Genomic DNA, 102,199 nt, shown 5'->3' on the forward strand with positions numbered 1-102,199 from the left:
GTATAATTAATTTTAGTCAATTAAAAATAGTATAAATTGAATAGAAAAATCATGTTCATTCTGTTTCATTTATTTTTAACCAATATTAAAACTTATATTGCATTTTTAAATTTTGGAATGCTCAGATCATCAATTTTTTTAATCTGTTATTTTAATTATTATTCCAATTTTTAAATGAATTTGACTGGCTAAAAAATTTGTCAAAAATTCAAAATAGAACAGAATAGAATAGAAATAAATAGGGCTAGTATATAGATGTGTACTTATGAATTTTATGTAACAAAAAAATTATTGCATATCTGATATAATAATTTATTTATTATTATTATTTTAATGAAATAATAATTCATTAAAATTCTGTTTTATAATAGCTTTCTGCCAATTCAGTTAAATACAAGTATATAAAGTAAATTCCATTACATTACTTATAGTTAATTAAAGATTGATTATTGAAACTATATTTGGATTTTAAAAGACTTAATATATATATATTAATCAATTAAAATCTATTTACATGTTAGAAAATGTTTTAAACATTTAATAAAAAACCAGCCATAATGTAATTAAGAAATAAATACTAAAATTTCTTTTCAAAGTTTTTTCCTTTGATCAGTGGACAATTTTGGACAGTTCTGGGCAGTTTTGGACAAGTTTTGGACAAGTTTTAGACAGGATTTTGGACAATTCTCTTATGTCTAAAACCTTGTCCAAAACCTTTAAAGTTAAAAATTGTGTCCAAAACTCATCACTGCTTTGATAATGAATTAATTCTTTGTGGAAACTTTGCTATATAATAAAAGCAAGCATTAAATAGATCAAGAAATTGTGATTTTAACAGTTTTAATATTACACTTATTTATTATTTGAGAGGAATTTCACATAATATTTCAATCATTTTGGAATCACATTATCACAATACTTTTTATTTTTACAATAACATTGCTAATTTTCAATATGTAAAATTATATTTAAGGTATATTATAATAAAGTGTTTGTTAGTAATTTCCTATGTATATTACGAAATTAACAAATGTAGTAATAGCTAACAATAGATGTTATGGCACTTTTAAAATTGTTAATAATATCATTGTCATCTGATAGATATATTGAATATGATGCAATATTTTACTACAAACCAACACGCAACGCTTCAAATCACCGGGGGTGATCATCACCGTTGGCCGGAATTATCAATTTTTACCGGCACTATATTTTTTTAATGCTGGTCGATCATCATAATTTCAGTCACCGGTGAACATAACCCCCGGTGATATTTAGAAAAATTCTTATTATTATATGTTTCGGAAATTGTAGGATTTCAGGAAATTAGATTCAGGAAATAAGGATTCGGGGAATTGTATATTTCAGGAAAATGTTCAGTTCAGTATTCAGGTAATTGACTTCGGGAATAGGTATATTCAGGAAAATAGCATTCGGGAAATCGTAGTGTAACCACAATGTATAATTTGGAAAAAATAAAATACTTGGAAACTCGGTAAGTGATCGTCAAAATCAATTATAACCAGTAAAATGGCGTTTTATTCCCATATAAAAAAAAAGGAAAAATGATCGGCAAGTGGAGATTCAAAATTTAATATTTGTACGCATTGTAATCGTAAAATATCAAGTTATTTAGGTCAACGTCGATTATGTAGAAAAAAATGAGTTCAATGTAACTGATTGTAGCATACCAACTAACGAAGTTAATAATGAATTTGAAGATAAATTAATTGATACAAGTGAAAATTTTAAATTGATGAATTTATTAAAGAAACTCAAAATAATTCAAAATATTGTGATGATTTTATCGAATGGATACCCCCAATAATTACTTAGGGAATATAGAACACTTAACAAAAGGAGGAAATTCAGAAATTTTTTGTGGAAATTTGAATTTAATTAATTTAACTATACCTTTGGCTATAAAAGCTATTAAAGATTCTGATGAACAGATTCTAAAACGAGGTAAAAAGAAAAATTTTAATCTAAATAAAATAACAATGATTTTCTAACCTTTTTTTTCGTCGTTTCAACCATTAGTTTAAAATGCATCTTGAATGTTGTGGTCAAAGCGTTATACCATTTTATGGAATAACAAAAGTACCCGAAAAAAATAAATACGCTATGGTGATGAGACGTGCAAAATATGGAGATTTGAGGAAATATATTAAAAATTCCCCAGAATTAACTTGGGCCGACAGAATAGAAATTCTTATAAATATTTCAAAAGAATTTGGTTCATAGGGATTTTCATTGCAAAAATATTTTGGTAGACGAAAATAGGGGAATTTTAATGTGATTTTGGACTTTGTAAACCCATTGACTTAAAAATAGGTAAATAATTTTTTTTAAAAAAAAAACTAGTTTATCCTACAATACTTTAAATATGAATAATAAAACTTTTTTATAATAAAATGTTTCAGATATAATTCAAAGAGTTTTACCTTATATCGCTCCTGAAGTACTAAAGACAGAACCATACACTAAGCAATCTGAAGTTTTAGCTTAAGTATGATAATGTAGGAATTAACTACAAATAAACCTCCATTTAAAGATCGGGATCATGACAAATCTTGCAATAGCAGTTTGTCGTGGATTGAGACCAACTATTACTGGAGAAACACCAAAATTTTATGCTGAATTTATGAAACAATGTTGGGATCCTGATCCATCAAAAAGACCTAATGCTTCACGCTTACCAGAATTATTTGAAGAAATGATAATTTCACCGATAACTAGAAATATAGGTATATAAGAATTAAGTACTTGAATTTATAGTAATGTTAGAAAGTAAATTTATTTTATATTTCCTTCTTTTTCTTTTTTAGAACACAATACTAATACCAAAACCGAAACAAGAATATTTAATTATACTGCTAGTATTGATCCAATTGATTTTTATGAAAAAGAAAAAGCATCTGTAATAAATGATGATTTTATTGATGTAAAACCATTGCCTCAGTCTAATATCCCAATAGATTCCACCGAACCAGTATATAAAATGCAAAGATGTGAAACTATAACATATTTGTTATACTAATATTATTCATAGAATATGAATCTGAAACCAAAACACTTGAATATGCTACTAATATAGCTTCAATTGATTTTTCTAATATTGATGAAACAATTGATTTAGACTCTAAAGAATTTTCAGGTTCGTGAAATGTTTGATTTAAAATATTTATTTTACTTACTTAAAAATTAATTTGTATTATTGTTATGCGAAATAAGCTGTTCCTACTGTTCCTGAAGGACATCTGGAAGAAAAAGCTAAATCCACAACCGAAAATGTATCTCAAACAACACAATATACAGCCGAGACTGTATCTTCTACACTTGTCAATCTTAAATCAAAAATCACTCCTGAAACAACCAAAAAGATCGTAGAAAACCAAAAACCCGATGGTTCTATTAAATTAGACAAAACCGTATCCGATCAAATTAATATCTCTTCTGATAACATACAATCCTCAGTTCAAACTTATGGTGTTGGTGACAAAATCAGTCCCAAAGAACGTATGGGAAACAGCCTTGTCACTCCGTTACTTAACCATTACCTCTCAATCTCAAGATCAACATAAAAACAATCTGAAAAGCCAAGAAGTGCCTTATTGATGAACTCAAAGATGAAAAATTAGTAGAAAAGTTATTAACAACGTCGTAAAAGATTATTGTTGATCAAAGTGTCAAAAAAGGAAAGGAAGATGCCGTTTCCACTATCAAAAGCTCTTTTACAACCAAAAAAGCAAAAGAAATGGTATCATCCCAAAAAGAAGATGGATCCTTAGAACTCCCTGACGGGCGCTGAATCTAATGAATCATTAGTTTCATCCATTAAAACTTATTTCATCAATAAAGGAACGAAAGCACCATAGAACAAAAAATTACTTGATACAGCTATAACCTTATCCTTCCTCAGAAAAACATCATCTACTGATACTTCACCAGAATTAAAAGAAAAAGTTGCAAAAGCAGAAAAATATTTAAAGACTGAATTAGGAAGTGAAGAAAAATTAAAGAATTATTCGATACAGTTGTTGTCGATCATGCAGCAAGAAAGTAATCAAAGAAAAAGCTGAACAAACGATTGTCCAAGAAATTCAAAAAACTGTAACTAAAGAAGAGATCACAAAAGTCATTGAAATTCAAAATAAAGAAGGTTCATATGAAAAAATATCCGACAAGATTACCGAAAAACTTGGAGAAATCACAACCGAAAATATATCATCCTCCGTCCATATTACTGATGAACATGTCAAAAAATTTGATACCAAAGTATGGAATACATTTATAACAATTGCTTACTGCAATAAAGTGTTAAGAAAACAACAATCAAAAGTGACAACTCCGAATGAAAAAGCTCTCACTTGGTTGCATACTCAAATTAAGGATGAAAAATTAGTAAAAGAAGTTTTAGAATCTTGTGAGAAATTAGTAGTTGAGAAAGCTTCTAATAAAAAGAAAGAATCTTCTTGGCCTTCTTTGTCTACTTCTTTGACTGGTTGGGGATCTAGTTGGGTAAATATATTACCGATACAGCTAAACAAACAACCGAGGGTGTGTCTGATTTGATACAATATACAACTGATGCTGTATCTTCTACACTAATTAATCTTACCACTCCTGAAACAACCAAAAAGATCGTAGAAAATCAAAAACCCGATGGTTCTATTAAATTAGACAAAACCGTTTCCGATCAAATCAACATCTCTTCTGATAAAATACAATCCTCAATTCAAACTTATGGTGTTAGTGATAAATTAAAATCAGTCCCGAAGAACGTATGGGAAACAGCCTTGTCACTCCGCTACTTAACTATTACCTCTCAATCTCAAGATCAACATAAAGATCAATCTGAAAAAGCCAAAAAGTACCTTATTGAGGAACTCAAAGATGAAAAATTAGTAGAAGAGTTATTAATAACGTCGGAAAAGATTATTGTTGATCAAAGTGTCAAAAAAGGAAAGGAAAATGCCGTTTCCACTATCAAAAGCTCTACCACAACCGAAAAAGCAAAAGAAATAGTATCATCCCAAAAAGAAGATAGATCCTTAGAACTCCCTGACAGGCGCTTGATGTTGAATCTAATGAATCATTAGTTTCATCTATTAAAACTTATTTCATCAATAAAGGAACGAAAGCACCAGAGGACAAAAAATTACTCGATACCGCTATAACCTTATCCTTCCTCAGAAAAACATTATCTACTGACACTTCACAGAATTGAAAGAAAAAGTTGCAAAAGCAGAAAAATATTTGAAGACTGAGTTAGGAAGTGAAGAAAAAATCAAAGAATTATTAGAAAAAACCGATACTGTTGTTGTCGATCATGCAGCCAAGAAAGTAATCAAAGAAAAAGCGGATCAATCGGTTATCCAAGAAATTCAAGAAACTGTAACTGAAGAAGAGATCACAAAAGTCATTGAAATTCAAAATAAAGAAGGTTCATATGAAAAATACCTGACAAAGTTACTGAAAAACTTGGAGTAATTACAACCGAAAATATTTCATCATCCGTCCGTATCACTGATGAACGCGTCAAAAAATTTGATACCAAAGTATGGAATACATTTATAACAATTGCTTACTGCTAGGAAAACACAAATCAAAACGGACAGATCAAAATGAAAAAGCCCGCGCTTGATTGCATGAGCAAATCAAGGATGAAAAATTAGAAAAAGAAATTTTAGAATCTTGTGAAAAAATAGTAGTCGAGAAAGTTTCCAATAAGAAAGAAAAAGAAAAAAGAATCATCACCTTGGTTCAATTTGTTACCCAACTGGGGTAGTAGTGATACCACAAAACAAACAACAATAAAGAAAATCGAATCCATTCCTGTAGCTCCTACCACCAGTACAACAAAATCCCCAGAAAAACCTAAAGAAAGCGTAGTTAGTAAATTGGCTGAAAAGTTTTCCGATACTTCTAATACTGGTTCTCTTAGTACTGTAAGTCTGCAGCACATCCCAAGAAAGATACTAGAGAAGTTCAAAAAGATCAACCTACTCCTGCCAAACCTGAAACTGAATCTAAAACGAAACCTGGATAGTTTGATAATATTGCTACAAGTGTTGTAAAATTAAGCAAAGATATTGAAGACGCAATCACCTGGGACGAGAAAGATGATGATGATCATGATCATGAAAAAGTCGATGCTCTTGATACAGTTAAAACGTCATCTACGACCAAAGAAGTTATCCAGTATGTAGTATCAAAACAAAATGACGATGGTTCTATTGAGGCTGGCGAAACCGTTTGTAAACAATTAGATGCACCTCCTAAAGAAACAATAGTGACTATTGTTCAACAATATATCACCAATGAAAAACTCAAAAACACAAAACCTATCTGGATTACTACGGCCGTAAACATTGCATACCTCAAAAATTTAGCGGACCAGCATGAAGGTGAATGGAAAGAAAAATATGCTCGTCAATATTTAACTAAAGAAATTGGAAATCCTAAAGAAGTGGATGAATTAATAGACGCTTCTAGCAAATACGTTGTAAAACAATCGACTCAAGAAGTTATTAAAGATAAAAAGAAAGCAGCTGTTCTTGCTATACGATCATCAACCCCAAAGAAACCGTCAATAATGCGATATCATCTCAGAATAATGATGGATCTTTTGGAATAAGCAAAACGATCACCAAAGAACTTAATGATACTTCCCCTGAGGATTTAGTCAAAAAAGCGATAAAATTAAACCTAAAAATTCCGATTTTATCTTTAAAACAGCACTCATGCTCGGATATCTACGTACAGCCACGACAGATACGGATAATCCTTCAAGTACCGAGGGAATACCTTAGCTCTCAAATTAGAGATAAACAACTAGAGGAAGACATCATAAAAGCATCAAGCAAAGTAGTAATTGACAAAAGTTCAGAAAAGGTAGCAGAGGCATCTAAGAAAGAAGCTTTAAAAGAAATACAAATTACCCCTGAGATCACTAAAATTATTGTTTCAACACAAAAAACTGATGGTTCCTTTGAAGTTAGCAAGGAAATTACCGATAAGCTCAATTCTACCTCTCCTGAATCTCTAGTGACCTCTGTAATAACTTATACCAAGAATGATAAACTCAAAAATATTCAACCTTCGGTTTGGCAAACCGTTATATCAATGTAAGTACACTACCCAACCTTATATAAACTCATTTTTTTTCTTCTATTCTAACTTATTTTTTCACATTTTATTTTAGGCAATATTTGAAAAATACAGCTAGCCAATACGAAAATGATTGGAAAGACAAGTACAATAAAGCTGAAGAACATGTTCGATCTCAGCTTGGCGGAGATGATAATTTAGTGAAAGAACTTTTTTTTGACTTCAAACAAATATTTTATTGATCGTGTAGCAGTTAAGGAAAAAGAAGAAAGAACTCTTCAAGTATATTTGATGAAGATACAAAGAACACAACAATTTCCGTTTTGAAAGGAGAATACATCGTTGATGATGTTCGTTCAATATGTTCATCTCAGAAAAATGATGGTTCAATTACTCTCCATAAATCAATCAAAAACCAATTTAATGTCTCCAGCACTAATCGGTTAATTACGAATGTGAAAAGTTACATTAGTAACCAGCATTTAAGATCATATGATGATTCGGTCTTTGAAACTGCGCTCACAATTTATATTTTAAGATATGTTCTTGTTGAACACAAAGGTGAAACTCAAGCTGCCTATGAACGCGCTAACTCTTGGTTGAGTAAACAACTTAATAACAATAAAGAATTAGAAAAAGAATTATTTAGCGCATGTGAACAATATGTGATCGAAGAAGGCTCCAGAAAAATTGAACATGTAATTGTAAAAGAAATAGAAAAGGTCAAACTTGAAGTTTTCAAAGACACTCCAAACTGTGCTTAAATATCTTCAAGAACGTTCCATCCTTGATGACGCTCACGCAATTCGCATATCTCAAAATAACGATGGCTCTTTCACCTTACATTCATCAATTCTTGAACAATTTAAAATTTTATCAATTGACGAATTTATTAAAGGAATTACTCGTTATGTTGGCATCAAAAATCTAAAGAATTGTGACAAATCAATCTGGCAAACTTTATTTACTATTACATATTTCAAATAATTTTTAGTTGATTACGAAAGTGAATGGCGTAACATTTGTGAAAAAGCAAATAAATAGGTAGTCAGTAAACAACTTAAAGGGGAGTTGGAAGAATTAGACTCTGCCTGCGACCAATATCTGATTGAAAAAGCTGTGGAGGCTTATAATAATCAAACCATAAATGTTCAAATTACTAAGCTTGATGTAGATGAAACAACAAAAACTACCATATATAACATATATAATGGACTTAGATCTGATGCTAAAGTTGACCATGCTCTTTCTTTATGCAAATCCCAACATAACAATGGATCTTTCACTCTTCACAAAATAATTTCCGAACAACTCAAGATTTCTTCATCCGAAGAAGCTGTCGAAACTCTTAAATCTTATGTTGGTAGTCTACGTTTGAGACGTCTTGATAAGAGTCTTTGGATATCTGCATTTATTGTCACCTATTTCAAAATTGTTTTGTTTGAATACGAATCTGAGTGGCGTAAAGCCTGCGATCGTGCAAGTACCTGGATCAGCGAACAAGTCCATAATTCTGATTTGGAAAAGAATTATATTCAGCTTGTGAACAATATTTGATTCAACAAAGTTGCGAATTTCTTAATAGCAAAAATACTACCATCGTCACAGAAGTTTTACATAAACCTTCTCAATCTGTTATTTATGGATCTGATGATCGTGCTGTAACACAAAAAGAATATTATCTTAACTCCGAATTGATTGTAACAGGAGCAGCTGCCAGGGCAAAATGTAAAGTTGAACTTGAAAGAGCCCAAATAATACCTTAGAAGATGTATCTAAAGCTACTGATTTGGCACTCAAGTATACCGAAGACGAAATTAATAGATTATTTGATAATAATGTGACTCATGGTAATAAAGATAATGTCTTAAATCGAGCTAAAAGAGCCACTAAATTTTTGATGGACGAATATTACAAATCAGGTGGATATTGTTGGTAATATTATATTAGTTTTTTTTAAAAAAATTGAACATTTTCAATCATCGACTACTGAATTACTGAGTTACTAAACATCAAAATTTTAACGTTAATGTTTGTAACATTTTTTATAAAGATAATAATTACAGCAATGATACATTTAATGAAGAAGGTAGGTGGTTTAATGTAACAATTTGCTTTAAAAAAAATAATTAAATAATTAATATCATTTTTATTGATCTTTTCTTTATTATAGATTTGAAAGAGGCTTATCGTTCAAGATCATTGGATATCTCATAATTGTTTTAACTGTTAACGAATTTATATCATTAGATTTACAAAAAGGATTGATAAATCATAATATTTAAACAATTTGCATACACTTCTATCACGTGACTAATGGTATGTGCTGGCTAGGGGTTAAATAAATAAACTCAACTGTCACTCTCATAAATTGGTTACACAAACGAAAATTTTACTTTTTTTTTTATTTTTCAACATGTACACATAGAAAAAGTTGCTGATCTCAGAAGTTAAGGTTGTATATACTAGCTCTATATAGGTGAAGTTTTTTCATTAAAATTAGATTACTGGTTTGCTTTGTTCTTAATTTTATATGTTTTTTGCTCCTTTATAAAATTATATCCTTTTTTTTTGAGATAAGTATATACTATGTAAAACATTTTAAAATAGCTTTTTCTTCTTCTTTTATTATGTATTATTTTTAAGTGTATAATAAAAGTTTTATATTTTTGAGGTATTTCAAACAGCCAATCCAAAATTTTAAAAAATATAGATAGAATATTTTTTTTAAAAAAAAAAAAATTTCATGTAGTTTCACATTTTTTTTCATAGATTATATTGATTATTGGCAAATCTATGAGGTAATATTTAATTTTAATAGTAATATATAGTAATTTGCATAACATTTTAATGGCACATCCTTTAGGTAGTACAGGTAATGATTTTGTTATATAGTCATATGATGGTAGTTATATTATTTATATTTATCTTAGCAATTTGAATTTTTTTGTAATCTGATCTCTATTTGTTACTTGCATAATAAAATATCACATCCTTTATGTAGTATAACTAACACTATTAATATTTATGCTATGTGAGGTGATATGGTAAGATAATTCTATTTAAGTTGGCTCCTTATTTATTTATTTAATCTTTAAATATTGGTTAATTATCACTGATCACATAATTGTTAAGCTAGAATTCCAATCCAAAAATTGATGAATGGACACATTTTGACGATTATACATAGATTTAATTAATTAAAATCAAGTTTTTTTTTGAGATATCTTTGGATTCTACTTCAATGTGCAATATAGTAAAATTAAAATCTGATTCAATTATAAAATGGAAAAGAAATTCAACTCAGATCAAAAATCCACCCAATCAGATGAAAAATTCAATCTGAATCAAATTTCTCTTTTTTTTTATTATTAATAACATTCTTAAATTTACTATATTATGTATTGAGATATGGTCTTTATATATCTGAAAAAAAATCCTTACCTTTATTAATTAAATCCATATGCAAATTGCCAAAATATTCCCATCTGTCAATCTTCAGATTGAAACTCTATGCTGAGCAACTTTCTATTTATCACACATTATAAATATATTATCATAAGTTAATTAAATGTTAGACTTGTATTTATCAAATACAAATCTTATATAATAATTATTTTTATATGTAACTGTAATATTTGGATAATAGAGATGAAATAAAATCTAAATTGTTAAGAATTATTAAAGAAAAAGGAAGATTAGAAGATTAGGAAGAATGCAGAGAGCTCAAATAAAAAGATATAATAAGTCAATTAGAAGAGGTATAAAGTAATGAAAGAGTAATAATTGAAAGATATGTAAGAGAATCAGTATTATTGCCAGAAAGAATAATTAATGAAATGAGAATAAATCAATAAAATAAAAGATTAAAAATCTAGAAAGTATAGAAAAGAGATTTAAGAATACTACAGTTATAACAAAAAGAGATTAATAATCAAAATGAATTAAGATGATTAAAAAATAAAAGTCAGCAAAAGATATATAAAATAAAATGTAAAGAATGGAAAATAAATGCAAAAAGTAAAATAGCAAGAATAAATGAAGTTATAGAACAGTTGAATGAAGAAAAAGGGGTATTATTAGAAGCACAAGGAATATATAAAAAATTGAAAATAATAAATTAAAAGAAGAAATAAGGATAAAAGAAAAGCAATAGAAAAGAAAAAGAAGAGGTTTAATAAAAAGGTAAAGAAAAGAATAAATTAAAGACATAATTAAGAAATTACTACCAACATATAATGATATTGTAGGAAATAATGAAGGAGAAATTAGAGAAAGGATAGAAGAAATAGAATTTAATATGAATAAAACAATAAATAGTATAAAAAGAGATTTTATTAGAAGAAATTATAGATATCTATAAAGAAGACTTGAAAGAGAATTCTGGCTTACTTTTAATAAAGGTCTTCTCATAAAATTTCAGATTTACTAATAATTTTACCAATCCTTTTTGTCTTATAATTTTACTTTATATATAGTGTGATCTTTTAAAATTATATTGAATTTTACCTTAAATTTTTAAAGACCTAAATTTTCTTTAAAAAATATTTAATTATTAAATAAAGTATTTTACAATAGTTTAAAATTTTTTTAAACATTCATTAAATTTTTATAAAAATCCAGTAATTAGATTTTGATAAATTTATCCCATTAGAATCTTCTTATTAAGACAATTCTAATAGTAGTAAAATCATCCTTTTAGATTTAATATTAACTGAGATAAATTTTAATAAATTTTATTAATTAATTAAAAAATTATTAAAAAATTTTTTATGCTAAAATAAAGTAAAATTAATTATTTAATATAAAAATAATATTGAATTTTATAGACTTATAATTTTTTCCTTCCTTACCCCACCACCATTCTTTTGTTTTAAAATTCTTTATATAAATTTTTGTCATTATATTATCACGTCTAAAATAATTTCTACCTCGTTTAAATTTGTTTATATTTTAATATTTAAACTTATTATATTGTCATGTCTAAAATTTGTTATACTGTCTACACAGTCATGTCTAAATTTTATTATAATTTCATTACACCGTCACGTCTAAATCTTATTATAATTTCATTACACTGTCACGTCTAAATCTTATTATAATTTCATTATACCGTCATGTCTAAATCTTATTATAATTATTTTGTTATACTATTATATCTAAATCTTATTATAATTTTATTACACCATCACATCTAAAGTTTTTATAAACTTGTTATCTGTCATGTCTAATACTATCACATCTAAATTATTAGTTATTACATGTTATTTATTACAATTAAGAGATAAATTTTCATGTTGTATTTATTTATAAAATTAAGGATCTAATTTATAATATGAAAAAATGTATTTGTAACAGCCTGTTACATATCTTATTTGTAACATCCTTTTTTAATAATAAATTTAATGTGTTTCACAAATAAAATTTTTATATGCAAAATTTAATTTGGAAAACTTTTACTTAATGTACTTAAGACAGTTTCATAGACAAAATTTAAGTTATAAGCAGTTTCTTGAAATTTTTTAAAAAATTCTTTTGTCTTAGTTACACGACTGATCTTTTGTTTTTGTTTACATTACGCCCGATCTTAAATTTTAATTGAATAAAATTGGATTATTACAAATAAGATGCGTAACAGGCTGTTACAATTAGATTTATTCTTATAATATAATATATAATCAATTTTAATCAATTTTAACTTATTATATACTGAAACTTATACAAATTATTAATTAATTTTACCTTATAAAACTAGAGACCTTTATTTGTTATATATATAATTTTACCCTTAACTATTAAAAGACTTAAAATTAAATTTTACTATAAATTTTACCACAGATTTTTGAACACCTATATTAGAAGTAAGCGGAGTCCTCTTAAAAGAAAAATATAAGAAGGATATTTGATTGATTTTGAAAGTAAATTATAAAATAATGCAATGGTAATAAATATAAATGAAAGAGTATTTAATTTAACAAGAAATGAAATAGATTATATTGTTGATTATGGATTAAGATTAAGTTACTAAGAATAGTGGATCAAATGATAGCAATAGTTCAAGAACAACTAGAAATTCTAGAAAAAGTAGTAGGAAGAGTTAAATAACAGAAAAGTAATGAAATAAATAATAATAGAAACTAATTAGTTAAAAAAAGTAAAGCATATCCGCCAATCTGCGGAATTAACAAAATTCGTCTAAATTAAGGAATTTGACAATAATTTAATAAAAATTAGGTAAATTAAGTTTTGCAAAAATGATTACACTTGTGCTACATGATCATATAACAGATATTAAAAAATTACTTCAACAAAAAGTAGTGTTAAAAAAATTTTTTTCTTTCGTAAACTTCCTATTAAACTCCCCATCAACTTTTCCATCAACTTTTCAAACAGTTTTTACATCAAGTAAATTGAGAATTTTTGCAAGTATATTTGTAATTATTTTATATTAGATACAACTTGGAGCTGTTTTTTATTTTTTTTTTATAGTTTATAGAAAAATTTATTTAGAAAGCAAAATTATTCAAAAAAAATCTTTTCAATAAATAAATACCTCTAAATATTACACAGGTCAAAAAGTGAAAAATCAGGCATCAATCAGTCACCAATCAGTCACCAATCAGGTACTTGATTGGTGACCGATTGGTGCCTGATTTTTCACTTTTTGACCTGTGTTAATAATGATGTTTTAGCAAATTTAGATTATGTATTGATTGGTTGTTTAATTAAAATCTATTTGATATTTATTATTAATTATTTTTCAGTTAATTTTTTTTTGTTAAATCATTTTTTTTTTAATAAACTAACTTTATAATATTTTTTTCCTTTTTTTCTAGAAACTTCTTCTACTGGCTTCGGGTTAAAGAGGTAAATATTTTGGGAGAGGTCTTAAAAGTTTTTTTATATATTTTTTGATATTTTTTCTTACGTAGAAATGGGGTTTGATCGATTTTAATCGGTACTGCGCCACATAACTGATGATCGGCAAATTCTGCAAATTGGTGGATATGGAAAAAGAAGGAATATATAAAGAAATTGAAAAGATTTCAGAAATAGTAATAGATGATAATGATAATAGAAGAAGAATTAATATAGTATTTTTAAGGTGGAATAAAATAAGTTAGATAAATGCAAGTATACATAATGCTTTAAATAGAATAGATATTTAGAAGAATTAAGAAAAATAAGACCAAAAATTAAGGATTGGAAGATATATTAATAAGAGTTTGAAGAGAATAAGAATAATGAGATGATAGTAAATAATAAAGGATATCAGAAACCTTAAAGAAAAGAGAAAAATTGGAATACTAGAAAGATGTGAATATACAAAAGAATATAAAAGTAATAGAACTAATAAATTAATGAAAGAAATTTGAGATTACTGATATTATCATAGTCTACTGATAGGTAGCAGATGTTAATGTAGCTTGCTAAAACTATTTTTTCAAAATTTTAGTTTAATCAAAATTCAATTTAAACCTATTTTTTGTAATAAACTTAATTGCTTAAACTGTTTTTATGCTTTTTTGAAACTAATTATAATTTAAAAAAGTTTCAAATTTACAAATTTTTTTATTAAAAATAAAGTTTTTAAGTTTCAAATTTTTAAATTTTATCATTAAATAAGTTTCAAGCAGTAACATTATGTTGATGACATTGCTTATTAAAGTTTTGCCTAAAACAAAAGGATTTTCTGCATTTGTTAATTATTATTATTAAAACAAAAGAGTCTAAAAGGTAGTAAAAAAAACTATACACATTCAAAAATATTTACTATATATTTTTTTGGTGATATGATGTGTTTCTATTTTAGAAAAAGATAAAAAAATAGTATCTTAAATAGAAGGTAAAGAGAAAGTTGCTGATAAAATTCTAAAGTGTCATTTAAGATCTTGTAAAAATATTGCCTATATAATTTTTGAAGATAGATAAGAATTTGTTTGTATTTATCTTAAATTTTTTTTAAAATTTGAAGTAAGTTGATTTATTGTTATAAAGATAATTGAATTTTATATAAAACCTTTTATCAAAAAAAAAGTTTATTAGGAATCTATTTTTTCATATCACTTATGTTTATATTAAAAGTCTACTTAATAAAAGTTTTTGCTTGGTTATTTTCATATATTAAGAAAATCTTTATTTTATCTTATTTAATGATACACTAATATTAGATCTTAAGTCTAAAAATTATAATTCAAAAATACGCTAAAAGTAAAAACTAAAGATATAACTACAGTCAACCCTTATTATAACAAACCCTAGATTTTAGACCTCAACTTTGCTATAGGGCTATAGTAAAGATTTTAAGAGATTTGATTGGTTAATTTGTTATAGCAAGGGGAAATTTATTATAGTTATTTGAAAAATTCACTATATCAAGGGTTCGCTAGATCAAAATTTAACTGTATACTAAAAAACTGCATCAGGTTATTTTGTTAAATAAAACTTGAAATATAAGTATTTAATAAAATAAAATAAAGGTTTATGGTAAGTAAAAGTAAAAAAAAAAATTTTTTCAAAAAATTATAAGTTATATATAACCATGAATATTAAATATCTATTTGTATTTAAAATAAGCATTTAGTTATTATTATAATAGATTATTTTATACATGCTGCTCAAATTATTTTAGGATGCTATAATTATAATTTAGAATGTCATAATTCATCCAATTTATATGTAATTTACTATATAAAGTGCCAAAATAATTTAAAATGCCATAATTGAATTTAGGATTTTATTTATAATTACAGCAGCTCAAAATAATTTGGAGAACATATATATAAATTATAAATTAAATTTTAATTATTAAATACTTTATAATTGCTACTTTAAAACACTTAAAAAATATTTTAAATTAATACTTATTAATTACTATAAAAAAAAAAAATACTACACCTTACGTTACAAATTTATATATATTTTTATGTTTATCATTTGCCATTTTAAGGGAGGTGTAACGTATAAATTAAAGATCAATATAAATAATTTACAAAAAAGAAAGGATACTTTGTAATGCAGGGTGTGGTAAATAAATTCACTCAAAAAAAAATACCAATTAAGCATTTAAATTTATTATTAAAAAGGTATAAAAATATGAGCATTTAAATTTTATTATTTTTAGATATATTAATTTCAAATATAATATTACGTTTTTATAGATAGATTAGTCTAAATAAAAATATATATTATATTTAAAGAAAAATAATTTTATTTCTAAAAAGTAATAAAGGTTTTAATGTCATTTACCAGTATCATTTTTTACTGGAATATTTATAATAAGATGGAATGGTCAAATATTAAAGTAAAGGTGATACAGTTTCTTAAAAAAATTTTTCTTTATCTAATAAATATAGTAACAATTCAATATCACATAATCTGGAAGACCCCAATAATACCCAGAAAATTCTTTAATCACATAACAAATTTTGCTGATCATTTTCTAAATAATTGATTAATTTTAATAATAAAAAAAATATTTTTTTATATTACTTAATTATCTTAATATATGCTTTATACAGCTCTAAAATTTGCAAAATATATATGTTTTTGCCTTTTGAGCAAGTTTACTTAGAATACCAAAAAAGATTTTAAATATCATTTTTGCAAAAATTCATTATTTTGAAAAAATATATATAACAAACTTTAAGTAACATGTAAAATTACAAATAATTTAAAATATATATAAATTTACTTAGTTTTATTTAAAAAAAGATTTTTCATTGATATTTTAGGAAATGATTAGCAAAATTATTATGTAATTGAAGAATTCTTTCTGGATACTGTTGGAAAAGATAATTAAATTGGTGAAAACCAAAAAAAAAATACTTAAATTAGAAATAAATATAATAAATAAAACACGTTTTAATAAATTACAAAAAGAAAAAAATTATTAATTTACAAGAAAAGATAAACGTAAACATAAATTTTTTAGGGCACGAATATATATGAAATTGAAATTAAAGCCTAAAAGTATAAATATTTCGACTTGGGGAGGTCAAAAGTCAAAATTAAAGTCAAAATGGTCGAAATTACATCATAGTCATGTGATTTTTATAATTATAATTTAATATAAAATTTTAAACGTAAATAACTCCGTCAATATTGATGTTACAAATATGAAATACATATCATTGGAATCCTCTCGATGAGCTGAATCCAACCGTGTAAAGATCATAAAAGTCGAATCACTGGATGCAGAGTTCGTTAACTTTGAATTTTAATATTATTGTTTACTATAAAATCATATGATTATGACGTAATTTTGACCATTTTGACTTTTGGAGGGGCTCAAGTTGAAATCATTTCGACCATTTCGACCATTTCGGAGGTTAAAATTAACCAATTTCAGTTTCATGTATAGCACAAAACTGCAGTTTTTGCAGATTGCTGCATTTTTTTTACAATTTTTAGTAAAAATCTGCGTAATACTGCAGAATTCATCTTTTTATTTTTTTCAAAGATTTTTTATAAACAAATCTGTGATAATCTCCAAAATTGCATATTTTTAAAACACTTTGCACAAAAATATTTGGAGATCTTTACATTTTTTTTTTATTTGATAAATTTTGCATTGACTCGAGTTATTTAATTTAAGTTTATTTTAACTAAATTTAAATTTTTTTTTAAGAACATAAGACTTTAAAGAAATAATTTGTAACACTTTAAAGACAATTATTTCTATTAATTTGTAACACTTTAAAAACAATTATTTCTACTATAATACAGTTTTTTTAAAAAAAATACTTAAAGTTTACTCAAGTTTTGAAATTTTGCAGACGAAATATTTAAGTTTGTCAGACTTTTTTAATGAAATATTTATTAACATTTTGTTTATTTTTTTTTATATTCTGAAATTTCAAAGTAGAAGATGAACAAAAATAGTAAGTTTGCCTAACTTCAAAATTTTTTTGAGATTTTTTTGTTTAAAAATTTAGTTTTTTTTGACTTTCAAAGTCTTATGAAGTTTTATAGATAAAAATGGCAAGATTTGTATGAAAAACATTAAAAACGTTTATTTATTAATGTTCTTTACTTCTTTTTATTTTAAAGGATAGCTAGCTCTCTTAGGTTAGTTTCAGGAGTTTCAGATTCCCATTTAGAAGAACTTCAAAGGTAATACTTCAAAGTTCTTTTTTTTAACAAACATTTCACTAATGTTCATTTTTCTTTTATTTTTTTGTAGGTCCAGAATGCTGAACTGGACTTATTTCAAAAGTAAAACTTTGAAAAATATTTTTTTTTAATTAATTATTAACAAATGTTAACTAACGTTCGTATTTCTTTTTTTTTTAATTAAAGAAAGTGAAACTGAGTTCTGGACTCTTATATCAAAGGTAAAACCTTTGAAAAAAAATTATAATTTATATTGATGAATGTTAACTAATATTTTGTCTCATTTTTTTTAGATAAAGAAAGCTGAAACTAAGTTTTGGGCTCCCATATCGAAAGTAAAACCTTCAAAAATAAAATAATTTTTTTAAAAAAAAATAATTTATATTGATGAATGTTAACTAACGTTTTGTCTTATTTTTTTAGTTAAAGGAAGCTAAAAGACAAGTTTGAACTTCCATATCGAAGATAAAACCTTTAAAAATAAAATATTTTTTTTTTAAAATAATTTATATTGACATTAACTAATGTTTTGTCTTATTTTTTTTAGTTAAAGAAAGCCAAAAGACAAGTTCAAATTTCTATATCGAAGGTAAAACCTTCAAAAATAAAATATTTTTTTTTTTAAAATAAGGCCATACAAACTTGATTTTATGGTTTTCATAATATAAAAATTTCATCAATAACCCAGCAACCCGGCTTTTAATTTTTTTTTTCAGAAATTTTATATGCGAAATTTTTTTCAATTTTAAAAAATTCTCACCCAGCATAGTAATAATATAAAAAATTTTTTTTTAAGATTTAACAAAACTGACCCGGCCGAACTATGAAAACCATTTTTACCACTTTGTATCACCTAATTTATATTGACGAACATTAACTAATGTTTCATCTCATTTTTTTTAATTAAAGGAAGCTGAAAGAACAAGCCAGACTTTCAAATCAAAGGTAAAACCTTTGAGAAATTGTTTTTTTTTAAATTAATTTATATTAATAAACGTTAACTAACATTTGTATTTCTCTTTCTTTAGGTAAAGGAAGCTGAAAACAAGTTTCAGACTTCTATATCAAAGGTAAAACCTTCAAAAATTAATGAAACGTTTTCTAACATTTCATTTTTATATTTTGTAAGAACACAGCACTCTGGACGCTTTCTGGACAGAATTTTGAAGGTAAACTTCAAAATTCTGTTTTTTTGTTTTTATTTAAACAAAACGTTTACTAATGTTTCAGGTATTTTTTTTTATAGATTTTAATACTTTAAAGTTTTCAAAACGGATAAAGAGTAAGTAGTAAGTTTTGTAACGTTTCGTTGCAAAACTTTTATAATTTTTTTTATAAAAGAACATTTTTAACGTTCTTTATTATTTTTATTTTGTAGGTTCTGATACTTCAAAGTTTCCAAAATGAAAAAATAGTAAGTTTCACAACATTTCATTATGAAACTTTATAATTTTTTTTTATTTTTTATAAAAGAACGTTTCTAATGTTTTTTTTTTTTTTAAGTTTTCAGCTTCTGAACAGAATTTTAAAGGTAATACTTCAAAATTCTATTCTTATTTTATTTAAACGAAATGTTAACTAACGTTTCAGTTTTATTTTTGTAAATTTTCAGCTTTCTGAATGCCTTTAGGATGAAATTTCAAAAGTAAAACTTTTGAATTTTTAGTTTTCTCTTTTTATTTAATGTTCACTAACGTTCATATTTCTTTTTTTTTAGGTAAAGAAAGCTGAAAGACAAGTTCCGAACTCTCATATTGAAAGTAGTAAAACTTTGATTTTTTTTTCTTTTTTATTTAAACAAACGTTTACTAACGTTTGTTTTTATCTTTTTTTTTGTAAATCTAGAATATCGGCTCTCTTGGATGGGAATTTCAAAGGTAATTCTTTGAATTAATTAATTTATTTTTTTTTTTATTTAAATAAAATATTAATTAATACTTCAATTTTCTATTTTTGTAGATTTATAGCTTTTTGGGTGGCATTTTGAAGGTAAACCTTCAAAAAAATATTTTTTTTTATTTAACGAAACATTACTAATATTTCATTTTATTTTTTATAAGTTTTGGTTTTACTGCTTTTGACGGAATTTTGAAGGTAAAATTTCTTCAAAATTCTTTCATATTTTTTTATTTAAGCAAACATTTTCTAATATTTCTTTTTTTTTGTAGGTCTTCATTATTCTGGATACCTTCTGAAAAGAATTTTGAAGGTAAAACTTCAAAATTCTTTATATTTTTTTTTAATTTGCAAAACGTTTACTAATGTTTCAGGTGTTTTTTTTGTAGAGTTTTTGTTTTTTGGCTCCTAGACGAAAGAATTTTGAAGGTAAACTTCAAAAAAAAATAATTTTTTTTTTTATTTTTATTTAACGAACGTTAACTAATGTTAGTTTTTATTTTTGTAGGTCCAAGACGCTAAAGGTACAGTCTCAGACTCAATAATTTTAAAGGTATTGCTTAGACGCTGGATTTTGAAGATATTTATTTACTTTTAATCTTTTACTAGGACTTTAACTACATTTATTTTGTTAATTGTTTGTTGGAATCAAATCAACTGGAACAATGTCCAAACCATTAATAACTTATGAATTTGAAGTAAAGATGACGGAACTTTGATTTTAGTGTAAATAATTAATAAACATTTTTTTTTCTTTTATTACTTTCAATATGTAATAGATTTCATGTATTTTTTTTTAATTTTGTAAATATTATTAATTATTACATGCTCATTAGGATTATTGTGAATTTATTGTACGTATTTTGTTATCGTACCTAATATTTTTAATGATTAATGTAATATAATTATATTAGCATACATCTAATCCTAATATCACATATAATAATATTGTTATTGAACAGGCTATATTAGCCTTCGGCTGATATTTTGATGTCCTGTTCAATAACATACAAATATAGTTTAATAAAAGGATTTCAGTTTATAATGAATTAATTAATGCGTTCAATAATAAATTTTTTTAATATTCCAAAGATTTCCAAAGATTTATTTTTAAAATTTTGCGCAGATTTTTTAACACTTACAGATTTGCACAAATTTTATTAAAAATTTTTCTCTGATATAGAGTTGCGATCTGTTAATCCATAAATAAACACATTTCTGCCATTCTATGAATATTAAGTCAATAAAAAGGATTTTTTTTTGAGATATCTTATGAATATCTATCAATACATAATACGATAAAAAAAAATTGTCTTTAAAAATAAAAGTGGAGAGAAAATTAAAACTGATTGAAATTCATCCGGATTGGATGAAAAATCAATCCATTTTATTTTCTCTTTTTTTTTGTATTAAATAGTAATTTTTTAAATTACTAGATTGTGCATTGAAATACAGTCTTATAATATATAAAAAACAATTTAATCTTTATTAATTAAAATCTGTATGTAATTACCAAAATATGCTTTTTTAGATTCATCCAGATCGTAACTCTACTCTGATGTACATTGACAGGTTAGCAGATCTACGCAGAAATTTAGGCTGAAGATTTTTGCAGATTTTTACTCTAAAAAATTTATTGATGAAGAATTTAGAATTTGATGTAACTGCAAAGAAATAAATAACAATAAAGAACATCAATATACTGAATTATATGAGAAAAATCAGCTTATAAGAAATATAATACTAATCGACAAAAATTGATATTATATAATAGAAAAATCAGATTAAAAAGATTGTTAAAATTCCAGTTAAAATAACTTCTAATAGCAATTATTTGAATAAACATGTTGCTAAAGTATCACATAATTTTTAGTATATTAAAAAAAGTGATAAAATAAGCAGACTATATAAAAAGATTAATAGTTAAACAAAAGTACAAATATAAAACTGTTTAAATTAAATTTGCTTAACAAAATAATGTAAATCAAATTTTTCTAAAAAATTGATCTAATATAATAATAACGAAAAATAAACATTTATATTTTTTGAGAATACTTGATGTAAGATTTCATTTAGTGATATTAGAAAAAATATAATTATCAAGTAGTTAAAAAATTAAGTGATCAAAAAATCAAGAAAAATGAACATAATATTATTAAGAATTATATAAAGATATATAAGGATCATTTTGCTAAAATCATTAAAATTAACTAAGTAAAGTATATTTTAATGTATTTTAATAATGAATCAGATTTATTCAAAGTTATATACTGTATGATTCAGCTAAGAATGAAAATTTAGGCAATAGATTTCAGATAAAAGAATAAAATAAATAATAAAAAAAGACAAACTGAGATATCAACAAATATTCATAATAAATAACACACTTACTCTTTTAAAGGATAAATAATTTATAGATATGTTAACAAGTTCTATAATATTTACAGTATTAAGTAAAGAAATAGTCAAAAAATTTAATAAATTAAATTTAGATTTCAGACTTTAGTAATTGTATTTAGAGAATTAATAGAAATAAAGTTTCAACTAAAAAAGAGAAATCATAAAAAAAAGATATAGATTCAGCAACTGTATTATTGAATAAAGACAAGAAACATATAGTAACAGTTCAGAAACAAAGATAAGACTGATGGTAAATAGATATTCAATAAAGTTTCAACAAATTGTAAATTAATTCTAAAATAATAAAGTAGGGATTGAGTTTAGTTTTATAGCTAAATATATTATTTATATCCAATTTAAGTACCTTTAATAATTAATACTATACAGAGATTAATTTCTTTAAGGATTCACCGAGTTAATTAATTTTATACATATTTGGAAGAATAAGTTATTTGTTTTTGTTTTACTAGATAGATACTTTATTTAACGGATATTCTAAAAACGTTTACATTGTAATAAATTATATAGCATAAATATTACAATATTAATAAAGTTTAAAATTAAAAAAAAAATTGCACAGATATTGCATCATATGATAACTGTCAAGAGATTTTGCTAAAAAAATAAAGTCTAATTATTTTAAAATAAAATTAATGTACTAAAAGTATATATATTTAACTATATAAAAATGGAATATTGTGTTTTGAAAATACTTAGAAATCAACTTATATGGAGCCATTCCTTTTCCATTTCCAAAATTATATTTACTAATTGGTTTATCAATAAATGTATCTTCTCTGGTATCATCGATTTTGCAATCTTTTCAAATAAGAATGGCTATTTTTCTCTAATCTTAATCCTTTAACTAATCAACTGTTTTGTAGTACTTGGTAGAAATTCAAGTATAATAATGCTTTCTTACATTAAACCTGTTCTTTCAGGCAAGGTGTGAGGTAAAAGAAGACAGTTGAGAGTAATAATAGTATTGGCCATTTTCACTTCTTCCTAAATACAAAAGGAAAAACTTGCTTCCATATATACATAACTTATAGCATATATACATACCTTAATTTTTTGTGAGAAGGAAAAGCTGGATAAAGTTTCACACTTTATACCTTCCATTCCATAAACATTGAATCAGTTTACCAATTTATTTACATTAATAGATTATTTATATTTAAATTTCATTTTAATTTACTTCAATATATATAATTAATGATCTTTAAGGTGATATATTTCTTTAATAAGCTACTCCCAAACATTTCTTATTCAACTCATGAATAACATATAGTAAATACCTTGCTTAAAAAGGATTAACATTACCATATGATGTCAAGAGTTCTATGAAAGCACATGAATGTGGAATCATTATACTTTCGTACATGACTTTTCGAAAATTAAATATGTCACACAGACTTGTCTGGTAATCCACTTATTTTCGTATACATGTGGCTCAGCAAAATCCCGGATTGATGATCATTATTCCGGACTCACATTAAATATATATTAGTCAAAGCAATCATGACAAATAATACTAATAATAAATCTGATCAAAGTGAAACATTTGCTTATTTATATGAAGTGCTTTTAACTCGGTATTAATGTAATGATCTATTAGGGTTTCCAGGGGCCAAAATTACGTTCTTAACCTTCCTAATATTACTTTCTTGACCCGGTCAAAATATGCATAATTATGTGTGACAAAAATGTTCTTTTTTTGACCTGCAAGCGTTGTTATTTTTATTTTTTCAAGAGTTATAGACACAAAAATTGATTAATTGAAATAAATAATATAGTACTCATTAATGATTATTGAAAAAATAATTTATTATTTTTTTTTTTATTTTAATATTTGGTTTTATGCGGTTGTATTTTAGTATTTATTGCCTAATTAATTTACTTCTCTTAAATGTAATCTATTTATTGGCTATCTTTTGTAAATAAAATAAAGTTATTTAAATTTTATCAATATTGTAAAAATAAAAAAGTATTATTTTTGTTAAATAAAAATATGATAAAATATATATATATATATTTCTCTTTTGTTTATCACATATCCGCGTTTCAAGTCAAAGAAAGGAACATTTTTGTCATACATAATCATGCATATTTTGACCTAGTCAAGAAAGTAATACGAGGAGGGGTCAAGAAACGTAATTTTTGTCATTGAGGGAGTTGCGTGAGAATTTTCAGTCCACCAATTTACTATATATGTCAGTTACTGCACATGTTACCCCAATTTTTTTTTATTATGATGGCCATATTAATAATTATGGCGCATTTGCTTGGGAATTTTTTTCTTTAAATTAATGATTTTCGAATATATAATTCTGGCCAAAATTTTCTTAATTCTGGCAAAAATCGTAATTCCGGCTTAAATTTGGGTCAAATGTAACATTGCAATTTATACAATATAATATTTTAACTGTTATCATTCAAAATATTTTTAAGAACCAAATGAACATTTTGATAAATTTAAAAGTCAAAATATTCAGTAAATTCAACTTGGATCTTTCCATTTTTTACTAATAATAAAACATTAAAAGTCGCCATCTAGTGATAATAAAAAGATGAATTATAGCTCGTTCGAATCGTCGGTCCCAATGTAGTGAAATCGTATTTCTATCTATAATGGATGTTGAGTTGAAGAATGCATGTCTAGTGATAATTAAAAGATGAATTATAACTGATTTGGTTTGACGGGACCGTTCATGCAATTTTTATAATAAACTCCCGTTACTATCCAATAATTTTATTATTATGCTAATACATAGTAATATGACATTATAAAATCTGCATGAACTTATGATAATTTTAATATGGCTATCGTAATAAAAAGATTTATTACATTTAAAACCTGTTTGGCGTAACTTTTTATATCCGTCATTGCAAGTAAACAATGACTACCATATTTCGCAAAAAATTCATTATAAAAATAATAAACCAAACAACATCAAATTCACACAAAAAAAATAAAAATGCCTATTCAAAATATTATCGAATCCATTAAATCTGCTAATACTATAGATTTATTCATTTTAATCTTTGCTACTTGTATCTCTACCTATATCTTTAACTTTTATTACAAATACTATACTCGTCCCAATCCACTTCCTGGACCATTTCCTTTACCATATATTGGAAACGGCCATAACTATGGCGATGTAAAGAAATTTTATGGACAATGTCAACAAAAATATGGAGATATTTGTGAATTGATGCTCGATCGCAGATATATCATTCTTTCACGGCCAGATTATATTATAAAACTCTTTGCTCCGCAGCAATTTTTCATGAGACTTCCAAATTCTCCAGGTACAGTTGAATTGGGAATGTGCAACCATGGACTTTTCTTCAATGAAAATTATAAAAGTTGGAATTATAATAAACAGTTCTTTACTGAGGCATTGTCAACTAAATTTATTGATGCATCTATAATACCAATAAATCAAATATATGAAGAATTGTGCGGTTATTGGGAATCCCTTGGAAAGCAAAATGCTTCAAAGAAGAAGAATAACGATAATAATAATTGGACATTAGAAACAGATTTTTCAGCATGGTTTCACGGATTTACTAATGATGTTACTTCAATACTTTCCACTGGAAAACGCACGTATTCAATTACTTCTTACTATAACACACTAAGCATCAACAAATCCGAAGTTCCTGATGCGCTAGTTGAAGATGGAAACAACTTTGTCAATGCACTCTTAAAATTTCTTGAAAGCCTCTTGTTTTTCTCGTTCTATAGCCCTTTTACTAGACATTACATTCCAATGTTCAGAAGCAAATCAAACTCTTATTTAAATAACCGTGATTACTTGTATAATAAATTTGATAATATTATTAAAATGAGAAGAACTGAAATCGAAGAAATGCCAGAAACAAGAATGAAAACAGATATGCTTACTTCTTTAATGACAGCAGAAACTATTGTTGAAGGCGAGAATTTTAAACCTATGACTGATAAAGAGATAAGAATGAATTTGCTAGATATCTTTTTGGGTGGATCAGATACTGTGAGTATTACTTTTCTCTCTAATATATAATATTTTGATTATTGATTTCATATTTAATTCTGTTTACTATAATTTAGACTGCTGACACATTTTGTTTCATGACCTACTACCTTTGTAAACATCCCAATGTAAAAGAAAAAATGCTTTCAGAAATTGATTCTATTATACCTAAATCTTCTGGTAAATTTTGCTTATCATGCAACGATCTCAGAAAACTTAAATATTGTGAAGCTATCATTAAGGAAACTACTCGTTTAATGCCACCGTTACCTTTTACATTCCGTCACACTACTAGTGAATGTGAAATTGCAGGATATAAATGGCCAGCTGGTACAGATTTTCATATAAATTTTGAAGGAGCACAAAAACATCCTAAGTGTTGGGATAATCCTAAAATTTTTGATCCAGATAGGTTTTATAACAGTGATAATAATGACGATAGATCTGCTTGGATGCCGTTTGGTGGAGGTAAACGTATATGCCCCGGAAAAAATCTTGCAACTACCGTGTTACTTTTATTATTATCTTCAGTTTATAAAAATTATAATGTTGAGTTAGCGAATGAGCATGAGCCATTGAAAGTTCATACTCAATTGATTTCTAACTGTACAGAGTTGAAAGTTAGAATTAGTCCTCGAACTTAATTTGTTAATTAAGTTAAGTTTTTTTTTTGCCATTTATAAACAATGAGTTATGTATACATTTATACCGGGTTAGCACGTATGTTGCGGCTTATTTAATTCTTCGATAGCAAATTTATTAACACAGTTATTAATGTATGAAAGAACTAATAAACTGTAATACTGTGCTGTTGCATAAATATTTAATTTGATAAACATTAATTAATCAGTGGATGCTTTTATTTTAGTAAATTTTATATTATTGAAATTTTTTTCTTTGCACCATGCTCTCACTTTGGTTATATCACCTTTAGTCTATCATTTCATTGTCCGGAGCGAAGCGAAGGACAATATATGTCTAAAAAAAAAAATCGATCACGTGAATTTCTGTCCGTCACGTGATCGTCACCCAATGAAATCGCAAACTTTAGTTTTTTCGCTCCGGTTCCCGTTTCCTAATAAATATCACTTTTGTCATGTTATTATGCCAATCGAATACACGAAGCCTTTTTTTTTTTGTGGTAAAATGCTGCAAACTAAGAAAACACCTTTATATTATCCGATTGAGTTAGTACTATGATACTAAAAATTTTATACATTGATTGAATAATAAAAAGAACTATTTAAATTATGCTACCCTTTTTACTAGTAAATATGCATTATTTTTTATTACACGTATCAATTTTGCAATAAAAGTTTATTATATTCTTATTATGGTAAAATATAATAGTTTGATAAATATTAATAATAAGTTTTGCTAACTTGCCTCCTGAGTTAAATAACCTGAGTTTTTATATTTATTTACATATAAATAACTAGAATTTCAAATATAAAACATTCTTTAATTATATTTTTAAAAACTACAATTGATTAGCTTTTAAATAAAAAAAAATTGGTACAAAATAATAAGAATTAACAGTTTTGTATATATCTTAAAAAATGCTAATTTTATTGCAAATTACTAATAAATTTGAAAATAAAATTGGCATTTTTTCAGATATATAAAAGTCTGTTAATTTTCATCAATTTTTTTTTTATTTGAAAGCTAATCAATTGTATTTTTAAAAATATAATTTAAGAATATTCTACATTTGAAATTCTAAAAGTTATTTATATATAAATAAATACACAAAATAACCTCAAAAAATTGTCATTATTTATGATCAAATAATTTTTTTCAAATTTTAAAATATTTTTTTTTTTACCCAAAATATAAAATCAACAATGGATTAGCTTTTAAATAAAAAAAATTGGGATGATTTTATTGGAAATTTAAAAACTTTTATGTATTATAAAAAATTACTAGCACTTTTAAGAAATCTGGTAATTTATTATAGGCCAGTATATATATAAATAAATTTTTACTTTTATATAATAATATATTGAAAAGTAATTATGATTTTATTAATAATAAGTCAATAAAATTAATAATTTAAAAAATTATAATTTAATATGAATATATTTTAATTTTTTTTTTTTTAATACTTTTTAGGAGTACTCTCTAAATGCATTAAGTACCAAGTAACGAATCACTCAAACCACCTAAGGGTAGTCAATTAAAGGACCCGTAAAGGCAGGTGTGTAGCATTAAACCTCACTCTTTTGAGCAAAGGCAGAGTAACCATCCCCTATACTTCCATAATAACTATACTAGGTTGGATGCACTCTAGTCATTTTAACTAGGCATTTCAGCATGATAGGACCCCAAACATTATATACATAACTCAGATCTAAGGTCAAAAATTTTAATATAACTTTATACAGTCAGAACTCGATATAACGAACCTTCCGGTTAGGCAATTTTGGATCGTTATATTGGATATTCGATAAATCAAATATTCTTAATATACTGATTATATAGTAAAAAATATAAAAATTTGGTATACCAAATTTTTATTAATAAAAAAAATGATTTTAATTGTATTACATGCTGTGCTAATTTGTTTATTATTAATATCATATTCTTACAGAAATTATTAAATTTCAAAATTAAGGCATAAATGTCAGGTGATCTGCTGCGCTGCATAGTGCCAGCCAGGAATAAGTTAATTCTGACCAGAGTTAGGTGGTAATCGGCTTATCGCGAATAAATATATATGACTGGTTTATGATCAGACTTCATTATATATAATATCGCGAAATTTATAATAAAATCGGTATATAGTGATAAAATTTAATATAGACAGTTTTGGTTTGAGAAAAAAGTTCGTTATAGGCTAAAATCGGTTTATCACGAATCGTTATATCGAGTTCTGACTGTACACTTAATTTTATTAAAAGCTTTATACAAAATCATCATATAAGTTTAAATTTTACTTTAAATTATACAATTTCAAATCTGAGTTTATATAAAACAAAAATTATTTTATTTATTAATTTTATGTAATTATTTCAATAATGATTTATCAATTCAAAAATTCATAATTTAAAAAAAAATTTAAAAAAACTTACTTGTCATAATTCAAAAATTAGTACTGTTGTGAAAATACAAATGTTTTCACAAGTATTATACTAATGATTACGAAAATTTAAATCTAAATAGTTTCGAACCTGCTGAACAACTTTCAATTAATAAAGATAGTCAATTTCATAAAGGTGCCAAAATTACGTTCTGAAGTTACTGATCAGGTGATTAAAAAAAAATTGAGAGTGCGAAAATTGCTCGTATTCCATAAGTATTACTCCGATTACTATAAAAATTTAGGTGTAGGTAGTTCTGACCTCTGTGAACAATTTTCTCTTAATAAAAAAAGTCAATTTCATTTGACTAAAATGCCGTAATTACGCTCCAAAATTAATAAACAAAAAAAGCAAATTTAAAATTAATATAATAGGACCCCGGATATCTCCAAAACAGGTCATAAGTCACACTTTTGGCAGATTGGCCCATTTTTCAGGGCTTAAAAAATCATTTTTTATAAATATCTCAGCATCTAGTGGTCCAATTTTGATGAACTTTTTTTTAAATTGTAGAGCTAAATAAGGGTTACAAAATAAAAAAAATTCATTAAAATTGAATCACTGGATGCTGAGATATTTACAAAAAACAATTTTTTGAGTTTCAGCAAAAAGGGGTGTTTTTGGCCAAAAGTCCATTATAACCTTTATATTAGATATCTGGGGTCCTAATATAATTATAAAAATATGCGCGTACTCTATAAGTATTACTCCAATTGCTATGAAAATTTAAATTTGAGTAGTTTTGGCATCGTTAAACAACTTTCTCTTAATAAAGAAAGTCTTTCATTTGGCTAAAATAGTAAAATTACACTCCAAAGTTTGACGAAAGTAAAAAGAAAAAATTTAGGAATAAAATGTATTATGAATTATATAAAATATCCATATCTTCATGTAATAAAAACTGTGATAAAAGTATTTAATATGTGCTAATTTGTAAATTTATAAAGTTTTTAAAGAAAAATTATATATATATATATATATAATTTATTTACACAAGTATTGTTATACAAAATAAAGATTTCACTTGATTTAAGAATTATCACTGTTATACAAATACATATCTGACTTACCAAAAAATTACTAACAGGCTATACAAAATCAAAAAAATGCCTTATTGGAAAATTATATAATAAGTTTATACAAAACTGGATCCCAGTGTTATATGTATTGTTCAGGGTTTTAGCACGGTACATCAAGTATGATAAAGATCTAAACTACGAAGCAAACTCCATTTTTATAGTTCAGGGATAATTGGCCTGTACAGGCAGATATAATGGTGCTAACGTCTAAAAGGCCTTTCATAGTAGTTTTAACTGAAATGGTCTCATTCAAAGCCCATTACAGGCTGCGATTACCATTCCAGCCCACCATAGTTGTCAATCCCCAATAGTGTAGTAGTAACTATCAGGATAGTAAGCTCTAAGGGTATAGGATCTCCTATATTATAAGTGACTTACCTCAGCTACCCAGGGTTTACTAGCCAATATACCAAATACGCTGAGGAATCGAATCTCACCTCAAAACCTTATATATCTGTGAGCCGATGAACATCAAAGTTGGTCTAAATCTATTAGAAGGTAAACTACTACAAAGATATTGCACCTAAGATTTTACCATCTATGAACCCCATCTAGTAGTGTGTGAACCCCCACAGTAAAGTTCAATACACCCTTAGTGGTATCGTAGAGTGACCACCAAGACAAGAGTCCATCCAGGTAGTATGTAAGCAGTGACTACTGAGACAGGACAATTGACTTACTATTGCTTCAGTCTCAGAATGAAGGACACCATGACTCTCTATTAAAATGTGCAGTCTAACTGTACACACTGATACACTATAATGCAATCCATACTAATCTTATAACTCCACTTCAACGATATAGTATTTTCGCATGCAGTAAAATTCAGTACAGATTCTGTGATCAACCAGAATTGAACCTGCGTTCTCACCATAATCAGGCTTCATGAGGGACTCACGGACTAACCAATGAGCTAAGGGTGATCAACCCTAAAATACAAATATATTATATTAATATATATATTATAATACAATTAGTTTGCTATCTAATAATCCAATTTGTATAAACTTTTTTTTGTTTTGTAGCCCTATTTATGCTTTATAAAATAAAAAAAAATTGTTGAAATTGGACTGTTAGACGGTAAAATAATTGCAAAAAAGCTTATTAATAAATAAATTACTATATATTAATGATGCAGGCGAAACTAAAATATTTCATCACATGATGTAATCGAAATATATTTTGTTTTAAATTCTGAAAATCTGAAATATTTCATCATGTGACATGTGTTTCATCATTGATAATCAAATGATAATCAAATTAATTAATTAAATTATAAAAAAGATTTGATTATATACCAATAACTTATAATTACATATTTACATTAAAAAAAATAGAACAAAACCTCTGAATTTATTGTGAAATACTGAAATGTGAATAGTATACTTGACTGTTCATTTCACCTAACACAATTTTTCCCCTTTACCCCTTAAATTTATTGACTATATATTATAATATCGCGTTATATTTTCATATTATTTTATAAAAAATGGACTCTTTATCCCAACAAAAAAAAAGAAAACTTAGTGGTTATTCTCAAAGTAAAGTATGGAAACATTATGAAAAAACACCTATTAAATCATCTCCCAGTTATTTTTCAGCAAAGTGCAATTACTGCAAAAATGTTTAGGCTCGTGTAAAGATGTTAACCTTAATTATTTTTAAAAAATTTTGAATTACGGCTATAAGATTTTTATAGCCTTAATTAATTACGGTATATAAAAATTTTGTATTACGACATTTTTTTAAATTACGGCTAACATCTTTAGGCTCGTGGTCATGTGCATGAATTAGAAGACCACTTAGTTAACTAATGTAAAGAGAGTCCAGAAATTGTTTTTTCATTTTATTTAGGCATAATTTCTTCACGAGACTTTGGAGACCAAGATACAACTATTCTCTTATCAGATTATAAAAAAAGAAAAACTCAGTCAAATCAGCAAGAGTTAACTGATTGGTTTAATTCAATAGATTTATCTTCACAAAAAGCACCTTCTAGTATTCGTATACTTGTACGTGCATTTACATGTTGTGGTATTCCATTTTCAATTATTGAGAATCTATTTTTTATTGAATTTCTTAATAAAATAAGACCAGGATATGTGATACCTTCGCGTAATGTACTTAGTGGTAGACTTTTAAATCAAGAAACATCAAGGCACTAGTCAGAATAGTCCATTTCAGCAAAATTTTAAATTGCCAAATGTTAGACGAAATTTGGTCTGACCTTAACCGATCAGTACCAAAAATCGGCAACTAATTTTATAAACGATTTGCACTGTAACACCTGCCATTTGTCAACAAATCGATCAGTAAAATTGGCAACAAATCGGTAAAATCAAATTGACAATTGTTAATAAACCTAATAATTATTATTGATTTTTGTACATTTAGCTGATTTTAATTTTTATAATAACAATTTATTGATTAAATTTTATTAATTCATTTTATTAAAAATTGCATATTAAATTATTATCTATCTATCATTTATATACACCATTTACCATCCACCATTTATTATCCACCCATAATCCTCACCTAACCTGATAAAAGTCTGAAGAAAACTACCAAAAAAAGGAGAAAACAGTCAATAACTCATTTTTTAAATAAAAAAATTGGGTTTGAAAGAAATTTACCTGATCTGATAAAATCTGAAGGGGAAACCTACAAAAAAAGTAAAAAAATGGTTGGTCAACCATTTCTTTTAATAAAAAAAATGAAGTTTCAAAAATTTTTTAAAACTTTACCTGGAATATCAGTATTCACACCAGAACTGATTTTCTATAAAAAAAATATAAAAAAATCGTTTTTTAGCTAAAAACGTTTTTTTTAAGTAGGTTTTGAAAATCTATCAAAACATTACCTGGGGAAACGGTAGAACTGATTCCTTATAAAAGAAAATAATAAAAAAACATTAATATAACATTTTTTTTAATAGTTTCAAATTTTTTTTCGAAACTAACCAATGGGATCGGTATTCAAGTCAAAACCGTTTCCTTACAATAAAATAATAAAAAAAAAATGTTAATAAACATTTTTTTTTAAATAGTTTCGAATTCTTTTTCGAAACTAACCAATGAGATTCAGTATTCACGCCAAAATTGATATCCCTACAAAAAAAATAAAAAAAACGTTAAAATTAATATTTTTTATTAAAGTTTTGAAATTGTTCAAAATTTGCCTTTGGGATTCGGTATTCACGCTGGAACTAAATTCCTATATAAAAATAATAAAAAAAAAACGTTTTAATATAAAAACGTTTTATTAAAAAAAGTTTCGAAATTTTTTTTCAAAACTTATCTTTGGGATTCAGTATCCACGATGGAACCGATCACAGGTCAAAATTAGTTAAATAGGGTATCAATAGGTTATCAATAGGTTATCAATCGGCTATCAATAGGCTACCCTATTGGTAGCCTATTGAACTTGCGCCATAATCCGTCACCAATCGGGCAGGCTGATTGATAACCTATTGATAACCTATTAATACCTTATTGATAACCAATTTGATAAAAATACCAATAGGATACTAATAGGTTATCAATAAGTTATTAATTGGCTAACAATCAGCCTGCCCGATTGGTGACGGATTATGGCGCAAGTTCAATAGGCTACCAATAGGGTAGCCTATTGATAGCCGATTGATAACCTATTGATAACCTATTGATACCCTATTTAACTAATTTCGACCTGTGGATATCCCTATAATTAAATATAAAAAAAAATGTTAAAATAAACGTTTTTTTTTAAATAAGTTTTGAAACTTTAGTTTTGAAACTTACCTGAAATATCGGCATCCATGTTGGAGCTGATTTTCTATATTAAAGTATAAAAAAATGTAAGAAACGTTTTTTTTAAAGAAGTTTCGAAACTTTAGTTTCAAAACTTACCTAGAATATCGGCATCCACGTTGGAGCCGATTTCCTATATTAAAGTATAAAAAAAAACATTAAAAACATTTTTTTAAAGAAATTTCAAAACTTTAATTTCAAAACTTACCTGGAATATCGACGTCCATGTTGGAGACGATTTCCTATATTAAAGTATAAAAAAAACGTTAGAAATGTTTTTTTAAAAAAGTTTTGAAACTTTTAGTTTTGAAACTTACCTGAAATATCGGCATCCGATTTCCTATATTAAAATATAAAAAAAAAATGTTTTTTTTATTAAAAAACGTTTTTAAAAAAGTTTTGAAACATTTATTTCGAAACTTACCTGGAATATTGGTATCCATGCTGGAACCGATTTCCTATTATAAAAAATAAAAAAAAAACATTTTTTTTATTAAAAAACGTTTTTAAAAAAGTTTTAAAACATTTGTTTTGAAACTTACCTAGAATATCAGCGTCCACGTTAGAGCCGAATTCTTATATAAAAAAACAAAAAAAATGTTATAAATATTTTTTTTATAAAGTTTCAAATTTTTTTTTGGGAACTGATATCCCTATATAAAAAATAATAAAAAAAACGTTTTTAGTATAAAAATGTTTTTTATATATTAAAGTTTCAAAATTTTTCAAAACTTAACTTTGGGATTCAGTATTCACGCTGGAACTGATATCCCTATATTAAAAATAATAAAAAAAAACATTTTTAGTATAAAAACGTTTTTATTAAAGAAAGTTTCAAAATTCTTTTTTCGAAACTTATCTTTGAGATTCGGTATTCACGCCGAAACTGATATCCCTATAATTAAATATAAAAAAAACATTTCATTAAAAACATTTTATTAAAAAAGTTTTGAAACTTTAGTTTTGAAACTTACCTGGAATATCAGCGTCCACGTTGAAGTCGATTTTCTATACAAAAATGAAAAAAAAAAACGTTTTTAATATTAAAAAATGTTTTTTTTATAAAGTTTCGAATTTTTATTTCAAAACTTATCTGAAACATCGGTATTCATACCGAAACTAATTTTCTGCAAAAAAAAACAAAAAAAAAATGTTTTTTATGTTAAAAATGTTTTTTTTATCACCGTTTTCAATAAAATGTGATTAGCTGATTAATATAGTTTCACCAAAAAAAATTTTGATCTTTGTGTAATATTATTTTTTAACCAATCATGTTTTTTCAATTTTTCTTTGATTTTGTAGTTTATACTGTATATAGAAATTCACGCTCATTACTGCGTCTAATACTACACATTTTTTATATTGCTAACGCGTTAAAATATTACTTAATGAAAATGAAGTATATGAAATACAAGTATATACAAGAAAATATCAAATAGGGACGTGTTTTACCTATCAAAAGTGTTTATACTGTGGAAAAGACCTTACATTTGAAAATTGTCATTGTAATAAGTATGAAAAATCAACTAAAAATAACTGAACAGCCAAAGTACGTGGCTATAGAGGTTTGTGCTATAATGCAAGTAACGCTCAACCATTTTTAAAAGAATTTATGAAGAAAAGTAATCTTTAGTTTGGTTATGAAGTCAACCTGGCAACTTCCTTTTATTGTTCACTTTGTACAGCTTGTAATAGTAAAATAAGCCGAGAAAATAACAAATTTGGAAAGGAAATAAAAAAAGAAAAAGATATCATAAAATCTGAAGTAAATCAAGTAACAGAATTACAGCTTCGTATATCAATTAAAAATGGAAAAGAGATTTTACCATCTATTTTAGTCAACTGATTTTTTGATGATATAAAATATAATGATCTTTCAACAAAAATTGAACAACTTGTCTCTGAATATATAGGATTAACCTTTAGTAATGAATATTTTTTGGCATATAAAGTTAGTTCAGAAGTTGGGGCAGGAACACTTTTAGATAATGAAATTACTTTTGAAGAATTTCTAAAAGATTATAAACGTTACATCTCTAATAATAAAAAAGTGATGATAATTGTAACTATGAAGGATAAGAAAAAAGATAAGAAAAAATGAGAATATAAAGTAAATTTTGGGTTCAATCTGAATTCTTAATTGATTATGTGTTGTATTAATTTATAATACTTATTATATTATAATAAATAGGATGATAATTTGGAATTAGAAGTGACAAGCGAAAAAACAGAAGAAGAAGCACCAAAATCTAAATCAGTTAAAACTAAAAAAAAAGGTACAGCAGTGAATAGAGTCCCGAAAGAAAGTAAACTTGATGAAAAGGAGAAAATGATCAGTGAAATTATGATGCAATTAAAAGATAAATATGTTTGTAACCATTATAATCACAAACATTGTTTTGTAAAAGATGATCATCATTTATTTTTATCAAATGTATCATTTTCGATGTGGGTTCAAGATATTGTAAGTATTTATCAAAATAATTACCATATTATATTATTTATTATAACTAATAGAATTTTTTTATAGTTTAAAAATAATACAGATTTCGAAACACCTCCTAATCATGCAATTTTTAGCATGTTACATTCTGTTAAATCCACTTCTTATAATTCTAATAACAAAAATTCTTTAACAATTCCTAATGTAATTCAAAACTTTACAATAGAAGTTCCTTCTATGAAGAAATTTTTGGAAGAGTTGGATAGGAAATATGGTGCAAATAAATTTACATGTTATTTGCAAAAATTTGAGGAGGAGGAAATTCAGGTTAACCAATTATTTAGATTATCTGATGCAGAGTATAATTTGATAGGTATATCAAAAATTGGTATTAGACAAACATTACGTGATGAGTCAAAGAAATTTGAATAGATTTACACTGTATTGCTTTGTAATTGTTATAAATTTAGTAAATAATCATTTGAAATTTTGATAAAATAAATTTTCTGTATGTGATTATCAATTTCTTTGTTTAATATGCATTGTATAAAAAAACTATTACATATAAATTGATTGTTGAAAATATTGTTTTGCCATATTGGGAGTAGTTTGAGATAATGCCACGAAAAGTATATAAATAGGATCATCACAATTATTAACAATATCTCTATATCATTTTAGCCAACTTTTTAATGCTAAAAATGCAGTTTCTATTGGATTTAAATCGGGTGAATACGGTGGTAAATAAAGTATCCTACACCCAAATTCTTCAACTGATTTTACCAAATCTTCATCATGATGAATACAAGCATTATCCATAATAAGTACACTATTTTTACCGGGATATGGATTTATCTGTGGTAACTTAAAAATAAATAAATAATTAATTTTTTTTTTATGTTAACAAAGATACAATAAATATTTTTATAAATAAATAATTACCACTTGTATTATTATGAAGGTTCAAAATCTATCTTTATCACAACTACCTTCCATTATATCAGCCGCAAAAAATCCATCAACTGTCAATGCAGGTAATATTGTGTAGCACTTGCCCCTTATAAATACTACCTTTTTTTTTGCTCTACAATTTTTATAAGAATAACCATATAAACGTGAAACGCTTCTTTCATCATTAGACGTCTCATCAATAAAAATGAGTTATTCTGCATTATATTCTATCTCTATTTGATACATAAAAAAACCACGTAATGTTTTATTCTGTTTATGTGCTACTTTTTGCAACTTAATATAAATAAATTATAAATTAATAAATAATAATAGATAAATCTAATTATAACAGCCTGTTACGCATCTTATTTGTAATAACCCCAATTTTATCCAATTAAAATTTAAGATTAGGCGTAATGTAAACAAAAACAAAAGATCAGTCGTGTAACTAAGACAAAAGAATTTTTTAAAAAATTTCAAGAAACTGCTTATAACTTAAAATTTTGTCTATGAAACTGTCTTAAATACATTAAGTAAAAGTTTTCCAAATTAAATTTTGCATATAAAAATTTTATTTGTAAAACACATATGAAATTTATTATTAAAAAAAAATAAAAAATGGATGTTACAAATAAGATTGTTACAAATACATTTTTTCAATAATAATATAAAACTTAATTTCGTAATACATACTTTCTTTCTAGTAATACCACAATGTTGAAGAGAGCGGCATAATGTTGGTATTGAAACTAACTTTCCAGTTTTTATTTCCATTTCATAAATTAATTCATCTAAATAATAATCAACTTTTTCCTGAACAATATCTTGCAGTATCTATAAAATAATTTTAAATTAAAATTTTTAATACGAAGTACAGTATTTGTATTTGTTAATAGTAGTTAATTTACCTGCATATCCTCTGATGTAAATATCTTCCTTTTTCCTGACTTTCCAGTGAATGGATTATTAACACATCCCCATTTATCAAAAATTTTACAAATATTAGTAACTGTTGTTTTACTGACGTATAACCTCTTAGCAATTTCTTTTGATTTATAACATTCTTCATAACAATAGATAATACGCCATTTTAAATTTTCACTCAACATTTTACCAGTGTTGGCCATTGGCCGTTTGGCCATTTGGCCATGGCCAAATGGCCAAGTTTTAAATTTTGGCCAGCCAAAAAATGGCCAAAAATTTATATATATAAATATTAAAAAAAAGTAACTACTTAAAATTTGTAACATTTAAATTCAATTATTTAATTCATTTTTATTATAAATTTAGTTAATTTGAAGTATTTTCATTAACAAAAAATGGGGCATCTAAATTATCAATAAAAATGTCTCTTATATTCCATTTAGCTTCATTATCTAATGCAGGATGTGTTCTATTTAATAAAAATTCATCAATATCTATATTATCATCACAATGTAAATCAGTTACAGCACTCAACTCTGCTTCTTTTTCCTGTAATAATAATTGCCCCCATGTATTAATTAGATTATTCCAATTTAATGAAACCTGGAATTCATTATTTTCACCTTCTTCATCTGAATCATCATCTTGAGTGTTAGAATTTTCTTTTTGAATTTCTAAGTTAATAGGATTTTTTTCTTGATTCTCTAAATTTGTATTATCATTACTATTAATAATTATAAGAACTATTGGTTCAGCAATATTTTCTTTCATTTTTTGTTGTTGAATAGTTTTCACTTCATTAACCCTATGTTTATATGAAATTGCAGCACGTAATTTGCTCATTTTAAGTGTTTTTTCATACTATTTAAAAAATAAATTATTTATTATTACATTAAATTATAATTTTTTTATAGATTTAAAATAATATTATTTTACTTACATTTAATCTATTGCGCCTTTTGGTATGTAGAAATCCCATTTTTGACCAAAGCCTTTCTACTGATGCTGCATTAATACAAATTCCAAAAATTCGTTGTGCGACATATCCAAGTTCTTTTGCTAATGGAACAACAAATCCCCAATATTTTAAAATATCATCTTCAAATTGATTACTTATTTGTTCATCAAAAGGATATATACCTCTTCTAAAATTTTCATATTCACGTAAAATTGATTTTGAAATTGTTTTCGTCCAAGCTTCGTAATAATAAATTAGCCACTTACTAAGATATACATGATTTAAATTTGGGATATTATCTTTAAATTTTGACATCTTGTATTTAGGATGTAAGAGCCATGATAAAAGTAAAAGTGGCTGTTCCCAACTTTGCCATCTTGTTTGAAGTCGATCAAGTATTTTCTCACTAAGTTCTATATCATCATAATCTTTCCAAAATTTTATAAAATATCCAAATCCATGTAGTACTTCATGCAGTCGTGCTTTATCATATTGTAGAATATCCAAAATTATACAGTATGGTTTAAGTATTTTTACAAGTTCTGAAAGTGATTGCCACCAGGTTTCGTCAAGTAGAATAGAAGAAATATTATTAGGTAGATATAATATATTATCAGAACTTTGATGAGATGTTGATTGCTCGGGAGATTCAAATTTTGAACCTAAAGTCTTTAGAAAAATAGAAATAAATTATTTTCAAATGTTATATAAAAATAAATAAAAATATATTATAATACCCGTAATGCTCCTTTTGATTTAATTAAAGTGCGAAAACATTCATAATGGCTATTCCATCTTGTATCATTTCCAATAGCGATTTGAACATATTTTCCATATGATTCTTTTTGTAAAGTTTGAAGCTGTCCAATAAAATATTTATGAAGTGATGATTTAAAGTAAAGTGCAATTTTTATTGCCTTTATTGATGCTTGCTTAAATTTTTCAGATTCTTTAAAGATTTCGCCTACAAAAAGATTCATCTGATATGTAAAACATGGAAAAAACATAATATGCACATATTTAAGTCGAAGCCTACGTCTGTTAAAATATAAAATATAATTAATATTTACATAAAATATTAAATAAATATTTTAATAACTTAATTTTTAAAAAAATATACAAATATACCATGCAGCAGCATAACTTGGAGCACTATCAGTTACAACAGAAATAAGATTAACTCCCATTTTATTAATTTCCTTAAACATTGTTTCAGTTTTTTCAATAACTTCTTTCCATCTTTCTAATTCACTGCTTACATCTACTGCTTTCCAAATTATTACTTCCCCTTCTGATGTAATAAAAACAGAGCCAAGAATATTCTGATTTAACACATTAGTCCAACCATCAAAGACTAAAGTAACACCAACAGAATCATTCATTAATTTCTTAGTCATTTCATTTTCAAGAATTTTTGATTCATCATTTAATATACGTCCTCCTAAAGTTTTACGTCTTGGTAAAATTAATGCTGGATTTAAAAAATGAAAAAGTTCTTGAACTTCCTTATTTTCCACCCATCTTAAAGGAAAACCTGCAGAAACTGTTGCTTGAATCATTAATTTTTCAAATATAGCTTGTTCACCCTTTGTAAATGATCGAGTTGCAAGTGGTCTAGTAATGAAAGAATCAAGTGTACCAACTGATGAATTATTGCTGGCTGCCTATATAAAAAAATATTAATAATAGTTTTAATATAAAATTATCAAGTATTATTATTAATAAATAAAATAAAAGATAAATACTTCTCAATGATGATATAGAAGTTATAGTACTATGAACTGAACCAGTTGATTCTCTACGCAATCTTTTTGAACTTACAATATTTTCGTCAAATTCATTAATTTCCATTCTTTCTGTTTCCGATGCAAATAATTCAAAAAATATTTCAGGATATTTATTTTTAAAATGTTGACATTTTTTCAAGTTATTTCTAACTCGTTCAGTTTTAAATGGAAATTTTGAAGCAATGCATTCGGACGGCCATTAACATCTCTACACGCAATACAAATACAATAATTTTGCCAATTATCAGCTTTTTCTGGTAATATTTCCACAAAGGTTTTAAAATTAGCAGCCATTTTATTTACATTTTATTTGTTTTTAGTTAGTGAGTTAGTCAGTTTTGAACACAAAAATCAAATTATAAATACCGGAAAAAAAAGATGATAAAAAAAAAAGATTGCCAATCTTGGCCGATTTGGCCGATTTGGCCGTTGGCCAATTGGCCAAATTGGCCAAATCGGCCAAAATTTGCTATTGGCCGCGGCCAATTTCCAATGAGGTTTTAGCCACCAATTTTGGCCGCTGCCCTTGGCCGATCAGGCAAATCGGCCAAATCAGGCAAGCTAATCCTTGGCCGTGGCCAAATGCCAACACTGATTTTACTGTAATATATTGTAAAATATATAATTAGATATAAATTTTATAATATAAATTTTATAAAAGACTATTTTGAAACCTTTATTATGTAAAAATCTGAGAAAAAAGTAAAGATCATGAAAAATCACTTTTTTTAGATTGTAAAATCGCTAAAATTTCTGACAAATATGCTTACAATACCTTTGAAACTTCTATGCAAGTAAATTTCAAGTATATTTATTTGAAATAGAAAATAAAATCGCAGTGTTGAATAGTAAATTACAATAGTTGTTTTTGACGTGAAAATAAAATATCGCAAAAATCAGCTTTTTTGCCCTATAAAAAATATGCATACGGTTTTTACACTGTATACATGTATCTTTGATACGGTTTGTATTTTTATATACTGTATAACAGTATAATGTATACTGTTCGCAAAATGTGTTTAGCAAAAAATACAATAAAGTATACGGTAAACATATTGTGTGATACGGTATCTAAATTCATACGTTTGAAACGTATACTATTTCTACTGTATATCAGTATTTTGTATACTGTTCGCAAAAAATATTATAAATGAAGGATACGGTATATTTAATCCATACGTATATAATGTATTATTCTATAGACTGTGTATACTATATTAAATTCATACGTTATAACGTATTTTCTATAGTTGTACTGGATATTGTATTTGTTTTTATTGTTTTTATTAACTTTACAACTTTATACTAGATACGGCGTTGTCAACCCTACATACGGTAGACCCCACGCCCAACTTAAAAGAATACACTCCAGTAGGTTAGATGTCAGTTATAAGTCACACTACGAAAATACCATACAGGAAAAATGAAGATTATGGAAAATCCTGCTAATATTGCTTACGATCACTCAGTGACACTCACCAAAATGGGTATATTATAAAGAATATTCCAAATTGCGGTTTGATATCGAACGAACGCCAAATCAAGTGAAATGATAGAATAGACTATCGCATAGTATTTTAAATCAGGAAGATTTTTCGAATCAACCTAAACCCTTCTTGTTACATGGACGCAATATAAAAATGGTAAAAAATTCAATTCCATAGTATTTAAACAGATACAATACATCACCGAAAAATATTTTAAAGAAAAAACACGCTCGGAAGGCATGAATGCGATCTTTCGTCATATACCACATCCATCGCATTCATTAATAAGAATTCGGGACAATTTCCTTAATAAATTTTTTTTAAAGTACAAACCCTGATCAGTAAAATTTTCTTATTACTAACGTCCAATTTAAATTACGATCATCAATAAAAATTCGCGCGAAATTTTTTTAATAGTATTTAATTTTTAAAGCGCAAAATACTGCTTAATTTTAATGTTTAAAGTCCGATCTACTGCTTAATTTAAGAAAAATTCGCGAGAATTTTCCTTAATATCGCTTAATTTTAATGTTCAAAGTCCGATTTACTGCTTAATTTAAGAAAAATTCGTGAGAATTTTCCTTAATACTGCTTAATTTTAATGTTCAAAGTCTGATCTACTGCTTAATTTAAGAAAAATTCGCGAGAATTTTTCTTAATACTGCTCATTTTTTAATGTTTAAAGTCCGATCTACTGTTTAATTTAAGAAAATTCACAAGAATTTGATTATTCGGACTTTGAACTTTAAATTTAAGCTGTAATTGTGACATTCAAAATGAATGATGTTCAAGAAGATGACTGACAGTCTGACTGACAGTCAGACGGAATTCTGTAATCAAAAATCATCACAATACGACAGAAAGGGAGTTTCATAATACATAATAATAATGGCAAATAGTAACTAATAATTATAGAAGAACTTCACACTACTACTATAAACAGAATTTTGTACAAAAATGACAAAAACAGAAAGAACTTACAGAAAAACTTAGTATTTAATAACTAGATTAGGTTTATACGCGGCAACTTTGTCGCGCTAGACTGTTTAAAGCTATATTTTTTACAATTATTTATTTATATAATTTATTAAATTATATGATTTATTATTATTTATTTATATGATTTATTAAATATGGATACTTAATACTATTTATAGTCTAAAATTGTAATAAATAAATTTAAAAAAAATAATTAGTCAGCAATAAATATATGGATCAGCCAATTTTTTGCTACAGCGGGAGATCGGCTATTTTATTACATTAGTTTTTTTTTAATATTTAAACAACATTGATTCGTAAAAAAAATTACTGACCTCCTCAGAATCAGAATCTGAGTCTGAATATAGATATATATAAATAGAAAATGTGAACAAAATGGTAGATTTTGAACAATAATAAAGAAACTCAAATGATTTTTAATAATAACAGAATAAACAATACGTTGTAATATAATTTTTAATAATAACGGAAGAATAAAATTTTAACAATACGTTGTAATAAAATTTTTAATATTAACGGAAGAACAAAATTTTAAACAATGATGCTAATATCTACTTCCTTTGTTTTATTTTCTAAATCTCCTTTGTTTTTATTTCCTAAATGTTGATTCGAGTCATCTCAAATTGAATATAAATAGCTTATCTTCCCCTATCTCATCATCCAGCATCTTTCATACTAATTTCAAAAAATTATTTTATATTATCACTATCGCTTATTATTTTCTTATATACTGCCTTTTTTATTTCATCATATTAATTCCAAAAAATTATTTTATATTATCGCTATCGCTTATTATTTTCTTATATACTGCTTTTTTCATTCCATCAAAAATGTCTGATTCTTCACTTGCAGGAACAAGTGCAGCAGCGACGTCTGATATTTCTACATTCGTAGCAGAAAAAGGCGATAATAATAAAGCAGGTATAAAAGTATTTTTATTGCATTTATTAATTTATTTATTATATACTTTGCTGAAATCTCTGATTTTTTAAAATATTTTTACAATATTTTTATAATATTATAATTATATATATTTAATAAATAAATAATATGAAATTGAGACTCATAAGAATATATTTTAAATATATAAATATATATTAACAATATTAATACAATATATTTGTTATATTTGAAATAATATATTTAATATATAAATACTTAATATTAAATATATAAATACTTATATAATTAATATATTATATATATATATTTAGGATATAGTATTTGTATATTCAATATATATATATAATATATTTATAATATATATATAATATATTTATAATATATTTAACATATATTAAATATATAGTATATATATATTTAATGTTTAGTATATATATGTTTAAAATATATTTATTAATATATTATATATATATTTGTTATATAATAATTATATATGAATAATAAATAAATAATATAAAATTGAGACTCTTAAGAATATATTTTAAATATTATAAATATATATTAACAATATTGATACAATATATTTGTTATATTTAAAATAATATAATATATATATAATTAATACATAATTAATATATATTTTTAATGTGATATATATAGTAATTATATATAAACAATATATATATTATATAAATTGAAACTCGTATGAATATATTTTAAATATTATAAATGTATTTAAATAATATACTAATTATATTATAATTTTATATTTACTTATATGTATACAATACTATATACTATATATATGATATAAAAATCAACTAATTTATTGAAATAATGTACTTGTTATTTTTATTTGTTCATAATTATATTATTATACATAATTAAAATAATTAAACAAAATCCTATTTCATCTAAAAAAAACTAAGAAGTAAAAAATATCAATTCTATCAACAATAACATTATTGCACCTAAGAATGAAAACCTAAAGAAAATTGCTCTCCATAAAAAAAGCCCAAATATATAAATAAAATTTACCATTATTACAGATTCTTCGTTTGAAAGGAATCTTATGATATCGCCTAAAAGAACTTGCTTAAAGAAATTGGAAAGTCCTCTAAGAAAGCAAAGAAAAGAATGGAAAGTTAGAAGAAAGTGCAAAACTGAATGAAATAAGAGTAACAACTCATGTTAAAAAAATAATAAAACGCGTTAATTGACTTACAAGGAGGAAATGTAAGTTAGAACCCGTCTACTAAAAAGTGAAAAATATCAACAATAACGTTATTACATCTAAGAATGAAAACCTAAAGAAAATTGCTCTTCATAAAAAAAAACCCAAATATATAAATAAAATTTACCATTATTACAGATTCTTCGTTTGAAAGGAATCTTATGATATCGCCTAAAAGAACTTGCTTAAAGAAATTCGTTCTAATTGAAAAAAAAAAAAATTTCGCAAGGAAACCTTGCAAATCTACCCGTTTCGTTTCTAACGTCTTTAACTTCCCTCCGAAACATAAAGTAAGGAAGGTGAAAGTAAGAAGAATGGGTATTAAGAGAAAGGGAAAGGCATGAAGAAAAGTCGCCTAAAAAAGCAAAAAAAAGAATGGAAAGTTAGAAAGCGCAAAATTGAATGTGGTTTAGTGAAATAAGAGTAACAAAATTCATGTTAAAAAAATAATAAAACGCGTTAATTGACTTACAAAGAGGAAATGTAAAGTTAGGACCCGTCTACAAGAAAGTGAAAAATAACAACAATAACGTTATTACACCTAAGAATGAAATAAGAAAGCAAAGAAAGGGAAGAGAAAATGGGAAGTTAGAACCCGCCTGCAATAAATCAACGTGGTTTAGTTAGGAAATAAGAGTAATAAAACATGTTTAAAAAATAAAAAAATAAGAATAATAAACACGTTAATTGACTTACAAGAAAGTGAAAAACTATCTAAGAAAGAGAAAAAATTAAACTCGATCTAAACTTTGTAGAATTAAGAAACGAGATAAGTTTTAAACTTACAAGTTTTCGCCTAAAAGTTCTTAATAAAGAGAGAACACGCCTATAAAGAATGTGAGGAAAAAAACAAACTAAAAAGATCTTATGGGTTACACGCTGGTTACACAGATTACACAATCATGGATCAACCAATGATAATTGTATATCATTTTGATATATCTTATTACATATCGTTCACTATCAAATGCACAAAGCTTCGAAATAAGCTTTGCACAGAAATTTTGAATCAATGGTCCTGATATAGAAGATTTTGACTTTGAAAAGCATACGATAATTGGAATAATTTAAATTTTTATTTATGAATTGTAAATAAACACTTTTAGCGGGTAGACTTTAAACAAAATTTTTATGCACATAATTTTATGTTGTTTGAATTTATATCGGTCGATTTCAACAAATGGATATTATTTCATTAAAGAAAACGAAAAAATAATTTTTTTGAAGTAATACTTTTTGAAATCAAAATATTTCAAAATAAGCCCGGATCCTAACAAAATACAATACAACAATGAACAATGAAGCAAAATAAAAAAGAAAACAGGTTGGATGAATTACCAATTTCATCCGTCCCAAAAAATCTAAAAAAACTTTTGTACTACCAAAGTTTTAGCCTGTGAATAAAAATTCGTATCACACATCTTTGTTATACATTGTATGATCGTACTTTTTATATAAAGATGGATGAGGTAAAGAAAGAAATTTGCAAATTTTAATATTTTTAAACTTTTTGTAATTGACTTTTTAATAATTTTCTAATAAAGGGAGAATTTAGCAAGATTCTGATAGATGAGCTAAAATTACTTTTTCTTAGAGTCAGGAACCCTTCGGATAATTTATTAGAAGTATTACTAAAAACAATAGATCCTACAATTAATCCTGATCAACTTAAAGATTATATCAATATTTGCAGAGGAAAATTTTCAGATTTTAGATATAATTACAAGAGTATTATAGTAAAGAAAGCTCAGGACCTTGAAATTCATTTTAGGTATGCGGTTTTGAAGTTTTTATATTAGTTTATTTTATTTTAGTAAATTATTATTTAACAATCTTTTTTAGAAGTATCAGATTGGAAGAATTTGAAAACCTATTAGATAAAATTATTACTGAAGATTATTGTAGACAAATTCTTGCAACACATATTTCTTGTGTTCATAAAGAATCCTTTGAAAATGACAAAGTTTCTTTAAATAAACTTTTTGATTTTGTTAAAAAAAGTTTATTGATTGGTATAAAATCTTTTTTTATTTCAATTGATGTAAAAGGTGAACTTAAAAAAATGGATAATTGTACTAGTTCTATTAAATTACAATCAAGATATCATACTAATATTGTATATAATATGGATTTATAATTTTTTATAATTTCACTATTGTATTACTAATTAATTAATATCATAAGATTATTTCATTTAAATAAATAAAAAAGAAATAATATTAAACAATACCAAAACTTAAAATGTTATTTTATTAAAAATTAATGATAACTTACAATCTACTATATGATTTAAATTATCTAACCGGGAGTTTTCAAGAAATTTTTTAAAATGTGAAAGTACTCCCTTATGATAGCTTTGTTTTTTGTTTAAAATGTAATAAAAAGCATTAGCACCGAGCCTTATTGTTAAATAATAAAAAATATGAAGTTAATATTTATGATAAAAATAAATTTAAATTATAACAACACTAACCACATAAATTCTTTTTTATTTATATTAAAGGAATATCTACTTGATGCATCAGTTTTACATAATACTAAATATAAATGATCAATAGCATTATGTAATACTTCTGTAATAATAACAAAAAAATTGCGTTAGTAAAAAATAATAATTAAATTTATTAAAATTTAATCAAAATTTACCAAATTCGAAATCTTCATTTCTTTGGGATTTTTGTCTAGGCATTCCTTTTATACAGTGGTGGAATTTCATTCCAGCCATTAAAAAATTTTGGTATATATTTAATAGGGTAGTTTCTCTTGTATTTAGCGAAGTATCATAAAAAATTTTATGGCTTTTTGCTAACAAAATTCTGAATAAATAATTATTTATATTAATTCAAAATTAATAATTTGCATAATATTAATCATAGTGTTTACTCGATCATTTTTTTCTTTAAACATGTACCAGGGGTCTTTGTCGATTTTATAGTTAAAATGTTAGCAATATCTAATTTAATATAAATAATAATAAGTAAATTAATAAATAGTTTTTGAATTAATTATAGAATACTAACGGGATAAATCGCTGTATCTTGAATAATCCACTTTGACATTCAAATTACGAGTATCAATTAATATTCCACACCACGGGAACTCTTATTAAAATTCAGTTAATATTTTACAATACAATTAATAAAACAAATAATCAATAAAATAAAATAAAATAGCAAATACGTACCATAACCATCAACTTTATTTATTTTATTATTATTAACAGTTAAATCAAAGTTTACCATACTTTTTTTATCATTTATGACGATTTTATACTTTAAATCATCTTGGTGCATTGTTGTGATAAATTTTATAACATTATTTTTGTTTGTACTTATATACAAAAAATCATCAAGAAAATGCAATAGTAACTAATAATATTTAAATAATATTATAATATTAATTAAATATTAAATATATCAGTAAGTACATTGAAGTATAATATTTAAAAATACTTACCCCATTCGTGTCATTAATGATATATTTAAATTCTTCTCGCTCCATAACTCCATAATATATACTACATAATAAGGATGATAGTACCGATCCTTGTGGAATGCCGACTTTTTGTTTATAATATTCTTCATTAACCTATATTAATAAATTTAATCAGTTAAAATAATTAAATAAATCATTTAAATAATATTCACTTGTATTTATTACCTTTATAATATTTTGTTGAATATGTTCTTTCAACAATTCAAGAATATCCTCTACTTCCATATAAGATTCATACACATTATCAATAAGAATTGCATTTTTATAATTTTGAGTTAATTTGGCGCTGTATTTCGGAAAAGACAAAAATTCACCTAAATATATATATATGATAAAAACAAAATAAATTTAAAAAATAAAATAATTAAATTAAAGTACAATAAATAATGTGTTGAAAAACTTTTACTTGAATCATGAACAAAGTTATCACGTTTTCTATAAATAGTTCCACCTTTTAGATAAATAGCTTCAAATTTATTCACTGAGTATTAGTACTAAAAAAATCATCATTAGTAAATTAAAAAAAGATATTATATTATGCAAACAAGAAATTATTATTGTACAAACTTCAGTAAGAACTTCTTTTTCGATTATTTCCATAAGAATATTTTGATCAATTGTTTCGAAACAACATTTAATATCAACTTTAGCAAAATAAAGTCGTGGATTATCATCATTAGATAAGTGTTTTTTATATTCTTTTAAACAAGCATGAACTTCGTTATAATTGAATATAGACCCAGTTAGTAACGAAGGATTTTTTTCCTACCAAATAAAAAAAAAAGAATAATTAATATTTAAATATTTACAATAACATTCAATTCAAATTATTTAATAAACTTACTTTTTCGTATTTAAGGATCTGAAACGTCGTATTTAATATGGAATTGATTGATTTTGGTCGCTTTATATTATTGGAAGTACGCATCGGGCATTTCATGTTAACAATAGGTCTCAGATTTCCTTTGTTATCTTTAGGGAGGAATTTTAATTCGGAGTAACCCAGTTTCCTGTTTTTGAAAATTGTTTCTTCATTCTTTGACGGTATTTTTTCATATACAGAACTCGTTAGGGATTTAAGATTTTGTTCAACCATTTTAAACCAAATCTCTCTTCGATAATAGGATAACCTATTTCCTTGTTTAGCATGATTTATTATATAAAAATTCAGCTATAAATATTAATATAGAAATTGTTAATGACTATAAATAAAATAAAAAATAAAATCATTTAAAATATCTATTTACTTTGAGAAGTGGAATTACTAAACATTCAAAAATCCACCAAATTAATTCGTACAACATTTCAGTACATTTCAATATTTCCAAATTATTATTGCCTTTAAGCCATTGGCATTTTTTAATCTAAATATTAGAAATATATATATTTCGTTAATAAATCAAATACCATTTTAATACATAGAATAAAATTAAACAATAACCTTAAAATTTTGCACGACTTCATGTAAAGATACTACTTCGGAGTGACGTTTTTCAATAAAAACACTTATCATATTATAAATAACTGTTTTGTTATTTTTGTCACCAAAAAATTCGGGTGGAAATATAAAATCTAAAACTCCGACAACAAACTTCTTAACCTGTTTGAATTATTAAGTAATTTTTTTTTTAGAAATTAATAATAATTTAAGATAATTTTAAAATATTTAAAATATTACCTGATAGGTATTGCACTCAACTAAACTTGTTTCCTTTATATTTAATACAGATTATAAGAAAAAATAATAATTCAATATTTGATTAAAATAAACACAAAAAAATTACCTGGATCGGGCAGTAAGTATTAAGCAAATGTCTATACTGGCATATATTATGACTAAAGCTCCGAACGGTTCGGGCTAAACCGGGGAACCGATCCGAAACCGGCTCAAAATTCGGTTCGGTTCGGTTCAGGTATTAGAACTGAAAAACTGGCGGTTCGGTTCGGTTTAATCCGATTTTTTATAAAAATGCGAAAAATCGAATAGCCGGCCATCTAGTGATCGTACAAAATTGAGCTATATATAATTGGATTCCTCTCGACAAGACGCGTCGAATGGTGGTAAGATCATATCTCTAGCATCGATAGATCACACGTTAACCCACGCTAAATGATTTATAAATAATTGGAATTAGCAAGCTATCTATCGGTGCTAGAGACATGATCTTAGCACCATTCGACGCGTCTCAGTGAGACGAATCCAATGAATATAAATTCGTTCGTGTACGACCACTAGATGGCGAATAATATCAAGTTTCGCATTTTTTAAAAATTTTCGAGCGTTAAAAATTAAAAATTCCGATACATGAATTTATTCGTCGTCCAATGGTCATACAAATATGAATTAGGACTCATTGGATTCGTCTCTATGAGACGAGTCGAATGGTGGTAAGATCACGTCTCTAGCATCGATAGATAGCTTGCTAATGCCAATTTCTTATAAATTATTTAGTGTGAATTAACTTACGAACTATTAATGCTAGAGACATGATCTCACCACCATTCGACTCGTCTCATCGAGACGAATCCAATGAGTCCTAATTCATATTTGTATGACCATTGGACGACGAATAAATTCATGTATCGGAATTTTTAATTTTTAACGCTCGAAAATTTTTAAAAAATGCGAAACTTGATATTATTCGCCATCTAGTGGTCGTACACGAACGAATTTATATTCATTGTATTCGTCTCACCGAGACACGTCGAATGGCGCTAAGATCATGTCTCTAGCACCGATAGATAGCTTGCTGATTCAAATTATTAATAAATCATTTAGCGTGGGTTAACGTGTGATCTATCGATGCTAGAGACATGATCTTACCACCATTCGACGCGTCTCATCGAGACGAATCCAATGATATATGGCTCAACTTTATACGATCACTAGATGGCCGGCTATATGATTTTTCGCATTTTTATAAAAATCGGATTAAACCGAACCGAACCGCCGGTTTTTCGGTTCGGTTCTTACGGATTTCGGCTCTAATCCGAACCGTCTATAATCCGGACCAAACCGACCTGTTCGGAGCTTTAATTATGACATTTAATTATGTGATCAATATACGGAAGTAGATGTTTTAAATAATCCGGAACTTTACAATGTAAATTCTATTTTTTAAAATAAGCTATAGATTGATCATTTTACAATAATACCCAATTAATAAGTATTCTAATAAATATATATACTTACATCTATTTCCTTTCTCCTATCCATATAAGTATAATATAATGCATGAGAAACTTCTCTACAGGTAAATACGTTTTTCAAGTTGAATTGTTTCGGAAATATATAACTTATCACGGTATTCGACATATTAACGTTATGATACGAAAACTTAACAACAATAAGGATATCTAATGAAATCATTATTTATTTATTAGTTATTACAAAAAAAACAGTAAGAATTTTTTTGGTACTTACGATCTTTTGGCAGCCCGTGCCATAATTCACCATTTTTATTATATATTAGGGGCCCAAAAAACATAATTGAACGAGAAAAGAACAAGTTCGATATGGAATTCGTGTTGGATACTTTTATAATTTTACGATCATTTAAGATAGCGGCTTTGAAAGATTTATCCAAATCTTCAATGGGACGTTTTCTACTGATGGATGGACCCATAATTTGTATATAGCATCCATTTTTGAGCTCAAGAAAAATAGAATAGTTCGTCAACAAAAAATACAGAGCTTCTTGACCGATTCTATATATTTTGAAAAATAATAATTAGTTATGCTTTTTATACATTAATTAAATATAAATTTTGCAAAAGCCAACCTCGTATAAAGTTTCAACCAAGCGTATGATTTCTTCATCAAATCAGTTGTAGTATTTAATGCACAGAATCGATATCCTTTCGGATTTTCAATTATAGATTTATTAGACTTAGTAAACCCAAATCTGCCTACGTTGATTATTGGTTCATGTCTATTTACTAAAAAATGAATGGACATATCTATTGTCTACAAATTAATATCGTTCATTAGTAAACGTTCACTCAAAGAAATAAATCAATATAAATTCTCACCGTATCTAGACCTATTTGTTCTTTTCGTATATTTCCCACAATCTCTTGCTTTTCCTTTGTAATCAGTGGGAAGTCTTTACAGGTATTAGAGCTTACAATAGTCGTTCGGAGGAGGTGCTTATACTCCTCTTCATCGTCTTTTTTAATTAAATCAATATCACGAGCAGATGATTGAAGTAAATCATACAAAAGTGTAAGATTTGAATAATTAGTCTTTAGTGTAGTGTTAGCAATTGTATTATTTATTAGAATATTTTATTATAGTGGTTAAAAACTTTCGTGATTTTTTCGCGTATGTCATAAATACAGAAATATAAAAGATCGTCTTCATGAGTGAGATCGATATTTTTGCTGGCCAATCAATGGCTTTTATTGATCTTTTTTTTTACGATAAAAAAAAAATTTACTTTTATTTTTAAATTGATAAAAAAAAAATTACCTTTATTTTTAAATTTAGTATGCCTTTAAGAAGAAGCAGTAAAAGCAAGAATAGAAGCTTAAATTTACGACAATGAAAAGAACAAGTTCGTAATAATGTAACTAATATAGACAATACAATTAATGATGTAGCTACTGAATTAAAAGGTAACGAATTTAAATAATTTAAAATATTATATCTTGAATTAAAAATAACTTTCTTTAAATGTTCAGATAATAATGACGATGCAAATGAGAGTGGATTTGAACATTACACTGAATATAATGAAACTGATTATGTTGATAGTGAGAACGAAAATAATTATGTTGATAGTGATGATGAAAATAATTATGTTGATAGCGACAATGAAAGTGATGATAGTGATGATAAAAATAATTATATCGAAAGTGATGATGATGAAAGTGATGATGAAAATGATTATGTTGATAGTGATGATGAAAATAATGATGTTGTTAGTGATAATGAAGTTGAACACAAAAATTTTGAAGGTTCTGAAAATATACTTGAAAATAATACATTACCAAATTCTTCTTTTGATGGTGAATTTGGACCTTATTTTTCATCAAGTACTTCTGCCTCAATATTTGCTTGGATTACTAAACATATGATAAGTAAGTAAAATTAATTAATAAATTAATATTTTGTCTAAGATATTATTTAATATTTTAAATATTTTAAAACGTTTTATTGTCAGCAACAAATGCGTATAAAGACTTGGTTAAAATTTTAAACCACCCAAATTTTGATGTCAAAGAAGTTCCTACGAATATTAGATACTTTAAAAAAAATAGTCGAGCTAGATTACCATTGTTAACAGTCAAGAAATACACTATACCCATATCTAACATGAAAACACAATCTACTTCTCAGCCTTTTAGAGAGGTATATGCAATATCATTATTTGATATCATAAAAAAAACTTTATCTAACCCACTTTTAATTTCTAAAATGTATAATGGTCCAGGAATTGAAGTAGAGAATAAAAGTGAATTTTGGCATGGTGAACTATGGCAGCAATCTCCATTATTTGGTGAACATAATATTACGATAAATTCAGGTATTTTTTTAAATATTTGGTATTCATTAATTATAAATTATATTAATATTATTTAACTAAAATATATTATTATTTGTTTATTTAGTTGAATATTTTACAGGAGACTTTGTTCATATTATGGCATCAAATCAATTAAATTGTATGAGAATAACGTCTATAATTCTACATAACAGTAGATTAAAGTTAAAATTGCAGAGATTTTTAACTTTTGATGAACTTCCAGCTCAATATCAAACAGCTGATCGTTATTCTAATAGTAGTAATAAAAGATGGTTATTAGAAGATAAACCTATAATAGTTGAACCTGAAGTTATAGTTGGTAAAACATTAGTATGGTTACAAGATCAAGAAGAGCCTAATTATTATACATATATTGTTGCTGAAATTTTATATAATTATCAAAACAAATGGAAAATCAGAAATATATGTTATAGATTTAGACATCCATCAGAATATTGTCCTTTTCCTCAAAATCCACATAATTTACCAATGTGGAAAATATTTATAGATCTTTATTATGATGATTTTGGCACTTTTCAAAATGTATATCATTCATTAGGTGGTGTTTACATACAAATTGGCAATATGCCATTTTCAATGAGAAAACTTTTAAAAAATCATTTTATTATAGGATTTGTTCCTTTTGGTGGAAACTTTAAAGAATTTATTAGTCCATTTTTACAAGAATTAAAAGAATTAGAAAAAGGAAAAGTTTTTAATATTCAAGGTAAAAATATATTGGTAATAGCAGGTCTTGGTATTGTTACTGCAGACCTTCCACAGGGAAATGATTTAGTAGGAGTTATGAGACATAATGCTAAAAGAGGCTGTCGTTCTTGTAAAATTGAAAATCATAATTCTTTAAAATCTTTTGATGATATATCTAAAGAATTGCGATATCATCATTTAATGGATGATGAATTTGACCTTATATTAAATTCAGATTCATTAACAATTCAAAGGAATTTATGTTCAAAATTTGGGTTAAAAAATCAGAAACCAATATTAGATAATTTAATACGTGATCGACTTCTTCAATTACCCCAAGATATCTATCACGCTATTGCTGGTAAAATATTAAAATTAATAAATTGTACATTTAATATGTTTAATTCAAATGGAAATAATGAATTTATTAAAAATTGAAAGTTATTTGAAATGCCTATACAATGGCATAAATTACCAAATCCAATTACACATAGACAAAGTTTTATGATGTCAGATAGATTGCGTTTAGCTATGGTTTTACCACATATTCTTCGACAATATTTACAAATTAAACATTTAAAAAACAATTCACTTATTGAATTACAAGAAAATCTGTCTGTTAATACAAATAGAATTATAGATAAATTAATTCAATGTTGGGTAGTAGTAGCAAAATGTGCTAAACTTTGTTTTAGTTTATTTTTTAATAATGAATCATATAAAATTTTGAATGATTTATTAAACCAAGAAGCAATTTTACTTACAAAGGTATTAATTAAAATTAAATAATATTATTAATTATTATATAATATTAATTAGAGTATTATTTTATTAATTTTATAGATTTTTCCTCAAGATTTTACTAATCTTCCTAATTTACATATTAATGGTCATTTACAACATCATGCTAAAACATTTGCTACATTAGTAAATAGTGCTGTTGGAGTTAAAGAAATGGTTCATAAAATATTTAAAAATACTGTTTCACATACAAATGGAAAAATGATAGAAAAGGATCTAATAAAAAGATATAATACTTTACAGGCATTACGTAATATCATAGATGGTACTTTGGATTCTCATTATAATAATTTTTTGGGAAATGGTTATTTTCAAGACAATATTTTTAGATTATTGCTTTCTTCTTGGTTTGCTACATCAGCAACTATTTCTAATACTAAAAAAATAGGTATGTTTTATTATTAATTTATTTAACTGATTTTAATTTTAATTTTCACTTATTAAAAAATTTTATTATATAGCAATTAATGAAGCAGTTGAATCCCCAGATGATTCTATTTATGAAATTCAGCTACAAGCTAAATGGAAACAATATAAGATTTTGCAAAATAATTTTGAAACAAATATATCAATTAATGGTGATATTTACTATGGTCTTAAAACAGCTTATAAAGAATACTTTAACTTTACAGAATATCTTCATAATACCAAAATTATTTATTTTAATTATATTTCATATAAGGTATTAAACCAAGATGGTAAATCATCAATAATACGAATAAGTGTTGGAAATGTAGTAGAACTTGAAGAGGAATTAGAAGGGAATTCATATGCAATAGTACAAGCCATTTTTTTACATACTTATAATAATGCTAAAACATACCCTTTTTATTTTTTAAAATGGTTTGAAAAAATTGAAGGAAGAAATGGTATTGATTCTCTAATGATGTGTCAAAAATACAAAATATGTACAGAAAGGAAAAAATGGCACAATGTTTTTCCTATTTCTTTTGTAACTTCCATGCCTAAAGTCCATTTTGTTCATCAATGTGTTAATGACTGTTCAGTAAGAAATCATAATCTATCACAACCTTACTTACTAAATGAATTTTTTTATAATGCAATATAAAATAAAGTTCAGAGTTAATTTCTATAAATTATTAATATCAAGTAGTAAAATTAAATATTTTTAATTATTATTTCAATATTTAAAATAATTTTTCTAAACTTACAAAATTCAAATTTTATTGAATATTCTCAATTTTAGCAGATCGACACATTTTTTTTCTTTTAAGTAACGAAATTCAAACCTTTTTTTGTAGATATCATCTTGGCTGATGTGGATTGCAGCATTTCAAGGTATTTAACTTCGAAATTCATCATATAAATATGTTTTTTATTTTAATTTTAAGTTTCAACATCTTGCTAGTATTTATTTTGAAGAAAGGAAATGCTTACTAAATTTTCGAATTAAGATTATCAAAATATATACACAGGTCAAATGCTGACAAATCGGCATCCAATCGGATGCCAATAGTCATCCTTATTTGGTGATCGGATGCCAGTTAGGCGGTCAATTAATGGCGCAAATCAGAATATAACCGGATGTGCCAATTATAATATTACATAATAAAAATAAATCACACCCGGCACTATTTAATTTGACCACTATTTAATTTGTCAAATTAAATATAACCAGTATCTTCTGATTGCTAATAGAACCTTCCGATTGTAATTAATCGTTTAATAGAAATGCGCTGATTTGAATTGATTGCAAATATTATATTTATTATTATTCTAATACAATAATTTAAAATACAATCTATCAATAAGCTAATTTGATAAATCCTACATATACTATCTATCCAATGAACCTGCCAAAACATACAAAAGAAAAGAATACATTAGTATTATTTACTAATATTTCCAATTTAAAACATCTCCCCTTCTTTTCTATGGGCTGTTTTATTAGTTTCAAGGTACCTGGTAGGCCCTACAATAAAAAAAAAGAAAGTGGAACGTTAATAAAGCTTACTAGCATTCTCAATTTAAAAAAACTCCCTCCTACTTTTAATAATTACCTCTCAGGGGGTTCCTTTGGTTCCGAAGGTCCTATAATAAAAAAATTTTTAGATAAGAAAAATGGCGTTGGTATAATTTAATAATGCTAACATCACCATACCCACCAAAGACACTTATCGTTCCAAGAGAAAATATTCCAAGACGCTGACCTACAGAAAAAAAAGTCCAAGTGCTGTTCAATGTTGAGAAATCCAACCAAAGAAGTCCAAGAAGTCAACGTCTGAAGTCCAATGCCAAAAGATCCAGTACCTACAGAAAAAAAGAAAGGTGAAAAACTAATAAAAAATTAAAGAAAATATGTAAGTTTCGAAGTATCAAATCAAAACTTGCCATACCCCAAAGCTGAAGAAACTGATACCTACAAAAAAAAGAGGAATTTAAAAAAAAGAAAAAATTAAAATAAAATTGTAAGTTCCGAACTGAAACTTACCAAATCCAAGATCAGATCCAAATAAACCAGTATCTAAAAAAGGAAATGAAAGTTTAAAACGATTTTTTTAAAAATACATCCCCCCCTTGAAACCGATATCTATGAATAAAAATTAAAAAGTTTTTTCAAAAGAAAAATTTACTAAAAAAGTTAAGTTTCGAAGCTAACTTACCGATCCAAAGCGCAAAAATCTAAGCTGATACATACCTAAAAAACGAAGCCATGAGAGTAATTTTTTTAAAGGAAAAATTTTTTTTTAAGTTTATTAACGCTAAAAAGATTATCTTTCAGCACAAACCATAATTGACTAGTCTGATCTACTGATTGATTTATTTTGCTTTGACAATTCACATGCAAAAATTGTCAACAAACTTTACCGACGTAACTGCCGTAATGTCACTGCTAAAAAAAGAAAAAGTCTGTACCCCTAATTTTCTATATACCATTTTAATATATCACATTGACAAATAAAGTCTAATTGGCATAATTGTCGGTTTGGCAACAATAAGTAAATTTCTGATTGCTCCTTATTTTACATGTTGAAGATCTGAATTTCCCAACCGGCAGATATAGATTAGGATTCCCATTCCATTTTTATTGGATAGGAACGCATGTCTTATACATTTTTCTATTTTGTGTATCATTTTTTGTTTGTAATACGACAAAAAAAATATTTTTTTGTTTGGGTTATCATTTCTAAAAGAATTAAGTTTTCTTATGTAATATGTAATATTATTAGCTCCTTTTTTTTTAAAAAAAAAATTTTTAAAGTATTTTGAAAGATTTTTTTTCGCTATAAAATAATTTTTTTTATCGAAATTGATGAGAGGAGATGGTTTTTATTGGCTAAATTTTCATATAAGAAAATACATTATGTCATGGCAAAAAAATGTTTTCATCGGGCTACTACCATAATATTCAATCCGATGAAGGCATTGTGTTGAATTTAAATTCTTCATGACTTTTATCGAAGCTACATTCAATTTAGTGTTATGATGAAATCAGTAAAGGGAGAGAAAAACTTTCACACACAATAAATTTTAGTATAATTGAGATATCTCACTGACAGATCTGCATTCATGATTGACCAGAATATTGTCTCAGAATACTAAAGATTGGTTGTCATTGCAATACGTTACCATTATGTAAGTTACCGGTTACAAACTTTTGCTCATTTCTTTATTCCAATTTAAATGTGATTTACAAAATAGCAACATAAGATCACTGACAAATTAAAATAAATTGTTAAGTTCGTAAACAAATACTTAACAATCTCTACATTTGTAAGAAATTAAATTTACTGCCAGGTTCAATTTAATTTTTTTTCGCTAAATCATATAAATGATAAAAATGTAAATTATAAAATAGTAGTAATAATAATAATTCAATAATTCGTTAAAACATGGAGATGTGACGTACTTAATAAATTTTTTAACAATCCGCAAGACCTTTACCATGAACAAAAAAAGCTAGATAAATAACAATCGCTGAAAATGTCAGGGGTAAAGTTTGTTTCGTAATGACAAATATAAACTCGTGTGATTTATTATGTCAGATCGAACACTGCTTTATTTGATGAAAATTGCCCCATAAAATAGTTTTTGACAAAGAATTTGAACTTTTTTTCGTGTTTCAAGCGTGTACTTTATTCTGATTCATTTGTGATCAGAAGATTCTTCGCGTAGTTAACGCGGTTACTGCATTAATATAAATGTAAGCTGATTTTCACACTCTTTCTAAATATTCTAAATAAAAATGGCCCCCAAAAAAAAATCTAAAAATGCTACATCAAAAAGTATGTAGCTAAATAAATTTCTTAATAAATAATATCTCGAATAAATTATAAACCATAACTTAATATTCTTTTCTTCTATTATAGGATTAGGTGGTACGGTTGCAGAAGGATCAAAACAACCTATAACAAAAAATAGAAGTTCATTTAATACAAATGAAGCAAGAACTAAGAAAAATAAATCTATAGAGGAAATATCCTCAGACTTAGAAACTGTCGCAGAAGAAAATGAACAAGCATTAGCTATAACAAACAGAAGTTTACCTGAAGCAAGATCTAAAAAAGACATATTCGTCATGGTAATTCCCCCAGAAATAGAAACTGCTGTTATAGAAGAATCTCAACAAGAAAAGAATGCTCCGAAAAAAAGAAGTCTACCTAATACCGTTGAATCAAGATTTAAGAAAAAAAAATCTATACAAGAGATTCCGCCTGACATAATAGATTTAGAGACAGTCGAAGGACCTGAACAACAAGGGCAAGGTTTGTCAAAAGAACAAAACTATTTGCTATGAATATTTAGAATGAAAAACTAACGTGTTTTCAAACGAAAAGAAAATTTAAGTTTATTCAATTTCGATAAAATAACGAATGATATTCCTATATTAATTCCAGATCGTCCAAACATGTAAGTAAACTACTGTTTGGGACACATTTATCACATCTTATGTTACACTTATACCTTCAATGCCCTTACTAATTAGGATATACCTCTTTTTTTTTTTAAAGGAGAAACAATTTAGAATCATACACAGAATTTGAAATTGCCAATTTTGTTGCGGATCATCCATCAATATTGGAGCTGGCTAGTGTTCTTAAGGAATCTAAAAGCGTAACGGCTGGAAATTCTAGAAATTGTAAATTGCCAGCTCTTTCTCTTCAGGTATAGTAAATATTTATAATTCATTTTAATGTAAATTTATTTTGAATTAAAAGTCTATCATTATTTAGAAAGAAAAGGGTATAAATAATAAACTTTTGATCGAAGAACTCAAGCTCCTATTTCTAAAGTGTCGAAAACTGAATTCGCATGTTTTTAATGCGATTATTTGTGCAATTTATCCAGATTTGAGGGATAAACTTCATCAGGAGACAGCAAAGAATATTCATCACAAATGCGTATTAAAAATGGCAGACTATAGGCACAAATATGCACTGGTCAGAATAGTCCATTTCGTCCAAATTTCAAATTGATGAATGTTGGATGAAAGTTGGTCTAATTTTGGCCGATCATTGCCAAAAAAATCGTTAAAATTAAAATGGACGATTTGCACAGTTCGCCTGCCACTTGGCAATCACAAATTGGCAAAAATTCATTGAAAAATCGGAAATAAACTATTCGTCAACCTTTATTAGACATTCATCCAAATTTCAAATTGCCAAATGTTAGACGAAATTAAGTCTAATTTTGTCTAATTGTTAATGATTTTTATGTATTTAGCTTATATTTAATTTTGTAATAACAATCAATTGATTATATTTTATTATTTCGTTTTATTAAAATTACACATTAAAAATTATCATATTAAATATCTAATATCTACAGTATCTGTCTATTTACACCTACCATCCACCATCTACTATCTACCATTCACCATTCACCATTCACCATTCACCATTCACCATTCACTATCCATTGTCAACCCCATCGTCAACCACCATAAACCATCATCCACATCATCCACATCTCCATCGTCCACTATCATCCACCATCATCCACTCATCCAAAGTTATTCACGTACATCCAAACCCAAGAACCGAAAGCCAAAATCTACAAAATTGAAGATAAAAAATTTAAAAATATTAAAAAAAAATACTTTTTTAAAAGAAAGTTTCGAAGCTTTAACTTTGAAACTTACCCATATATTCAACGCCCAAGAACCGAAAGCCGAAATCTACAAAATTGAAGATAAAAAATTTAAAAATATTAAAAAAAATAATTTTTTTTAAAAAAAGTTTCGAAGTTTTTACTTCAAAACTTACCCATATATCCAAAGCCCAATAACTGAAAGAACCTACAAAATAGAAGAAAGAAAAAATTAAAAAAAATTATTTTTTTTAAAAAAAGTTTCGAAGTGTGAAGTATTTCACTTCGAAACTCACCTATATATCCAACACCCAAGAACCGAAAGCCGAAATCTACAAAATAGAAAAAAGAAAAAATTAAAAAAAATTTTTTTTTTTAAAAAAAGTTTCGAAGTGTGAAGTATTTCACTTCAAAACCCACCTATATATCCAACGCCCAAGAACCGAAAGAAACCTACAAAATAGAAAAAAGAAACAATTAAAAAAAACAATTTTTTTTAAAGTTTCGAAGTTTAACTTCAAAACTTACCCATATATCCAAAGCCCAAGAACCGAAAGCCAAAATCTACAAAATAGAAAAAAAAAATTAAAATAAAATTAAAAAAATTAATTTTTTTTAAAAAAAGTTTCGAAGTTTAACTTCGAAACTTACCGTATATCCAAAGCCCAAGAACCGAAAGCCGAAATCAACAAAATAGAAAAAAAAATTAAAATAAAATTAAAAAATTAATTTTTTTAAAAAAAGTTTTGAAGTTTTACTTCGAAACTTACACATATCCAATGCCCAAGAACCAAAGGCCGAACCTACAAAATGGAAGAAAAAAAGTTAAAAATAATTTTTTTCAAAAAAAGTTTCGAAGTCTTACTTCGAAACTTACCCATATATCGAACGCTTAAAGAACCGAAAGCCGAAACCTACAAAATAGAAGAAAAAAAATAAAAAAAAATTTAAAAAAAATAATTTATTTAAAGAGTTTTGATTCCTTCGCTTCGAAACTCACCTATATATCTAATGCGAAGCCGAAACCTACAAAATAGAAGAAAAAAAAATCAAAAAAATATAATAAATAAAAAAAAATTAAAGATTCGTACTTACGAATCTTTGGGTTTTCATTCTTCGGAAGCCCACCCGAACCTATAAAAAATGAAAAGAATGGTTATTAGTAACCGTTCATTAATATTAAAAAAAAACAAAAAAAAAAAACAAAACCAAAGATTCGTATATACTTACGAATCTTGGTTTTTTCCGTACCTACAAAAAAAAGAAAGAAACGATTAGTAAATCGTTCCTTTAAAAAAAAAGATAGTTTCGAAATCTCTTCAAAACTTACCTTTAGGATTTTGGTATCCACGCCGGAACTGATCCATACAAAAAAAAAAAACGTTAAAAATTAACGTTTTTTTATTATAGTTTTGAAATTTTTCGAAACTAATCTTGGGGTTCGGTATCCAAGCTGGAACCGATAGCCCTACAATTAAATATAAAAAAAAACGTTAAAAAACGTTTTTTTTTAAAGAAGTTTCGAAAATCGTTCGAAACTTATCTGGAATATCGGCGTCCACGTTGGAGCCGATTTCCTATACAATAAAATAAAAAAATAACGTTTTTTAATATAAAAAATATTTTTAAAGAAGTTTCGAAACATTTGTTTCGAAACTTACCTGGAATATCGGTATCCACGCCGGAACCGAATTCCTAAATAAAAATAAAAAAAAAAATGTTTTTTTTTATTAAAAAACGTTTTATTGAAGTTTCAAAACTTTAGTTTCGAAACTTAACTGGAATATCGGCGTCCACGCTGGAGCCGATTTCCTATACAAAAATAAAAAAACGTTTTATTAAAAACGTTTTATTAAAGAAGTTTCGAAAATTTTTTTCGAAACTTTACCTGGAATATCGGTATCCACACCGGAACCGAATTCCTAAATAAAAATAAAAAAAAAACGTTTTTTTTTTTTTTTTTTTTTTTTTTTTTTTTTTTTTTTTTTTTTTTTTTATTAAAAAACGTTTTTTAAGAAAGTTTCGAAACTTTAGTTTCGAAACTTAACTGGAATATCGGCATCCACGCTGGAGCCGATTTCCTATATAAAAAAAATAAAAAAAAACGTTTTTTTTTATTAAAAAACGTTTTAAAGAAGTTTCGAAACATTTTGTTTTGAAACTTACCTGGAATATCGGCGTCCACGCTGGAGTCGATTTCCTATACAAAAATAAAAAATGTTTTATTAAAACGTTTTATTAAAGAAAGTTTCGAAAATTTTTTTTGAAACTTTACCTGGAATATTGGTATCCACGCCGAAACTGATTTTCTACACAAAAAATATAATAAAAAAAACGTTTTTTAGTATAAAACGTTTTTTTTTAAAGAAAGTTTCGAAAATCTTTCAAAACTTTACCTGGGAAACGGTATCCACGCTGGAACCGATTTCCTATATAAAAGTATAAAAAAAACGTTAGAAACGTTTTCTTTAAAATAACAGTTTTGTAAAAAAAATTAAAAAATCGGAACGTTAACTGACGTTTCGATTGAAAATGTAAAAAAAAAATCAAATGAAATGTTAAAGAACGTTTCGCGAAAAAATATTAAAAAAATGGAGTGTTAATTAACATTTCAATAGAAAAATTTAACGAAATGTTTCGTAAAAAAATAAAAATATTAAAAATCGGAACATTAACTAACTAATGGTCTGATAAAAAATTGAACAAAAAAAAATTTTTGAAACGTTTAAAACCGTTTCGTTTAGAAAAAGAAAAAATTTTTTTTCGAAATAGTTTAAACTATTATTTAATAGTCTAAATTCGGTAATAGATCAACTAATTACTGTGACTGCAGCTTAGTACAGTGATCTGCCGTTATTGATATTAAATTAATTATAAAAAATTGGTTAAAAATCGTCAAAAAAGTTTTTAAGTTGATTGTTGTTGTTAATAAAAATCAATAAAAAAATAGTATTGGTCGATTTATGGATTTTTTTATGTTACAACTCAATCAAAAATCGACCAAAAATCGACCAGTTGATTTATGCTAAATTTTTTTTCGATTTTTGTAATTGGCCGAATGTTTGACGAATCACGTGATGACGATGACGAACTTTTGACGAAAGGTATTAATGCCGAAAGAAATGATTTCGACCAGTGATGTGAAAAAAATATCAGAAATGGTGAATACTTATATAAAAGATGAAGAGTAAGAATCAAAATAAATTACTATTGATTATTGTATTATTATTAAATAAAAATATTAACCAAATTTATAGAAAGGTTACGGTTGAAGAATACATTGGCGATTCATGGAGAAACATTTTATCTATGCATCTTCGTGCTATTCAAAAAGATGAATTTGAATCGTCAAAAGATGATCAAGAACAACTTAAAAAATTTGTAATAGAATCATTTAAAATCGTTCTTGATTATGAACTACTAGATAAAGATGGCGCAGATGTTGATCTTCCTGGGGATAAAATCAAAAAAACTTTAGATCATATTACCTTAGGAATTAAAGTTCATTCTGTATCAAAGCATGATATTGTAAACACTTTAGATCTCAAAAAATTGCTTAGGTAATTTTTTTTCGCAACAAAATAAATGTAATTGTTAAAAATAAAAATATTTCCAAATATTAAATTCGGTGTTTTTGTGCTATAAGTAATGTTCCATTAAGTTTTATTCGGTAACGGAATTTTACACAGTGATCCAATGCCATTCATACATAAAGAGTTATGTATCAAGATTTTCAAGCAAGAGACTTAAGAGACTTGATTAAAGAATCTTTACTTTAGCCAAAAAAGTTTTTAATGTGAAAATTTGGGAAAATTCTGACGTAAAGTTGTTGCTTGAGGAATTGCGCCTCCTTCTTTGAGGTGTTTTTAAAAAAAACGGAAGTAAACTATTAACTTTCGTAAAGGAATATCTGCATTAGAAAATGCTTCTATCGAATCCTTTATCACTTCTTTTTTTGATGCTATAGCAAGTAGTTTGTATTGTTTGCTGACTTTTGGCTTTTTCCTTTGTTTCAAAAATAATTTTTTGGGAAGCATGCTTTTTGTTAATTTATGTTTCCATTCTACTGAGATCACATACAGAAAAGTAATCCATTATCAGCACGAAATACATAATCTTTAACTCGTATATGAACTTTTATTGCACTGATTTTTCGATATAGGATAATGACTTGCCCCCCTTAAAATTTATACTGCAGAAAATTTTGTGAATATGTCATATATATGTTGTGCCTCAGATCGTCAGATCGCAACTAGGTGAAACAATGTGATATACGGAAAGAAAAGTTCATTCGAACTTTTCTTAATTCTCAAAATCTTGTGATTAAAGATTTTCAAGGATAAGGAAGAAAAGTTCATTCGAACTTTTCTTAATTCTCAAAGTCTTGTGATTAAAGATCTTCAAGAATAAGGAAGAAAAGTTCGTTCGAACTTTTCTTAATTCTCAAAATCTTGTGCTTCGGTTTTTTTCTTAAAAAAAAAATATCTTAATCTGAAAAAATAGTGCTAGTTTAACCCATTAGTAACTACACTAAAAATTATTTTAATTATTATGCTTTAAATAGGAACGGTTCTTCACGGCTAATTAGCTTCTTTGAGGTAAGTTTCGGAAGCTTTTATTATTATTTTTATTTTTTTCTTTTCGGAACGGTACTAACCGTTTTTTTTTCTTTTTTTTTAGCATTTCGGCCTGGACTCTCTCCCGGTAAATAAGTGTGCTATGATGTCTACTATGGTGTTAGTTTCTTTCTCCTAGAACGGTACTGACTGTTCTTTTGCCTTTTTTTTAGCATTTCGGCCTGGACTCTCTCTCGGTAATAGGTGGTGTTTATGGTGTTGGTTTCTTTCTCCTAGAACAGTACTGACCGTTCTTTTGTCTTTTTTTTTTTAGCAGAAACTTTTCCTGAATTAGAAGTCATTCCCTCTAACAAAATATCAATTAGAGAAGCTGCATGCTTTCAGAATGCTGGTTTAGTATCAGGGGGTATATGTAATTGTAAAGGTGAATGCAATAGTAATAAATGTCGCTGTAAGAAGGCGGGTGGAGACTGTAGCAGTAGATGTTATAGTGGACGTTCGTGGCAAAAATAAATGATACTTATATGTAAAATAAATTAGTCAAGAAATGCATTATTACTGATGTATTATATGAAAAAAATAATTAAGAAATTGAATTTAAAGTAATTTCATATATGCTTAATTCATTGATTTTATTTGTTAATGGATTATACATAATTTTTATATTATTTAATATCAGATTTTACATTAAACTTTTCGTTCCTCTTATTATGAATTTTCATTTCTCTAATATTCCTATGTTTTCTTACTTAAATATTTACCTATTCTAAAAACCATTAATCTATTCCTATTAAAAAAAGAAAAGGGAATGGTTAGTATCTAGAAGAAAAAACCAATACTATAGATACCATAGCACCACCTATTTACTAGGAGAGAGTCCAGGCCAAAATGCTAAAAAAAAGACAAAAGAACAGTCAGTATCGTTCTAAGAGAAAGAAACTAACACCATAATAGACATCATAGCACACCTATTTACCGGGAGAGAGTCCAGGCCGAAATGCTAAAAAAAAAAGAAAAAAAAACGGTTAGTACCGTTCTGAAAAAGAAAAAAATAAAAATAAAAATAAAAGCTTCTGAAACTTACCTCAAAGAAGCTAATTAGCGTGAAGAACCGTTCCTATTAAAGCATAATAATCAAAATAATTTTTATGTAGTTACATAACACTATTTTCAGATTAATAAAATAGTAGATATTTTTTTTAAAAAAAAATTTATTTGCCTTAGATTAAAAAACCGAGCACCTCAGATTATCAATGATCCACATCACACACCTCACATGACGATTTCAATCCGAGAATCGATCTAGCGATATAGTTTATCAAAAAATTTTGTGACTTGTATGATATTATGTGAAATGCCATAAATCATCGTCCTGCACTGGATCTGCTGCGCGGAATTTTATTTTTCGTTCGCATTTTTGGGTATTTGGATTAAGATCTAAAATATAGATCTGTCATCTGTGAGATATAGCAAGCCAAAGCGAAATCAGACATTGTATGCGTGTACTGTAGACAAATTTAGTATACATACCATACAATTACGCCAATTGATAATCAGTTTATATAAACTGAGATTAAAATAAAAATTGATCTTATCATCTTTACAAACTACGACGAGCTACGACGAGCTATGACGAGCTACGGAAGTTTGTAGTCAAAACTACACTGAAATGCGACCAGTGCTCATGTATATTATTTTCCCTAACCCTTTTCTACTAACCTTTGATTTTGTAGTGTTTGGTTTTATTGCCACAGTTCACCTATAAACCGGTTGCCATGCTTGAGTACTAATAGCATCTAAGTTAGTTGTTGAAGCTGAAGTTTAGGGTTCGCCCTTTTCTAAGGTGGATTCATAAGTAGTGCAATGGTTTCTATTCTTATTTATTTAATTCATTATACACAAGCATATACACATATTCCCACTTTTTTTCGTCTTGTACTTTTGTTAGTAAAGAAGCCAACTACAAACAAGAATAATTATGCAATAATCAAATCCTTTGATCAAGATCAAAATGATACTGTCATTTGAGATTAAAATTGGTTAAAGAAAAGTAAGGTTGCAACATACAATTATGGAAAATAAGACAATCATATGAAGTGAAACCTGAAAGATGAGTACACAGCTATTATATCTTCTCCATCAGTTATTGTTAGAGATCATGCACTCTTTTGGCAGTCACGTGTTTCGTTAAATACTTATTTGGTCAGTTTATTTACTAAAAGCATTACTTTCGTCATTTCAGACAAAGATCAGAACATCATCAACAACCCGTTTGTCTTCTTACGACGTACACCATCACCAGACTATGAATCCAACACCACCATCAGTGATCGTTCGTACAGAATCGGTAGATACTGTACCCACTCCGGCCCATGATTAACATTAAGACAGAAACAATATCAGACCGATACATAATGCATCATTCCACACCTGACAGTATTTACGTGTGGCGTCAATAGACGAAAGAATAATACGAGAGATGGAATATGTTTGAACTTCCTTTTTTTTAATGCTTCTGTTCACTCTTCTTTCTTTGGTTTTTTCTTTCCTTAGCCTTTTACTCTCATGCGTAGTGGGCGGGACGTGTTCAGATGCGTCCCTTCACAGGTTTGTTTTTTGACACCAAGGTGGCGCTGTCAAATTTGGCGGTTTGGTAGTTTAGAATTACTTTAGGCTTACGAATAGTTTGTCCCTTTGTTCACATGGAAATTAAATAAAAATAAAATATTGATACTTGATTTTTAATTTAATTAAGCTTTTTTATTAAAGCTTAACTTTACAAGTCGATAATTTAATCGAATTCTTACTTTTTCGCAAGGCTAATAAGTTTCATTTTTTTACCTTATTACATTATTGCATTCCATTTTTGTTTAGTGCTATTTCGTATGTCTTTGTCTGGTGGCTCTTTTGGAAAGAGAAAGAGTACTAAGCTATTTTTCGTCTTTTAGTTTCTAGTCTCTATTTCATACTACCCTTTTTTTTGTTCCTTGTTCCTTTGATTCTTCCAGAAAGGTAAAGGTGAGCTTTTTTCGCCTCTGATCATTTCTTGTCTTTGTTCGTACTAACTGATTTTTTGTTTCTTTAGGTCCTGGTTGTCGAGTGTTCTATTGAAAGGTAAAGGTAATTTTTCTTCATCCGTTTTATAATCTAATTTTCATCTTTGGTTCTTTCTGATTAGTTGACTAATATCGGTTTTCTTTTCTTTAGGGCTTTGTGAGTATACTTTCGGAGTGACAGTTGGTTTATTTATGGCAATTTTTTCTTTTAATCTTAGGTTGGTTTTATTCAGTTTCTTACTGAATTCATCGTCTTTTTTTAGGTCTCAATGACTCTTCTTTCAGATTTTAACGGTTTTTCCTGGAAATTAAGATTAGGTTCATTCTTATTTTTTTTTCTTTTCTACCTTTCAGAACAAGGGTAGTTTTTGTTTTCCTTTTTGATTTCATTACTAGTAATCATCGTCTTCTTTCTCTTGGTTTTTGGTACATTTTAGATTTGGCGGCTCTTTGAGATTTTTCTTTTCTATTGGGTTTATCACGAATAAAGTATGAAATTTCTTTTTTATTTTTTTTTTTGCAAAAACTAACTCCGACTTGGAATTACTAGAATCCTAGGCAAGTTCGAAAAAATTTTCAACCCTTTTAAAAAAAATTTGGTACTCCTAGTTCCAGCTTCGATATCAAGGTTCTTAGTGAATTTCAAAAATTATTGTAAACTTCTTTATATTAAAAACGATTTAACTTTTTTTTTAATTTACAGGAAATCTGGCTTCAACTCTGAAAAACTGAAACAAACCCATGATTAGTACAGCAGTTCGAAAGTATTTTTCTTAAATTGCTTATAAATGTTTTTGCCAATTTTTTTTTGGTAATGATCAGCCAAAATTAAAAAATAGCGATATTTTAATAATATTTCTGCGATGTTATTATATTAAAATATTATAAAAATATTGTATTAATATCGTAATTTGAGTATAATAAAAAAAATTATTTCTCTTATTTTTCATATTATGGTTATTATATTGTTTTCCTATCATCTTTTTATTTTATTTAAATAGTATTTTTTAAATTATCATATTTTTATAGTTTATTTATTATTATTATATCATACTATTACATAACTGTATCGTAAAAATATTTTTTAAAATTAGGAGTTTTAGCAAAGTAATTAATGATTATATATATATCTTTCAATTTATTTTATTATTAATATTTTTATTAACTTTTCTTTTTATTTAAATTAAAGGTCGTAATGAAAATTTTTTTTTTTAACATACATGGTTAAAGATTTTATAATTTTTTTGTTTTTTTCATATAACTGAAGTTTTACCTAGTAGGTTTGCTAGGTAGCATAACTAGGTAAAACTTTAGAATTTTTGAAAAGTTTTAAGGTTGCCGGTAATACTTAAATATGCAATCATGTATATATTATAGGTATAATTAAAGTACTATGATTTCATATAAAATGGACTTAATGTCTTAATTTATGTTAAATAATCAACCAGAAAATATTGATAAAAGTTTTTTGCATACCAATAAAATACTGTAGTTCGGTAAATTTACTACCATACTTGTAAATTCCATATTTATATTAAAGAAAAAAGAAAATAAATGATAGCAAAATATTTGCGAGATTAATAGATCTAAATCACGATTGTTAAAGAAAAATTCGCAAGAATTTTTCTTGATACTGCTTAATTTTTGTGATACCGCTTAATTTTTAAAGTTTAAATGTGATACCGCTTATTTTAATTTCAAGAAAAATTCGCAAGAATTTTTCTTAATGCTGCTTAATTTTTAAAGTTTAAAAATGTGATACCGCTTATTTTAATTTCGATTAATAAATTAAAGTCACGTTCTTAAGAAAAATTCGCAAGAATTTTCTTAACACTGCTTAATTTTTAAAGTTTAATTATGTGATACTGCTTATTTTAATTTCGATTAATAAATTAAAGTCACGTTCTTAAGAAAAATTCACAAGAATTTTTCTTAATACTGCTTAATTTTTGTGATACCGTGCTTAATTCCCCGATTAATAAAATTGAAATCACGTTTTTAAGAAAAATTCGCGAGAATTTTCCTTGATACTGCTTAATTCTAATTCAGCTAATTTAGTATTAAGGTTTTAATTTAAAAATTACGCAGTATCTAATTAAATTGTTCAGTTACACTAAATTTTTTTTTTTTTTGCGAACAAAAAAAAAAATTTCAAATTCAAAAAAAAACGAGTTTTTTTTAGTATGTTTTAGTCGTTATCAAGAAAAATTCGCGAGAATTTTCCTTGATACTGCTTAATTCTAATTCAGCTAATTTAGTATTAAGGTTCTATCAAAGAATTTCTCGCGAATTTTTCTGTATGATCGTGATTTTTAATTTATAAATCAGACTTTTGAACTTTAAAATTAAGCAAGTATGAAGGAAATTTCTTGCGAATATTCGTTATAAATCAGACTTCTGATGGATTTTTTATATGATCACGTGAAATTATCTATACAGTTTACAGTAGGGATCGGCATCGCGCATGAATAGAAACTGCGCCCGACCTGCTAGATCATATGGAGATGATGTAATTTTTATTTGTGAAACTAAGGATATTGTTTGTTGTTTGAATCGTTACCAATTACGTTTAAAGATAACTCTATACTTATAAAAGATGATCGTGAAATTATATGAAATAAAATTTGTATATAAGGGGAATTTTCTTGATATTCTCACGGGTAGTGGGATCACTGCATCCAAGTTTGATTCAAGTTTTAATAAGAGGAAAAAAAAATTTTTTCCTCTGCCATTTAATTAAAAAGATGAGTAAAAAAGACTATCAATATGAGTATATTAAAAGGCAAAACCGTCAGTTTGCGCTGTGATATTCACAAAATAAATATTACATATATGAGAGTATTATTGACCATAATTAGATAATTAAATTGGTAATTTAAATTTATTTTAATAAATAAAACACCCCTTTGATTTTTTAGATCAATTCGAGACAATTAATTTTTTTCTTTAAATTTTTAGATCGATTCAACACCCTTATTGACCATAATTAGATTGTAATTAAATTTATTTTAATAAATAAAACACCCCCTTGATTTTTTAGATCAATTCAAGTTTATTAAATAGACACCCTTTACAATTAATTTTTTCTCTGGATTTTTAAATCGATTCAACACCCTTATAATTAATTTTTTCTGATTTTTATCGATTTAACATCTTTAACATTAATTTTCTTCCTTCAATTTTTTCCTCAAAAATCAGGACCCCGGATATCTAATATAAAGGTCATAATGGACTTTTGGCCAAAAACACCCTTTTTGCTGAAACTCAAAAAATCGTTTTTTGTAAATATCTCAGCATCCAGTAATTCAATTTTAATGAACTTTTTTTTATTTTGTAGCCCTCATTTAGCTCTACAATTTAAAAAAACGTTCATCAAAATTGGACCACTGGATGCCGAGATATTTACAAAAAACGATTTTTTGAGCCCTGAAAAATGGGCCAATCTGCCAAAAGTGTGACTTATGACCTGTTTTGGAGATATCCGGGGTCCTCAAAAATCACCCTTATAATTAATTTTTTCTTTAATTTTTTATCGATTTAACATCTTTAACACTAATTTTCTTCCTTCAATTTTTTCCTCAAACTTCCTTCATTTTTCCTTCAATTTTTTCCTCAAACTTCCTTCAATTTTTTCTTCTTATTTCAATTTTTTCCTCAAAAATCTCAAAAATGGATTCAATCGACAAAGAAAATAAATTAAAAGAAATTAATATGTAATGAATGAGATATATAAATTTATGTTTTTTATTTATGTATTATAAGTTTTTTTTTATTTACTTAATAATTTTTCCAAAAGAACAAAATTTAATAAGGTTCGCCTCAAAGACATTTAAAGAGATGAAAGAATTAGAAATTAGATCTCTTAATATTTCTAATTCAAACGCTATATTAGAAAATAATGATATTGGGATATTCTGAATTCATTTTGGAGAAAACGATTTTAATGAAATTGATGAAGAAGAAGTTGATTCAAAAAAACAGTCAATCACAATAAAAAATAAAAAAGTTAATAATTTTTTTATACTTTTAATTCATTAAGATTCTATTCATTTTGACAATATATTAATTATGCATTGTTATGCGCAGAAACCGTTTTTATCATCTCTGGCTATTACGATGGCAAGGAATCTACGAGAATTATTACTAAATATCGATAAACTCCCAGATCAACAATCTTTTATGATGAACCCGACAAAATTGAATCATATGTACAATTTTTGTTGAACAAATTAAAAAGTTCTTCAACAAAAGAAGCTTTTGTTGAAGAACTTAGATGTAATAATGACAATTTCTTAGAAATCGGTTTACCTTCTAATAATGAAAATTTAAAAGATAATTTTGAGATTACCTCAGAGGTAAATTTGTTAAAAATGGAGGAATCTTCCTTCGAACGAAGTAAGGAAGAAATAATAAAAGCGCTGGTCACTTAATTAATATCAATTTATGACAATGTTCTTCAGGAATATATCGAAGCAGAGATTAATAGACGAAATGGATTTTGTAATTATTTGAATTTTTTAAAGATTTATAAAAAAATTGAAATATTTTGTAACATATACAAAATCAAATTGAAAGGTCAAACAATAAAAAATCAAACAAATACCAAAATTGTCGATTATAGCGAACAAAAAATTAAATTAACAACTCTCACCATCACTCTCAGAGCAGCAAAAAGAATTGATAGGCTATTAAGTCTTTCCAATAAAAATTTTCTCATTATTGACATATTTCCTAATTTAGATGTAGCTTTTTTTAAATTGTCGTCAATTAATGTCGCTGCATATAAATGTTGGCTGAAGATCATAGAAACGGGGGAAATAATTTCAGAGGAGCAAGGATACGAAATCTATCAACAAAAAAAGAAGGAGGAGAATTCATTAAGAGAAAATATTCTTAAACAAGTGTATGAATCGGCGGAATATGAATCGGCGGAATATTATTACATTGATGAAGAATCACCAAGATACTATCCTGATAACGACAATCCTGATAACGAAGAATCACCAAGATATTATGCCAATAACGAAGAATCTATTCTTCCTATGGATGAATCTTAACTCTTTCCTCTGCTTCTTTTCTCTCTTCTTCTCTTCCTTCTTCGTTATTTTCCTCCTTTCCTCCCTTCTTCTCTTTCTTCTTCGCTCGTATTCTCCCTCTCTTCTTTTTCTCCTTTTTCGCTCTTTTCTTCCCTTCTTTCCTTCTTCTCTCCTTCTTCGTTCTTTTCCTCCCTTCCCTTTCCTTCCTCCTTCCTTTTCCTCTTTCATTTCCCTTCCCTTCCATTCCTCCTTCCTTTTCCTCTTTAATTTCACCAGTAGAATCCATTATTTTTTTGATTTTTTGTTCCTCGGCACTTGGTACTGATTTCATCCATTTCTTTGGCTCTCTTTTGACGCTTTCTTTCACGTTCATGTTTAAGTCATTGTTTGGGTGTTTTTCTCCTTTTGTTATTTCATTTCTCGGGTTAGTACTTTGATATCCATTTTATTATAATTTTTAAATGTAAAAGTTTATGCGAAGCGCATGGGAATTTTATATCTGATTTTTTTATCTTAATTTTTATAGTCGTCATCTTTACTTTAAAGTACAAAATTAGAAATACAATCGCCACTGGTTACAAACCTGGATATACTGAAAACTCGTTATATCGAACCAAATAGTGCAGAACTATTTATTCAAAACTCGTGTTTGTTTGATCAAATATATTATATACTGAATGATCACGTGAATTAAAATTGGATAATCTTTTTCTTTATCGGAATACAAAATTTAAAAAAAAACCCGATATTAACACAATATATCAACAAAGAAAAAGGACCTTTCCGTTCATTATTTTTGGAATAAGAAGGCGTGAATGCAAGTTAGTATTTTAATGAAATTCTTCTTGAACTTAATCTCTTGAACTTAATGCATGAAATTCTTCTAATATATATTTATTTCTTTTATTTCTTAGTTTTGATGGAAAAATTGATGACCTTGATATGTTAATTTCTAGCTGATATTAACGCGTATGGATATGTTCATATTGAGGATGAAATGCTAGAAGGTGGACTTACTGATGAAGAAATTGTTGATAGGGTATGAATACAAAAATGAAATAACTTATTTATACCAGAAAAAGTTACTTTGGCAGTAGTTAAAAGATTTATAAACGAATCTATAAGATTTTTATACGCAGAAGTGGGTAAAGAATTAAATAATATAATATAATAATAAAGATAATTCATAATTCACCTTAATTATTTTTAATCATGTGATTTGATTTTATTGGTAGAATTTATATACCGCGTTATATCCAGTGACGACCGCAATCTCAATTTTATTAATCGAAAAAAATAAGTAGTACCAAGAAAATTCTCAGAAAATTTTCTTGATGATCGCAATTAATTGGATTTAAATTTAAAAATTGTCAATCGTAATTTCAATTTCAATTTCAATTTATTTATTAATCAGCCTTTGAAAAATAAGGCCCATCAATTTCTAAAAATAGCTAAACGCGAATTTAATTTTAATGATTATTCTGTTATATTAACAAAATTGATCAATTTGCGCTTTTTTCTAACAATAATAGTTGGATAATATAAAATAGATAGTCATAACGCTATTATGTAATAATAAAAGAGTGATTTCTAATTAAACTCAATTCCAATTGTTTGTTTATAAATTCTAATCGTTTGATTGTGACGTAAATCATGATCATCTTCCGATTTCTGAAACTATTTTCACAAATATATACTGTATTGATATTGATGGACTGAAATTTAAAATGCCCCATGATTTTTTAGAAAACAACTTATTAGCATAGCGGCCAATCACAAAGATAGCACTGAAAATATAAGATCAGCTGATACTAACAACTGTGATCTGTATATGGTGATTAAGACCGATTAGAATCACGATTGTTAAGAAAAATTCTTGGGAATTTTTCTTGATACTGCTTATTTTATAGCTGTTTTCAAAAAGGTGTGTTCAAATGATTTTCATCATGTATATATATGGGAAATCAGGAAATCAGAAATCAGATTACAAATCAAATTTAAACTTTTTTTTTATCTTTTTATCGAAACTTCATTATTTATATAACCCGTAAAAAAAAATAAAATTTTTATCTTTTTATCAAAACTACTTTCGTTTTCATTATTTATATAACCCGTAAAAAAAATAAAAATAAAGAATCTTTTATTAATAATGGCCGATACACAAGGTATAAAGCTCAGGTATAAAAGAGGAACTTGCTTTGGATGCCAAAAATGTTTATATTGTGGAGTTGATTTACAGCAACAAAAGTGCAAATGTAAAACTTCTACGATACCTAATAAAAAAAATCGAACTACTGCTGTCAAGTATGCTTTTACACAAATTTTTAGTCCTGATTGGACAAAAGATAAATTTTCTTTTATTCAAGAGAAAGCGCTGAAATATAATTATTTGATAAACCTGAAAAATACTTTCAACCTTTCACTTTGTTCAAAGTGTAACAACACCTTATCAAGATTAACTCCCAAAAATTCTAAAAACATCAAATCTATAGTGAAATCAACCGAAACTCTTCCTAATCTAGAAGTATCTCAGAATACACAATTAAAGCCAGAAGTATATGATCTTACTATATTAGATGGAGCATCAACACAAAATTCATTGGAGACTTTAGAATCTGATAAAAATAGTGAAGATAATGCATATTCTGCTGATGATGACTTTGAATACGAGTTTCAATATGGAATCTTTATAAAATTGGATGGAAAGCTTCAACCAGCTAAATGGTATAAAGTTGTAGTGTCTGGGATAGACGAGTTTCTTGCAGAGATTCATACCAATGTAGTCACGTTAACACAAAAGGAGTCAATCGAAGCATGTGACTATCATGTAGCATTCAAATCAGAAAAAGCCCTAGGAGCTGGAACTCAATTAGTTGATGCTCAGGATTTTCAGAAATTCTGTTTAGATTATTCTAAGTTCAAAAAGAGAAACACCAATATGGGAATCTTCATAACTATCAAATCTCAAGATCTAAATAAAAATAAACGTAAAAAGAAGGTAGTATATTTATTTGTAAGTTTTAATTTTAATCTTGATTGAACTAAAACTAACTTATATTGTTTAGGATATTTGTTCTGAAACTGAGACTGATATAGATAATCCTGCTGAAAAGCATAAAAATAAAAATCGGGTTTCAAAAACATCTAGTCTTACATCAGAAGAAACACAAATAGCAAAAAATGTTTCAGAAATTCGTACTATTAACCATTGCAACATTCATAATCGGGCTTGTTTAAACAGAGATAATAGTAAAGAAAATCATGTTGAAATTACTTTTATGATGCTTTCAATTTGGGCATCTGAAATGGTAATTTTGTTATTACACCATATAAAATAAATAAGAGCATTTATTTATTTTATTATTAATTACAGAATAAAGGATTGGCAACACCAACGAATCCACCAACACATCCATTATTTGCATACCGGAATCCATCTAAAACAAAACCATCTTATTTACAACCATCAGCAAAAAATTCACTTTTACCATCAAGCTCATACATACCGTTTTCATTATACAATTCATTGCAAATGTTTTCAGCACCTTATACTGCTCATGTTTTAGAACAAACACCTATCATGATTACAAAATTACCTACGATTAGCGATTTCTTAAAACAAATAGATGACAATGAAGGTACAAATAATTATTATCAGAGTTTTTTAGAAGGATTAGAAAAGCAAAGGATTTCAGTGCGAATACTTTCAAAGTTATCAATGGAAGAATTTAAAATATGTGGAGTAGACACTATCGGCGTACAAAAAACTCTTCTTGATTATGCTAAAAGATATAATAATATTTCATTATACAACTAATCCTTTAATGTAAATTCTTTATTTGTAACCTGATCCATTAAAAAATGCATTAGAAAGTGATGGAAAGATTTGAGAGCAAGCAACTAATAAAGGATATATCGGGTCTGAACAGCTTTCTATGAAATAATTATATTTTCTCAAATAACTTTTTATGTATGAAAAAGCATTTTCAATAGGATTAAGATCTGGTGAATATGGTGGGAGAAATTCTACACGTACACCAAATGCATCCAAATATTCTAGTAATCCATCATCATGATGGATTCTTGCATTATCTAAAATTAGAACACTTCTTGCTTGTGGATATGAATTCATCTGAGGCAACTAAAAAATAATAAATTGGATTATTTAATTGTTAATAAAAATAATAAAGTCAAATTATTACATACCACTTGAGAAATTACAAATTCCTTAAATTTCTCCTTCATACAACCACCTTCCATAATGTCCACAGCAATAATACCATCTAAAGAAAGTGCTGGTAGAAGTGTATAATGCTTCCCACGAATAAATACAACTTTTTTAATGGCTCTTGTATTGATTTCTGAATAACCATATCTACGCGAAATTGTTCGATCATCTTTTGCTGATTCGTCTAAGAAAATTAGTTATTCACGTTGGTATTGAATTCCTATACGTGCCATAAAGGCACTGCGAAGTAATTCATTACGTTCTTTGGCTATTTTGTGTAGCTAAAAATAAATAAATATATGAGAAAACTTGTTATATTTGCATGATATAAAATGAGATAAAAACCTTCTTTCGTGTTATTCCACAATATGCCAATGATTTCCAAAGTGTAGGAATAGAAACATGTTTACCACTTTGGACTTCCATTTCCTGGACAATTTCACCAAGATACAAATCTGCATTTGTCTGAACTATACCCCGCAGTATCTGTTTATAAAATTTTATTAGTTACATAACAAAATTATAGCTATATATGTTATCAATACCTACATTCATGTCATTACAATCGAAAGTTTTGCGTCGTCCTGGTATTTTTCTCCAGGGGTTTTCTACAGTTTCCCACTTTATATACAAGTGAAGTATTTTGTTTATTAGGCTTATACTGACATAAAGAATTTCGGAAATTCTTCTCTTAGAATAGCCATCATTTTTAAGATATATTATACGCCACTTCAAATCACTACTGTATGTTGGAGGCATTTTGAAAAAGAAACCTTTAAATTTTTACGAAAATATTGAGATTAATTCGATTTTAGCTTGATATAAGGTTCAAGACAGGGTTGTAGTAACAATATTCACCAGGAAATCTTTATTGTTACAAAGTTTAATATCAGGACAAAGTTTTGAAAAGGGCGAAAATCTTGGAAATCACGCGATTTTCCCATGATATAATGATCTACATCTGAACACACCTTTTTGAAAACAGCTATAAAGTTTAAAGACCGATTAGCAAACTGAAATCACGATTTCAAGAAAAATTCTCGCGAATTTTTCTTGATACCGCTTATTTTTAAAGTTTAAATAAATTGAAATCACGATTTTTTAAGAAAAATTCTCGCGAATTTTTCTTGATGCTGCTTATTTTAAAGTTTAAAGACCGATTAGCAAACTGAAATCACGATTTCAAGAAAAATTCTCGCGAATTTTTCTTGATACCGCTTATTTTTAAAGTTTAAATAAATTGAAATCACGATTTTTTAAGAAAAATTCTCGCGAATTTTTCTTGATGCTGCTTATTTTAAAGTTTAAAGACCGATTAGTAAACTGAAATCACGATTTCAAGAAAAATTCTTGCGAATTTTTCTTGATACCGCTTATTTTTAAAGTTTAAATAAATTGAAATCACGATTTTTTAAGAAAAATTCTCGCGAATTTTTCTTGATACTGCTTATTTTAAAGTTTAAAGACCGATTAGCAAACTGAAATCACGATTTCAAGAAAAATTCTCGCAAATTTTTCTTGATGCTGCTTATTTCCAATTAGCAAACTGAAATCACGATTTCAAGAAAAATTCTCGCGAATTTTTCTTGATACCGCTTATTTTTAAAGTTTAAATAAATTGAAATCACGATTTTTTTAGAAAAATTCTCACGAATTTTTCTTGATACTGCTTATTTTAAAGTTTAAAGACCGATTAGTAAACTGAAATCACGATTTCAAGAAAAATTCTTGCGAATTTTTCTTGATACCGCTTATTTTTAAAGTTTAAATAAATTGAAATTACGATTTTTTAAGAAAAATTCTCGCGAATTTTTCTTGATACTGCTTATTTTAAAGTTTAAAGACCGATTAGCAAACGGAAATCACGATTTCAAGAAAAATTCTCGCGAATTTTTCTTGATACCGCTTATTTTTAAAGTTTAAAGACTGATTAGTAAACTAAGATCACGATTTTAAGAAAAATTCTCACGAATTTTTCTTGATACAGACTGATTAGTAAATTGAAATCACGATTTTTAAATATGATTGTCTATATTTGACTAACTTTAATAATGATTGATCATTTTGTTAGAATTGTTAATTTTAGATACATAGTATGATATTATCGATACTTTTGCAATTGTAACGGATTTTGAAATCTATTATAAAATAGTTTTTTTTAGTTAAATAAATCATTTCAACTTTTTAGTAACTTTAGATAGTATAGAGTTATATTTGTGATCGAATTTTCTTTGTTAACGGTACACGTTTCTCTAGAGTCATACCATAGATAATATAGAGTCATATTTGTGATCGAATTTTCTTTGTTAACGGTACGCGTTTCTCTAGAATCACGATTGTTCACAATTTAGTTACCCTAGATAGTATAGAGTCATATTTGTGATCGAATTTTCTTTGTTAACGGTACGCGTTTCTCTGAGTCACGATTATTCATAAATAAATGTGATTGAATTTTCTGTTAATAGTACGCGTTTCTCCATCATTCATACATTTTGCATTTATCATTTACGTATTCTTTCTTATTTTTACGTGTTCTCATTCATATTCGTATGTTTACGTCAAAAAAATGAATCAACAAGAAGAAATTTCCTTGATCAAAAAACAAAATGAACTCATCTTGGAAAGATTAAAGTATGATAGATTTTTTATAAGAATAAATTTAAATGAATATTATTACTAATGAGTTATTTTTTAAAGTTCTCTAGATGATGGTACTTTTGCTGCGTTGTCTACAAATATTCGCAGACCTTCTACGTCATCCACAACCTCCCCCGTTGACGTGTCATCTTTATCAGCTCGTGAAAATATTCACAGATCTTCTACGTCATCCACAACCTTTCCCATTGACGTGTCATCTTTATCAACTCATGGAAATTCTCGCAGACCCTCTACGTCGTCCACAACCTCTCCTGTTGATGTGTCATCTTTATCAGCTCGTGGAAATATTCGCAGATCCTCTACGTCGTCCACAACCTTCCCCGTTGACGTAAGTTATTAATATAAGTCTAATTATACTTTTTTAAAAAAAAATTCAATTTTGTAGAAAAACTAAAAAAACTAATAATGTATGATATGTATGATTAAAAGACACACAATAAAAGTTTTGTTGCAAAACCGAAAAAAAAATACATATCTAAGTTAGATATGATAAGTACGTTAGATATAACGAATGAAATGTATACGTTGTGTATGGTACGTATATACATTAAATAATAATTCAATTTGGGGGTGATGAAAACAAGTACAGTATGGAATCCTATGTATGTATGTATGGTGACCTATGTATGGATGTATGGTGGCTCATGTATAGTATATTACTATTGTGATAACTATACCGAATGAAAATTAACACCATACATACCATACATTGACCACCATACATACATACATAGGATTCCATACTGTACTTGTTTTCTATATAATCATTGAATTGGGGTTGAATTTTCATACAAACAAGGCTTTTTGTAATAAATTAATAATCAATAAAACTAGTCGTCAATGAGAATATGTGCAGATTATCATCTTGATTATAATTTGTCATCTAAAAACATACACAAAAATATTTTATTTAAAATAATCGAAAAGGTATTTATTTTTATTTACTTTAATCAATATGTTTATAGAATAAATATATAATATTTATAAAATAATTTTATAATTATTTTTTTTTAGTTTAAAATATAAACTAAGGATCTTAACATTTCGCTTGGATACAATGATTGGTTTGCATACGAGCTATTAAAAAAACACGTTCAGCACGTTCGTAAGTATCTCTTTTTTTATTAATATAATACAAATTAAATATGATTTTTTAAAAAATCAAAAAATATAATTTATATTTATATAATCAAAGGCGACCACAAAGCAAAAACAATAAATGGATATTTCACGAAAAGAACCTGAAGTAGAGGTGAGGAGAAGCTAGTGGAAAAAAATGTAGAAGAAAGCGGTGGTGATGAAGAAGAGAGAGAAAGTGAAGGTGAAGAAGCAGCAGCAGAAATTGAAATTCGGGATGATTTCAATTCTAAAGAAGCAGCAGCAGAAATTGAAGTTCAGGATGATTCCGATTCTAAAGAAGCAGCAGCAGAAATTGAAATTCAGGATGATTTTGATTCTGATATAGACGAAGATTTAGAACGTCAACTCTTAAATTTATTTTGTAAAAGATATAAAAAAACAGGCAGAACAGATAGTAGTAAGGATGAAGAATTAGAACGCAATCTTATACGTGAAATAAGAAGTAAGTATGAGCGTAAAAAGAGGGAGAGGCAACTACAATAACAAAAAATACTACTACAACAACAACAACGAAAACAGCAGCAGGAAGAAAAAGAAAAAGAAATTGAAGAAAAAGAAAATGAAATAGAAGAAAAGAAAAATGAAACAGCGACAAGTAATAATTTTTCTGTATATTAATTAATTAATTTAAGTATTAAAAATAACTTATTTTTATCATTTTTTCTTAAGAAGGTAGACGTACTTTACGCAAAAGAAAAGTGACAGCCAATAAGGCCAATAAAAAAGCGAGGGCCAATAAAAAAAGATAATGAAAAAAATAAAAGGTAAATAACTTTACGCAAAAGGACAGTGATGGCCAATAAAAAAGATAATGAAATAACCTTACGCAAAAGGACAGTGATAGCCAATAAAAAAGATAATAAAAAAATAAAAAATAAAAAGTAAATAGTTAAATATGTTTGTAATAAACAACTCATTTTTATAAAAAAAATTATTAATGAACTGAAATAAATAATAATAGTAATTTTTATATTTAATTGGCTTTTGAACCTTAAGAAAATTCGCGAGAATTTTTCTTATCGGGATTTCAATTTACTTAAACTTTAAAATGAGCAGTATTAAGAAAAATTTGTGAGAATTTTTCTTGAAATTGGGATTTTAGTTTGCGAATTTTTCTTGATACTGCTCATTTTAGTTTACTAACCGGTCTTTAAACTTTAAAAATAAGCGATATCAAGAAAAATTTGTGAGAATTTTTCTTAAAATCAGAATTTCAATTTACTAATCGGTCTTTAAACTTTAAAAATAAGCAGTATCAAGAAAAATTCGTGAGAATTTTTCTTGAAATCGTGATTTCAGTTTGCTAATCAGTCTTTAAACTTTAAAATAAGCAGCATCAAGAAAAATTCACGAGAATTTTTCTTAAAATCGTAATTTCAATTTATTTAAACTTTAAAAATAAGCGGTATCAAGAAAAATTTGCGAGAATTTTTCTTGAAATCATGATTTCAGTTTACTAATCGGTCTTTAAACTTTAAAATAAGCAGCATCAAGAAAAATTCGCGAGAATTTTTCTTAAAAAATCGTAATTTCAATTTATTTAAACTTTAAAAATAAGCAGTATCAAGAAAAATTCGCAAGAATTTTTCTTGAAATCGTGATTTTAATTTATTTATTAGTCAGTCTTTTAAACTTTAAAATAAGCAATATCAAGAAAAATTCGCGAGAATTTTTCTTGAAATCGTGATTTCAATTTATTGGTTAGTATCTCTAATAGTCTCCGGATTCTTGTTTTTTCGTTATTAATTTCTTCTTTTTATACGTGGAGCTCAACTATTTTCAGATTTTAACAACCGAACTATCAATCTAATCGCTCGCGACTTGACTGTTTGGCATTATAACGAACAAATTTTATTATTTTGAATAAAATTAAATCTATACCATAATAGATTAATAGATGTTGTAATGCAATTTCGAATATATTATTATATCTTACAAAAATTCATATCTACAATATCGGCATAAACCCGGATATATATATATCATGTGATTTAATCGCTTTCATTCATAGATTATGATTGGATAATTATCACATGGATGCCGATCATTTGTTTGTTTTTGCATGCACGCGAATGATATAAATTGGGAAAAATACAAACTGTTTCTCTTTTACTCTTTATTTTTTATTTTGCTTTTTACTCGAAGTATTATCTCAAATATTGCACTTATTTATTTATTTCATTTTTTTTATAGAAGAAAATTTTAAACGATACCAAATAAAAGGTTGCCTAATAGATATAAAAAGAAATACATTTCACAAAAAAGAAAATATTTAACGTTTATGAAGTAATATTTTTTTAAACTTAAATATAATTAATTGTATTATTCTTTATTACTAATTTTTTATCTTGTCTTTTTGAACTTTTCTAAAATAGATTTATTTATAATTTAATAAAATAGGTACAGTTACTTTTATTTTTGGTCTTTATTGCTATTAATTGTATCGCTACTAATTGTATCTTTTTTTTTATCATTACTAATTGTATCTTTCTTTCATCGCTACTAATTGTATCTTTCTTTTATCGCTACTAATTTTTTATCATTACTAATTTTCTTCTTTTTATCACTATTAATTTTTTTTCTTTTTATCACTACTAATTATATCTTTCTTTCATTGCTACTAATTTTTCTTCTTTTTACCACTACTAATTGTATCTTTCTTCTATTGTTACTAATTATATCTTTTTTTTATCACTACTAATTTTTCTTCTATCGCTACTAATTGTATCTTCTTTTTATCACTAATAATTTTTCTTCTTTTTATTACTACTAAATGTATCTTTCTTCTATTGTTACTAATTATATCTTTTTTTTATCACTACTAATTTTTCTTCTATTGCTATTAATTGTATCTTCTTTTTATCACTAATAATTTTTCTTCCTTTTATTACTACTAATTGTATCTTTTTTTCATCGTTACTAATTGTATCTTTTTTTTTATTACTGCTAATTTTTCTTCTTTTTATCACTACTAATTGTATCTCTTTTTATCACTTCTTTTTTTATAACTACTAATTCTTTCTTTTTTTATTTTCTCTATATTTAATTATAATAATTTTATTACTATAATAGAAGTATTCTTTTATTAGATTTTAATTACACAAATTATTAATTGCATATCAATTTAAATAATAAATTATCTGTTATATTTATTTATACATTATATTATTAATAAAATAAAAACATTCTATGTAAATACGTGTACTAATGGTATATTTTTAATATGTAAACATACGGATTGCTGGGATATCATGCTGTTTGCAAATTAATCAAAGTAGGAAACGTACGGTTCACACTGGGATATCGTGCTGTTCGCAAATTAATCAAAGTAGGAAACGTACGGTTCACACTGGATATTGTGCTGTTTGCAAATTAATCAAAGTGGGAAATGTACGGTGCACACCGGGATATCGTGCTGTTCGCAAATTAATCAAAGTGGGAAACGTACGGTGCACACTGGGATATCGTGCTGTTCGCAAATTAATCAAAGTGGGAAACGTATAGTTCACACTGGGATATCGTGCTGTTCGCAAATTAATCAACAGTGGGAAACGTACGGTTCACACCGGGATATCGTACTGTTCGCAAATTAATCAACAGTGGGAAACGTACGGTTCACACCGGAATATCGTGCTGTTTGCAAATTAATCAACAGTGCGAAACGTACGGTTCACACTGGGATATCGTGCTGTTCGCAAATTAATCAACAGTGGGAAACGTACGGTTCACACCGGGATATCGTGCTGTTCGCAAATTAATCAACAGTGGGAAACGTACGGTTCACACTGCCATATCATTCTTTATGTCAGTATAATTTTCACGTTAAACATATGTGCGTTAATACAATATGTATGATACGGTGTGCAGAATACCGAATATATACCGTATGTGTAATACGATAATAATACATTATTCATACTGTAAAGATACTGATCGCAAAATACAGTTATACCGTATAATAACAGTATGTATATTTTTTTATAGGGTTGGTAGTACAAGTCCCGTGATGCTGATCACATTTTTCTGAAAATGGCGATAAAAAAAAGTTTTGAAAGAGTTTCGAAATTTACCTAGAATATCGGTATCCACACCAGAACCGATTTTTTTTTGCAAAAAAAAAACAAAAAAAAAACGTTTTTTAGTTAAAAAACATTTTTTTTTAAGAAAGTTTCAAAATTTTCCGAAATTTTACCTAGAAAACGGTATTCATACCAGAACCAATTCCTAAACAAAAAAATATTTAAAAAAACGTTTTTTAGTTATAAAACGTTTTTCTTAAGAAAGTTTCAAAAATCCTTCAAAACTTCACCTAAGGAAACGGTATTCACGCCAGAACCGATTTTCTACAAAAATAAATAAAAAAAACATTTTTTACTATTAAAAAATGTTTTTTTTATAAGAAAGTTTTGAAAATCTTTTGAAACTTTACCTGGGAAATAGTATCCACGCCAGAACTAATTCCCTAAATAAAAAATACAATAAAAAAGACGTTTTTTAGTATAAAAATGTATTTTTTGAAAAAAGTTTCAAAAATCCTTCAAAACTTTACCTGGAAAATGGTATCTACGCTGGAACCGATTTTCTGCAAAAAAAATATTAAAAAAAATGTTTTTTATTGTTAAAAAACGTTTTTTTATAAAAAAGTTTTGAAAATCTTTCAAAATTTCACTTAGGAAAACAGTATTCATACCAGAACCGATTTTCTTCATAAAGTATAAAAAAGAAAATTTTAAAACTTTTTTGATTTAATAAAAAGTTACCGAATTCAATGTGAAGAACTAAGGTGTAAGAAAGGGAAGAGAAAAGGACAAAGAGAAGGAAGGAAGCGAAAAGTTTAAAAAGTTTAAAAAAGTTTGTTTAAAAGACTTGTAAAATGTCGATATAGATCATCTGATGATTTCAGTTATTTACCAACTGATTTGGCGAATTATTACCAATTAGTTATTAATTTTTACCGTTTGGCAAATTTGGCAAAATTGTGTTGATTTATATGACCAATTGGTATAATTTTACTGAATGATCTTAAAGGAACAATTTTTCATATAACAATCAGTATAAGTTGATTTTTCACTAAAAGACTAAACAAGTATTCGTTTAACAATCAGTATCAGTCAATTTGTGATTGATTTTACCAATTTTTGCCATTAGTCAAAAAATGTGACGAATCACATGACTAATCGGCAAAAATTATGCCAAAAGTTCTTAACAGTCGAAAGTTTTGATTTTGACCAGTGAAGGTTAATGAAAAAATTAATAAAGTTATTAAAAATTCAGAGAATTTGACGCTTAGTGAGTTAAATTATTATTTTTTTTTTGTTATTTTATTTATTTTTTCAAATTTTTAAATATTATTTATTTGATTATTAAAGCTCTTGACAGATGGACGAACTTGAGGGGAATCTCTATTTATAACTATATAATTTTAACACCTATTTGGGAATAATATCTTTATGCTCTATGATTATTCAAGTGACCATCATACAGGAGAATTTCTCACAGATCAAATCATTGATATTATTAAATAAATTAACCTGAAAGAGTAACTGCATTAGTTACTGATAATGCTGCGAACTGTGTTAAAGCACAAGAAATAGTTACAAGTCAATTTCTGAACATTATTGACCTTCAATATATCACTCATTTCTTTAATTTAATAACTAAACATATAATGGGTACATTTAAATTACTATAAATTATTATAAATTATTTATCTTTGTATTTAATTTGTTATTTTTGTTTATTTTTTAGAACATAATTTAGTAAAACAAACGATCAAAGGTTGCAACATAATTACGTCATTTTTTAAATGATCTCATATCGCAGAAAGATTATTGACTAATGCCACTGCTACATTAAAAATTGAGGGGAAGAACTTAAGACATATTCTGAAATACGATGGACTTCTATGTATGAAGCTGCAAGTTCAGTATCACATTTACGAATTGCATTAGAACATGTAATTTTATTAATTTTTTCAATTATTATTATTTAAATTCAAAATAATCTTAAAATATTAACCATCAATTTATTTTATAGGTATTAATAAACAATCCTGACGAAATTACAAATAAAATTGTCAAACATTATCTTCGAAATTCAGATTTCTTTGCAAATGTTAACAAGTTAACCAAAGTTTTAAAGCTAATTAAAACCACAATCACTTTATTAGAGAGTGCAAGTACAAATCTTGCTGATTGTTTCATTCAATTAATTTTATTAGCAAACATTATTAAAAAGTTGCCTTCTTAAGAAATGGTAGAATTCTACCAATACTGCATCAAATCTTTTAACAAATATTGTGACAAATTCGATACAGAAATATATATTCTGGCATATTTTTTACATCCCAAATATTGGGGTTAGTAGAGTTTTAAATTTTAAAGAATTTTAATTTATTAAAATTTAAAAAATAATTTAATTAATAATTATTAATTAAATTTATGATTTTTATTCATACTAGGGCGAGGATTGAAAGCAGAATATTGGAAAATTATTACTGATATTGCCGTTCAAATTCACCTAAATAATGGTGGTAACCAAAAATCACGCAATCGACTTTTAGCACAAATTTGCAATTATGAATCAAATCATAATCCATATTATGAAAAGTTTGATAGCAGTCTTGAAACTATATATGAAACTGAAATTGGTTAATTTTGACCTCCGAAATGGTCAAAATGGTCAAAATGGTCAAAATGATTTCAACTTAAGCCCCTCCAAAAGTCAAAATAGTCGAAATTATGTCATAGTCATATGATTTTATAGTAAACAATAATATTAAAATTCAAAGTTAACGAATTTCGCATCCAGTGATTCGATTTTTATGGTCTTTACACAGTTGGATTCAGCTCATAGAGAGGATTCCAATGATATATATTTTCATATTTGTAGCATTAATATTAATGGAGTTAAATTTGGTATTAAATAGTCTTATAATTTTTATAGTAAACAATAATTTTAAAATTCAAAGTTAACGATCTCCGCATCCAGTGATTCGATTTTTATGATCTTTACGCAATTGGATTCAGCTAATAAAGAGAATTCCAATGACTTATATTTCATATCTGTAGCATCAATATTGATGAAGTTATTCACGTTTAAAATTTTATATTAAATTGTAATTATAAAAATCACATGACTATGATGTAATTTCGACTATTTTGACTTTAATTTTGACTTTTGACCTTCACAAGTCAAAATATTTCTACTTTTGGGCTTTAATTTCAACTTCATGTATACTTGAAACACCAATGAGTTGGTAGCTTTCAATTAAAGATAAATATAAATATCTTTCTAAATTAGCCTTAATGATATTTTCCATAACACCACATAGCGCGGGATGTGAGAGAGTTTTTTCTACACTTGGATGGTTATATGGTAAACAGCGCTAATGGTTAGAACTTTCAAAAGTCAAGAGTATGTCACAAATTTGTTCATTTTACATATCTAATATTAAAAATGAACTTGCTTATATTAGTCAACAATATACAGAAGACAAGATGTATGAAATGATTAATGATTCAACATTTTTACAATTTGAGAAAGAGGATGATAAAATTGATAGTAATGAAACACAATCAAAAAATAGAACCATTTTGAACATTTCTAATCACATAGTTCAGGTTTTAATTATTGAAAAGATGTTTAATTTGAAAACAGTGGGGAAAATTCTGAATAAGAATTCAGATAATGATGATACTAATAATGAAGTTGATAGTGAGAATAGTTCTATTGATAATAGTAATAGCACTAGTGATGATGGTAGTGAAAATGAATTGGAAAGTATCGAAAATCAACTCAACATTTATTAGATAATGATATGATTAAGGTTGCTTACTGAAACCTAGGGGTTTAGGCAAGGTGGCGTTTCGCCAAAAAGTGAAATTCTGCCGAAACTATATTAAAGTTATATTAAAAAACTGGCGAAACTTTGGAGAAAGACAAAACTGCTGAAACTTATTATAAATGCTGAAACTGCTGAAACTCTGCCGAAACTATAATAAATCTATAGTAAAATTTTGACAAAACTAATCGTAGGATTTTGAAGAAGTTTAGACAAGCAACCTTAAATATGATATTGATTTAGTTGAAGATACTTTATTATTATCATTTTGATTTAATGTATCAAGAAAATGAATGTTACAAAGGGTAATAAAAAATTATAAAATATAAAATTTAATAAAAACATATTTGTTTTTGTTGTTATATTTAATTTCTAACTAATTTTGGTTAGTTTATTAACAACTTTTATTTCAGATATAAATTTAGGTTTCAGAAATAAATCTTAGTTTCAGAAAGGATTTAGGTTACGGAATAAATTTAGACTATTAAATAAAAATCTGAAATATTTTAGATTTTAAAAAATAATTTCGCCTGACATCACTACTATATATTATATATATATTATATTACAAGTAAGGTTGCTTGTCGAAACCTTCTTAATAACTGCCGAAACCTATACAGAAAATGCTGAAACTATATTAAATCATATTAAAAATCCTGCCAAAACTTTGCCGAAATGCCGAAACCCCATTTGCTGAAACTGCCGAAACCCTGCCGAAACTATAGTAAACATATAGTAAAATCTTGCCGAAATTTATCGCAGGATTTTGGAGAGATTTTGGCAAGCAACCTTAATTACAAGTGTTGCTTGTTATAATAATATCTTAATAAACTGACATATGGTTATAACAACAAAATTATTAAAAACAAATTTTACTATATTTAAATTTGCTTGCTATAATGACATTATTATAAATATTAATATATAACGACTGTGATACAAAATTCTGATAAACTAATTTTATAAAGCCATAATCTAGCTTGAGATAATGACATCATAAATATAATAACAGTTATTATATAAATAATTATACTTGTATATTGCAATTTCTAATAATAAACTGTATTGCAAAATTTTAATTAAATATATAACAACATACTATACTATTTTATAAATATGTCATTATAAAAAAAAGCTTATTATAATGACATCTCGTTATAATGACAAAAATCTCTAGTTCTGAACATCATGTCATTATAACGAGCGGCACTTGTATAATTATTTCACTATCCAATAATCCAATTTATATAAACTTTTTTTTGTTTTGTAAACTTCTTTATGTTTTACAAAACAAAAAAAAAATCACTAAAATTTAACTGCTAGATAGTAAGTTAATCGCAAAAAAGCTTCTTAATAAATAAATTACTATATATTATTATAGAGTATTTAAATCTTACCAGTGGTGATTCTCACCAAAATTTTTTTTTTACTTTATTTTATAAACCTATTGTAATTTTTTAACAAAATTATTTAAAGTAATTTAATGTAATAAAGTTTTTATTTGCAAATTAAATACTAAAAGTTATATGTTTATAATGATATTTATAATGATTTATTAATTAAAAATATGTTTTATTGATTAAAAATATAAATATTAACAATTTTTTATTTATTTATGGAAATAATAGAAATAATGAAAATAAAATAAAGATAATATGCAATAATAAAAAGAAGAATAAGAAATAAAATATAATGAAAAAATAATGAATGAGGAATAATAAAAGAAATGAAGAAAAGAACAAAATAAATGAAGAGAAATAAAAAGTAATGAAAGAAGCAAAGGTGGAGTAAAAAAAATAAAAGAAAAAAAAAAGAGGTGAAAAAGTGATAAAAAAATGAAGGGAACGAAAAAAATAAAGGAGAGTAAAAAGGAATGAAAAAAATAAAAAGGAGTGAAAGGAACAAAAGAAAATGAAGACCTTTATAATATATTTTCAGCCCACTTAAAGACATAGAAAAAAATTTACCAACTTCTTTGTTAATTTCTAATCATTTGTATATGTGATATCAAAATTTATTTTTGGAAGGAATAAACAAAAGTCTGAAAACAGTAGAAACTCGATCATAGTTTAACAAAACAAGACTTCAAGAATTATTGTAAAATACGGAAAGTAAAAAGGAGTGAAAGAAATAAGGGATAAGCGAAAAGAAACAAAAAAAATGAAGTGAAGTGAAAAGAAATGAAAAAATAAGGAAATAAAAGTAACAATAAAAACAAAAGATAAAAGAACAGTAGGAAATAAAAAAATGAAAAAAACTAACCAACCAAATAAAAATAATAAAATAAGTTAGTAAGAAATGAAATATAATAGACAAAATAAAAAAAATAATAAAAAAAAAATAAAAAAAAAACATACCAAGAAGAACTAAGACCCTAAAAGAAAACCAAATAAGGAAGGAAATGTAAGGAATAAAATATAAGAAACGAAGTGTAAGAAACAAAATAAAAAAAAAATAAAACTTCAAAAAATCATGACTATGTAATACTAATCACATCTTAATTGCAAAGAACTGAAAAAAGTAAGAACATAAAGAGAATAAAATAAAGTTAGCAAGAAATAAAATATAAAAAAAAAAAAAAAAAAAAGAAAATTAAAGTTGGAAAAGTACTAAAAATAATAAACAAACAAACATTTATTAATGATGATGTAATTGTGTAATCAATCAAAAACATGGGTGTGATTGATAAAAATCACTGGTGATGATTTTTTGATATTCTCTATATTATAATACAATTATTTTAATATTCAATAATTCAATTTGCATAAACTTTTTTTTTATTTTGTAATTCTCTTTATTCTTTATAAAACAAAAAAAATTGGTTGAAATTGGACTTTTAAATGGTGAGATAATTTCAAAAAAAGCTTCTTAATAAACAAATTATATATTATTTACTATAAAAGATATACTATTACCATAAAAGGTATATTGTAACACCTGATTGCAGGACCTGACCCCTATCCACTTACTAAATCATGTAATTTCTGGCATGCTCCTTACAAGTAAAAAACCTGTATTATAAAAGTAAATATTGTATTATTTTTTTCATAAATTATATATATTATAAAGAATATCTATGCAAAGTTTTAAACTTCTACCATGTACTGTATATTTATTTCTACTATCAATTTTTAGTACGATTATTCAATTTTATCATATAATATATAGATTTATTAATTTTATTCCAATTGAAAATTTCAGATATTAATATATAGAATCTTTACAATAGAAAGATATGAAACTCAAAAAAAATTTTAATTTTACTTTATATGCTAATTATGTTTTTTTACTGAAATTAATGCAAATTTAATATTAATTTAATTTTTGATATTTTTTGAGTTTCATACCTTTCTATTGCAAAGACCCCAATTATCTTCAAATTTTATTTATAAATTTATCTTATTTTAATTTTTATATTTAATTTTTTTTAACCAAAACTAAGCATTATTGGTGTTTTATAAATAGTTTAAAACTTTAAATTAATATATGTTATTTTGATATTGCATCGATATTAAATTGATATTGAATCAATATCAAAATGATATCAAAATGATATTGCTTGAAAAACTTAAAGTTTCTGTAAAGTAGTATTATATTCTTTTAGAGTTACTTTTATAAAATTAAACAAAGAACTGTTTTTAGAATTGTTAATAAGTTATTTGACTTAACTACAAGTCTGTTATTATGCTAAAAAGTCATTTTTTTATAAAATATTACTGAAAATTTTTCTTGAAAAATTTGATCCATATGATTATCAGAAAGAGTTCAATATTTTGAATTATAATTTTAGTTATTATGATAATAAATTATACTATAAAAAATCATTATTAAAAGTATTAAAGTGAAATTCTAAATATATTATTATTTTACTTTTTATAAATAAATAAAATTTAAAAAAAGCATTATAAAACAAGATTATTTTTTTATTTAAAAATGATAATTTTTTTTTTCTTAAAATTAATAATAAATTAAATTAATAATAAATGATTATCTAAACTTTTTTTTATTAAATAAAAAAAAAAACAAAATCATAATTACAATATTTTAAATTATTAAAATTAAATTACAGAAAAAAATAAAAATGCATCATTTTTTTTTTATTAAGTTTTTTTTAAAAATTTTAATTATACAATTAAAATTGATTTTAAAAAAAATTGAAATCATGTAATTAGTAAATTTTTTAAAGAATTAATTTTTATAATACATAAACTGGTTTAATTTTAAAGGAATTTCTAATATTTTTTAATTATTGATAAAGAGTTTAATATAATTGTAAAAATAACAAATAAAATAAAAAAAAATGTAACAATAGATACAGATCACGTGAATGTGAAATTTTGTCCGAATTTAGAATATTTAATTCCGAATTAATGATAATTCCGGCCATATTTTTTTAACCCTCGAAGATTGTTAATAATTCCTTAGGTTTTATAGAGTTTTAACATTAAATGTATTAAATTTAATTCAGATCAGTACAAAAAAAATTTAGAAATTTTTTTGATCGTTAGGTTGAAAACTGGTTAATATTCTCCTTTTTTTTTAAAAAAAAAAAAAGAAAGATTATCGATTTTTTTAAAATAAAATTGCAACAGTAAATAATACTATTTGGAAAGGAAAGAAATATGTATTTGATCAGATTTTAAGTAAATATCTTAATTTTATTATTATGAACAAATATATATATATATATATATTTTTGTTCTGATGTTTGAAGCTAATTATCAAAATTTACTATTATCTGATATGTCTCTTGGATTCTAAAAAATTTTTGTAATATGGATATCATATTTTTAATTGCTATTTCAGTTAAATTGTTAAATTTTTTTAAGCAAGCAAAGTATTCTTCGTTCTACACCTCGCATATTCTGATCCATCCTTATCCTTTTAAATTTTGATCTATTTCAGAAATTCAGATTACAAAAAATGGAGGAAACTGAAGTAAGGAAAAAAAAACACAAATTCAAGATTCAAATCTTAAATTTTCTAAATTTCTTAATTACACGCATTAAAAACACTGTAATTTATAGAATTGAAAAAAAAATCACTTATTAAAAAGCAGATCGACTTTTTGTGTTGCATTTTAATACCATTATAATTAATAATTTGTTAAGTATTTTCATGGAAAGGATTTGAGATTATGAAAGAAGAATCCTGGTTAAATATTTCAGATAAAACGCAAAAGTAACGTGACATTGTATTATTTGTCCACTTACTTCTAATGCTTTTAAAGTTGATTAAGTAGATTGATACCCACTTGATGATTCTTATGTATCGAATTTCAACATTAAAAGTCCACTCCATAACGTTAAGAAAGTGAAGAATGCTGATAATAATCTTATATCTCGTTTCGAAATCATTAATTTCGGGGATAAAACTGAAGTAAAAACTTTTTCTGATTTGATAATTTTAAATTAAAGAAAATCAATTAATGAATGATAATGATTCATGAACAAGAATCGTCAACTAAAATAAAATATATATCGATATACCGAATTCCAAGATACCGAAATCCAATAAATCAAAGACACGAATTTCATACATTTATTAGAATTCAATTAAATTCAATTAAATTTCTTTCTTTTTTGAATCAATTGACATAATGTCATTTAATTTTATCTATAAGCATAATTTACATAATTTATCGCCTATAATAATAAATTAAATTGATGCTAAAGAAATTAAGAAACTTTTATTAAAGTAATTAATAAAATAATTATTTCAAATAACATACTATACCTTTCAAGATAAATATCGTCAGATAATTATACCGTCAAGTACAAATAATATCATGAACGTAAGTACTATGACTATGAGGTGTAGTAAGTACTATAAAAATTACGTATATATTACGCATATTACGCATATTACAATATTGCATATAATGCGTATATTGTACAACAACTAGAAACAACGTTAATTTGGTGCGATTTCTACCAATTAAGTTTGGATTTGATGATAAATCGTGGTCGAAAGAACAATATTTATTGGAACAAACCATGATTGTAACTTTTTGGTGTATTGGTTAGAGGAACGTAAAATTCATATCTATAATTCCGAATTCAGTTCTCACTATAAAATATTATATAAATTATAAATTAAAAATATTGAGTTATGGCCATTGAGTTTTTCAGACTATTGGCCAATATATAATAATGTAAGTTTATAAACATTGTTAACGTAATTAAAAAAGAATTATAAAGATTCAGTAATTTATCTTATTTTTAAAAAAAAAGACCTTTTTTTCTTAAAGTAATTTTTCGGAATTTTTTTTTTAAAAAAAAGAATCACGTTCATACACAATTGAATTAAATGCTTATTCTTGACAATGTTTTATTTTATCAAATATTTTTTTAATTGTATTATATAATTTAATTTTATCTTACCAATCCTTTTTTCATATTTCTCAAATTTAAAAAGGGAACAAATCGTATTTTCTACATAATCCATTATACAAGTATATATAATAAGTATATATAAGTACATTTATATATATATATATACATGTATATATACAGTATATATATAATATAATATACGTATAAATATGTAATAATTAATATACTAAATAGTTTCACATATTATGTGTACAATAATACTTAGTATATGAAATCTATTTTTAAAAAAAGGAATTGGGTTTAAAAATGTCCATTGTGACCTTAAGAGGTAAAACCCCGGATAACGGGTTATTTATTAAACTTGTACATAAAAAAAAAAACATTTATAAAAATAAACGCTAAACAAAGAAGTTGAAATAAACTTTTTCCTAAATTGTACGTGTATAAAAATAGTAAATTATTTACATAAAAAAAAAAAAAAATTAAAAATTTCCCTTCTTGATTAACTCATTCTAATAAATGAATTTAGTAGATAAGGAAAAAATCCGAAAAATTTTAATTATAATAAAAGACCATAACAGGAAAATAATAACTGTGAGATCATAAACTTTATTTTCACCAACCTCTTAAAAAGGGGCTTGAGACCGGTTACGAAGTTGCAATGAAAGTTTTTTTTATTTTATTATTAACCAAAATTATATAAATCAATAACATGATCTTCAACGCATTGTTCGTCCTTTATAAGGAGATCAAAAAGGAAAATTTATAAATAGATAAAAAGAAAAAAAAGCCATTTTTTTTTGTAAATCTCTCGAGTTTTATTTATATTTTCATTATAGAATGACAAATTACAAATATTATAAATTAAAATTTTCCTTTTATAATTAAAATGTATTATAACAACTATAATGATTATTATTGTGTTACTTTCTGAATTCGTCTAATTGATTAAAAATCACGTGATAATATAATAATCATCCTTTTGGTGGATGAATTGACATTTTTGAAATTGTTAATTGGATTACAAAAAGAGATAAAATTTTTTACATAGCCTGCAAATCAGGCGTAGAAGCTGTCATCTTGATTTATTTACATTATTTATTTGTGCTTAGAATATGTCATTTTTTTTTTATTGTTTGTAAAACGTGAAATGATCTTGTACCTTACCCTAATTAAAAATTTAACACGTATTACGTACAATACTGCACATTAATCCGAATATATAACAGGTACTGCGCTACATATTTCGAATTTAAAAAAAAAATACATTTTGCATGAATCAACTTCAAATAAATTTAAAAGATTCGCTAATTTGCTTGCTTTCGTAATTTTTTTTTTTAAAAAAAAAGATAATAAAAATAGAATAATAATATATTTATTATATTTATTATTGAAAGTTAGAAACTGATTGGCCATACGTCATTAGAATTATTACAAATATGTACATAATTATGGTTAAATTCTGGCCGAATTATAAGTTTAGCCAAGAAAAATATGAAAATACCACATATACCACATGACATCAGACATATTAAACGATATGCAGTTTATATAGTTTATATATATATATATATTTATATATAGTCAATTTATATTCCTCTTAATCTTAACGAAGAAACTAAATTCGTTAGTTTTCTTTCTTGAACTAAATAATTTTAGATAATAATCATACATTTACTATAACTCAATTTTAATTTTTTTCTTTTTTTTTTTTACTATGAATTAATTAATTTCGTGGAGAAATATTTAGAAAAGAAGAAAAGAAGATGATTCGATATCTATTTCAGTTACCCATTTTCAGTTACCCATTATTCCGTTACCCGTTATTCCATTACCCGTTATCCTGTTTCCTCCCCGTTATCCTAATCTTCATATCTTGATATCTTGGAACAAAATCTCTTTTTTTTTTTATAAAAAATTGGTTTGTGGAACAAATAATATGAACTTAAAATATTTATCAAATTATAATATTTTTGTGCCATGAGAAAAAAAATAAGTGCCAACTAACAAAGAAAAAAAGACAATAAAGGTAATAAAATAATGAATCCAAGAATCTAAGTTTAGAAGACTCACCGAACTGCACAGTATTGTGATCATGACATGATTAAATTTAAAATTTTGAAATTTTTTAGATTTTTAGATTTTTAGATTTTTTTTCAAAAGTTAACAACTAAATATAGTAAAGCAGGGAGGGAATCTTAAAAAGAATTTTAATAATTTTTAATGCACTTTCTTCATGAGATGAAACATTTAACCAATTTACAATTGTAGATATAAAATTCCTTTATTAAATATAGAGAAAGACCGGTTAGATTTCGGAATTCTTAATTAATTTTTACAAGAATAAATTTGGTAAGAAGATTCTTAAGATAGAATTATTTACAAATAATGTATGCTAATTTTGTTTAGATGTGCAATTGTTTTTTTCGGCGTTAAGATATAATGAATGATATTATATATAGAAAACTTGATCTTCTGTTTGATAATTGATTTGATTATGTTTTAAGAATCGCTTTTTATTATTTATTTGACGTAAACAGTAAAGTAAACATGTATCATTGAATGAATAAATCAATTTTTTTTTTTAGATAAATTGTTTTTACGCGTTATTTCTATCTTCGATATTTAAGTTAATATTATTAATTAAATTTAGGCCACAATAAATCCATTAAAAGGGTTATATCCGAATGCATTAATATATGGGAACGATAAATATGTAACAAACGTGCGAATTTATACCATCGCGAATCATATAATGTTTCAGTATATGAACGCGTAACTATATTATCTTCTCTATACATATATATTTTGTACTTTGGTACTTTGCATGCAAAATCATAAAATTTACTATTTCAGTCTTTCTCATGGTCTTACTAGTTTATGATATGATCCATTTAAAGACGTTCTTTCAAATATAATAACAATGATGTAATGTTTGTATCTTGTGTTATGGTTTGAAGGGTTTTATTTGTATTATTTTCATTTAACTGGTTCATTTCATTTAACACAAAAAATTTTTTTATAGAATTTGGTAATTTTTTGAATAAAATTTTATTATAATATTATTTTAGATTTCACAAAATGTATAAAAAAAAAAATAAAATAAAATTTGTTAATTTTTTAACGGTAAACCGCAGTATTTATATTTGAATATCTTTTATAATTTTGGCTAAATTATAATGCTGTAAATCCGTTATAATGAAATAAATAATAAATATTTTTCTTTTTTTTTTTTTCGGAAATTTTTATTAACATCTTTTTAATTTCGGGAAAAATAAATCCCTTAAAATTAGTGAAAAGAAAAATATATCACATACGATTAAAGTAAATGTGTTACTTTCTAGATTTGATCTTTGAATTACCTTGTTATCCTGTTTAAACCAGAGAGAAGGTTTTTTACATGGTTTTTTTTTTCTTGTATTCATAAATTTTTAAAGTTTTAAACCTGAGCCAATCAAGAAATATTATTTTTTATGATTGTTCTTTGTTCTTTTTTTGTCCTTTTTTTCTATAGTTTTACAAAGAAAACAAAAGTACAAAGTAAAAAACGAAAAAAATTTCCTGTAGGTGATAAACAGATGATATCATTAATAAAAAAGAATCTAACGGGATTAAATCACAAAACACGTTTTTCATTGAAAAAATTAAGTCACCATTTCATTGTGAAGCCATCATAATTAAAATTTATTGGATAAAATGTGAAAAAAGATTAGATCTAAAAATTTACCTCCCCTTAATTTCTTTGTTCATAACAAAAAGGCAAAGAGATAAAAAGATTCATTTATCATTAAAAAGTACAAAAAGGACAAAAAATTTACCTGATCCTGTTGATTTGAAAAATGAATATCGTTTTTATCATTTTTAATCGTCTATAAGATAAAAATTTTAATGATTTCTTATCATTAAATTTTTTTTTTTTTTAAAAAAAAAATAATTTTTTTCAAAAGTTTTTCTTTACAAATACAATTTTTCTCTTGTGAAAAAATATGGGAATATTTGAGAATAGTGATAATAGTGATGATAATAATATAAAAAAAAAAACACGATTCTGGTTTGTCTAACCCTTATTTTATTTGAATAGGAGTTTAATAAACTCATATAACTCATATAACTGGCATTTAAAAAAATTTTTAAGGTTTGGGTGTGATGATAAATGATGTGAATAAGAGTACAACTTTTAAGAGGTGCAAATAAAAATCAGATGTAACAATCATCATTAAGATTTGGGCTATTACTAATTAAATCTTACCTTAATTAGGAATTTGTGGAATATAAAGGAGGAGACATGAGGTCCAGTGTTACAAATGAAAATATACGTTCAGATATTTATATTATATTTCTTTTAAGTTCTCAGCATGGATTTCATCCAATTAATAGTATAAAATCAATGAGGAACGCTAAAACATACAGATTTACGAAAATTATATGACAAACAAAATGTAAAACAAATATACCACATCATGCCCATGTGGTCAAGATTGTTTGAGAAATAAAAACATTGATGTAACTTTTATTCTTTGTTTTTTTTTTAAGAAAAAAAAAAAAATATTTATTTTATATA

General features: G+C 25.7%; 18 protein-coding genes across 18 annotated transcripts; 11 read left to right on the plus strand and 7 right to left on the minus strand.

The window, feature by feature from the left end:
- Positions 1 to 2,563: 2,563 nt before the first annotated feature.
- Positions 2,564 to 3,584, plus strand: OCT59_009103 (uncharacterized protein; the record flags this gene model as incomplete). Its single annotated transcript, XM_066133314.1, has 4 exons — positions 2,564 to 2,747; positions 2,829 to 3,011; positions 3,098 to 3,157; positions 3,235 to 3,584. The coding sequence occupies 4 exons, from the start codon at positions 2,564 to 2,566 to the stop codon at positions 3,582 to 3,584; spliced, it is 777 nt and encodes a 258-aa protein (XP_065999764.1).
- A 14,399-nt stretch (positions 3,585 to 17,983) lies between these two features.
- Positions 17,984 to 20,646, plus strand: OCT59_009104 (uncharacterized protein; the record flags this gene model as incomplete). The annotated part of the gene is made up of 16 exons (XM_066133315.1): positions 17,984 to 17,996; positions 18,171 to 18,228; positions 18,299 to 18,330; positions 18,415 to 18,449; positions 18,522 to 18,563; positions 18,652 to 18,672; positions 18,776 to 18,817; positions 19,138 to 19,173; positions 19,257 to 19,298; positions 19,607 to 19,642; positions 19,946 to 19,988; positions 20,074 to 20,105; positions 20,196 to 20,217; positions 20,397 to 20,437; positions 20,514 to 20,553; positions 20,633 to 20,646. 16 exons carry the CDS (start codon positions 17,984 to 17,986, stop codon positions 20,644 to 20,646), a joined length of 549 nt encoding a protein of 182 aa, XP_065999765.1.
- Positions 20,647 to 25,490: 4,844 nt separating this feature from the next.
- On the plus strand, positions 25,491 to 27,386 carry OCT59_009105 (uncharacterized protein). Its single transcript, XM_025317837.2, has 2 exons — positions 25,491 to 26,546; positions 26,624 to 27,386. Exons 1-2 carry the CDS (start codon positions 25,503 to 25,505, stop codon positions 27,188 to 27,190), a joined length of 1,611 nt encoding a protein of 536 aa, XP_025177417.1. The 5' UTR covers positions 25,491 to 25,502; the 3' UTR covers positions 27,191 to 27,386.
- An 8,624-nt stretch (positions 27,387 to 36,010) lies between these two features.
- On the plus strand, positions 36,011 to 37,371 carry OCT59_009106 (uncharacterized protein; the record flags this gene model as incomplete). Its single annotated transcript, XM_066133316.1, has 5 exons — positions 36,011 to 36,061; positions 36,130 to 36,289; positions 36,410 to 36,558; positions 36,688 to 36,960; positions 37,027 to 37,371. 5 exons carry the CDS (start codon positions 36,011 to 36,013, stop codon positions 37,369 to 37,371), a joined length of 978 nt encoding a protein of 325 aa, XP_065999766.1.
- Positions 37,372 to 38,100: 729 nt separating this feature from the next.
- OCT59_009107 (uncharacterized protein) lies at positions 38,101 to 38,999 on the minus strand (the record flags this gene model as incomplete). Its single annotated transcript, XM_066133317.1, has 3 exons — positions 38,101 to 38,184; positions 38,584 to 38,724; positions 38,799 to 38,999. The coding sequence occupies 3 exons, from the start codon at positions 38,997 to 38,999 to the stop codon at positions 38,101 to 38,103; spliced, it is 426 nt and encodes a 141-aa protein (XP_065999767.1).
- A 181-nt stretch (positions 39,000 to 39,180) lies between these two features.
- On the minus strand, positions 39,181 to 39,657 carry OCT59_009108 (uncharacterized protein; the record flags this gene model as incomplete). The annotated part of the gene is made up of 1 exon (XM_025310883.2): positions 39,181 to 39,657. One exon carries the CDS (start codon positions 39,655 to 39,657, stop codon positions 39,181 to 39,183), a length of 477 nt encoding a protein of 158 aa, XP_025177415.2.
- A 1,221-nt stretch (positions 39,658 to 40,878) lies between these two features.
- Positions 40,879 to 41,623, minus strand: OCT59_009109 (uncharacterized protein; the record flags this gene model as incomplete). Its single annotated transcript, XM_066133318.1, has 3 exons — positions 40,879 to 41,063; positions 41,307 to 41,432; positions 41,518 to 41,623. 3 exons carry the CDS (start codon positions 41,621 to 41,623, stop codon positions 40,879 to 40,881), a joined length of 417 nt encoding a protein of 138 aa, XP_065999768.1.
- A 6,019-nt stretch (positions 41,624 to 47,642) lies between these two features.
- On the plus strand, positions 47,643 to 48,319 carry OCT59_009110 (uncharacterized protein; the record flags this gene model as incomplete). Its single annotated transcript, XM_066133319.1, has 3 exons — positions 47,643 to 47,651; positions 47,727 to 47,953; positions 48,025 to 48,319. The coding sequence occupies 3 exons, from the start codon at positions 47,643 to 47,645 to the stop codon at positions 48,317 to 48,319; spliced, it is 531 nt and encodes a 176-aa protein (XP_065999769.1).
- An 878-nt stretch (positions 48,320 to 49,197) lies between these two features.
- Positions 49,198 to 51,190, minus strand: OCT59_009111 (uncharacterized protein; the record flags this gene model as incomplete). Its single annotated transcript, XM_066133320.1, has 9 exons — positions 49,198 to 49,283; positions 49,367 to 49,550; positions 49,639 to 49,770; positions 49,843 to 49,991; positions 50,084 to 50,158; positions 50,241 to 50,442; positions 50,522 to 50,848; positions 50,925 to 51,041; positions 51,119 to 51,190. The coding sequence occupies 9 exons, from the start codon at positions 51,188 to 51,190 to the stop codon at positions 49,198 to 49,200; spliced, it is 1,344 nt and encodes a 447-aa protein (XP_065999770.1).
- Positions 51,191 to 52,710: 1,520 nt separating this feature from the next.
- Positions 52,711 to 53,635, minus strand: OCT59_009112 (uncharacterized protein; the record flags this gene model as incomplete). Its single annotated transcript, XM_066133321.1, has 4 exons — positions 52,711 to 52,788; positions 52,871 to 53,034; positions 53,102 to 53,385; positions 53,460 to 53,635. 4 exons carry the CDS (start codon positions 53,633 to 53,635, stop codon positions 52,711 to 52,713), a joined length of 702 nt encoding a protein of 233 aa, XP_065999771.1.
- Positions 53,636 to 54,220: 585 nt separating this feature from the next.
- Positions 54,221 to 56,351, plus strand: OCT59_009113 (uncharacterized protein; the record flags this gene model as incomplete). Its single annotated transcript, XM_066133322.1, has 5 exons — positions 54,221 to 54,233; positions 54,361 to 54,759; positions 54,843 to 55,205; positions 55,291 to 55,764; positions 55,837 to 56,351. 5 exons carry the CDS (start codon positions 54,221 to 54,223, stop codon positions 56,349 to 56,351), a joined length of 1,764 nt encoding a protein of 587 aa, XP_065999772.1.
- A 69-nt stretch (positions 56,352 to 56,420) lies between these two features.
- On the plus strand, positions 56,421 to 57,783 carry OCT59_009114 (uncharacterized protein; the record flags this gene model as incomplete). The annotated part of the gene is made up of 3 exons (XM_066133323.1): positions 56,421 to 56,681; positions 56,757 to 57,102; positions 57,176 to 57,783. 3 exons carry the CDS (start codon positions 56,421 to 56,423, stop codon positions 57,781 to 57,783), a joined length of 1,215 nt encoding a protein of 404 aa, XP_065999773.1.
- A 3,138-nt stretch (positions 57,784 to 60,921) lies between these two features.
- Positions 60,922 to 61,847, plus strand: OCT59_009115 (uncharacterized protein; the record flags this gene model as incomplete). Its single annotated transcript, XM_066133324.1, has 4 exons — positions 60,922 to 60,961; positions 61,046 to 61,441; positions 61,514 to 61,586; positions 61,688 to 61,847. 4 exons carry the CDS (start codon positions 60,922 to 60,924, stop codon positions 61,845 to 61,847), a joined length of 669 nt encoding a protein of 222 aa, XP_065999774.1.
- Positions 61,848 to 65,875: 4,028 nt separating this feature from the next.
- Positions 65,876 to 66,329, plus strand: OCT59_009116 (uncharacterized protein; the record flags this gene model as incomplete). The annotated part of the gene is made up of 2 exons (XM_066133325.1): positions 65,876 to 65,952; positions 66,023 to 66,329. 2 exons carry the CDS (start codon positions 65,876 to 65,878, stop codon positions 66,327 to 66,329), a joined length of 384 nt encoding a protein of 127 aa, XP_065999775.1.
- Positions 66,330 to 75,438: 9,109 nt separating this feature from the next.
- On the minus strand, positions 75,439 to 75,807 carry OCT59_009117 (uncharacterized protein; the record flags this gene model as incomplete). Its single annotated transcript, XM_066133326.1, has 1 exon — positions 75,439 to 75,807. The coding sequence occupies one exon, from the start codon at positions 75,805 to 75,807 to the stop codon at positions 75,439 to 75,441; it is 369 nt and encodes a 122-aa protein (XP_065999776.1).
- Positions 75,808 to 77,583: 1,776 nt separating this feature from the next.
- On the plus strand, positions 77,584 to 79,251 carry OCT59_009118 (uncharacterized protein; the record flags this gene model as incomplete). The annotated part of the gene is made up of 3 exons (XM_066133327.1): positions 77,584 to 78,432; positions 78,500 to 78,742; positions 78,808 to 79,251. The coding sequence occupies 3 exons, from the start codon at positions 77,584 to 77,586 to the stop codon at positions 79,249 to 79,251; spliced, it is 1,536 nt and encodes a 511-aa protein (XP_065999777.1).
- Positions 79,252 to 79,595: 344 nt separating this feature from the next.
- Positions 79,596 to 80,421, minus strand: OCT59_009119 (uncharacterized protein; the record flags this gene model as incomplete). Its single annotated transcript, XM_066133328.1, has 4 exons — positions 79,596 to 79,846; positions 79,922 to 79,943; positions 80,008 to 80,148; positions 80,212 to 80,421. The coding sequence occupies 4 exons, from the start codon at positions 80,419 to 80,421 to the stop codon at positions 79,596 to 79,598; spliced, it is 624 nt and encodes a 207-aa protein (XP_065999778.1).
- Positions 80,422 to 82,228: 1,807 nt separating this feature from the next.
- Positions 82,229 to 83,943, plus strand: OCT59_009120 (uncharacterized protein; the record flags this gene model as incomplete). The annotated part of the gene is made up of 5 exons (XM_066133329.1): positions 82,229 to 82,293; positions 82,360 to 82,648; positions 82,750 to 82,854; positions 83,353 to 83,425; positions 83,603 to 83,943. The coding sequence occupies 5 exons, from the start codon at positions 82,229 to 82,231 to the stop codon at positions 83,941 to 83,943; spliced, it is 873 nt and encodes a 290-aa protein (XP_065999779.1).
- Positions 83,944 to 102,199: the final 18,256 nt, after the last annotated feature.

The sequence above is a fragment of the Rhizophagus irregularis genome, chromosome 17 (genome assembly GCF_026210795.1).
Source record: "Rhizophagus irregularis chromosome 17, complete sequence".
Lineage (NCBI taxonomy): Eukaryota > Fungi > Glomeromycota > Glomeromycetes > Glomerales > Glomeraceae > Rhizophagus > Rhizophagus irregularis.

What these genes read in the sequence shown, in the direction of transcription:
- OCT59_009105 (XM_025317837.2), top strand. Translation starts at nt 25,503, where the DNA reads ATGCCTATTCAAAATATTATCGAATCCATTAAATCTGCTAATACTATA. An exon ending in TTTTGGGTGGATCAGATACT is followed by an intron (nt 26,547 to 26,623) that starts GTGAGTATTACT and finishes ACTATAATTTAG; the next exon opens with ACTGCTGACACATTTTGTTT.